The sequence below is a fragment of the Lepisosteus oculatus genome, chromosome 12 (genome assembly GCF_040954835.1).
Source record: "Lepisosteus oculatus isolate fLepOcu1 chromosome 12, fLepOcu1.hap2, whole genome shotgun sequence".
Lineage (NCBI taxonomy): Eukaryota > Metazoa > Chordata > Actinopteri > Semionotiformes > Lepisosteidae > Lepisosteus > Lepisosteus oculatus.
Genome location: NC_090707.1, coordinates 7,951,663 through 8,058,731, shown reverse-complemented (window position 1 = coordinate 8,058,731; position 107,069 = coordinate 7,951,663). Strand labels below are relative to the sequence as shown.

The 107,069-nt window shown below is 47.3% G+C and overlaps 1 protein-coding gene across 6 annotated transcripts; it reads left to right on the top strand.

Moving 5' to 3' along the window:
- The first annotated feature begins 10,071 nt into the window (after positions 1–10,071).
- Positions 10,072–105,876, top strand: myo1b (myosin IB). Of its 6 annotated transcripts, none has more exons than XM_069197218.1 (32): positions 10,072–10,395; positions 26,410–26,553; positions 33,211–33,326; positions 54,633–54,727; positions 60,272–60,376; positions 64,060–64,106; positions 66,202–66,265; positions 71,339–71,437; positions 71,852–71,955; positions 75,684–75,831; positions 78,294–78,412; positions 79,415–79,501; positions 80,010–80,075; positions 83,792–83,896; positions 85,682–85,744; positions 86,225–86,425; positions 87,568–87,794; positions 87,925–88,125; positions 89,672–89,765; positions 90,193–90,342; positions 91,659–91,727; positions 92,425–92,511; positions 93,027–93,113; positions 94,346–94,432; positions 96,047–96,133; positions 97,502–97,576; positions 97,949–98,083; positions 99,055–99,161; positions 99,457–99,589; positions 100,326–100,478; positions 101,429–101,556; positions 101,908–105,876. In XM_069197218.1, the coding sequence occupies exons 2-32, from the start codon at positions 26,419–26,421 to the stop codon at positions 102,035–102,037; spliced, it is 3,504 nt and encodes a 1,167-aa protein (XP_069053319.1). In that variant the 5' UTR covers positions 10,072–10,395; positions 26,410–26,418; the 3' UTR covers positions 102,038–105,876. The 6 variants fall into 6 exon arrangements, with proteins under 6 accessions (XP_069053319.1, XP_069053322.1, XP_069053321.1 ...); XM_069197219.1 differs by lacking the exon at positions 10,072–10,395 and adding an exon at positions 11,282–11,347; XM_069197221.1 differs by lacking the exon at positions 93,027–93,113 and having other exon boundaries at positions 10,073–10,395.
- Positions 105,877–107,069: the final 1,193 nt, after the last annotated feature.

Here is a 107,069-nt window from a genome sequence, read left to right as displayed (position 1 = left end):
GTTTTCTAAACCATAAGTGTGCATTTTAATATTTTAAGAAGGTTGTTCTTCTTCTTCTGTTGTTTTTTGTTTGGGTTTTTTGTAAATTCCTCTTGAAAAATATTTCGTATTATCTAAAAAACTTAGGAATCTAGTATACTGTCTCTTCTCCCAACTTTTATTTTCTAGGATAAAAGTATTACCCAAACTTATAATGATCAAATATATACAGTAAATATATGTGCGTCCGTCCCGTCTATTCATTCTCGCGGAACACAGGACAGCAGACTTTGTCTTTATAGGGCTCAATCGATAATTTGACCATTCGATTAATTGATTAAAAAAATGTTATTAGTGTTGTTACAATTTCATTGACTCACAAGCTAGGCGACACTAGACTTAGGCTGAGAACCACTTAACTTTTCTACACTTTGGTTTGATTTTTTAAGGATGAAGATGAAACATCAGGAGGGTTTTCTGGACGTTGTTAACCAATACGTCTCCCACAAAGACCGCTGCGTTGAACGTGCATTTAGGTTGTGATTATTTGGTTCTTATGGGATTCAGTAACTTTATTAAACATCGTAGTCATTAAATATCAGCCTTATTAAAATTACAGATCGCCCACAAGACTGTCATCGTCCATCTTCCGTTCGCTTTACCGCGTTTTTACATAAAAGTAAAAAACGGCACAAGCTACACATTGGTTTATTTTTAGCACCTCCAATAATAAGGCGCTGAGATTAAGACAGCACGGTTACGTAGCAGCAAAGTGCATCACATTACCTAGTGAAGCTAAACACGCATTTGAACTATTAACAAGGACCTCTTCACAAGGGACAGGACAGGACGATGAAAACTCCTGTTCAAGTAGACGACGTTAAATAATCAAATCAGTCTGACGCCTTCGCAAAAATTAAATGTGTCGTAACCGGTGAACAGCTCAACAACGATACTGAAAGCATCTGTTCGAAATACGTTTTTGCTGAGATGCGTAACGACGTCGTTTCCGAGATACAGCGCCTTGTTTTTTTGGGGTCACTCAGCCCCCCTACAAGGTCGTAGGGGAACCAAACCGGTCTCATTCGGGTTTTTTTTTTAAGATCACTTTATTGGCCATATACAATTTCTTGTATTAGGAATCTGTCTTTTCGCATACCCCAGTTTGCTCTCCATGAGACACACAGACAGGGAGAGAAGCTGGGGGTCAGAGCGCAGGGTCAGCCTTTTATACGGCGCCCCTGGAGCAGCTGGGGTTAAGGGCCTTGCTCAGGGGCCCAACGGAGTAGGATTCCTGCCGCGGGATTCGTGCCGGTTTGTGCGTAGGGAAACCGGATTGGTCTCATTCGTCAGTACTGCGTTTGTGCCGGTTTGTGTCGTTGAAAGTAGCGTTTGTGCTGCTTTCGTTTCCGAGATATAGCGCCTTGGTTTTTCGGGTAATCACGTGAATATCTACAAGGAAGTTTACAGGTACCAACAAACTCGGTACTTGAACTCCTGATTGTGTTGAAAACAATGGGAGCAATGTTTTCCGAGTCTGTCTGGTCAGGTGGAGTGGATGTTTCAATATATTTCAATTTCGCGCCTTCTTTTCCTGACTGTGACGCAAAAGCAAAAGTAAAAGCAGCAAAGTCACGACCACCAGATCTTTCAGTTGTGATCTTTTAATCAGTTGACCCCAGACTTTGCAGCCTTTACGCGAATAAACAGTCTAGGGAGGAGTTACTATGTTAGTTCATTGGGTTAGGTATTTTAACCATGTTCTCGAAAATGTTTTGCTTGTGTACTCCTATCATTGGTGAAGAGACACCAGTTTCCAAATTATCGCTGGTACAACACGAGAGCTCATATTCACATTTTTAGGTATTAGTTTCAAGATTGATATAATTTAACAATAAAAAACAATTTTAAAAGAACGAGCATAATAATATAATGATAATCGATTTTACATTTCTATTCATTTTTGAAGTACAAAGCAAAAGGTGTTTCCCCAGCCTTAAATATACGATTAAAATTGTTCAAATACCATGTATTCATTACAGAAAGCAGCGAATGCCGTTATATTGCAAATAAAAACTGTATTTATTTCGAAGAGGACGGGACACTGAATCAATAAAGACGTTAAAAAAATAAGCCGATGTAGTTATTTTGCAAATAAGTAAAGCATTGTAAAATCAGATTCTCATTGACAGTAAACAAGCCGATCCACCTGGCGCTGCTCGCTTGAACAGATCCCAGAGCCGTGATTGGCTAAACCCCCGAACAGCTCGGGCCGCGATTGGGTGAAGAGTGACAATCGACACTCTGATTGGGTACAGCGCCACAGCGGAAGTTCCGAGAACATGTAGATACACAGGTGATGATGTTCTTCTTGGTCCAAATACTGTAGCCCCGGTTAACCGTGTGTGATGTATGAGCACGCTGGATATACAATAACACATTCATTTTAAGAGACGTCGCACTAAGGTCAAAACTGCATAGCAGACAAGAAATGTCATGGCATCCACAGCGCGTTCACGACTCCGATAGCATGTCACGATAGGAGTGCGCGCATCACGATCACATCGCGATATCCATTGTGACTTGCACATCATGTCATGTGTCATGGCGCCATTGTTGCGACATTAAGTCCATATATTGCGATATGGCGTACCCCCGACATAACGCCCACCCCCATGTCGGGAGAGGAGTCCACATATCGCGATATTACATACCCCGACAAAACGGCCCCGCCCCATGTCGCGACATGAAGGTCCCTGTATCGCGATATGACATGCCCAGCCAAACCGCCCATCCCCCATGTCGCGACATAGAGACTACATATCACGATATGAGAAAAATTGCCACGCCCATGTCACGACATGAAGCCCGTATATCGTGATATGACATACCCCTACAAAATGCCCCGCCCCCATGTCGCAACATGGAGTCCATATGTTGCAATAGGACATACCCTGACAGGACATGCTGACACCATCTTGCGACACAAAGTCCATATATCGCGACACGTCCTATCAGGGTATATCATATGAGGCCTTTGTTGCGACAGCGGTGGCTTGGAAGCAAGGCGCCAGTCGTGACATACACTGCCGCGATGTACATGCGATATACATGGGGTTCCTACCATGACATGCTGCAGAGGTCTTTTCGCGATGGTATCCCACAGTTACGCATTTGGCAACAGCGCGTCACGATAGGGAAAGAAAAGGGAAACGTGCCTGGCTTAGACAATAAAAACCACAGATCTTACAATCACGGTGATTTTACATACATTACAACCACAGGTTTGTCATAGATGGTTAACTTGTTGGCATCCGTCATGTCTTAGTATTATTCACTTCTAAGGAGGCTCATATGTTTATCGATATTGATTGTCTTTAAAATGTTAAGGGTACGAGCTAAACTGTAACAAAGCGCTTGAACTCGGCAGAGGGGGTCACTGGAGGTCAAAGTCACCGTGCATGGTCACGTGATCACCGGAAACACAAGGCTCTGTATCTCGGGAATGAGACAAGCAGCACAAACACAGCACTAACGAATTAGGTGGGTTTAATCGTTTGTGCTCGGGCTGATCTTGGGCAAGAGGCAGTTCGAAATTTCTGAAGAATGGAAGTCTTAAAAAATACTACAGAGTTCCATCTGATGTATTGGAAGCCCTATCATATTAGTATCAAGTATTTTATACTACCCCCTTTGTACCTAGCGTGTGTCTGTTATGTAACGGTCAGTATTTTCCATATTGTAATGGACCATTCGACAGTTGTCCAGCCATTCTGAATGGGCTTCTCTCACCGTGAACTAATATGACTAAATATGCTTATTGTCATATGTTTGTTTCAATACTCATTTGTAGCGTTTTAGTGTTTTATAAGTCTCTGAGCCTTACAGGCTCCGTGGTATTGAGATTATGGTGACGAGTATTTGTCAAATTGCTCAAATAAATATATAGATCCTTTTTTGCGGGGGGCAAAGTGCAACTTGAGAAATAAGAGCTACTCACCTCTTGACGTAAATACTTAAATACTGTAACTAAGAAGGGACATTTATTTAAAGTAAAAAGTTTAGGTTTATTCCACGCTCAAAAGAGAAGAAAATAAATCATGTTTAATGGAGCCTTCTTCCGGAGTGATTTTTTTTTTAATGTAGTACGATTCTGTTGTAAGCAATACAAGTTGTGATCTGTGACGCACGTTTAAGTGAAACTCTTATTGTAGATCAATAAGGAGACGCCTGCTGAAGCTCCTTTTCCAGACGAGACGGGATCTGTGGTCTTCTTTTCCATTTGCTTTGAGAGGCTAGTCCTTTTCCCTGGAAGTGAGCCCCAGGACAAAACTATTATACTTCAGTTACACACACCTATACACATAAGGAAAAAGTGAAATGGTCTTGAGGCAGTGATTTAAATTGCTAGGGGCGAAGACCTCGGGATAGAGAATAGTAGAGGATACAGTAAATGAATGACAAGGAAAGGGGATTTTAAGTTGTGATTGTGTTGAAAAAACTATTATATTCCATTAAACTGCACCTGCACCATTCGGAAAAAAAGTGAATTATTTTGTGGCACTGATTTTAAATACTGGGGCAAAGCCCCTTGAACTTTCAAATCTATAGTGAACAATGTTTTGATTCTTTTGTATCATTCCTGTTTTTAGTAGACTAGTAGAGTCTACAACTAGTAGATTGTTGTCTGCGTTCTAGCGTTTCAGATGTTATCCAGTACTGTAATACTAACTACTGTTAGAATTTTAATATAAATAGTACCTTTCTGTCAATTTAATAAGAATAATGGGCTGTTAAAGTGCTTTTTGCCAATAATCCACGGAATGCAATAAAGAATACACTACTCATCTTTTACACACGATCCCCTACGTTTTTAGCAGTAGACAAAAAGGTCCCCCGGGGGGCGCCAGAGTACACTTTTCGCTGCACAAACACTATGCAGAAAACGAGAGTACAGTATGTATAATTTTGTAATAAGATTAAATAAAAGAGAGACTTTTTCAATAGCATCATCAACAAAAAAAAGACAAACAGCCAACTGTAGACCTTTCCCATTCATCACTTTAATAAAAGTATGTATGTTGTTGTTGTTGTTGTTGTTGTTGTTGTTGTTGTTGTTGTTGTGAGTGATACATAGAGGGTGTGTTCTGCAGGTAACATGGAGCACAACCTTTAAATACAATCACTCTCGATGTCCAGTTACTGTGCAGAGACAGACGTTCATGAACCAGAAATATAATTCTGGGAGTTACACATTCTTACCGTGATAACCTTTTTTCCCCAATGAATCTTGCTATGGTGTGATTAAACTAATAATTAAAAGTCAGTTTAGGTTGAAATGAAAAGGTGAACTCGTACTTTACTTCGTCCAGCTAAAGGGTCATTAGAATCAGGTCGTTAATTAGTCAAGTAACAGGTAAACATGTCTCTGCCGTTAGAAAAATACTGAACAAGAATGGTATTCAAGGGAGGCCAGTCAAGAAGAAACCTTTCCTCTCGAAAAAGAATGAGAATCTCAAGTTAGATGAAGAGCACCTGGACATCCCACAACACTGCTGTAAGAATGTTCCCTGGACAGATGTGTCCAATGTTGAACTTTCGGGTCAGAATGAGACACTTTTGGCTAAGATCAAATTCTGCCTTCCAACAAGAATCCATTCTGACCATCATGCATGGTGGTGGCAGTATCATGGTTAGGGGCTGGTTTGAAGCCTCGGGACTTGGATGTCTTGCCATCATTGAATGAACCATGAATTCGGTTTGGTGCTGTATCAGCAAATGCTGGAGAAGAATGTCAGGCCATCCACGCATCCGCTGTGATCCATTCACGAAGACAAGCCAATAGTGGGTCATGGAGTAAAACAATAATCCCAAACATATTGGATTGGCCGAGACAAAGTCCTGATCTTAACCCAATGAAATGTTATCGAAGGACCTGAAGTGAGCTGTCCATGCAAAGAAACCCTCAGATGTCACCAAATTGAAGTGGATGTGTAGTCAAGAAGGGGTGAGAATTCCTGAAACCTGATAGGAGAGAAGGATAAACTGTTACAAGATACGTCAGATCAAGGAGAAGCCTCCAGAGAGTGAATCTAAGAGCTCATATTTATGTATTAAAGGGAGGTTTAAATAAAATAATTATTGGAATATGTAATAATTATTTTATTTAGGCCAGAACCATCCTCAGATCTCAATCCTAGTGAACATGGAGGAATAAGATACTCAGTTCCACGTGCTCCAGTCCCTGCTGCAGCTCATCTGTTGGAGTGAACAACGGATTGGGGCTGCAATTCTATCACAGCCATGTATGACACGCAGGTACTGTTCATCCTCTTCATCGTTTTCAGGGCTTCCTACCCGTCTAGGCACGTGCTTATGCATGCCAATGGAAACAGAGCGATAAAAACACAAGTAAAAACTTGAAAAGACAGATAAAACCTGTGGGGTTTCGTGCTGTTTAATTGGTTGTCTGGCAGCTGCCCAAGGATGATGGGAATGTTCTTCATGTGTTCAATGCCAGATCCTTGACTACAAGCCTGGACAGGGATCAGGACACTTGATCAGGACGCATCAGGCCCTGGGCCCTACATGGAACTCAGCTGCAAAGTAATAAGGAAGTCAAAAGCACTTTACACTACATTTGTGTGTCAGAGGCATACAAATGACAACTGGCATATCCATGAGGAATTGGACCCATAGGTAACATAGATACTAATATGAAAGAGTCCGAGAGCAGAGCCCTGCAGGATGTTTTATGTGATCTACTTTGTTAAAGAACAATGACCAATTTGAACAAACTGTTTTATGTTAGTGAGAAATGTTTAAAAACTTAAATCTAATTGAAACCATCTTTCCTCTATTCAATATGTCAGTCTGATAGCTCTAATAGCTCTAAAAAGCAGCACTGAGGTCCAGCAGGACAAGAATAGATAGAAATCAAGAGCCAGCAGTCATCAGCAGATTATTACACACCAAACTATAGTAGTTCCTGTGTTGTGCATCGATCCAAACCCAGGCTGAAAAGGCTCATACAGCTTGTGTTCAGATAAGACAGCTTTTATCTAAACAGTAACAGCCTGTTCTAGACCTTCTGCCAAAAACTGTTAGATACCAGCCGATAATTACTGAGCAAACTGGAGTCTAAATTCTGCTGTTTTAACAGGGGGGTAATAACTGCAGGTTTAAGGGCAGAGGGAATGAGTCCAGACTTTAATGGTTCACTAATGATGAGAGTGACAATGGAAGTGCGAATTGCACAGTTTAACCCCAGCAGCGCAGTGGGAAAGGGGAAAGTTATGGAGAAGGGTTTCACTGTAGTGCTGATTTCAGAGAGCTGCTTAGAGACAGTGTGGAGCTGCAAGGAGAGTCCACTCATCTTGAGAGTAAGGAATTATTATCAGAATTAGAATCACAAGAATCAATCTGATGTGGTTAATTTTAGATTGAAATGATTCAGAAATCTGTTTGCTGTACTGTGGACTCTGTTAACTGGGTTTAGGAGATGATGACTTGTGCTCTAGAAAAAGGGTTCTAGAGTCACTGTTCCCTTCCTTAGATCTCTGACCTGGTGACTGTCCGTGCAGTACTACAGCACTGTTAGTGCTGCTTGAAGGCAAGTAAAAAAACAAACAGACTAGTATCCCTCCATCTCCATTTGATTAGATGCCCCTGAGAGTTCATGGAGCTAAGTTGGTTGTCGTACCAAGAGGAGTGACAGGAAATGGAGACTTGACATCTAAAACTCTCCCAATAGTGGAACTGTAAAGAGTAATGGAGTCCTCAAGTCTAGTTGGCTGAGGGCCACTGACCAGAGTACTTAAAATGGACGAGGAAAGCAAATCTGAATTCATAGCTGTCCTGACTCATATATCACCCTTGATGTCATTTTCTGAATTAAAAAAAAACAGCAAAAAATACTGTAAGTTCACATTCGTCTTTCGCATCCCTCCTCGGCCCCATCTCCACCTGTGCAGCTGCCCCTTGGTCACTCCTCACCCTGCATGGGGGTCCCAGCCTCCTCCCTCTGTGGCCCCCCTGACCTTGGCCCTCAGCCAAGAGGCTTAAACCAAATTCACTATGACTACACACTCAATGACCATATTTTGTTTCTGAAACACTTGATTCTTGAGTGTTGTGATTCCTCGAGAACTGGGCTTTGCAATTCAAACTACGGCTGGAGGCCCAGGTGTAGATCTGTGGGGCTGAGGTAGTATACCACACCTGTGAGTAACAGCGTTAAATTCAGAGGAAATAACGTTAGCTTTTCATTGAAAGCACTGCAGTTCAGACAGCGAGGAAGACAGAGACACTGCGAGGTCAGCAAGTCTGTGAAGCTCCGACGTTCCCTGGTAGCAGCCAAACACAGACAACAGCTCCACTCTGATGTCCAGACAGTACAGCCTGGCATGATCCCCAGCGATCCAGAAAACACCAACAGCTACAGAGGGCAGAGCAGGCCCAGCCTTTAACACTAGTTTAATCTGGTTTTGTTTGCTCCGGACGTATTAAGGCAGCGAGAGATGCTTTAACATACAGTATCTGATACAATAATTTTGTATTGCATTCAAGCAGCTATGTTTTACACATAGCCTTACAAAAAACAAACCAACAGTACAAATAAACATCACATGAAAAATAAATAGAATATTACATAGAAGACATCCACCCATACATAGTCATTACATGCCACTCCTACAGGAATCCACAGAGATTAACAGAACCTGTGAGTTTACTCCCCCACAGTCACCTTCAGCTCCTATAATTGCACAACACCCCTTCATTTGTGCACATAACCACTGACTGCACTTGCCCTTGCTCCTTCAATGCCAGCTCGTTTATAGAGTAGCATTACCGAACGTGGGATAAACCAATTCCTCCATGTTGTAATGTCTGCATCGAGGGACTCTAGAAACATCTATGTGAAGACATCAGTTGCTATTCTTCATGAAGAACATGTGAGGAATCAGAGGAGATACTAACAGCTCGTCTCAGCACGTCTCTGAGTGTAAGCAGTTTGTACTCCCAGCACTTGGAATATGTACAGAATTTAATGCATGGTTCCGATTTTCTGAGTGGGATGGTTCTAAAAGCTGAAATGCAAGAAACCACATGGTGATGCGTTGCTGCAGTAGATCAGTTTATTAAACCTGCTTCTTGTATGTTGTTGCCGGAAAAAGAAAAACAGAAAACGTTAGAAGCTTCAAGTAAAAGTTTGAGTTCTTCTGTTTTTCGGACATCAGTTGCTGTATTTTAGCCAGTGTGTGTGTGTGTGCCTTCCAGTTTTGTCTCAGCCTTGTCTGGTCTGATGCTGGTGATTCAGAGCCTGGGGCAGTAGGGGAGTTGCTCAGAGAAGTAGCCCATTGCTCTCAGGAGGAGAGACTTCTCCCTCTGCCCCCCACCCCAACAGTTCAATCCCACTGCCCTCTCCCCTCCCCCCAGACCTGTCTATCACCCGCCTATAGACACCGGAGATAAAAGGAAGGAATCTCCCAGATTTACATAATTATCAGCAATGCTCCATTAGCAGGCCTGCAATTGAAATGTGGCTGCGTTGGAGCCCAGTGTAACCTTTGCACAGTCTTCTACAGCATGATCAAGGTGAATATGATCCTGGAAACACAGTGTTCCCTGACACACTGCCTGCCAACAGGTCACTAAACCACAGTCTTGCAGCTTCCTTATTACTGTAGAAGAAAGGATTTTGTTGGATGCGTTTTAAGGCACGGGATTCAGTCTTGTATCTTTTACCAAAATACACTGCTGGCTCATCTCCCTGTTTTTTTTTTTACTTCCTTAGCAACAGCTATACAAAGGTATGCATCTCTTTAAATATATTAAGTAATCCTTATTTTCAAAGTTTTATGATTTGTTTTTTATGAACTACATAATAAGAAGAAGAACAATAAAACAAACAGATTAATCAGTTTTTTATTCCTTTAGATGTCCACATTTCATTAACAGGATATTCATCTAGAACATTTATGGACTAAATTTACGTGGTCCATCTGTAATTCTCCAAATGGACACTTGGCGGAGCTAGTCCTCCGCTCCGCTTCCTTGTCCATCTGCTCCTAGCCGGTTTCTGGAGAGTTGGGATTGAGCTGGAAAAGGGGAGCTGGGAACATGGGCGTGTTTTGTGCTGAAGGTGATTAACATTGAGGGACGGCTGGCAGTTTGGAACAGTGAGTTGGAGCCACTCCCTGCGACTGTGGACTCGCTCTGCCGGGTCATCTTTCCGAGCTCCGTGGAAACCTAGAGCGCACGGGACGGGAACCGGATTAGTGAGGCATCGAAACGCACCACCGGACCAGCGGGAGAGGGGACCAGACAGCTCTGAAACTTGCTCATCATTTCGGGAATTTAAAAAAAAATCAACACGTTTTCTGGGAAAGAGGAGTAAGAGAAGGCTATAAAGAGGCAAGATTAAACGTTATTTTGAAATCTTCGATGTTTAACAGAACTAAAAGCTTGCTGTAGCTTATACAATTGCAGTTTTTGTTTGTTTTTATACTTTTTTTTTCCTGTTCAGAAAAAAAAAACGTAGGTCTGTTCTTCCATTGATAGTTTCAGCGTGATTAACCTCGGTAGGGGCTCCTTCCAGTACAGGTCTTTTAGATTCGCTTGTTTCATTGTAATCACCCTGTGCAGACGAGCCGATGGGATTCAATTTGAGATGAAACCAATCGGTTGCGTCGTGGGTGCCGTTCACGGGACAGAATGACCCTGCTTGCGTCCCTGTTTCATGAAGTCGTTCACAGGGGACTGTGCGAGTACAATGACCCACTGCAATCACAGTGATTGTGTTGACTCGCAACAGAAGTCCCGAAGAAGTCGATTGTGCGTGCTTGCAGCGAGGGGTCGTGTTAGTTTTCTCAGGGCGATCAAGGCGCAAAGGCACAGGGCTGTGGGGTCGTTTTCGTGTTCCAGAGACCGGCATTTAAAATTCAATAATCGAAGTATGTATATATATTGACTTCTGTTGTTGAATTCTGGGGCTTTGGGTGTTAACAATGGGAAACCAGCTTCGATTGTTCTCTATTGGTTTCGCACGGCTTGATTTTGTCTTGCGCGTGTGTGTGTGAGGGAGGAGAGCTCGCGTGGTGTTGCGGTTCTCGATGAAACTTTTCTCTCCGGCATCCTCCCAGGTTCAAGGCGCGCATTGTTCACTATTCTCGCTGTGCACACCCGAGACCAATCAGTTCGTACCGCCTGGAAACGCAAACCAGTCACAGGGTTGCTGTAAATATTTTTTTTCCCCCTTGGCGTGTGTTTCCCAGATTATGTAGGATTATATACTAGGGGAGTGATCCGGTCTGCTCTTCCACTGAACTAGGGCGATCCTGGTCCAATTATCCATTTGAGGCTAGAGGTGAGTCGGGAAGAGAATTATTAGAGAGATCTGTGAGTTCCGAAGTGTCGTCGGTACCCGATTTGATTTGATTTCTCGCCGCCTCACATGAGTATCCTGAAACAGTATTGAAAGGTCGCGTGTGTTGCATGTTCATATGCAGAATTGGGGAGAGAGAGAGAGGAGTCGAGAGCGTTCAAGTAGCGTTCTCATATGGGGAGGTGGAAGGGACGGATTTCTCAACACTTAAATGAAATTTAAGTGAGACCCACGTCAGCAAGATGTATTGCTCTAATAAGAGGCAAGTGCGACGCCCCAGGTGTGTGTCATTTGCAGATAATAATAATTGCTTACACTTACAAAGCGCTTTACAGGTAATGGGGATCCCCTCCACCACCACCACTGGTAAAAGAAGTGGTGGAGGGCATGTCATTTCGGAAACAGTCCCTCAGAAAATGTGACGGGAGGGCGCGAGTCTTTTCACCCGCAGAGCCCCCCACTCGAGAAACGCACCTCCGTGGACGGATATTAGTCTCTTTCGTTTTCCGTCGTGTTCTGTGCGAAATGTCCCGCTGAAAACTATGGCTGCGGCTCGGCGAAAGACATGCGGCTTATTGTGTAGCTCAAGTTCACGGAGGGGGACGCTGGCAGCTTCAATCCTGTGCAAAAGGCAGCACAATAGTCGTCATTGTATCTGAACATTTAAATATTTAAGCATTTGATAAAACACTAAACTTCAACACCGTGCGTGGATTGCCACAACCAGTGGAAAATTGCTCAAGGCTATCTCTGTGCTCTGGTAGCTGAAGAAGAGAACGTTTTTAGTTTTTAGATTAACGAATGCGTTTTATTGCCTTCTTTGTGTGTCCTCCATCCCCTACTGCCCTGGGGGCTGTATGAAAGGAAACGGTTGTTTTTCTAACTCCTTGGTCATCTTTAAATAGCAGTGTTTCATTTGTTTGGAACATGAGAGCCCAGGAAAGCTGACGCACAACAGCAGACCGCTGGTCTGTCCACTGTTGACTTCTAATTGATCGCAGATCTTAAGTGCAAAATCCTATCGCCACAAGTCTCGTTCCGCGATGAAGAAATGAACCTCCTAAACGTCAGTCTTGACTTTGCTGAAGGGGACTTTGCTCGTACGTACAGTTAGGACATGGTGACAGATGAAAGGAGACTTAGAATGGTGTGTTTATTCAGGGGGGTTGTTTCTTATTACCGAGGACTTTTTGTTTTGGTTTCTCTCTCTTTTTTTTTTTCCCCAGTGCCAGCACCAAACGTTTTCGAAAGTTTAAAAACAAAAGATGCGTGTTAACATCTTGCGGTCGTTTTCAAGTTCTGACCACCGCTTCTGTCCTGTTGAAATGAAAACCTGTTGTTTCTGCTCCCTGCGCTCTGTAATCCGTGTCTCCTAATTAGATCCCGGCCTCTGTGTGCACTGAGGTAGCCGTGTGGGTTTGGAGAAGGAGGGCGAGCTGGTGGACATGGCTGCCCCTCTTGAGATACATCACAGATGAGACCATTTGCTCTCTACTTCCCTTGTGTTATTCTTGTTCTGTCTGCTCTCGCAGAAAAAGAAGGCGGATGGATGTTTTGGGTTTAAAAAAAAAACATTCGCATATCTCGCTGTGCATGTTTTAGGACCTGTTGCTTCCGCGTCGCCTGTATTGAGGTGTAGAGTTTAGATAAGACAATCCGCCACCTTTAGGTGTGTTTTTAAAAACGTTGTATGGGGGTTTGTAGTTTGGTATCGTCCCTGCGCCAGGCTTCTGGCTTTCTGAATTTCTCGTTTGGCTGGAATATGATGAAGGCTGAACAGGAGGAAAAAACAAATACCCACCGTGGGATAATCATAAACTGATCACCCTTTTCTAGCTTTATAGTCAGACATCTTAAGTTGTGAGAAATGATTTGCTTTAGCTTTTGAAATCAAAGACAGTGCAGAAAAAGAGTCTAAATAAGCAAGCAGATCAATGAACCCACCCGTGATTTAGGGCCCAGCTAGGAAGAACACCCAGCGGCAACAGTAGTTCCTGGTGACCAGGGACGAGAGCTACTGCTGGAGAGATACCATACTGGCCTCTTCATGGCATGCTCAGTCCAGCAGGTGTTATAGGTGTCAAGCCATTAAAGAACACTTGGGGAGATTTAATTGTGAACAGATCCATGTGACTTGTTAAATGAAGTAATTTATCGGTCACATGTAACAAAATTCTTCAGTTTTCAAGGGCAAGAGATCCTTTAATTGTGCAACTTGATTGATTGCAAGTATCTTCCAAGTGTTCCCTGTCCTATAGTCCTGTATCCTATAGTCCATATTCCTATAGAATTACCTATATAAAACTCTGAACAAGGGCTCTGTAGGACCAGGGTTAGAAACGTTTGATGTAAGTAATATTTCATGTGGATTTCCCAGATGAGTTGCAGGACTGGCTTATGAGCAAATAACTAATTATTACGTGATTAATTGCCCAAATGAGTACTCCTGGGGGGGCTGACTGTCGTAACCACACACAGGTTTGTGCGTAATGGGAGTTGTTCCCCTCTGCCTTGGGCTTGATGTGCACTTTAGCTGAACTCCTCAGGGAAAAGGAAGCTTTAGAAAGGACTGAGGTGAAAGCTTAGATGTTAATATTCCATTTCAGGCTCAGTACTGTGCGGATAAAAAAAATCATTTTCAAGCCAGTTTTCATTCCCCAAAGGCCGTGTGGTTTGGACAATGAACAGATTTGAGCTGCTGGGAACCCATTCATAGTTCAGAAAGTTTAGATAAAGTGCTTTTTTTCCCTTTGTGCACCTAAGATCCTGTATCGTAGGCATCATCACATTTTGCCTAAAATGCTGTGCTTCCCCTTAATCATTGCTTCACAAATGCCAAGCGATTAGCTGGGCTGTGTTGCTCAGCATCCAGCATATGTTCGAACATCATCCTTGGGGAGTAAATGTAAACTACTTTGGACGGCCTTGTCCACCTATCATGGTAAATCTGCGAATTGGCTCTTTCCACTATAGAGTCACAGGGGTCATATCGGAGTGTTCTCTGTCTGTGTCTGCACTGAAATCTATTCAAGGACAGAACCAAGGTTGCTAAAATGTGTGCTCATGATAAGGATTAATCTTAATTCGTAGGTGACCTTTGAATTGAAGCCCAAGGCAGGCCAAAACCCAATCCTGAAGATGTGTGTGTGCATGTGTGTGCGTGCGTGAGAAGTTACTGCTAAAACCTAGTGACGGGGAAGAAAGATTGGTGTACAGGACCCTAGTTATAATGTTGCAGTTTATTCATGGGCTTGTGGATCCACTAATCAGGCCTTCTGTGAGCTTTTGGTCAGCATTGGACTCTTGACGCATGGCTGATTTTGTCATTGTATGCATTATTCATGATTCTGGGAATGTCCTGGCACTTCCAGCAGTACTTCACTGTGGACTACTTCTATAATCCCAATCCCAGAAAGGAAACGTACACTTCCTGTCTGTAGAAACTTTATTGATATTACAGCACGGCACTGTAGTTCAGTGTAACGGATATTGGAGAGGCCAAGAGAACTGGGAAATAGTATTGCAATTGAGGTTAAAGTATGTAAAGGGTTTTTCAGGATTGCGGAAGGATCAGCAAACGATTTAGTAAACCGTCTCAAACATAACTGGAATCCTTTAGCTGATGAAATGGCTCATGTATTACATGAATGTTTTACCCAGATGTTCACAAAGAAAGAAACTGACAGCATTCCTCAGGCTGACCTGGAGATACCAAGGTGTATATTTGTGCAAGGAAGGCAGACCTGTTAGAGGTACAAGAAACAGTTAAGCATCAGGACCTGACAGTATTCAACAGGTTGCACGTATGGAAACAAAAGCATTTAACAAGAGTCTTTCAGCACTCACTAAGGATATGGGTGATATCCATTGACTGGAAAAGTCTTGTTCAGTGAACAAAGTCAACATGGGTTTATCACAAATAGGTCTTGCTTAACTAACTTAATAGAGCTCATTAAACAAGAAATAAACAGAGTATATGATGTGGTGAACTGATATTTTGTGAAAACTCCAAAATGATTAATTATTTCAAGGTAAGGTATCCAAGGTAGTGCACATACGTTGACTGGGTTCTTGCTAATGTAGAGAGGAAACGGTACAGAAAAGGGGCGAATGCACAGGTTGTAGGGTTTTGTATTGGTACCATGGCTCTTCATTGGTCCTTAATGAAGTGTGGGGCCAGCAGGGGGTGCTCACCCTGCGGTCCATGTGGGTCCTAATGCCCCAGTATAGTGACGGGGACACTATACTGTAAACAGGCGCCGTCCTTCGGATGAGACGTAAAACCGAGGTCCTAACTCTCTGTGGTCATTAAAAATCCCAGGGCGTTTCTCGAAAAGAGTAGGGGTGTAACCTCGGCGTCCTGGCCAAATTTCCCATTAGCCCTTTCCAATCATGGCCTCCAAATAATCCCCCTCTATGAACTGGCTTCATCACTCTGCTCTCCTCCCAACTGAGAGCTGGTGTGTGGGGAGTGTTCTGGCGCACACTGGCAGCTGTCGCATCATCCAGGTGGGGCTGCACATTGGTGGAGGTGGGGGGGAGTCCCCATTACCTGTAAAGCGCTTTGAGTGGAGTGTCCAGAAAAGCGCTATATAAGTGTAAGCAATTATTATAATTGTTGTTGTTGTTGTTGTTGTTGTTGTTATTATTATTAAGCGAATGTCCAAACTCTCACACATTAAGTAAACGAGTCGAGTGCGCAGATACCGCCAAAATAAGAGGGTTGGCAAACATTGTAGAAAATCAAAAAGGAAATTTTATTAGGCTTAATTTATGATTGCAAGAAAAAGCCTGGCAGGTGGTGTTCAATACAAAAAGTGCTTCGTCTATGAAGTGGGAAATGCCAAGCATGAGGAAGCAACTTTTTTCAAATACTTAAGTGTGCAAGTTAACACATTTGCTTCTAGACAATGTGAGGAAGCGACAAGGAAAGCAAACAAAGTCAGGATATATATTTAAAAGTGTCGATTTTAAATCGAGGGATGTTGTGTTAAAATACGCAGTGTAACCTTATTTTGTAACTTTAATTTTGTGATCCCCCCTCCCCCGGGGGAACTTGCAGAAAAGACGTTTCATTGCCAGCAATTACTGCTGCACGCTGTGTTGTTGTGCATTTGATCAATAAACTTTGGTAAATAGTAAGACCTGTCTATTTTATAGTGACAGTTTTGGTCACGAGGTCGGAAAGATTTTGCTGTTTTGGAAGAGCAACCAGATCGACTCAGGGCCTTCAAGCAATGTCCTGCACCAGTCTGAAGGTATGTGTGAAGTCACTTGGCACCCAGCGTCCTCCTGCTGTTGGAACAGGGCGCGTGCCAAGAGCTCTCCTCTCGCTGCCAGTCAGTCGGCGCGGTAAACCTGCTGGATGGCTCGAGATCAAGTGGCAGCTCCCGGGGCAGATTCTCATGTTTCTGTGTTTTGGTAACTTTCTCACAGACTTTCAATGGAGGTTGTAAGTGAGCTCTGCCGCACAGACAATGGCTTCTCTCTGCACACTGAGACAAAAACAGGGAGCTTTCTTCACATCAAGCATCGCGCTTTAAAAAAAAAAATGAGAACGTTTTCCGAAGCTTTTCGTGCTCCCCTTTTAAATTTATTGGCGATGAAAATGAAAGCAGTAAATCAAGTCAAATTCCATCTAATACGCATGATGAAGTGGGACCGATTTGGTTTTGTTCCTTCTTTTCTGCGATGTCATGTAAGAAGCGGATGCCTGCATGCTTTAATTCTTGCCAGGTTTGCGAATGCATTGTTTTATCAACTGTTTTTTTTTTGTGTGGATTCACACAAGGGACTACTGAATAAGCTATGGGCTTGATCTTTCTTCCAGTCATTCTTTCTGTAGGGGCCTCTGCAGACAGTAAATGACTGGGTCCGTACATCTTAGTGCTGCTGTTCACTCTCGCGTCGCAGACGTGAACTGAAATCGAAGCTTTTCAAAAAGCTAATAGCTCATGGATGTGGAGGTTTTGTCATAGTCACTCCTCCAGTTAACATATCTGACATGTAAGGGGAAGATGTGCCTCATGCTGTAATGTGGAAAGTATGGTGAGCGTGATGAGTTTGAAAGTGCCCATTAGCATTGTCAGAAGGCCACTGGCACAGTGGTTGGTAGCACCCTTAGGCCTGTGGTGGTTCCCATGGCAATTTTCCTGAGAACACAAACCACTGCCTGTGCCTTTCCAGTGTGCTTGTGCGTCACGGGGCAGGCAGGGGCTGGGGTGTAGGGGCGGCGGCCATAGCAGAACCTTGCATCTGGACCTAGCGACGGGCAGCCCGGGTCTGGGAGGACTCCCATGCATGAAGCAGGTATTTCCCAGCTCGCACTCCTGCAGTGTCGGTTGGAGGCTTTTAAGCTGAGGTGGTGAACCCGGCAGCATCGCTTGTACCCAAGGTCCTCACAGACTTGAACCCGCGGCGGGGTACAGGTGTGATCACCGTGGTAGGATAGCACAACCTGAAATCGGGCTGGCATGACCCATGACCTATCCCATGGCTTAGATCAATTAGTTTTGTGCTCATATGTTGTCACCTCATTGGCTCCTGGGATTCACGTGCGATTCCACTAGGTGCTTTTCCGCCATGTAATTAAGATGAGCTAATGACTCTGTGGTGTGTGTGTGTGACTGAATTCTCCCCCCCCAATCTAAGCACAGTCGGAGACTAATCCTTTTGATTCAGTCTCTGACTGCACTGCAAAATCACCACAGCTGTTCTATTCATGCCTTTGCTGAAATAATTGGCTGTAATTGGTGTAAACACAGCAATAGCATTGTTCCAGCGAGACTGTGCAAGACCCTCAAACATATTGCGAGGAGCCATGTGGCTAAGGGGGTTGCTCGCATCTGTTTATTGTATTAACGTTTATCTGATGCCTTTTGCAGGAATTTTTGTGTGTGGTGGATTACTTTTAAAAGATGAATCAGCCAGTGGAGGAGGGAGGGATTTTGCCACACAGTAGTTATTTTGCTGTCAAATCTCCATTCAGATGCTGTAACGCTGTGGAATTATGTTATTAAAGTAATATCGGTCTTGGTTCTGCCAGGTCACTCTGTGAGTCTCAGTGTGCTTCGCGCATGATGTAGCTGGACAGAAGCCGTATGGTGTCACTGACCGCAGACACTGGGCCTGAGGCAAGCTGACTCTCTCAGCTTTGCATTCGTGCAATCAGCAGGGCTTTTCAAGCCCAGCTGGCCACACGGTGCCTGGGGCGCTCAAGCCTGTCGGGGGGGTAGCATGCAGGGGGACGAGGTGTGTTTGTGGCATGTGCACGTGCAACACCAGACTCTTCAATTACGGGCTTCCTGCCAGGACATGGGATCAGAGAAACAATTTTCCACTCCAGCGCATCTTCCGTCTGCCTGTACCCCCCTGGGCCAGTGCCAGGTGATGTCGGGCTACGCAGGGCCTGGGAGGAGGGGAGCTCTGGGCTGGCTTGCAGACAGCACAGGACCTGAGCGAACCCACAGCTGCATCTTTGATGTCAGGAGCCTGATCTTTTCTGAGTGTGTATTATGCCGTGGACTGAAGATTTATCATTAGAGCTCTGTGTCCTTCAAATCTTCCTTCTTAGCTGTGCAGGGAATAGAGCTTTTTACCAAGTGAACCCACAGCCTAGTCAAGGGGAGCCAGAATGTTTCTGAATTTGTTTCTCAGCAGAGCCCGTAATTACCCAATTCAGCCCATTAATTGTTGAATTGAATCCTTACCTTGTTCTTGAGAATCACTGTATGGAGATCTAAAGAAACTATGAACCCTGGACATAAGCTCAGCTTGTACCGCTCTACAGTAGCTGGAGGAGTGTAGAAGGGTGGCGGGGGGGGGGTTCTGTCTCTGCTAAATCAGTCTCTGGGGGTCACAGATTGTTCTCCTGTAACTAGTTTGGTGCCTGAGAGTCCTCCTGAGAGCAGCGTGGTGTTGAGGAGGGAGGAGTTTCTGATAGACTTGTTTGGTTTTAACCCCCAGTTGTGATGGATTTCTTCATATCTCGTGGTGAAGCCATTGCCGTACCGCAGTACAGGCCAGAGACAGGCTACCTGTCGCGATTGTGCAATTGCTATGATGTCATGTTCTGTTACAGATGATCGGGCGCACATTCGTCCTAGAATAAAACCGGTTAGTCCTGGGGTAGAGGCAGGCCTGTGAACCCTCCACCCCCTAATCTCTCACTGTCGCCTCTGGAATGTGAGATCTGGAATGTGATGGGGGTGTGTGTGTGGGGGGGCTTTTTTGGATAAGTGAGGAGTTAAGAAGGAGCAACTGTGCCGGTGTCAGTCTGGGGCTTCCACAGCGACTGGGAATGCAAGCTGGTGCCAGCAGTCGTTTGCATATCAAACCTTCAGGTGTTTGTTTAACAAATTTAAGATCAAGCAGCTGCTCTTGTTATCGGCAGCACAGGCTCTTGACTGTTTGTGTGGGCCAGCGTAGCCACAGCAGACAGCAGGGGCTGTGCTCACAGGCTGCTTGCAGGGCCTGGGTGAACAGGGTGTGCTAAACCCCACATGAAGATAAGCTAAGATTACCCCAAGGCACTGCAAGATCAATAAGGGCAGTGGGTCTTCTATGACCTCCGATCTACAATGGGCCCGTTGTTGTGAAGTAGTATATCCCTGACGTGAGTGAGTGGCAATAATTTAAAATGCATCAATGAAAAACCTCCTATCTCTTTTCTACACTGTTTCACGGTGGCATGTGCCGTTTCCTTTTGCCTTGCGTGTCTCACCTCGTTCCTGTCACAAGCATGTAAATCCAACTTCATCTGCCTTGAAAACTATAAAGGGGTGTCCTGTGCAGTCCTGTTGTGTCTGTGGAGTATAAATATAGAGTGCCATTGTTCTCGGGGAACTGGTGGTTTGAGATCTGCATCGGTGAGACGCCGCGGCTAAGTTTGTACCGAAGTCGCCAGGATAATCGCAGAAACCAAATCCAGCTGCCATGTGGAACAGCAGTATACTTCTGCATATGGGCGTGCCTGCAGTATTTGTAACGGCTGACATACACCCAGTTACTATGATATAGCAGTTTTTTGAACAGTCAATTTAAGGTCCAGTCTGACTTTGCAGAAAATGGAATGCTTTGCTTGGCTAATGGGAAGGGCACTGAAAGGAAAGAGGTTTGCCGAAGTGCCAGCGCGCCTTGCTGCGAGATTGGTCTTCTAGCATTGCGGATGGGCAGAGGGCTGGAACGAGCCCGCTGGCGTGTGAGTACTGGGCGCGGTTCTGAAGGCGGGAGGGTTTTGGGTGCAGGTGTGTGGGGAACTGTCATGCCTTTAGCTGCAGGAGACTCTATAAAGCACTTCTTCCCTTCTGACCCGGTCGGACCAAGGGGTGGGGACTCAAGGCAGAGGGGGGTGAGGGAGGGGCGGTGGGGTTCAATACCAGGGTAACCAGATACACCAGATCGTTGGCTCCAGGGTTACAGCTTCCTCTGGCCAGCTCTCCAACCCGTACAGATCTCCGCCCGTGACACACACACACACACACACACACACACACACACAGGACGCGCGCTTTGTTATACAAATAGACTCGCTATTCGGATTTGAATAAAATAGCTGAGCCTAACCTCAGCTGTCCCTTTAGAGCAGAAGCATGAGAATTGTTTTTTTACCGTCATGCCTCTGAATTGTTAGCTGCTGAAGAGCTCCCAGACCTCGCTTTCATGTGTGTGCTCCGTGACAACAGCGAGGTAGAACTAGCCCACTCGCAGCCCACGCCTCTTACATATTTTAAAGAGATAATTCACGTTCAAAGAGCTCCACTGGCATGACCGATGAATTACAGTGCGGGCAAAGCAGAAACGATGAACACACCATTTCCAGTACAAACATTATCAGACACTTACACATACTGTATATCATTGTAATAAAGCACTGTTGAGCTCTAGAAAGCTGCTGCACAGAAATACAGCATCCATTGAATTCTGAGGTCACTTAGACGTCCCTCCCAGCAAAAGCCTGGTAATGGGATTATTTTTAGGAGAGGTCCGATTAGCAGTGGTCAGTTCAGGTTTTTAAAAGAAAAAGTGAAGGGTTGATATTCTGGTTACGGTAATGGAGATAGTGGAACCAGTGATAGCCGGTTTTATCCTTTCTGTTTTCTGACCTCACTGTGGTGATCAAGGGTCCAAGCCTCTTCTCGGATTTGTGATGGAGGAGGAAACTCTCAGCAGTGGGATAATTTCGCTTCAGTTTAAATCCAAAGTGCAGCTGGAAACGGAAATGAACATGTGGCCCTCATCCAAGAAAAGTGGGATTTATACCTTGTTTTTGCTCTAGTATGGAAATATAGGCTAAAGCTGCCTTCTGGAGCCTTTCCAGTTTCAGTTTCATTTGCTTGTTTGAGACCAGTTTTGGGTAATTTATGAATATTGGATTTTCGTTAACACAGAAAGCTCCTTTGTGTTTCAACGGACTTTCTAAAAATGTACCAGGATCAAATTTAGAACTTGTAATTTTTTTAATGATGTATTATACACAGAAAAGTGTTAATATCTTAAATGAAGGTAGCAATATATATTTAGTTATTAATGCATTCATCTATGTCAAAGAACGTATGGAGCAAGTTTTAGCATCTGGCATGGCTAAACTAGCATGATTCCCTTTTCCCGTGTGCGTGTGCTTTGTCTTGGCATGTCAGGGAAAGCACGAACACCTTGATTATTCTGTCTTTGTGTTCAGGGTTTCTGAACAGATTTACAGGGTTATTGTAACCCATGGTACATCATTTTATAGGGCACACTGATCTTGTTTTAGAAAACCACTGGTATTGGTTACAAGATCTTCTCAAATTCACATTCCCAGCATATGGGCAACAACATTTTTATAGCCTGACTCTTCACTTGATTCATCTGATAGTCATGATACCACAGATCTTTTACATCTCAGAACTCGGATCCCATTAAACAAGTTTTCCATCTCAAGGAATTGTGCTGTAATACTCTGCTTAAGATATTAGTTAACATGACCAGGCAATTTCCTCATATGCTACGTTTAAATAGCTCTAAGTACTTTCTGAATCTTTGTGGGAGGCTCCGTAGAAACACTTGGGAACAGAGTATAGACCGTCGTGAAACCCTGCTCGGTATAAGAAGACCCGCAGGTTCAGATTTAGTGTCTGTGCTTGGCTGAGAAGCCAATCCTGTGAAGCCACCATCTGTGGGATTATGCCTGAATGCCTGTAAAGGAGAACCCACTTTGTCAAGAATCAAAGTGACATTGAAGGGGGAGTCCTCCATTCCTGGGCTGTGATCATCAGGTGGGCTGGAAGCAGAATGTCCTTATTCTGGGCTTTGGTCTGGTGTCCTCAATAGGAGCTCCCAGGAGGCGCAGACAGTACAGGCGCCCGTCGATCTCTGTGGTCCCAGGTTCGAGTCCTGGGCATGTCGCATGATGATCGCCACGGAGCTGGGGTGGGATTAGTCGGACAGGGCCCTGTGGGCTGTCGGCACCTCCGGCAGCTTCCAGAGTGCCTGCAGTTGTGTGGTAGTGCAGGTGAGGGTTCCCCCAGCCGGTGTGCTTCCTGTGACGTGTCCGAAGAAAAGTGGCGCAGAGCTGGGAGTGGCGAAAGACCCTGCCCACACTTCCAGATCCTCACTTTCATGAGGGTAGGGGGGTTGTGAGCCTAGAAGTGAGCTTGCAGCGCAGAACTCGCCATGTCACCTGGCAGCCAGTTCAAATCCGGACTATGCCTCCAGCTTTTGTAGGTAAATGGCAGTTCACAGTGGGGTTTGCAGACAAGTGGAGGACTATAGAGTGCTGAGATCTAGGTGGGATGGGAAGTGATGGGGATTGTCTGGCTCACGGTCGGGAGGCGATTCTGAATGATGATAGTAAATCTGTATTTTCCGTTCTGAGAGTGCAAATCGACACAAACTTTTTGTGACTAATGCAGAATCCAACTGGGGGATCCTGAAAGAGAAAGCTAGGTGACCGTGTGGTGTTGATTAGCTTGAACCCACAAAGGGAAAGCAGGATGATGGCCCATTCTCATTTTTCAACAGATTAGCCAAACCTTTTTTAATCTAGGCAGCCCTGGGGTCATGACCTCTCCACCCCCAAGTGTTAATTAAACGCCTACCACACATTTTTGTTTTCTGCATTCAGTGCATTTGTTTTTGCAGCTTTAGTTGCATGGAACATTTATATTTTTAAGTGGTGCACATTTAAATTACATTTAAGATGAAAATTTATGTATAATGCTAAATGCCTGACATGGATAACTGCTGGCGTCTGCTCTGCAGCAATGGATGCAATTTCATAGCATGGCTTTTCTGTTTATAATATAATCCACAATATTTTTATCCCCAGATAATGATAAAGCACTCTTCTCTATTGGTTCTGATGTGGGACCGTTCTATGCACTTCTTTATGTGGTTATATCACATCCTAGAGAGTAACTACCTTATCTAGGGCACCAGTCTGCTAACCCTGTTGTACAGCAGATAATCACAGTACATTGGGAAGATTGAGCTGGCTTTGGGTTTGCCAGTAATGCCAGACTTGGATCTTTTAGGGGTGGATATATTTCTGAAATATCTCTGATAGAAACTAGACTACAGTTTGGTTTGAAGTAAATGAAATCGAACAGGTTTGTTTGCGCTGTGGTGGCAGTACATCCCGGTGATGAGTGATGAGTGAAACAGGAGCTGTATGGGTCTGTCTGTAACTCTTCCATCCCGCTGTTAAAGTGGAGGGCGTGAGATGTTTTCTACACCTGTGATTAGCGACACATTTCACACGAATGAGTTTCGAAATTGCTTGGCACAATTTCACGTGCGTCAGCAGGTCTTTTTTTTTTCCTCTTCTGCATAACCGTTTAACCTCTGCTCCGTACTTTCGCTCCAGTTTGCGTTTTCCTCTCAAAGGAACGATTTTGTCTGCCTTGAGTGGGAAATTGTGGCGGTTAAATATGGGCCAGGGTTTCTGGGGCCTCCCTCTGGCTGGTGTGTGTGTTCTCTGTGCTTCGGTACCTTCCTCTCCTCAACCCACCGGCGTTTATCTGGGAGCAACAGTTAAAACGGGGAAAAGGCAAGCAGGCCGATACCTCGCTCGACACACCTGGCCAGTCCAGTTTCCAGGGAGGGAGAAAGGAGCTGGGGCCGGTCCCACCTCGGGCCTGGAACCCGAAATCGCAGCTTCAGTGTGGGAGGCTTGTGTTGTGCAAGTCTTTCCTGGAGCTGCTGTGGAAGATTTCCTCTCGAAAGCGGGGCCCATGTTGCCAGCCGTGCAGGTAGCGGGGAGGGTTCGGAGCCGGGGGGGTTAAGCTCCTGACCTCCTACCCGTCTCCTGATTTAGCTGCCTTTCAGGTCAGGGCAGGATGGCAGGCGGCGTTGCTATGTGAAAGCATTCAGTTGCTATGCTGCCTCCACACCACGAGCCAACCGCTGCCGTGCAGGAGAGAAGCCTCCCCCCCCCAAAAGCTGGTAGGAGTTCTTGGTTATTGTTGCGACCTCAAGGTGCGGCGAAGGGCATCGCTGTCACTTATCCGTTCTCTTGCTGCTCTGGTGTGGGAGATGCCCCCCTGGGCGGGGGTGCGGGGTGTGGGGGTTTCGCCTCTCGGCCTCCACGACAAGGCAGGGGGCTGGCCAGCCCTGAGATTAACGGCGTCAAACCGCGGCGAACGCGAATGGGAGAGGGCGCCGCGCGTCTCTGTGATAAAGCCCCGCTCCAGCGCTGCCTGCTGCAGGTTAGCAGGGACAAAGCAAACACCGGTGTGCTTCCAGGAGCTGCAGGAGCTCTCGCAGTGCCAGCTGAGATCGCGCAAAGCCCCGCCCAAAGGAGAGAGAAAATAAATACTCGCCGCTTTTAATCCCGCACAAAGAAAAGCTTTTGTAAAACAGACATTACACCCCGTAGTCTAGCTATAAGGCAAGAATTTCTGTCAGAACTAGAATCTCTTTATCAGGTTTCCTAATTGCAGTAGCGTTTCTGCAGCTCTATAGGTGCTCGTTAACCAGATATGGGAGTTTTATGACGCCTAACTGGCTAATACTCTTGATGAGAAGTCCAGCCCTCCCTGAGTAGTAGTATGTTTTCCCATTAACAGAAGGACACCTGTTAGAGACACAAAAGCACTGTGATTTCTGTGGCTCAGTTACTCCCATTGGCACAGGTAATCTATCCCCCCCCAGGACCTTTCAATGCACAATACTGCTCTACTGGGTAATGATGGGCTCCTCCTTCCTGCATCCCTGTCTGTTATCTGTTACAGTGTCCACTTTTATAGGGGAGACTGAAGAGCGCTGATTCAGAAATCATCCGCAGTGTTCAGAACAGCGAGACGAGCACAGAGCACCGTGTGATGGAATGAAGGGGCTGCAGGGCTTGCTCAGTCCCAGATGCTAAACCAGGAGGGTTAGAATTCTGAGGTCATGTGGGGAAGGGGCTGCTGTTTCTGCCTGCTGCTCGGTCACCTGGGATGGAACAGGAGCTGTCCTGGTCTGCATCCTACATGGATTGCCCAGGGTGCACTCCCTCATCCTCTGATACAGGAGCGAAACGGCACTGGGCCTGCGCCGTAATTCTGTGGAGTGTGCAGCATGGTCATTGATGTTGGTCTCTTAAGTAGCTATAAACGGAGATGTTTAGAACATTTAGAAAAAAAACACCTCAATGATTTTGCTATATCTTGGAGAAATGGTGATGGAATTCTTCTCCATTGCTGGAGTCTCTCTGTCAGAGCTGGAGATCGGGATAAATAACTCCGTCACGGTGCCCACGGTTTCCAATTCTGAACAGCAGAGAGTCTCATCAGGCGCACACCAAGGGTTCTCAAACGTGCCTGACCCCTACTTGTGCAAACATCCCGCTGTTGACACTGTTTTCATCTGTGTTCAGAACTAAAACAGCCATTGCAGTCTCAGACAGTTACAAATCCGTTGCTGCTGTTGAATAGTAGTTTAGATAATTACAGGTGGTCTCTGTTGCGCCGCGATAAGCAGGTTAATGCCATAGTTGATGGTCTAAGGTCTAAAAAGGTAGCTGCAGGGTGTGAGTATTTCTTTTCTGCTTTATTTAGTTTTAATTGTGTGTTTGGTTCTTTCAGGGGACAAAGATGTCCAAGATGGAGGTGAAGACATCCCTTCTGGACAACATGATAGGAGTGGGGGATATGGTGCTGCTGGAACCACTGACCGAAGAATCCTTCATCGAGAACCTGAAGAAGCGTTTTGACCACAATGAAATTTATGTGAGTTTTTTCCTCCTTATTTATTGATCTGCCAGTGTGGAACATCAGACGTTCAGATCTCCAAAGAGATGATGCTTTGTACAAAGCAGTGCTTCTTCTGCCTGAAAAATTCTTTGCTGTGTAAATAATGCCGCCCAAAAGCGTCACCTCCTTGTCATGCATTTGTACCATGTGGTCTCATTTAATTTGGGAGTCAATTAGTTGCTATTTGGTAAATCCATGTCTTTTCAGTACAGCTAATACATGACATCAGGAGATCAGGCTGAATTGGTGATGATCAGTTGCTCTGTGTGCCACTTGCATCTTTCTTATTCTTGCTGACTGACCCCATTTGGGTATGAATATCCAGCTTCCTTGCTTATTTTCCCAATGCTGGCATTTTGTTTTACCTAAGTTACATTTTGTTTTCTGTAAGTAAACCCTTTTTATTTATTTTATTTCTGAGTAATATGGAACATTTGTCTAGGATACCTACCACAGTGCATTCCCAGCCATGGCGGTCTTATACTCAATGTAAAGGTTAAAGGTTAATAAATCGGTATTTTTCTGCACACTGAGCAATTTACTTGTGAACATCTCTATATGCAGATGCCGGCTAAACAAAAGTCCGTTCGTTGTGATGTCATCCTGGCTTCTCCTTAGGGATCTCCGTGTTAGTGGTTGAACACCTGGCGGTCATGTTCCCATGACTCACCTCTGCTGTGTTCACACCTGCAGTGGGCTACTGTGTCATCCCTGGCAGAGGATGCCAGTTCTGGGCGGGTCCATGTGTCCTTGGAAGGGGTGTCAAGGAAAATGAGGAGCCAGGCCCCCGAGCTGTGAGGGACTGGCCTGGCAGTGCAGTCCAGGATGGTGATGGCCTCTTTGCATAGCGCAAACATAGTGCTAGCCAAAACACTGGTATTGTCATTGGCTTGTAATTCTGCATTCTGGGCTGATCAGCTACATGATTCACAATGATATGGCTGGCAGATTAGTGATATGCTGACTGAGCTGAGTTAGGCGTAGCTGACAACATAGGGGGAGACGCACTGACTGATGTAATGAGCAGCAGAAAGGCCCAAGGCCGCCAGTTAGAGCAGTTCTGCCAGACCCTTACTTTCAGGTGTCCGTAATGGTCATGCCTGCTGTACAGCAGGGCACAGAGGTGGAGAGGTGGCGCATTGCTGGCTGACCAAACCCCGTGCCAATGGACACTGACCACTTCAATGTATTCATTCTTCGCATAGTGTAGTTTCTCCCTCCATCAGCCGTCAGACGGATGGATCCTTCTGTTAAAGCTATCCTACAAGCACAGGGTGCATTGTGGGACTACAACCTAGGATGGTCAGTGCACACAGACAGTTTAGAGACACCAGTGCACCTGGTCTTTGGAAGGTGGGAAGAAACCAGAGCACCCAGTGAACAGCCAAGTGAACATGTGGAGTGCGCTCAAGCTCCACACAGAAGATTCCCCAGGCCGGACTCGAACGCTGGTCCCAAGAGCTCATCGGAAGCTGCACCAGCCACAGTGCCGCTGTACATCAGCCCAAACCAGCTGATGAAAGGAAACTTTCACATTGCTACATCCTCTTCACAGATAGCTGCCATTAGTATAATTTACATGAAAGCAATTTGAACCGGTCTGTTCTCACATCTAAGCTTTCAGGCAGGTATGAGGCCCCAGGCAGAGAGGAAGCCACAAAGGGAGATAATCTCATGGGGATCTCGCCCTTAACACGCAGCCACGAATCTTATCCCCGTGGGGAATGTTATCACACCAGGTCATCAAGGACTGTTTACATTGTATACCACACCAAGCTGTAGTGTCTCTCTGTTCAACCACAGTGTACCTTGGGGTCCCTTCAGTAAGTAAGTGCTACCACTGAACTGCACATAGTGAGCATAAAACATCATTTATAACTGCCACAAATTTAGTTATAATCAAAATGTTCATTTTTTTATCAGATGTACCGATATTTTATTAAACACAGATGTTGTAGGTCAATTCACTAAGCTTATTAACAGCTGTTATCATTAGTGAACAGTTACAGGATGTGACTCATGCTGTACACCAGGTTTCGGGGGTGTCTTGTGGGATCGTCTCGCCCCGTTCTCCTCCTGGAGCCTGTTCACTGGCCTATGAGCCCTTGATGTCCTTGATGTATCATCCCAGCTCATCCCCCCAGATTGTTCAGTGGGGCTCAAATCTTGAGTGCAAGGATCCACAGCATAACTTTCACATTCTCATCTGGCAAGAAAGCCATTGTTGGAACCAGCAGGGGAACTTGCACTGTCCTGCAGGAATGCTGTCATGTCAGGTCCTCACCAAGGCCTGATCAGTCCAGATTGTCCAGTCTGCTATCCATCAGTCCCCACAGCTGCTGTTCAGCAGCGACAGTAGAGATTCTCCCAGAGTGCGACATGCTCTTGTGCTCCTTGTGGTGTCAGCAGGGTGGAGGGGAAGTTGGCTCTGTCCACTGAGGAAAGGGAGCGACAGGGAATAAAGCCATGAGAAGCAGCTCTGTCTTTCGCCCTCACTCTGGTGTCCTGTTGACACTCTTCCCGCACTCTGGAAGCCCTGGAACATGCAGCCCGACTTATAAGAGAGGTTATACAAGACGTGTTGCATTGCACTGATTGAAGTGGTAGATAATCTAGCATGCTCATGCGAGACCGAGCCGTTTCTCTGTCTTTGGTAAAGTAGCCTTCATTCCTGCATTATTCTTCAATAGGAGGCCTCATACCCTCAAGCACACTGTACCCCAGGTAGCTATTATACCTCTGGCTCCAATTAGAAGTGGCTTTAGGCTGCAGCGATTTAGAGAACGGCAGTCATTTGGTGTGAAGCAGGATTTTTCTTGTTTTGGGTTCTGTTGTTGAAGATATTATCATATCAGTTGATAAGCGTGGCCCGTATTCTATGATGGACTCGTTCTGGTGTGTAAGTGAGGTCAGTGTTGTAAGGCAAATTCAGCCATCCTCGTTGCCAGATGTTGTGTAGACAAAGGCACGACATTAAAGTTCAGGAACTGGGTTGGTTTATTATTCTACACACAGAAATCTTCGCGGGCCAGCACCTAAGATCCGGTCTTCTTTTGCGTGCCCTACACCAGAACACTGCGCAGTAACTGTGGCAAATGCAACATTCACACGTACCAGTCAGGACAGCTGGTACAGAGCTGCTGTGCTCCATCTCTAGGGCTCCTCTTCGCACCGGTAGAGGTGCGGAGGCTCTGTGGCTGGAAGGTTGCTGGTTCGTATCCCACGGCCGGCAGAGGAATCCTACTCCGTTGGGCCCCTGAGCAAGGCCCTTCACCCCGATTGCTCCAGGGGCGCCGTATAAAAGGCTGACCCTGCGCTCTGATCCCAAAGCTTCTCTCCCTGTCTGTGTGTCTCATGGAGAGCAAGCTGGGGTTTGCGAAAAGACAAATTCCTAATACAAGAAACTGTATATGGCCAATAAAGGGATCTTATAATCAACTTGACAGTGGGAGCCTTTCGATTTCCCCTTGTCTTTTTTTCAGGAATTTTCAGGTGCTTTTCTTTTGTCATTTGGGGCCATTAAAACCCATATGACCCAGGTCTAAAGGCTCTGTGTTTGTGTAGGTCTGCTGGGATAATGCCACTCATCCATCTTCGCTTCAGACCCTAAAGGGAGATTTGGTGCTGGAATTGTTACAATGGGGGTCGACAGAAAGTGTTTCAAAAACTGTAAGCAACCATTGGATGAAAAAAATTACTTGCATGGCAATTTAATCAGTGTTAAATGAATACTGTGAGTAACCCTGAGAACAGCCAGCCATGCAAGTTACCTAAAGGAAGTTTAAAGGAATATTTGAGTAACATAAAATACTTTTATCCATGCCATAAAAGTTTTCTGTTCAATGTAGAAGCTTCTTTTTGCAAGACCAGACATTGCACCCAGTGTTCCGAGGACTTTGCTTGATTAAATACAATAAAGCAGACTTTGGACTGTTTTGTAATTCTGATCGGCACCTTTCAAAATGGCCTTGGGGAAAAAATACAGCTCACCACTGTGTAGCCACTCGCGTGGTTTACTGCCAGCACTGCCTTTTCCTTTTCTGGCTCTGCTGCTCATTTGGAAGTGCTGTTAATGTATTGGTCTCTGTAGACCACGACTGCATGCCCAGTAGCACCGATATGAGATGGAAGTGCTGGGTTTCATCGCTGCTGTGGCATTTTTTTCCTCGTTTGTCTCAAATCTGAAAGGCTTGCATTGCCCATGAAAAACACTGAGCCCCCGTGCAGGGCCATGTGTCTCCATTCTGTGGACAGGGAGCAGCGTCTTGCACACATAGATGTGTCTCCATTCTGTGGACAGGGAGCAGTGTCTTGCACACATAGATGGTGCGTGCAAACGCTTCCCTGTCTGCCTTTTCGTTTCTGTATAAGTTCAGCCCTGTCAGCCCGGCTGTGTCCGTATAGAGTTTGTACATCTGAAAAGACTGGCACCACTTGAGTACTTGCAGCACCGTCATTGCCTGCTCACTGTAGAGTCGGGCTGGGCCAACCACTGAGCCTTTGCAGAGCTGGTGTTTCAAGCAGTCTGTCGCCTGTTGAGAGCAGCACACTTAGGCTGAGACAAATGCTGAGGAGCTTGGAGGATTATTGATAAACCTTGTTCTTGTCCCGAAGGCTTGATGTCCAGTGCCTTAAGGAGTCTTGTAGATTTGTGGAGTGTGGATTATGAAATGTTCTGTGATAGAAAAATGCTGTACCCAGAATTTATTGAACTATGGCTTTAGGGACTGTAGTTCCTCTTTAAAAAGAGCACAGCAGGCACTTCTTTACCAAAAGGGTTAGGGGAATGTGGAAGAAGCTTCCCAGCCATGTTGTTGAAACGGATACCCGGTCTTCTTTCGAGAAACAGCTGGATGAGATCCTTGGATCAATTAACGGCTAACTATCAAATGGACTCTCGACTGTAACCTTTAAGTTCTTCTGCCTGCTCTTTGTAATTGCTGATTTTATGTGAGCATATGGCAACACTTACACAGAGACAAGGCAAAAAAGTGAAGTGCGTAATGTTCCTCAGCCTTAGAAAGCACTTTGGTCTTCACCACATTTGGTCTTTTGGTCAATGTGGAATAGGGCCCCTTCCTGATCATTGTATACGAAGTACCTTTTTATTGTTTATCTCAAGCTTCAAGGCCATCCGTGATTAAGCAGCAGAGACGGAGTTTCTCTGGGGGGGGGCTCGGCTGGATTCAGCTCATATTTCTGTCGCGGTTTTTACCTCCATTCTCACGTGGTGACCCCTCGGCTCAGGAGCCGGTGTGGACTGGCTTACCGGCGCTCTGGCAAGTCCCATGGAGCGGCTGGAGTTCATCTTCTTCCGGCACGTCGCACGGAGCCGCTGTGAGCCCTGAGGGGGACGGAGCTTGGCTCCCGGAGTCGGCCGATCGTGGTGCATTTCTCGCAGGAGGGCTTTGGAATTCCCGGCATTTTTCTTTTTCTTTCCGTTTGAAATCTCAGAATGCTTTCTGACTCGCATGCCCGGACAGTGCCCAGGAATTTCCCCACGTGGTGCCGGGCGATCCCTGCTTCGTTCAGATCGGGTTCCGGCAGGGCTGAGGCAGCAAGCCGCCCCTCCCCTCTCGGCAGGGGATCAGTCGGTGAAGGTTGCTACCGAGCGTCTTGCACTCGAGAGCTTCGCCGCGTGGCAGCGCGGTGTAATTGTGCTCTGTGTGGCATTGTTTCCCTCTGTGCAAGGCAGAAATAGGGTTAGCAGAACAATTCAAGTTTTGGAGCCGTTCGTGCTGGGAGCAGGCAGCTCCCGTGCTCGTAGAGGGTACTGAGGACTCGTTCTTGCAACCACTTGACTCGTGTCCCAGTGCAAACAGCTGGATAACATGCCCTGCAACTGCCTTCCGCAGTGTTCTCCTGATGCAGTTTCCACATATACTGTCATCTCAACCCAGCTCTGCCCTGCAGTGCTCTTACCATGATTTTGCTTTGCTTTAGCATACTATGGCTAGTGCAACAATAATGGGTCTCGTGACTAACAGGTTGGGGGTTCAGCCCTCTCCTCTTGAGTGAGGTACTTTACCAAGCTGCTCCCAGTTTTATAAGTGAGGACTAGCATTGGGGGGGGGGGGGGTGATTTCTGTGATGGGCTGGTGTGCTGTCCAGATGGGGGGTGGGGGGAGTCACATGTTCTGTAGTGCAGTTCACACCACAGAAACCAGGAGGAGCTCTGGTCTGATGAAGCAGTATATGGAAGCTACCTTGCCTCAGCTTGCAATACTCTGCTTTTACCAAGGCTTTATCTCTGTGGAGATAAGAATAGAGAATAGAGATAGCTCACCAGCGATAAGAATGTTATACATACCAGTTCATCAGATTTCGGTGTTTTACAGGCTGGTGGGAAGACATTTATGGTTTACCTCTTCACAGGGAAATATCTTGCTACTGTTTTGAAGGTCATTGCTAGGAAATCTCTGCAGAGTCTCACACCTGTTGAGAACCCCCCCCAAAAAAAACTTAAGTATTTTGTGTAAAACCCTCGATTTAAACCACGTCAAAATGCTACATGCCAGCATTTCCATCTTAAGCTTTAGGTTCAGGCGGGTACCCATCCTATGTTAGGCCGTGTGCTGAGCCTCTTGAATGTCCTTTGTCTGACCGTGTCCTCTGTGTCTGTCTCCTGTCCAGACCTACATCGGCAGCGTGGTGATCTCCCTCAACCCTTACCGGTCTCTGCCCATCTACACAGCGGACAAGGTGGAGGAGTATCGCAACAGAAACTTCTACGAGCTCAGTCCACACATGTGAGTGAGGAGCGCACTCTTTCTTATTAGAACAGTCATCTTTAATATTATTTGGAGGGTTGTTTTTGATCATAGAGGTGGCTTGGCTTTAAGAACAAAAGAGAATGGGGGGGATATTCTCCAGTCACAGCTGTTTTATCATTTTTCAGGACAGCGTGCTACACGTTAGATCAGTTTCACCCTTGAGGTACTGGCAGAGTGCTGTAGTTATCGGTGTTTCATCACCCCTTCACATACAGTAGCTGGTGGTCTGCAGTCAGGAGGGTTAGTCTGACTCAGGGCAGAAACACAGGAAGGCTTTCACATGAGGAGCTGGCGTGTCCTAATGAACTATGCCGTTGCTCTCCTGACAGAACATACTGATCTCCGAGGCGAACTTGTTAACATCCCGCAGGACTGAACTGCATTCATGTATTGGCTGCCTTTAAAAACAAAAATTATCCATGCCTTCTTGATTAGCTCTTGCCAGTAGCTGACCAGTTGAAATTGTAAAGGACTTCAGGATATTTCAAAAACAAACCCGTGAAACACAGCCCTGTGTGTTCTAAACCACTGCTTCTCAAATTCTTATATATTTCGGTCTCTCCCAGCAGCCTATGTCCGGGGGCTAATTTATCTTCCACCTTTCCCTTTGTCTGCTAGTTTAATGGTTGTACACTTAAATCGCACAAAGCTTTTACTTTGATTTTATTTACTTTTGTTACTTTTCAACTTATCATGCAACACCCTTTTCAGCAAGCGCGCATTTCGATTAGGCGATAGAGTCCAACCTTTATTCTGGAAGAGGTGCCTCTGTCCGAGACGAAGCTCTGCTGGATCGGTCCCCGTTTAAAGGCGCGTGTAACAGCGAGTTCTGCAGTCGTGACGCCTGGAGGCCCGGGAGGACAGATGTGTCCAGCTGTTTGCTTTGGCTGGCTGCGAGGAAGAGGATGTTAGTGTTTTGCCTCTATTATGTTTTTATTGGTGAGTCCGTGTGTTAGTAGGGATGTCGTGCCTAGGAGGGGAATGCCTGTCGCCTGTTCCAGGGGATGCAATTCTCATCTCAAATGCTGCCATCAGTCTGAAAGAAAGCTGCAGGATTTCTTTCCTCTGTGCTTCCTATTGAATTTCTGCAGCAGCTGCTTCTGTAATCAGCCGCAGGAACGGGGGACGCACTGAGACAAGGCTTTGAAAGGCCAGTTCTCCAAGGCCCAGCTCACCCGTTATTGTCATTAGCACGTCATTTGTTCGGTAAACATGCAGGCAGGTCAGCAGCGAGGAGGCTGAAGGAATCCACCGGCAGTGTGTTCACACTGAAGTTACATCATTTAAAAAAAAAAACTAGGGGTGTGTCTGTTTTCATGGGAGTTAGAGAAAGGCATGCTCATTTTTTGTCAGGGCAACATTTTTGTAGCTCATTTGAACCCAGTTTTGTGTAGCCTCTGCTGATGCATGTTTATATGTTCTATAGTTTTTTTTCTTCTGTAAATGGCCCAATGTCAGCCAGCTTGCAGCTTGCTGGCTCGTGGCTGGCACAGACGTTTGCTGTGAGGGGCATCACAGGGTGGTTTCATCTTCCAGTGAATGTGTTAGTCAGTGAAAGCAAATGAAATGTTTAACATAGGCTAGGAGAGCAGAGTGATTAAACATGTTTAATTAGGGCCTTCAATTACACTGGGGTGACAGTAAACATCAGTTCCGACTGGTATTTGTTAAACGGCCTATAAATTGATTTCATCTGCGTCTCGTGTCATCTGGGAGGAGGATGTGTCCTGAGTAAGACTGTTTGTACTGAAGTGGCGAGTCTCTGAAAGGCTGTGACTCCCCTGCTGACTAGGCCCTGTATTAGCCTTTACAGCGTGGATGATGGCTCTCTTGATGTGCCCAAGAGTTTTCATAGTAATCAGGATTACATTATCTGTTGTATGATCTATCTACATAAGTTAATTTAAAAAAACATGTGCTAAAAAGTCTAAAAAGAAACCTATCCCTTACACTTTCAGCAAATTCCCATAGCGATCAGGAAAATGACTGACTTCTTTCTGGCAGGTGAACTGATGTTTTATTGAACACACGTGATGTTAGTATAATATTTATAAAATTCTGTTGATTGGCATGTGTCACCAGTGGGGGGGGTCTACTCTGAAAGAGTGTGACGTTGTACAGTTCTTCGACTGTGGCTCTCGTTCGCACCAGGTAGCAGATGCCTATACGTCACCTCGATCCTTATGTCACTCATCTCTGAGCCCTAGATGCCACATGTCATCCCACAAATGTTCGATGGGCCTCAAGGCTGGCTAAGCAGAACATCCACAGTATACCTGCGCCATTCATCTTGCTAGAAAGCTACAGTCAGAACGAGGACATGTGCTGTCCTGATAGCATGTTGTCTCATCAGGAGGGACAGCAAGTGAGGTCTGAGGACTCGATCAGGGTAACCATGCATTCAAGTTGCCTTGAGTCGGAGGTTCACCATGTGGCTTCACATTAGGATGGACCGTTTTCATATTTAGAGTTTGATCTCGAGGGATGGAATCATAGTAAAACAATATTGTATAGATAAAAGTTCACTAAGATTACTAAGGATGCGGAAATTCAAGGTTAACATGGCATGGTGCATCGCAACCAATGGTCAGCCCTGCTTGCAAACATTAAATCATTGTTGGAGTTTTTGATGCAAAGTTAAAGCTAGACTTCATTAACTGAAGAAGCTCCATATTTGAACTCATTAAACCAGTCAAACAGAACCTACTGTCCCTCTGTGATTTTCAGTGGGATTTCAGTGCTGTGAGCTCTGTTCATTTCAGTCTCTGCAGGTGGGATTTTTAATCTGCATGTGGTCTGTGGTTGTGCTGCATGTTTTCCATTGGTAATTCTTTCAACATCTACAGTGCCTTGCGAAAGTATTCGGCCCCCTTGAACTTTTCAACCTTTTGCCACATTTCAGGCTTCAAACATAAAGATATAAATTTTTTATTTTATGTGAAGAATCACCAACAAGTGGGACACAATTGTGAAGTGGAACGAAATCTATTGGATTTTTGAAACTTTTTTAACTAATAAAAAAATGAAAAGTTGGGCGTGCAAAATTATTCGGCCCCCTTGCGTTAATACTTTGTAGAGCCACCTTTTGCTGCGATTACAGCTGCAAGTCGCTTGGGGTATGTCTCTATCAGTTTTGCACATCGAGAGACTGATATTCTTGCCCATTCTTCCTTGCAAAACAGCTCGAGCTCAGTGAGGTTGGATGGAGAGCGTTTGTGAACAGCAGTTTTCAGCTCTTTCCACAGATTCTCGATTGGATTCAGGTCTGGACTTTGACTTGGCCATTCAAACACCTGGATACGTTTATTTGTGAACCATTGCTTTGTAGATTTTGCTGTATGTTTGGGATCATTGTCTTGTTGGAAGATAAATCTCCGTCCCAGTTTCAGGTCTTTTGCAGACTCCAACAGGTTTTCATCCAGAATGGTCCTGTATTTGGCTGCATCCATCTTCCCCTCAATTTTAACCATCTTCCCTGTCCCTGCTGAAGAAAAGCAGGCCCAAACCATGATGCTGCCACCACCATGTTTGACAGTGGGGATGGTGTGTTGAGGGTGATGAGCTGTGTTGCTTTTACGCCAAACATATCGTTTTGCATTGTGGCCAAAAAGTTCGATTTTGGTTTCATCTGACCAGAGCACCTTCTTCCACATGTTTGGGGTGTCTCCCAGGTGGCTTGTGGCAAACTTTAGACGAGACTTTTTATGGATATCTTTGAGAAATGGCTTTCTTCTTGCCACTCTTCCATAAAGGCCAGATTTGTGCAGTGTAAGACTGATTGTTGTCCTATGGACAGACTCTCCCACCTCAGCTGTAGTTCTCTGCAGTTCATCCAGAGTGATCATGGGCCTCTTGGCTGCATCTCTGATCAGTCTTCTCCTTGTCTGAGCTGAAAGTTTAGAGGGACGGCCAGGTCTTGGTAGATTTGCAGTGGTCTGATACTCCTTCCATTTCAAGATGATCGCTTGCACAGTGCTCCTTGGGATGTTTGAAGCTTGGGAAATCTTTTTGTATCCAAATCCGGCTTTAAACTTCTCCACAACAGTATTACGGACCTGCCTGGTGTGTTCCTTGGTCTTCATGATGCTCTCTGCGCTTTCAACAGAACCTTGAGACTATCACAGAGCAGGTGCATTTATACAGAGACTTGATTACACACAGGTGGATTCTATTTATCACCATCAGTCATTTAGGACAACATTGGATCATTCAGAGATCCTCGCTGAACTTCTGGAGTGAGTTTGCTGCACTGAAAGTAAAGGGGCCGAATAATTTTGCACGCCCCACTTTTCATTTTTTTATTAGTTAAAAAAGTTTCAAAAATCCAATAGATTTCGTTCCACTTCACAATTGTGTCCCACTTGTTGGTGATTCTTCACATAAAATAAAAAATTTATATCTTTATGTTTGAAGCCTGAAATGTGGCAAAAGGTTGAAAAGTTCAAGGGGGCCGAATACTTTCGCAAGGCACTGTACCGTGTGCCCATTGGTATGAATGGAATGCATTGATCAGTGTTTGGTAAAAAAATGTATAGATAATCCAAGGTGTACTCCGGGTAGATTTTTCTCTTAAAACCTGATCCTTCATCAGCTTTGATGGAATTCATGCAATGCATAAGCACGGAAAAGAACCTTATCAGTGCTTTACCATTAGGTGAATCAATTTCATTTGACAATTACAAAGTGTTTTTTGTCCACACAAGCTTTCTTATTCTTTTTTAAAAAAATTAAAAATGGGACACCAGCAAAGGCAGCAGTCTGGTGGTGCCAGGGGACAAAAATGTTAATTTAAGTGGAATACCTATATAGGACTGCAAAGAAGATGTGGTTCTTTGCTCTTAAAGTATATTTGGAATGTATTGCTACGTCTCCTAATCTCTTCTCAGAGACGATGCAGGGCGATCTTTCAAAAAGATCTAGGAAATTACCAGACTGACGTATCCCACTATATATTAGTATATTTTGCATTTGTAAACCATTTGCAGTGCTGTCATGTCACAGTTTGGATTTTTATGATAGTACGAATTTCCAGAATTTCCTTCAAGGAAGCAGTTCTGTGTTCAAAGATTAACTTGGGATGCAAAGGTAGCTGTAAATGTTCCATAGAGCAGTTGAAGATAAGGGCAATAAATAACATTGAAACAGTGGTTTTGTAACAGGATTGTACAAGTTTGCTTCACTGACTCACTTGCTTAACATTGTAGTGTCATTTCAAAAGCACTTAAAACCTACATCAGCCCTAAGACCTAAGCTTGAATTCTCCAAAGACCTGATATACGTTCAGGCTCACTGGTGTCTCTGTTGTGGCTTAGCCAAGTTTATTTTGAAGCATGAAACACTCGCAAAAGGTGATGACATTATATTTTACAAAACCATGCCATTTCTTTAGTGCACAGTGTCTATCATTAATGCATAAATCAGAGTGCGCTGAATTGTGTTAGCAGAGATAGTGGCAGCAACAGCTTGAATCTTTTCTTTTCTGAACGTGCCGGTTTCAAAGATGCTGAATGTTGGAGGATTTCCATTATAAAAGAAACAGGAATTATGCCACCCATTGTCTCTCACACATCTTTACAGCACTGAAGAGCAGTGGTCTCTGGGCTATTGACCCCCCAGTGTGTGGGCAGATGTACATATTTTTCTGATTTGTATTCGTGTTCAGTGCCCTGTTTTATGGTGTAATATTGAACCTTGCTAATTTGTCTTCTGATCAGAGAGCTCAGCAGAAGGATGGCTGTCTTTACAGGAGAAGAGAGGCGCCACCACATACTTCTGATTAAAAAGCAGTTAGAGCTCTGCATCTCCACTGGATCTCTGAGCACATCCATTGCCCTCCGAGTACGAGATGTTTTTGTCATTACTGACCCAGAAGAATTTAAAAGATCACAGTTGTGACTATTGTAAACCACACACATCACTGTTCTGTTGAAAAGAATACTGTCGAATTTCTTGTGCGTCAGCTGACAAAAATAGCAGTTAGGCCTTTCATTGTGAAGTGAAAAGCAGCCAAGGCCTTGTTTCGCAGTGAAGAGTTTTTTTTTTTGTTCGTATCCGGGGCGGAAGCGATCGGCCCAAGGCAGGCTGGAGGGGGTGACCCATGACGCGACGGGACCACCAGGCCGGGAGAGGGCTGGTGGCCTGGGCGCTGGACAGTGGCACGGCCACAGCCGCAGTGTCAGACGTAGCGCCCCTCTGAAGATCTCAGCCCTCTGCTCCCCAAGAGGTGGCTGTCACCTGTGGCACAGTGGGACTTCAGGGCTAAGGGCCAGATTGCTTTTTTTTCTGTAAATCTAAATTTCAACCTGAACATGGAAGTTCACACGCACTTGAATTGTCTTCAGTTTTACTGTATGTCCAGGAGTGGTGTCTTGGATACACAGGACTCAAAAGTCAGGCGAGACCTGTATTCTATACTGTCAGGTAGCCTAGAATTTCTGCTGGGTTTGCCGTTGTACACAGGCAATTTTCAACCTCTTCGTATTATATCTGAAGTGTTTGTTTTCCTGTTCTTCCGTGGATCTGTGCAGAAACTTGTGTACCATTAATAATGTCAAAATGCATAAATATTATCGCGGAAAGCTTTTGAGCCTTGCCTGCAAGCTTTTCTGTTGTGCATGCTGGTGATGTTGTGTGCTTTCTCTCCCCTTTGCAAAGACAGCTCACTGCAGGCTTTCTAGGCTCATGTATCTGAGGGAGGTTCGCAGCTGTAGGCTGTTCAGTCTTGACGCAGCACTGCTGAGTTACACTGCTAAACAGCCTATGCAACAAAACAGTCGATAGCTTTGCCCCAGTTGTTTATTAGGATATACACAGGTTATGCAGTTGTTAGCTAGGTGATCATTGTTTTTGATGATGGGGGACAACGCCACTTTTACGCAATAAACCCAAACATCATCAGCCACAGCTGTGCAGCGTGTTAGATTTACGAGTGTGACGTAACAGCATCGCAAGTCTCTCAGTTCTCAGTGCCTGAAGAAACCACAACAAGACAGAGCCCCAATGAATTATACTGGGGTGCCAGTCCTCCAGGGGCTCAAGAACACAAGAAAGGTTCCAAAGGAGGTGGCTGTTTGGCCCATCGGCACCGTTTGTTTTTTACAGGCTACCTGTTGTGAGGGCCTCATCCGAGCAATTTGTCACTTTGGCTCCTGCTCAGTTTTAAACACACTTCCCCGTGGTTTCCACTTTTCTGCTCTGCTTCACGTTTCTTGCCGTTAGGTTGGCTTTGTCTGTGGGAGATTGTGAAGTCTTGAATTGGGGTCTTCTGCTAGTCTTCCCTTGTCCCTGTAGGACTGATTCCAGAGCTGCGCTAACTTTTCTTGTATCGTGGGTGACCAAAATTGAAGATGCCATTCTAAATGAGGTTTTACAAGTACATTAATAATTTTAACACCACTTGGCTTATGTTCTACACCTTTAACTTTACTGTACATGCTAACATTGGTTGCCTTTGATATGCAGGGGCTGAGCTAAGGTATCAGCCTGATAAATCGGCCATGGGGAACAACCTTCACCTCATGTAAGATTTTCTTTTCACAGAATCTCCTTACTCTATGATTTTCCATGCCTTCATTTTGCCCACTTTCTGGTTGTTTCAAGGGATGTTTTTTAGATACATTTATTTATTTTGTCGTACGTCCCCTGTAATTATATCAATTGCTTCCACTGTGGAAAAAAATCTTTTGTTTTAGGGCAACCTACATGTGCTTTTGTCTGTTCATTGGCTCAACCTTCAGCATGTGGGCGTGGTTGTAATTACTGGCTTCATTCCTCAGTCAAGGCCAAAATCTTGTGAAAATTTGTAACTGAATTGAAAATTGTTTTCCTTAAAACACCAGTTGCTGCGACTGAGTTTAGATTAAAACTAAAATTCCAACGAAAGTATGAAAACGAGGTCCTAATTGTGTGCTTAACACAAAGCTCTTTATTTTGACTTCTAAGTAAAAGGGCCATTAGCGACACCAGTTCCTTGAATTAACGTCTTTTTCAGTACCATGCTGTTTCCATCATGTTGACTGGTAGGAATAAATTTAGAGCAAAAACTGGCACCGGTTCAATTCCAAAAAGGCATAAAGATATTTCGGATAGCAAAGAAACCGCTGGTGCCATGGAGAAAAAAATAGTTAAATTGCTTTTTAAACATTCCTTTCTAATCACCTTAAACCGTGAGGCCCTAAGCCAGGATTGACTTCAGTGGCGTTGATCTGAACGGCGATGTCATTTCATGTGAACGTTTCAGGACCTCTGTCACTTTCAGATGACTCTGCAGCAGCAGTTGTTCGTGCTCAATTCACCCCCTTTTTACTCTTTCTTAATCGTGTCTGGGAGAAGTAAAATAAACACTGATATTAGAGCAAATCCCCAAACCTTGTTTGCATTGCAGCAGTAAATCAGTCTTGACAACAGTTTTAAAAGTGCGGAATGGTTTAGAATTGTTCCCCATCTTTTCTGTTTATACTGCTTTCTGTGGAATGAATACCTGTGGCTCAAGGGTTTGAGATTACAAAGTATGAGCTCAGTGCAGTTGGCGGTTTTAGGCATCCATTGTGGAGATGTCATCACCAGTGCAGTCTGGGACTGAGCACCTAGTGTCCTAGTGAAATACCTACAAAACAAAACCCCACTTCTGGACACAGGGCTGAGATGACCAGGTGTCCTGTCTGCTGTTCAGTGTGTTGCCAATGTGGAGGTAGTGCCCACTGCCAGCTTTGTTGGGTATGATTCCTCTCTGGCCTCTCGGGTGCCCCCGCTCTCAGTGCTGAAAGCAACTGACTCACGGAGCTATTGTGTGAAACTCTGAGCACTCTGCAGCTGGTCTGCTCCTAATGAGCCGTAATTGACCAGAATTACGGTAAAGAATAATAAGCAGCCATTATTGGAAAGCATTTCTTTTCTTCAGACCGTGCAGCAAGACCGCAGTGAAGTTGGGGCAGGGGAATGGAGGGGAGGGGGCATGAGAGACCAGACTTCCCCTCCGCTCGGGCCGAGAGAGGCGTTTGCTTCGAGTTTTACAGAGCTTTTCGGCTCTTCGGCTCAGTCATGCTCCTTCGTCTTCTCCAGCGAGCAACCAAGGTGTGGGAAAAGACGTCACTCCGGCATGATTTTTAAAAATGAATGAATGAATTTGGAAGGAAAAGAGAAGGATGCATGTTTGTGAAAAGGGAAAGGGCTCTTTGTCTCCTGCCACCTCGGTGCGATTAGTGGGGGTGATGGAACAATTAAGTCACCAACATCCTGTGCTTGGATGCCAATCTCATCTCATTTAGGTGATGCAATGCGTTGTCTAGATCTTCAGAAAAGTTCCAGTCCTACTGTTGGTGTCACCTGTATAACAGAGGGACAGAGTGACTATAGGCCTATATCTGCAGGATCAGGCGCTGATAAGCACCTCTGTATCCCCCTCGTATTTCAAAGAGTTCTGATTCAGGATTTTATTTGGAAAGAAAGGCAAAACAAGGTATCTAGGTTTTAGCCTGCTACAGAAATATCAGTTGTGCTTGGGATGTCCTTATGCTTTTATGAAGTATTTCTGATTTGTAGAATCTGTTCAATTGAATACTGCGTCTGTTTCTGGGAGACTTGCCGAAGCGCAGAGTGGTGCTTCAGCTTCAGAAGAGGCAGGCAGCTGGATCTTTGCTGAGATTGGGTTTCACAGTGCAATCAGAGGTAATTTGACCCCCAGTGCTGTCTGTTCTCCCCACATGGCAGGGTCAGGCCCTTTGTACCTCCTGGGACTGCCCTTCCTAATGTTTACTCGAGCAGAACCCCAGCATTTGGGAAGTATAATGTTAGGGGTACGTAGGGAAAGCTCTGAGAAGAATGCTAAAAATTATAATTAAAGTACAGGAAAAAAGAGCACCCTGCAAGCTTATTGTGTGGGTTTCCCTTGGCATTGCCCTTCTTGATCTTGCAAGAGCAAAAGCGTTAGGACGTGACTCACTGGGAGCCCGGAAGAAACAGGAGCATGAAATCTGTCCTTCTCTCCTAGTATGGATGAGGGTTGCAGCCTTGAAGAGCATCTGATTGAGAGGAGGCCGTGCAACCTTCTAGATTTCTTTTTTTTTAAAAAAACAACAACAGCAGGTTTTGCCAAGTATTTAGTCTGTAAAGCGATGATCTCAATTCTATGCAGGCGTCTTATCCAGTTTCGCTTTGCGGGTTATCAGGTGTTTGTTCCAAGTCAACAAGCTATTGTTGTGGTTTTGACTGCACAAATGTGCCAGACACAGGATTACATGCAAATATCCTTGTGAAGATCAAAGTGATGTGGAGGTCAGCTTGCAGGTAATTGCCGTCTTGCTGTAGTTTAGGCTTGTGCTAGGGGATGAGTGCGTACATGACGTTCTGCTAGCAGAAAACAGCACTGCAATCTTGGCTGCCTCGAGGCTTCACAAGGAGATCTGCTCGTTCCCCTGTGATTTGAGTTACCTGTGAAACAGCTTGCCAGATCCCATTCCTATGGGTTTCGTGCTGTTTTTTTGTCTTCCTGGAAGCTGGACATCTGGCTGGAGTTGAAAGCACCTCCTGGGATTTAGTGCAGATTAGTTCCAGGCTTGGGAATCTGCCGGTTTCATTGCGATGGTAGGTGTGAAGGGACTGAGGTCACAGCAGAGTTAGGTAACCAAGTCTAAATGCCTGCAGCAGCTTGCGGCTTGTAACGATGAGTAATGAATCCAGAATTGCAGTGATCCATGGTTGCAACTGTGGCCTTGAGGAATGCGTCTCCGACATGGACCCCACCAGGGAGACCAAATGTGGACCTTCTGCAGATGTTGTCCAGTTTTACCCAAATAATGCATGAGGAAAAGACATTCAATGTCTCTAACCTAAGATCAAGATGTGAGCTCTTGTCTTGTCTCACAAAATCTCACCTTTGTAATTTCGTAACTGGTGACCTGCCTCACGAGGCGACAGAAGATATTGTTGGATGGTGTCTGGGAATAATAGGACCGTCCTTTGCACCAGTTGGTACAGCACCTCAGTTGGTTCTCGGTGAAAGCAGTGTTTTGCCCCTGGTGTTGTTTTAATCTTTGAGTTGGAGCTCTGTGTCTGAAATGCAGCTGGTGTGTAAGTGCTGTGGCCAGGCTGAGGCTGAGGGTCGTTCTGATCCTTCAGTAGAACTGCAGTCCCTCCCTGTAACAGAGATGATGATGATGATGATGATGATGATAAGCATTTGTTAATTCCCTGCAGCTGCCAGCAAGGGTGCATGAGGAGAAAAATGCATGAGAACTAGCCTGATGTTTTCACAAGCCGTGTCAGCGAGTGGAACGATTACCTTTACAGAATCTAAAAATGCTGGCGCGTTCCAAAGCCACCTCAGGGCCTTTCGCTCCTGTAAGCTGCTTGTTCACAGCTGGGGTCCAGGGGCTGGAGTCAGGATAAGCGCCACCGTGACCAGGCTGCTTTCAAATTTGTGTCTGTCCTGGAGAGTGTCCGCGGCGCATGAAGCCTCAGTCCTGGCAGACAGATGGTGCCCGTAGGATGCCCAATCCCCATAATAGTGCGCATTGACTCTACTGCCATTAGCAGGAACAGTCCACCTAACTGGCCGACATCATCTGAACATTAATTCTGCGTGGAGGGTCAGAGCGCTTTGAAGCTGGTTGGCTGAACAAAATTGAAGCTATCCCATCACATCCCTCTTCCGCACAAAATATACTCCTGCCCACTGGAAATCGAAGAACCAGGTAGAGGGGATAGCGGAGTTCTACTTTATTGATATCAGTAAAAAAAATAAAACGCCCCATTTCAAAGCAGGAAGCTCACGCTTGTAACACGTTTGTTTTATAAGGTTTACACTCGGGAGAGGGAGAACGGTAGGCTGTTGCTTTTCATGGAGAAATGTAATGAAATGTCTTGGTGTTGCCTTTCGTGAAGTTGGCGTTCCAGTGTGCCCGTGGGAGGGTCTGTCTGTCTGAGCAGTGCACTCTGATTGATCGATGGAAGTCGGACTTAGTTTTAACAGGCAGCGCTGCTGCATTGTGCTTTAGGTGTATACAGTGGTTGTGGTGCCATCTGGCTTTATTCCCCTCCATGATATCTCGCAGATAAGGGTGGGCACAGGTGTCATCTGGCCCAGATAGAGTGGCACACACCAGTACACCTGGATGCCCAAGCAAGGGTAACTCGCCTCCTGTCCCTGTCCACCCTGCACTCATCTTTCCCTCCTCGATCAGTCCGTTCATTCGGTCGAGATGAGATTGTAGCTGGTGTGGGGCAGAAAGACATTGCACAGGTTAGATTTTTTTTCTCAACTTAAAAACCAACTTTTTTTTTCCCGGAGCGCCACTGAAGGTTTCACATTCTGTTAAAGACCGAAGGTTTCCTCCTTCTGTCTTCACTTTTGCATGCCAGGTGCACTGTCGGTGCCATAATTGAAGTGTTAAGTATAATTGATTTTATAGAGACTATCTGCAGTTCTAAAACTGCTAGAGATTTGAGACTATTTATTAGCTAACTTGACGTGAATGGCTTCAGGTAATTTCTGTCTTTTTAGTGTTGAAAATAAAACTCCTAGTGGTGCAAAATATTTATTCAATTAAGTGTTTGAGAGCTCAGCTAGGGATTAAAACCACGAGATGGAGGAAGCACAGAGAACTAGGAGCGCAAAACCCTTACCAAGGGCTGTAGACCCAGCCACTAATGTGTAGTTTCAGCTTTGCAGTGGCCTGTTGCTAGGTTTTCCAGTAGCGCTGGGCTACAATGTGGTTAGTTGGGGGGGTGAGGGATGAGTTGTTCTCTCACATGCGTGTCCATTACATACATTAACCTGTAGCTACTGTAATTAGTGTGAAAATATGATTATCACCTGCCAACCTGCTATTTACTGCATAACAGGCCTATGAATGTGTCGATAGTGGTTTTGTTACACGTTTGTGCTTCCTAACTGTACTTATTCATCTCATTCTTTTCTTGGAGTAGTGGTTTGGCAGGTTTCTCGGGGGAATCGAAGCATTGTTTGTACACCGATGTTTGTCTACGGGTCTGTTCAGCTGGTGTTGTGGGTGGGGATGGGGGGATTTCCTGCTGTTTTTAAGCTCCGACGATCTGAATGGACACAGATGCTGTGGGGAGGAGAGAGGAGGGGGGTCGTGGTGCCCTTCTGTCTTTTGAATGGCAACTTGAAATCGGTGCATGCTGTTAAGTGGCTGATTAGATATCGGTCGTTGAGACCTGTCCATCTGGCGCACGCTTATGGAAATTAGTCGTAATCACGGGCCAGTGTGTGTGTGTGTGTGTGTGTCAGTTCCAGCAGCATCACAGTCGCCCACCTCCGTGTAGGTGGAATGAGATGCAAATCTAGATATGCCTCCGGTAACCGACGATAATGAGCAGCTGCGCTCGTTAGGAGCGGAGTGGAGGTGGCAGTTTGAAGAGACGGACGCAGAGCTCAGCCCGTCTCTGCGGTTTTTGCTCTCGGCTGTAGAGGCTCTGTTCCTGCTTTTGCCCGGTCTGCACTCGGCAGACTAGGTCCCTGCTGATCGCCTCTCTGTGGCTAACCTTCCAAAAATATACCTCACACCTGAAGAAGGCTCCACGGCCGAAACGTTGCGTTTTCTTTCTTTTTTTCAGCATGGAAAAAACCTATTACTTGTCCCCTAACAAAAATATATTGGTATGTCTTCTGTTTCACTTGAGCAGCGTACTGTGAGGCACCATGCTTTGCCAAAAGCTTTTTGGGAATAAAAATGCTGTATAAGTGATTTTGATGGTGCATGAAGAAAAATTGTTTTCCCCCACAGTTAACATCAGAAAATAGTGGGTATTCATCAGTACAGTTTTGTAGGACATTAGGAAACAGTTGTCCACATGCCAACCCCTCTGGTGCTGGTGATCCTTGGGTCTCTTCTCTCCACGGTGTGCAACATCAGTTGGGCTCGTGCCAAGCCTTGGTTGTCGACCATGATTCTTCTTAATCATGACTTCCAGGCCTTGACAGCCGCTGTTAAGCATTCTCTGTACAGCCCGATGAAAATCTTGCTGACAACAGAGGTGGTAATGTGGCTGGACTCTTGCTTTCCAAAGCCTTACCCCGAAACCTTGCGACCTTCTCATATAAAAGGGCACCACAGTCCAGTACGCCCTGTACACCAGTACACCCTGTTCATAACTTTACAGGCCAGTGGTGGTTTTCAAGAGCACTTCCACTTTTATGCTCAGTCTTTTCCTTTGGCATCCTTGGGGCATCATCACTGGCCCTAACGCACTGTGAATAAGACCTACAAAAGAGTGCTGTGCCTGCTAAACATCATTACAGTAGCTACTGTTTGGCTTTTCATGTGCCAGCTTAGTGATGTGGATTTCTTTCACCTGTTATTAATACAGTTGAATGGGGGCAGAGTGCAGGACCAGCAGCCTGTCGGATAGGGGTGGGGGAGTCCAGACCTGTTCTGCCTTCGACCTGTGTCTCGTGTACTGTAAGTTATTTTTAGCAGTGCCTCCCCCGCTCAGGCCCGCCCAAGGTCCCCTGTATTTCCTGTGATTTGCAGAGCTGCTGTCTGTGCGACTCGGAGTCTGACTGAGTCAACAGTCGGACTCCTGTGCTGCAGCCCTGTCTGCGCTGTGCCGGCAGAGCTCGGCTCACAATGGCTGTGTGTGTCTGCTGTCGGCAAACGCAATTGCACGGTCCCGTCTGATCAGAGGTTACACATCCCAGTGCAGGCCTGGGTTATTCTGGGGTCAGAGGTGCTGCCTTTGTCCGTCTGTATTTTCCTCCTTAAATGCAGCCTTTTTATGCCCTCGCTCGCTGTCCGTCTGGTTTTTAGATGTTTTCTTGTGGCTTTCCTGTTTTTGTGTTTTGCGGTGGGCGCTTGCGTTCAGTGCACGGTTCACGCTCACTTGACTGGCCAGTCCTTAAACCTGGCAAAGCCAGAAGAAAAAGGAATGTTTTTTTTTGTAAAAATAGGACTTGAGAATATTAAAACTAAGAAACACACTGGGAGAAAGCTGCAGGGAGCCTGCAGTTTCGGACACAAGAAAGTGTTTATTTCCATCTGTATGTCGCTCGTGACACCTTCTGCCAAGACGCATAATGTCATCCGTTGCATCTTTCTTATTTTGGCTCATCACTGGCAAATCTGAGCTTCTTCGTGGGAAAAAAAGTCCAGAGGAGGCTCAGAGCCAGGGCAGTGAGTGGGCATGGGTAGGTGTCATGGGCCAGAATTTTTTAAAACGGCTTGTGCTAGTTTAGAACACCTCAGGGCACAATGTAAAAGAAGGTATTGATCGATTTAATCCATTGATTGAACTATAGTTTCAACAGGCCAGACAGATCTTGGACAAATGGTCTTATTTTCATGTTGAGCTTAGAGACCAGGTGCACAACCAGACTAGACAGAACAGAGGGCGGCACACCTAGGGCTTCACAGCTGTCACTGGAGTGTACCGTGACAATATCAGGACAGCCAGGTGCAGCTGCCCTTGCCAGTCTTCAGCAGCCATGCAGTGTCATAGAAGTTTGGGTGCTGTATTCAGCTACTCGAAATGTGCTTGAAGTGGGCATTGGGAGTAAAAAATCGGTGAAATACACCTTTTAATTTTGGTACCCCTGTACCTCTTTTTAAGGTACTAACGAACTTAATTCATTCCCAGAAACCCTTTCGTATAGCAAAAATCTGTCAAAAGAAAACCCTCCATTATTTCAAGGTGGGGGGGATTGCAATCCGTTCTGGATCCCTGCTTTAACTTTTGTCTCCAAAATGACAGTGACATATAATAATAACTAGCATTCATACTGCGGCTTGTGTTAGTAATAAACACTGCTTATCTAGTTAGATATCATTAATCATACCAAAGTACAGTAACCACTTTCATTTGCTTTTTGCATAATTACACGCGCGCACACAATTTTCATTTTCTCAACATGTTTAGGGTCCATGATAAAGGCTAAACCACAAACTTCCTTACACAAAAAGTGCACAATAGCAAACAGTGCACAAGGCAAGGCGTGGTGAACTGTATCACGCACATCTCTCCTTCCACTCCATGGGCTCTGTGCTACCTACCACCCATACCAGTCAGTGGAAGGTGCTGCTTAACTCGACATGAAACGGGTCGCATGCCGCCTTCCACTTCACTCTGTACATTTGGCAGACGTTTCCTCCGTGTTGCTTCTTTGTAGTTTGAAGTTGGCTTTCGTGAAAATTGGGTATAAATTCACATGCTTTGTCTGATCGAATTTTCATAAAAAAGAACATTTGTGTAAAGAGTTAGGGGTGTATTTTTTGGCTCTCCTTTTTTTCTTCTTTTCTGTCGAGCCCTGTTGTCCTTCCTTTACTCAAGTCAGCTCCTGAGCACATCCTGCCGATCTTATTATACACTCTGAAGGGAAGGTAGGATGGGCAAAAATAGAACTGAGAAAAGGCCGCCTGTCTTTGATAAGAAGCCTAAGGGTGGTGGAAGCCAGGAAGAGCAGGGACTATGACTTCCCTTCCAGCTGACAGGAGGGAGGGATCGGGTCTGGAGACGTGCCCAAAGAGCAGGAAGCGCACGGTGGCTTCACACCGTGCAAAGTGCGCAGGGTGGCACTTTGCACGAGGTGCACGTCTGCTGCACCTCCCCCCGGCCGTGCAGGACAGTCTTTCTAGCACAGGTTTGATCTCAAGAGAAAACATCGCAGGGCTCGGATGGGGACAGTGTCGGAAGATCCCATTTCCTTCTAGAGATTGTGCCTTTGGATGTCAGTAGAAAAGTGAATAACTGCAGCCGGTCGTGTCCTTTGCTATAAGCGTGCTAACCCCATTCCTCGTTCAGCATATATGGTGCATGGTGGGGGTTTTTTCCCTCTGTGATTGTGTACTTGTGGGAAGTCATAGAAATGATGCAGCACTTGTCCGATTGCCAAGATCTGCGGAATAAAGAGTCTCTGTGTGGCAGGTCCGGTTGAGACGTTGTGCCCTGCCAAAGCCCACACCATCCACGGCCATCTGGCCCTCTCCTGCCCCATGGGCTCAGGAAGACCGAGTTCCCCTACGGGGACTGGCTAGCCCATGTGAGGAAGTGACACTGAAAGACCTACATCCTGGAGCTCCCCGGCCGACAGAGAGCTTCAGACCGGCCACGCGCTCACTGTTCGGCGGCATGGCGGGGAAGCAGAGCTCTCTGTGCGCTTGAAATAGAAATAACCAACGTGGAAAAAAAGATGAATTAAAAATGAGACTGACAAGGCTGTGTTCAAGTTGGGTACAGACTGCAGAAATTAGGTTCCGATTTAAAGGCTGCAATTGTTTCACACCTGTAATCTGCAAATCCAGCATATTAGGCACCTGGGTTTGTGTATTCCTCCTATTATTCTTCTAGTGATCTTCTCCTTTTTTATAATAACCAGATCGATTCTGAACTTTACCCCACCCAAAACGTTTGATTGAAGTTTTTGGTCTGAATCTTAGCTCTTCGCCGAAGCACATCTTTTTCCAGTTGTGGTCACTGGCATTAGTCTAGCCCCGAGGGCTGTCAGAATGTCCTCAGAATGTGAAATTCCTTCTCTGCACAGCAACTTGCAGGAGCATAAAAAGGCCGAAAATGAAATCCTCACATCCTGCTGTCAGCTGAGATTGCAGACGTCAGCGAGACCTGCCTCGGTCTTTGTGCGCATCAGCCTGATGCTTACAAACAACCCTTTTCCCCGTCTCGGAGCTCTTCAAGGGAGGTGGTGGCTATTTTCTGCAGCTTGCTTCATGCTGCTGTGGTTTTGGGATACTGCTCTGAAGAAACAGAAATTACAGTGCTGAATCTGCTTAATTTCAGAAGGAGAGTGCCGACGGTAGCGCTCCTATATTTAGCCCCACTGTGCAAATGAAGGAGAAGGCTAAAGCGTGATCCAGTTTAGATGTGGAAGGCAAAAGCTATTCCCACACCCCCCCTTTGATGTTCCAGTCTGTCCTGTGTGCTGGTTTAACTGTGCTGGTAATGACAGAATGCACGCAGATATAAATAGTGGAGATGTTTGTTACTGAAATCACACACCCTGACGGCTTTTGTAATCCAGCTGTTTTTGGAAACTTTTTTATGTCTGAAATGAGCTGAACTGTTTTTTTTTTCCTCTTTGCAAGGCTTGAGAAATGACCGAAGTGAGCTAATTTGAGGTGATCTGGCCGCTTGGACCAGCTAAGGGGTTTGAGGGATTGTCATTTTCCTCTTTTGAATTTGGCATCAGCTTGCCTCGACAAAATGATCTTGCGACGGCACACCTGTCTTGAAAAACCCTTGTGAAGCAGCTACTGTGTTTCCTGTGAGAACTCAACAGTAAACTAAAATGGTCGTCTGAGATGCAGCCACCTCCCTCCTTCATCCCCTTTAAGAAGGCAGCCGCCAAGTCCAGATGTAAATACTGCTTCTATTAAAATTATTGGCATGCAATATGACCTCCCTTTTCGGAGATCACTGAGAGTGAATATCATTTGGGTACAACGCCTGAGAATTGGCAACTCACCACTAACTTACATCTCACGGCCGGGACGCCCCTCCTCTGCTCTCTCCCCTTTCCCAGACTAGTTTAATTGTGTGATCTTAGTCTTTTGTCTCCCTCATGGCTGATGGTGAGATTGTTCAAACAACACCCCGCCATCTGTTCTCCTGCTGTGCTCTTTCCACACATTTCTGCAGCGATGTAATGTCCTGCTCCGCCTGCTCTGATCGGCTGCTGCTGCTTCCCTGGTCCACACGGATCCCAGCTCCCTTCGAAGCTACGGAGTGACTCTGGGTCCGCTCTTATTCTGTGAGGTCCCACTGGTCTTCACAGTGAAATCTTTCTTTCGTTGAGGATCATGTCAGATAATGCAGGACGAGTCCAGGTCAGCATGCTTGAAGCACATTTCAAGTACAGGATCCTCAAAAACATCTCTCAATCCGTACTAAGAGGTATGGATTCCACACATCCACGACTCCTGCTTGGCACCAGTTTGCACATGCTGCCCTGTCATATTTAGTCCCTTGCTTCTCGCCAACATGTGCCTGCCTGTTCTCTGATCTGCGAGCCCTAGATTTTCAATAGGGTTCAATGGGGACAAGTTGGCGTCCATAGCATTACTGTCACATGCATGGTTGTCATGTCAGGGTGAGCCTGCAAGAAGGTCATAGAGTCAGCTCTTCAGGGATGCGCAGTTTGGTTGCATCCATCACTTACCAGTGGAGCTCAGTAGTAATTAACACGTCTGCCCAGGCCATCACACATGGGGATCCTCATGGATTGTTCTGCATACGTGCAGCTCAGTTAGGGTTGCTCCGCTGCTGGGTGAGTCCGCCTCAGGTGTTTGTCACCCCATCTCATTCTGGTGTCTCCGTGAACAGGGCTGAACACTGCACCCCTGGGGGGCTGTCTGACCTGCAGAAAGCTGACTTTTTAGTTGGCTCCTTGCGATGGAGAGGCTGAACGCTTGAGGCTGTCGCAGCCTGGTGTTTCTGATGCTGCACCAGGTTGTGAAAATGGTCACGAAGACGGCGCACGATTTGCCAGTCTTGTCAAGGGGTCATGGCTTATGCTCACTGACATCATGCCATGTCATTCATGCATTGTTTGGCTATAATCTTACCAGGATAGAAATTCTTGGCTTTGAGCAACCCAGATGGTGAATACCAGGGCTGACTTAGTCCAGCCTCAAACATACTGATGTCACAAAGATGTTGTTCTCCTGGGAGGTGGGGCATATTTCTTCCTCCGTATTTGTCTTTCTTGATTTCTTTGGCATTCAACAAGTTAAAATTGCCTGTGTCCAGCTAGTCCTCTTACAAAGTAGGCTTTTAGTGCTTATGCAACAACATTACTCAACTCGTATCACAGTCAGCAATCAATGAATAAAAATAGGTTCCTTCATATCCAAAATCCATGTGTTTTTTTTCCTAGTAACATACCTGCACAGTGATAATTTTCTTCTGATGCTGATCATATAATCCAACATAAGTGATATGAACCTAGTGTAATTTATGGTTTACAAAAACATTGAATGGTTTACGCGTTAGTTATAGAGAAAAATATTCATTAATTTATTGCTTGCCAGAAAATAAGATTTTCCTTAAGGGATAGATGCATGGAACCAGACTTCAAATATGAACAGGACCCTGAACCGTTTTGACGCTGAGAACTGAAATTAAACGACCGCCGATTTCACAGCTCAAATGCCTTGTCCTGAAAAAAAAAATCCACTTCAGTTGATGAAGCTAGGAAAGTCGTTAGGAGTTACATAAACCTGCTGTTCATTCTCGTTTCTCCGCCGTTGGGAGCAGGGCATTAACATTATTTCTTGTGGAGAAGAAAAATGCCTGCTGCACACTCCTATCTATTATTAGTTGTGGCGCTGGAAAATTCCTAAGTAAATGCATGAAGAAGTACTGCAGCTCTGCCCAGAGCTCTCACTAATTTGGTGCTCGTGGGCTGGAAAAGTGCAGAGCTGAGCTGAATGGCCGTGGTGTGATTTCCGAGCTGTAACAAGAGCAGGGATGGCAGTGCACACAGGGCTGTTTTTAGGAAGGGCGTATCCCAGTGAGGTGCTGAGCCTTGCCCGAAGTGGGTGCCCAGTTCACACCCTACCCTGCTCAGCCCAGCGGAGGCTGTGGCCTGGTACGTCCTGCCCCCGTCAGGGAAGACTCGGTAGCACGAGCCATGTGACAGAGGCGCAGCGACACTTGTCAAAGGCTTTAATAAACCAAGACTATTGGCTTCCCAGCCCTTCCAGGCTGTGAGGATGTCATGTGTTGTCGGGGCTGATGTGTGCAGCTGTTTTCTGCAGCCTCGAACTCGCACAAAATGTCCCGATTCATTAAAAAAAGTGCTTGGCGCTGCAGGGCTCTCTCGTGCACAGGGGGTGATTAGAGATGTAATAATAGAAATCATGTCCTCGCATGAACTGAGCTTTGACTTCATTGGCTTTTCTGTTTTTGCACGTACCATGTACTGACCTTTTTTAAATAAGATTTTTCTGAAAATTTTAGGATCCTTTTTATCCCTTGTAGGAGGATTATGGAGCACGTCACGTCGCACATAATCTTCTCACCGACATCTCATAATTCGTTTGCTTATTTGTCATTTACGGATATGTTTTACACAGGCCATGCATGGGAGGCACGTCTATTGTGAGGGGAGCCTTGCAGGTTCAACTCCCGCTGCTTATTTTGAAAAGAAGAAAGTATCGAATGGGTTTTTCCCTATCTGATAGCGACAGTCCTGGGGTTTGTAGCAGGGTTGTCTGTGGCCCGGGTTCAGCTGGAATCCTCTGGGCTCCGGCCTGCCGGAGGGAGTGTAGCTCGAGTGGGTGAGGTTTAACAGATTCCTGCTGTGTGTTTCAGCTACGCCCTGGCGGACGAGGCCTACCGGTCCCTGCGAGATCAAGACAAGGACCAGTGCATCCTGATCACTGGAGAGAGCGGAGCAGGGAAGACAGGTACCGAAACGCCCGGCCACTCTCGCCTCTTCCTCTTCTGTCGGGGCTGAGCTCAAATCCCGTCTTTCTGTCCCAGTTCACTTCTGCGATTAAATGGATTTAGCAACATAAGAACAATTACTAAAAGACCACGCCATTGGGTCCATCCGGCTTATTTGATTTTTTTTATATAGCTAATTAATCTGAGGATCTCATCCATCTTGTTGCAGACTCCCACAACCCTTTGTGTAAAGAAGTTGTCCCGCTGTATTAAATGCCCTTCATGCTTCCAGTCCAGCTTTCTGGTTTGTGTTTCACTGTTGTTTCATAGGAAGGGAAATAGATTTGGAATTGGGCTGGAAATCGATTTTTAAGATTGATTTAATTTGTTTATGTTAATCAACCAAACTGAGGCATGAGAACAGGAATTGACCCTTTTTCCTGCTGTTTTTTTTGGTTTTTCATTTGTTTTTTGTCTTCAGCCAGGCTTGTAGGGGAAGTAAGACATCAAAAATGATGTGCTTTTATGATACAGATAAGAAATCGTTGCTGTATGTCCTGACACCAGTGTGCTGCAGTGCTCTACCCTGATTTTCCCCATCCCTTCTAGAGTTTCAACAACCCATTAACATTTCTGTTAAGTTACTTTTTTTAAAGTGTGTTGAAATAATTCCATTGTGTTTTATTACCTCCTGTCCTGCTGTTTCTAAGAATACAGCCACCTCCGCACATGTGCATGAAGAGAGAACTGGTATTTACGTACCGCCAGCTTCCCGTTTTTAGAACTTGGCCGGTGATGTTAACTGCAGGTGAGGGCCACATGTCTGGGCCTGAGTGAGATGCACTGACTGCTGGGAGCCATCCTGGTTTAAAGAGCTGTCCGCCTTCTTCCTCGGTACGGAGGCCTCATATCTGTGTCTCTGCTGGACGGCTCCGCCTGCCGGTCCTCTCTGAATCGCAGCTCCCTGCAGAGCGCTGGCCCTGCTGCCCTCGGAGCCCTGCTGCGGGTCCTCTTCCTCAACCCCATAAAGAAATGAGAAACAGCCCTGCTGTAGCAGCATTGCAGTCAACTCCAACTTTCACTTATACATGGTGTAGAAGCCCTTTTAGAATGATTTTTCCCCATATACCCTCACAAAACTGCCTGAAGAGTTCTATATACAATGGCTATTAAAAAAACAAGTTAAGAGTAAAAGCTAAGCCCTTTGTCAGACACTTAAGAGCTGCGCTGTGCAGTCTGCTTGTGTCGTATGGAGTAAATACCCTGACGCACTTTTTGTATGATCTCACTGTTTAACTTCACTCCATCCGCGCTGACAGTGGCTTTTATGGCAGGTCTGGGCAGAGACTTTGGCCCCGTGCTCTCAGCCACACCGCCTGTACCTAAATCTAAAGTTCCAGGGCGGCCCTGTCTAGCACAGAGAGCCTAGAAGGCAAAGACTGATTCGCTGAAGCCCCAGTCTTCCAGCAGGCGTCTTAATATCTGAACTATGTGATTTACAAGTGGAGCTGCCATATGAGCTCATTAAATGTGCCTCAGGCTTTCTAAGCAGCTGTAATACATGTAGATACCTGCAGCTTTAAACAAGTGCAAGACGTCAGCAGAACAAACTCTGCCGATTTTGTTATGCAGGTATGGGCCTCCAGATCCTCCTACCAGCCACCGTCTTGACCTTCAGCAAGGCTGGAGCCTTCTAAACTTATGTTCTTCTAAATAATCAAACATGATTTGGTTTGGCAAGGACGATGTCAAATAAGTCGAGGTTTTGCTGCACCGTAGTTACACTGATGTCACACCCGTGAGCACATGGCTCTTCACTCCTGCTGTGCAGACTGCCAGTCCGCTCCAGTGAGAAGTTTCTGTGCTCGGTGATCCAGGCCGCGACTGTTTAATTTGAGCCTCAACTGATGCATGCTGGGAGCCACCCGAAATCTGTTCCTCACCGTAGGATCACAACTGTCAGCGTAGCATGGTGTTTGTATTGAAAGGTTTAGTTGACAGGTTATTACTGAGCACAGTAGGGGATTGATCCCAAGATGGTTTTGTAGTAAACTGACTGGTCCAGATTATGCAATCTCCTTTAGTAGTAACGAAGGCCCTGCAGGGAAAGGTGCCGGGAAAGAGAGGTCAGTTGGCCACACTGCAGTGACGAGCTGATACAAAGTCATCCGGTGCGGATCGGTGAGTTAGCGTGCGGCTCGGCCTGCCTGTCAGATCGGGATGTGCACTCCTGCCCCCAGACTGCCAGGAGGCCTGTGTGGGAAGATGGAGGTGGATGGCTGTAGAGACAGTTTTGCCTCAGTAGTTATTTTTTTCTGCTGGAATGCGGCTTTCCCTGGAGGCTCAGCTGTGCCCCTATCTGGGTCTGTCTCACTGGCGCTCAGCTCCTCTGTCTTACCGCTTAAGTTCTCCTCCGGCTGTCTCGTCCTTGTCGGTCTCTTCGATGTTCACGGAATGAGCACGAGGAGCAAAGACATTAACGGAGATTCGAAAGCCATGTCGGTCACTGATAAGTGCAAACGATTACAGTTATTTTTACAGTTAGTCTCCAGCGCAGGAGGAAATCGTGTAGAACTGGGTGAATTAGAACTGTATGAGTCCCCTGTTGTGATCCCATGCCCTTGTTTTACTGAGCAAGAACATTCCCCTGTGCAGTGGGCTTTGTTGTTTTTTTTTAAATAAGCTTTAATTAAGTGCAAGATCTCAACAATATGTCTCATGGTTGGTTATATTGTGCAGTACAGTATATTAATAACCACAGGTATAAAGGCTTGATACAGCACCTGCATATAATCAACGCTGCTTTCCATCAACGATTAATATGTTCCAGACGTACCTGTGGATAGTGGGGGTCCTTGAGGCAGAAACGTCCGAGCTCGGACACAATGGGGATCGCCTGCCCCAAGCTCGTAGGGGGCAGTGGTCAACATTAACAGCCTTGAAATAAAAGAGCTCTTTGCAGAATTCGCATTTTTAATGATTTCCATGGAAGTAGTGCCTTATTTCATTTATACTGAGTTCTTAGCCTTTTAGTTTTTTCATTGCTTAAGCTCATCCGTGTCTGTGCGGATTGGTCACCTGTAAAGATGTCCTGAACGAGCCCTTCCTGTCACCTTTCTCCTCCAGCGTGTTCGTCCTTTCAGGTTTGACCTAAGCTGCCCTGTCCTTGCGCAGACCGCAGCGACACCGAGCGCAGGGGGAGTTTTTAAGGTCTCCTTTTCTCCCCTGGGAGGGCTAGAGAGTTGCTGCGAGGTGTTAATTACAGAACGGGGCAACAGATCTGCCGGACTCGCTCTCAGGAGAGCCCGGTTTTCCACAGCTCGTCGGCTCAGGGCCGCGGGGACAAATCTCCAGTGCCTCTTTACCACGAGAACCTTAACAAAAGTCTCTCTCGACTGAAAGACGTGTGGGTTGAAAGCTGTACTTTCCTCTTCTGGCACAGCGGCATCAGAATTGAAAAGCACACCACATTTAAGTGTCTCGGCTGTATTCTAGCTTGTCTCTTCCATATAAGAGGGCTATGTAAATGATGCCTACTGTACATGCCAGGTCTTAGCTATTGTTTCTTGGCCTTTTATCATACTCATTTAGCTGTTTTAACTGCTCTTTGAACATTGTCTGGATTTGACAGCTAAATTGACATCTGGTGCCTGCAGCCTTAAAAGCAAAGCATGGCTTTATTGTTCAGGAGGTGCTATTGTAGACATTTTCTCTCTTTCACCTTTACTGTTCCACGCAAGCTGGAAACGCCTGACGGGTACACTGCACTGCCAGCGGCCACTGCGTGCAGTAGGTGTTAAAATACCTTTTGTCCTGAGAAAGAAGTTTTGAAGGGCAATGAAGCTAAGCACTGGTTAAGTTTGAAGATGGGCAGATTGTACGCAGGCTCCTGGACAGCAGGACGCCAGAAGGAGGTTCAGAAAAGTGAAGGTGTGGGCATATCACATGGGGCAATTGGCATTTTAAATAAACACTATAACAAAGCCGTGGCTCAGCTTTCTAAATCACATTGCAGATCTATTCACAGTGTGTATTAGATTAAGTTGGTATGAAACTTTTTTTTTTCAAGCCTCATTGGAGATCTGAATCTGATTAAGCGCCCACACAGTGCTGCCACCCAACCCCCTTCTCCCGGCAGGATGTCGAGACTTCAGATTGCCTCTCATCACAAGACTGTGCTCTGCTCCTTCCCCTCTCCAGCGGCGCATCGCTGTTAACCCTTCCTCGCTATTCAACTGGCTCTTTGCCTTTACATTTGGTTTTCTGGATTAGTCTTAAGACGAGAATGAAACCACGTGTGTGTGTGTCTACATCACTTCCCCCACCAACACTCCTCCTTCCCTCTTTCTCTCTTCTTTCAACCCCTCCCCATCTCTCCTTGTCATTAGAAGATCAAACGGTTAGAAATGAGGCCATTCAGCTCCTCTAGCCTGTTTGTTAGTAGTTAGGTGGTCTGGGGATCCCCTTCAGCTGTGTGTGGACTAAGACATTAGGATGTCACCGTCGCCCACATGGCTAGGTACCTTGTTCCATTCTCCCACAACTCTTTGTGTAAAGAGTTCTGAGCCTTAAAAGCACTTCCACTTTGTTTCCGCTTTTGTCCACTAGCTGGTGTTTTACTGTTCATTTTAAAGATGTCCACTGGTATTCTCTCTCTTCCTGTTCTTGTATTCTTGCCCTTTTCTCCTCAATGACATGGGAAGTATCACTGGTCACAATGTGCTGCTTTTCTGTGTCAAGTATGTGGGTCTGTGTTGCTCCGGCCCTGCTGCCCTCTCTGAAGGTCACGGTCATGTTGCTCTACAGACTGAAGGAGCGCTCACTTCCCAGCAGCCTTCACAGCTGTCTCTCTGCTCATTTTCATTCTGTCTCAGCTTATCGTTTTCCCACTGTTACCTAGTGCAAACTAATTTCTTCACCCAGGACGGCTGGAAACCTGTCCAGCCCTGAAATGACGTGAGAGCTACTTTGTGGAGCGGCAGCGATTATACTGTCTGCACATCCACAGCCGATTCACTTACCAGACATTCCCAACAAGCTGCCACATTCCATCTTCTACAAGCTTATTTGATCCTTTTTTTATTCTTCTTTTAAAGTTTTACAAATTCCCCTGCTCAATTTTACCTTTCGGAATTCTGGTTTTAACTTCTGCATCTAAAGAAGGTTTGACTTCTAAAGGCTACAGTATAAAGGTAACTTAAAACACCCCATGGATAAGCACCTGTAACCTGGAGTTTAAGCCAGTTAAGTAAATAGATTATTCAGTTAAGTCGTTAAGAGCTTAGGTGGCGTGAAAACCAGACGGGGAATGGTTTCGTTACCGGAGCAGGCGTGGCTGTCTTTGGCTGAATCAGGGCTGCTCTGCCCGCATCCGCTCCAGTCTGCTCCAGTCCACGGTTTTGGTACAGCCAGTCCCTTCATTACTGAATGGATCGTCATCAGGAATCGGTTTAACAATGAAGGTGCTGGTTGTGCCCAAGGGCCGTGCAGGAGCCGCCAGGAAGGGCTGCGGGGAGCGAGGGGGAGCTGTGCCCTGAGCCCGGCCTGTCCTGTGTGTGTTGCAGAGGCCAGCAAGCTGGTGATGTCCTATGTAGCGGCTGTGTGTGGGAAAGGCCAGGAGGTGAACAAGGTGAAGGAGCAGCTGCTGCAGTCGAACCCGGTGCTGGAGGGTGAGTACAGGACAGCTCCGGTCCAGCAGGGGCCAGCAGGGCGCTCCCAAGCACTGTGCTGCATGAGTTCTCTGCCTCCTCTGGAGGATCGGAGAGAGTTTTTCTGCTCCTGATTTTCCAGTTTCGCCACTACCTTTCTTACCTTTGCCTTTATTTTTTCAAAGTTATTTATTCCACCTTCGCAAGCTTTTAACCTTTATCCCTGTTCGCTAGTCTACACATTTAAGCAATAACACACAGAAACCTGTATAAAGGTTGTTCCCAGTCCTTTTGGTTGGTAGATGTTTTACCTGATGATTTCTGAATGCTCTCCTATTGCAGACCTTTCCATTGCACCTTACTTAGTCCTGTTTCATTACTATTAAATAGTACACGGGTTCCCAGTTCTAGTCTCCAGGATCCTCATACCCACTGGATCCCATTCCAGCCCACCCCAGCTCATTACTGACCTAAATCTCTGCATCATCTGATGCCACATGGCCACTCCAATCATAAGGGATCCCTTATGTAAGTGTTTATCGGTTCAAAAGCTAAACACGCCTTTAGTTACTTATAAAGCTCAATACATGTTACAAGACAACCTCTAGCATGTTTAGAAACTAGAAACGGAGTTCAGATCAATCCAGTTCTTAGTTTCGGTAAAAGTTGAATTGCATAACTGAGAGCTCAGCTGAAACAAAAAACCTGCGGTTTTGGGTGACCCCAGAACCAATGCCGGGAAGCCCTGTTCTGTACCATATTCAGTGTTGAGCTGTGTTACTCTTTCGTACTGCAAGATCTCTGGCAAATGAAACTGTTTAATTCCTTTCACCCCCTCTGCTGCATCTGGACATCTGGATTACACGTCTGTGTTGAAAGAACATGACCATCTGTGGTCTTGTAAAACCTTTTCACACTGAGCAAACACCTGGAGCCCCGTGCCACTTACAAACAGCCACTGCCTTCGCTTCTAGCGATTCAGTTCCTAGCTTCTGAACGAGCTGCTCGAGTGTGATGCCGTGAGGGGCACCTGTAGAAAGCATCTTAGTTCATGTCCCCTTTTTGCTTTACCTTTTCCCAAGGAAGTGAGTGCGATCAACATGCACGCGTTTACATGTGCGGAGGTGGTCCGAATGCATCAGTGGCCTGCAGGGTTTAATTGTACTTCCATGCTGCAAAGGTTGAGTGAAAGAGCGAAACAATGTGCTTTTCCCACATTGCCTGGAATAAAAGTTGCCATGTGAAGTTGAGGTTCCTCTCACCCACAATAAACGGACTCCACCAGAAAGCTGGCAGTGTCATCCTAGAGCACATCTCCAAGATTTGGAGGAACCACTCTGATACAGTGACAACAACGGCTGCTAACACAATTGCGCATCGTAGAAGACCCATAAACCAAGTCGTAGTCATCAGGAAACTGCTGGTGTCCAACATGGGATCCCTTATGATTGGAGTGGCCATGTGGCATCAGCGTCATCTCCAGACATGAGGCGTCCTGCGGATCTGTCATCTTGGAACTGGAATCAGTCATTTTCTGGCTCGCCGTATCACCAGCTTTTAACACAGCTGAGCACCAGTGGAAGTAGATTGAAGTAGATACAGTACATCAGAGTGGACCACAGCCTAGGGTATAAATTGTTGGTAAATGATACAACGACGTCGCAGCCCAACCTTGAGGCGCAAACCCTCCGTCAGTGTTTATCCTGAGTCGTGAGCAGGCGTGCCATGAGTGTTTTCCTGCAGCATCACGCTGTAACACTGCGGCAGCATGTAACATGAGACACCCCCAATTCCCGCTCCGTCACATCTGTAACAGTTTAGCTTCTGTGAGTAATGACCCATGAGGTAGAGACACTCCGCGAAGGCCTGCAGACTTCCTGCAGTGAGCTGGGAACATTGCAGCGCTATCCCCAGAGCTCTCGTTAACTGCGTGCTTGGGCTTTCATCGCGAGTTCTCATCTACCCATGACGGGCTGAAGCACACGTTGAACGTTGCTGCTGAGGAGCTTCTCCACGCCCCCCAAACTGCCCAGGGTAGCCCTCCACGAGTGAGCCACTCCAGAGAGCGGGGCAGTGCCCAGGGTGTTCACACACTCACTCCAGAGAGAGAGAGGGGCAGTGCCCAGGGCGTTCACACACTCACTCCAGAGAGAGAGAGGGGCAGTGCCCAGGGCGTTCACACACTCACTCCAGAGAGAGAGAGAGGGGCAGTGCCCAGGGCATTCACACACTCACTCCAGAGAGAGAGAGAGGGGCAGTGCCCAGGGCATTCACACACTCACTCCAGAGAGAGAGGGGCAGTGCCCAGGGCATTCACACACTCACTCCAGAGAGAGAGAGAGGGGCAGTGCCCAGGGCATTCACACACTCACTCCAGAGAGCGGGGCAGTGCCCAGGGCATTCACACACTCACTCCAGAGAGAGAGGGGCAGTGCCCAGGGCATTCACACACTCACTCCAGAGAGCGGGGCAGTGCCCAGGGCATTCACACACTCACTCCAGAGAGAGAGAGGGGGGCAGTGCCCAGGGCATTCGCACACTCACTCCAGAGAGAGAGAGAGGGGCAGTGCCCAGGGCATTCGCACACTCACTCCAGAGAGAGAGAGAGCGGGGCAGTGCCCAGGGCATTCACACACTCACTCCAGAGAGAGAGGGGGCAGTGCCCAGGGCATTCGCACACTCACTCCAGAGAGAGAGAGGGGCAGTGCCCAGGGCATTCGCACACTCACTCCAGAGAGAGAGAGGGGCAGTGCCCAGGGCATTCACACACTCACTCCAGAGAGAGAGAGGGGCAGTGCCCAGGGCATTCACACACTCACTCCAGAGAGAGAGAGGGGCAGTGCCCAGGGCATTCACACACTCACTCCAGAGAGAGAGAGGGGCAGTGCCCAGGGCATTCGCACACTCACTCCAGAGAGAGAGAGAGGGGCAGTGCCCAGGGTGTTCACACACTCACTCCAGAGAGAGAGAGAGGGGCAGTGCCCAGGGCATTCACACACTCACTCCAGAGAGAGAGAGGGGCAGTGCCCGGGGTGTTCACACACTCACTGCAGAGAGAGAGAGAGCGGGGCAGTGCCCAGGGTGTTCACACACTCACTCCAGAGAGAGAGAGAGAGGATACACAGACAATACACACTAGCTGAATATTTGACCAAAATAAAAAATAACAAACAGAAACAGACCCTGACGAAGTACAGGCTCAGTGACCACAACCTGGCCATAGAAACTGGGCGACACAGGCAAACCTGGCTGCCCAGAGAGGACAGGCTGTGCTCCCACTGCCAGCAGGGAGAAATAGAGACAGAGGTGCACTTCCTACTGCACTGTGACAGATACTCTGGGATTAGAGAAACACTCTTCCCGAAATTCAGAAATCTAATCCCAGAGTTCCCACTCCTGCCAAAACCACAACAGGTCCCAATCCTACTGGGTAGATCTGTAGATTTTATTTGACTTCTATTTTTTGTTTTGTTCTATGTTAATTTTATTATTTTTATTTGCTTTGGCAACACTGATTGTACCCATCGGTCATGCTAATAAAGCACCTTGAACTGATCCCTAGTTAATACTCCAAATGATATTTAAATTGTGAGACTCTCCAATCACTTATGTTTTCTGGGGTGTTTCTTCTCAGAGCTCAGTTGAATGACATGTTATTCTGTTTCTTATTGTTGTTGTCGCTGTCTTTCCCCCACTCCCTCTAGCTTTCGGAAACGCCAAGACCGTGAGGAATGACAACTCATCTCGCTTCGTAAGTATCTCCTGGCTGTGTTTGTTTTCCAGCCCTTTCGAACAGGCCGCTGTTTGCTGAAGATAACTCAGTGCAGAGACCTTTGGCCTGCGTGGTGTGTCGACTGCAGTGTCCCGCAGTTGGTGAGAAGGGAATGAAAACGACTGGTAGTAAAATACTGCGCGCGTTGCCCCGAGAAACAAGTATGAATCTGTGAGGCCTGTGTTTGCCTGGGGTAGGCGTGTCCCAGAGCATTGTCCTGCACTGAAGGACTGCAGAACAGGGCGCTACGAGCAGCTGTAGTTCACGTTCAATACTTTATTGCCGTAACAACTACTTACGTAGAATTTGTGTTTGGGGACCTCATACAATTGAAGACGGGCAATAAAAATGTACAACGTAAAGCCGATAATAAACAGCATCCGCCCAGCATGTTAACACACACAGTAATAAAATAAATAGCAGTGTGGCGGTGAGGCCTGAGGGAATCGCACTGAGCCATGCAAGAAGATCCTGCCCTGTACTGGGAAAGGGGGAGGGAGGCACTTGTCCAGGTTCTGCAATCCAGCGTCGTGGGTTCGAGCCCGGGTCAGGTCACCTGCGGTCTCGACACAGCGAGTGGAGGGGTGAGGTGGGATCTGCCGACTCTGGGCCAGCGCAGCGCCCCCTCTGCGGGCTCCCTGGCTCATGCAGGGGTGAGGAGCTGGAGGTCCAGGGTGGGCAGGTCCTGGGGTCCCCTGCGGCCGCAGAAGTGAGAAACACCGTTTGAGACTCGGGCGAGGGGAATAAAAAAGGAACTGGCGGTTTCTAACAAAAAATAGACTTCAAAAACTGTTTGCCAGGCCATGCCCTCTTGTCCACCCTGTCTTTCTTCGCCAGCTCACCTTTCCCCTTCTTGAGAGTCTTACCGAACGGGGTCTGGCTTTATGCCCTAATTCACACCCTGAGCTGGGGGCCAGTAACAGAATGAAAAGGGTGACGATGATAGGCGACATGGCGTTCATGAGCGAGTGAGGCTCAGGGTTAAACTTACACCTGGTGGAGCAGGCCAGGCACGAGCACAGTGCTGGGGACACACGGCCCTGCGTTGCCCTCTCCGGGCTCTGTTTGCCTCTGCTTCACCTGCTCTTTAATAAGCAGCTCTGGCTGGCTGCCTGCCTTGCTCCTGCCCCGAGAGGAAACTAATGCACACCAGACAGCGCGCTCAGTGGGAGTGCCTTTCCGAAAGCACTCTGCCTGAACTGTTTGGAGAGTACCTGTCAGCTTCGTATTGACTTTTCTCTGCAGCAGGGGCCATGCTTGAAGTGATCTTTGCCTGCTAATGGGTGCGGGATTAGCAGCAGAATTATAGGCTAGTGTTTCGGAAAACTGCATGGTCAGACACTTCAGTGCAGCCTGTAAGATTCCCCCCACCCCACCCACCCCCAGGAGACAGCACCATGAAGCACTTTTTTGTTCATTTTCCTTTTGCAGTTTTTTTTCTTGATGCAGAAGCACAGTTCTACGGCAATATTCTAATTGTTTTTCCCAATCCTGGTAAATTTGGCATTTTTTCTAAGATAAAAAATAGCTTTCTAGCTGCTTAAAGGAGAAGATTTTGCCAATGAACACCTGACAGTGTCAATTAAATGTGATTAGTAAATGTGACGATCAGACAACACTTCGCATAGTTTACTTGGAGTAGTTGAGGGTTTGATGTAGACGACCTGATCATTGTGAGTTAAAGATTTTTATTTAATCTAAGTTTCTGCTCATTCACACATAGCTGTTTTAATAAGAGTCAAGTTTGTTATAATAGAAAGCGCTAGAGGAGGCTTGGTCAATTGGTCATGTGTTACACATTGCACATCAGGGTGCATACGTGGAGAATATATTGATTACGAACCAGGCCAGCCATTCAGACTGTATGTGTGTATGTCCTCTGTATGTTGGCATTGTCTGTGTTTAATACATGGAGAACAGGAAGAAACGTTAATGAATTTTCTCTGTTGTTCTGTCCGGATCAAAAGCTGGGTTTGTTAAACAAGTTAATTCAGGGCATTGCAGTCCTGGAGTTTGAGATTCTGACAAATGCATTGCTGAAACTGCCTGAGAACCTGTGTTTGTGCTTCTGCAGGGGAAGTACATGGACATAGAGTTTGACTTCAAAGGCGACCCCCTGGGCGGAGTGATCAGCAACTGTGAGTACCAGCTCTGCATGCCAGCTCATGCCCACCTGGCAATCCTGCACAGCAGCCCCAGTCTTCACCCCAGCGGGGCATCGTACAGTCTGCAGCTGTTTGTCATCGCCACGGCGTAGCTTTAATTAAATTTTTTTGCTTTAATTATCTTTAGCAGTAACATAACAGGATAACTCATGATCGTATCGATAAATGGCACCGTCTGCTGCGACAGTAGATTCTTCATAGGCTGGGCGGAACATCGCTGTAGGAAATTGTGAAGTTCCGCTTTTTTTTTGGTCTCCATTATGGTTCGCAGGTCGCGTAGCTTGTCTTGAAAAGGTTGTTAGAGCGCAGGAAGGGTTTCAAACGGGAGGCCCATCCAGTTCTTTTGGTTACTAGTTGCTAAGCGATCCTAGGATCTCTTGGGAACAAACTGTGCTGCTGTTTCTTGAAACACGGTATATTTCTTTACTGCCTTCTTGAAAGAAGCAAATTTATCGGCTCCAGCACCTTGCCCGCTCGTGCTTCTTCCATACTCCCACAACCCTTTGTTTAAAGAAGAAAGTGCCTCCTTTTGTTGGATGTTGTTTGGAAACAGTTTCCCCTTGTGCCCACTTGCTGTTGTTGAAGTCCAGCAGGTGTATAACCATGTATTCCCAGTATAACCATGGACCTTGTGTGGCCTCAGTTAAAGAGGGGCTGCAGACAGCCATTTCAATGGCCGGTGTGTTTTTAGAAGTTGAATGCCTGTTATCTGTATGTGGCTGTGTGATGAGCTGGCGTCCTGGGGGAGGGTCTCACCCTGTGAGGGTTAAACTACCACTCTGCACTGCTCTCTGACTCGGGATTACCCTGACGCCTCGCACCAACGAGTCTGTCACTTTTCCGAAGACCAGTTTCATTCCTAATGCTGCTGTAGTGGAAGGATGTTCCAGCAAGGAATTTCTGAGACTTGTATTGGATTAGCCAGTAAGGCAGCATCCCCATCTTAGCTGGTTTTACAGATACGGGAAGCTGAATAGGCCTGTGTTCCGAGCAGTTCAATACAGGTCGTGGGTGTTTTGAACTGGGCCAGCGATGCAGAGTCCAAGCCCACAGCGCGCTTCAGCCCTCTGAGAGCAGGAGAGAGCACCGGATGTAGCTCGTGATCTGTGGCACAGACTTGGAACCTGCTTGCTGGGGCGTATGCATGAATCCAGCTCTCTCGTCGTATCGTGCTAAACTCTCGTGCATCAAGTAGAAGAGTTTACTCATCTCCTCATTTCACACGTACACTGTATTAGTTTTATCACAGTGTTCATTTCATGCAGAATTCTTCCAGTTCACTGACTGGAAGGTACTGGCCGCCCACTCTGCTCTCGAGCTGGCTGAGCAGTGTGTGGACTGTGGACAGCATGCTGGGTTGCTGCACTGGTGTAGATGGTCTCCACTCTGCTCTGAGCTGCAGGGTGGACAAACGTTGCCGAGCCTGTCAGTGTGCACATGGGTTACACTACCAGCCAGTGAAATGGACCCCCCCCCACATTAATTGGCAAATGCAGTTAGCGGGACGTCCTGTAGAAACTGTGGTTGCGGATCCCACAGCAATGTGGCATCGGCCCAGCAGCGGATTTCGAACGAAATAATCTTTTTTCTTTGCTTAATTGCATATTAATGAGTTATACGCATTTATCTTTGATTCTCTACACACCCCGCCCACCTCTTACAGATCATAATTAGCTTAGAAGCAAACCTGACAGTGTGGGTTTAGAATTGTTCTTCCTTTCAAGTCTGTGCCTATGAATTATTAAATATTGTGAGACTCCTGTGGTTGCTCTGCCCTGCTGATAGGAAACTTCTCCTGAATGCCTGATTTATGCAAACAGACTGCCGCTGAACTTTTGTTTTTGTAGATAAAATAGGACGAGCAGTTTATTTTTTTTGAGGATATTTCTTCAAAGGCTACCAGCCAAACCTTGGCTCTCTCACACACGGGAGCATCTTTTTTCCAGCGTTGCCCGAATTTTGCTCAACATTCTCATGGGTGACGTGCAAACATTGCAAAAGACCATATCGGTACCAAGGCGAAGAGAGTTTGGTATTTAAAAACGTGGAGTTCTTTTTGCACTGGGGCAAAATCTTTAGGAAGTTGTCTTGTTTGTGACTGACTGGGCTGTTTGCTGATCCGACATTCTTGTGGACAGAAAAAAAGGTTGTGTGCATAAAAGGTCGCATTTGTTTCTCAGAGGGAAAATAATGCTTGCTGTGGGTGAACACCGTTTTTTTATACTGTGAAACTGGAAACTGTATGAAAAACATGTCTGAGACGCTGTGCTCTATACTGCATTCAATGTGTGGGTGGAACTATGAGGCAGCGTGCCAAGTTTCCCTGGGGAAGTTTCTCCAAGAACACCTTCAGCTGCCTTACCCTTTAGAGTGGAGGCTGTTTGTAGAACCTGCAGCAACATCTGATGTTCTATTATAATAAAAAATAATGTAGCCTCCACAGCAATTGTACGAAAAACAAAAAATGAAATTTGATTGTTACCGAGTTGTAGGGCACAGAAAGTAAGCACAATCTTCAAGTTGCTAAGGGCTGATTAATAGTACCCCCATTTTCTGAAGTGGAGGTCACGAGGCGTGGTTTAAAATGTAACTTCTAAGCTCCTGCAGAGTTCCAGACGAGAGTGGGCAGACTTCCACGTTTCATTCATTTAACGGATAATTTGGGGGACAGAAGGGAAGGGAAAATATCCGTTATTTGTTGAAGTTGGAAATGCTAAGGATGCTGGGATTTGTGGTACTGGGGACCCCACCAGGGTGTGGAAAGTGGAGTCAGTGCCAGAGGACTGATGCACATCAACCCACAGTTCCCTATTGCAGCATAAAGAGAGAGGGTTAACCACACACGCACAGTCCTGCTGTTCCGGGGAAGCAGCCTGTCTCCCTCTCTGTGTCCTTCCCAGCTTTTCTTTTGTATTGTCTATATACAGACCCCAGGGAAGTCATGATGTGGGGAACATCACTGGAAATTAGTTTTTAATTTTCAGTGAACAATTTCAACTAGACTGAGCCAAGTATTAATAGCTGCCTAGAGGGGAAGCTTCATGTATCCCTGGTGCCTCAGCAGTTATTTGTGCGTGTTTTGGGTGGCGGTCTTCTTCTACAGCAAGGATGTTCATTTGTAGCTCTTGACCCTGCTGGGATGTGTCCATATGGGTGATCTCCCTCTCTCTCCTCCTCTCCGTTTCCTCACTCGGTTCAGCTCATTGCTCTGCAGCCCGGCCTTAAGGACTGTTCGGACTGTTGTTGTGGAGCTGGGCTTGTAGGTGGGGCGAGCTGTCCCGGAGCTGGTTTCTCCTGTGTCCCTGCCATCTCGAGCAGGGAGTTGTGTATCCGCTGGAGCAATCCAGTCTCTGCTCTGAGGAATGGTGCTCGATTTGTGCTCAGTATTCTTTCTGGCTGCCTGCGTGCTGTGGGATTGCATGCACGCGTGGGTAGGCCGGCCTAGGTGTGCCATAAAACACCGCCCTGGGTCCGGCTAGTGTTGCCACCAGGTACCGACGAGACACGGGTCCTCTCGGTCATCGCGGAGGAGAGCGCGGAGCTGCGCAGACAGCTGAGTCAAGGGCCCAGCAGCCAGGAAATGCCTCACATTCTTCCTGCAGTGGGAAACAAGCGTTGCTGTTTGTTGCAGACAGGATGGCTGAGATGAATACGGGGGTCCGAGGCATGGCTGCTGACGTTACAGTTCACGGAGCAGGTCTCGCCTCTGCTGTCGTTTGAAGGGAGACGGAGCAGATTTGTATGCAAACGCGAGACTATTTCCGTGCGACGTGTCGTTTTTCAGTTTGGCCTGAGAAGCTGATGTCCGAAGTGTCAGATGAGGCAGAGCAACAAAGCTGTGGTACAGTTCATACAGAGGGCTATTCCTGGATGAACCTTACCTTCACTAATGAATTGACACAGCACATTTCAGCCCAGAGGACCACACAGTGCTTGACATGTTGGAGGGGATCTCCACCCTGTCCTCTGCCCGCAGCCCCCCAGCACAGCAGATCAGGGTTTATTTTCCCCAGATGTGGAAAAGCGATGAAAAGGCGCGATGCACAGATATAGAAGCTGGGCTGGTGTTTTTGGCTGTTTGAGGAGGCCGGGCTGTTCTCGCTTTCTTGTTGTGATTACAGCTCAGTTACAGCACGCAACACGACCCAGAACAAAGAGCAGAGCTGTTCTCCTCCTGTGAGGAGCTGCAATATTGATGAGGCTCCAGCGAGCAGAGCAATGTTCCAGCGCCAAGCTCCTCAGAGAACAATGGCAGGAGGCAATGAGTCCTGATCGCCTATTTGCTTCTAGCTGACCGCTGGCTTTCAACAAGTGGAGATCTCTAAGAGATCACTTTATTGGCCATATACAATTTCTTGCATTAGGAATTTGTCTTTTTGCATTCCCCAGCTTGCTCTCCATGAGACACATAGGCACACAGGCGGGGAGAGAGAAGCTCGGGGTCAGAGCGCAGTGTCAGCCATTCATATGGGCCTTATTCAGTGGCCCAACGGAGTAGGATTCCCCTGCTGGCCACGGGATTTGAACCAGCAACCCTCCATTAGGTGCAGATCCTTAGCCACAGAGCCACCGCTCCGAGATCAGTTAGATTTGTAGTACATCATCGATTTTCACTGGAATTAGTCCTGCTGTGCGCTGTAGTACTGGTCTCTGTTCTTCGTGTCTTACTGGCTTGGACCCGAGTTGAGCTGCACTATGAAGGGAAGTCCAGCTCCCTCTGGACCCGCCTGATTCCCCTTCTCTAGCTGAAACAAGACGACACCCTGACTCTGTGGGACTCACTAACCGCTGTAACTCGCTCACAGAGCTCAGAGCAGATTTAACTGGAGCTTGCCTTCCGGCACATATCTGCATCAGGATAGTGTCAGAAAAACACTGTGTCGCGAAATTCCTTTGAAGTTGCAGGATACTCGAGTGCTCGAGAAGTGCTCTTCTCTCATCAGATGACTTTCTCTGATACTGTCAGTCAGTACCTCTGCTGTCAGCTCAGGCTGATCTGCTTTGGGGAGTTTTAGTTCAGTTTATTTTATCCCACCCCACCCCCAGATCTCCTGGAGAAGTCCCGTGTGGTCAAACAGCCGAGAGGAGAGAGGAACTTCCACATATTCTACCAGCTTCTATCAGGGGCGTCAGAAGACACGCTGAGTGAGTGAACATCTTGTTTTCATTCTTATTTCTGGTAACCATGTGAGCGCACAGAGGGTCACAAAGTGGCCCAGTGTCTTTAATTGGAAAGATTAATTAAGGACCTGCGATTGAACGGTTGCAAAGACTTTTACGCACCTTTGTGTATGGTGTGTAAACCGTAAGAGAGCTACAGTAGTGCAACACTCTAAAATCCGTCTCGTTTATACCTTTTGATCTCCGTCTCTCAGACGTCTATGCTGTGTTAACAGAAATGGACTATTGATTCCGTGAGGGTGAACACTATTACTGCAATCTAAGTACTTACCCCCATGCACCCCTATGACGTGAAATATTTTGCCAAAGCAGGCCGGATGGGGGTTTCCATGCAGGTCTGGCACTGAGCTGCTGTTTGTGCTTCCGTGTCTCCCACAGAGCGGCTGAAGCTGGAGAGAGACTTCAGCAAGTACAACTACCTGAGCCTGGACTCCTCTGCTGTCAACGGGCTGGACGACGCTGCTAACTTCAGGACTGTGCGAGTGAGTTAGCTGCTCGCAGGGAATGACTCCGGGCCCAAGGGCACAGCACTGTGGATAAGGACGGTTTCAGACAAAAGAGGAGGTCCCTCGGCAGACCGAGCCCATCCGCTAGCTGTGTGCTAACTGATTTGAGGGTCTCCCACAGTCCAAAACGATGCTGGGGTGTGAATTGGCTTCTGGGAAAATTGGCCCTGGTGTGAGTGTGTGCGCATTTGTGTCCCGTCTGTCCTGCGATGGACTGGTGTCCCATCCAAGGTATATCCTGCCTTGTGCCCGTTGCTTGCAGGGATAGGCAAGAAGCGGTTAAAAAATGGATGGATGGACAGTCGTTTTTTGGAATTTGTCAGGATTTTGGCTAGCTGGCTTGTTCCACGTTGCCACACGCTAAAGGTTTTAATGAACAAGTGTCACGTATTAGGTCCTGGGTTAGAATCCAGGTCCTGTGCTGTGTCCAGTGTGGGTTCACACAACCCCCGAGACCCCTTTAGTAAATTGCGTTGGGACATGTCCCGTATGGCCGTAGGACACTTTGTGGACTGTGCAGGTTGTGATTTGTTTGAAGGTTTACTCTAGGTGTTTGAATCGCCTCAACTTTCTGATTCAGCTTTAGAACAACCAGCTCTTGAACTAACTGATTGTCGCCCGAGTTGCTTTATTAAGATGCTGGTTTTCGCCAGGACCTACACAGGAAAGGACAGAATCCATGAGAAGTGGAAGCCCTATAAATGTCCTTTCGCAGACAGCCGGCTGCAGCCTGCCTCTGTAACCAGAGCTGAGCTGCTAACACGGTCAGGTCCAGAAGCAGTCTGCTCTGGACAGTAGCTGAATACTCACTTGTTGATTGGCGGAGGCATTCAAATATTTGGGGAAAATACAGAGCTGCCCGTCTCCTCACCTTCTCCACCCCCCACCCCCCCACTGTTTCTAATCTTCAGAACTGTTTCCAGTCTGGATGTCGTGTGATACAGTAGCTCTGGAGTTCCCTGACTCTTCCGGCCTGACTGAGCGGAGCACAGCTGCTCACGCAGACAAATAAACACAGCTCTCAGGACAGTGCAGGAGGGACAATAGAGCACATTATAGTAAAACAATGAAAGGCACACCAGGCGAGATCCTGCCTGACAGGCTGTGCCAGAGACAGACACACACACACAGCTGCCTTTAGAGGACCTCCCACTGACTCCGTTTTTATTTACTGTCCTACACGCCACTGATTCACAACAAAAAGAGTCAGCCCAGAGCAGGAAGTGGTTTTAGATTTAAGAAAAGATGCCAGGTGATTTCTAAAAAGACAGTTACTGTGTCAGGACGCCCCCCGCAAAGCTTATGTTTTACTGTCATTGTGTCATTGTGAGACTTTCTGGGATGTAGCTCCTTGCACATTTAGTTAATTGGATCTCTTCCACTGTACAGTACCATGAAACACAAACCAGAGGACATAGCTGGAAGTGAGTGTAAAATCGCGACACGGCCTTTACTCAAAGGGTTGTGGGAGTGTGGAACAGACTACCCAGATGTTCAGTTGAAGCCGATACCCTGGTTTCCTTCAAGAAACAGCTAGATGAGATTCTTGGATCAATTGTTTACTAATTATGCAACAGGCTGGATGGCCTGAGTGGCCTCCTCTTGTTTCTAACCTTTCTTCTGTTCCTGCGTATTATGTTCCTGCATATAGACCTATAATTCAATTCCGAGCATATGGCAGAGAGGCATCAGTGTCACCAGGGAGACCATGCAAACTCCACACAGACATGTGCCTTTGGCTGGGATTGAGCCACCCTGTTAGCTCTCATAAAATCAGTTAATGATTATGATGTATACATGTGTGGCTTAGATAGATAGATACTTTATTGATCCCGTGAGGGAAATTGCACTACAATAGCAGCTTGGCAACGTCAACACAGCACAGTGTAACGAAGTGATACAATAACACAACAATACAATACAATCAGTACAGTCAGTGAGAAGTGCACTAAGAAGAGTTGATCACAGTCCAGAATATACAAAGAACAAACCAGAACAGTACACAAAAGTTTTTTGTGCACATTATAAATATAAATATATTGCACAAAAAACAGTTTTAGACGGGAAAAGCCACACGTAAACAGAGAGTTTACTGTTTAGTCCAAAAACAGGTCAATGTCAGTGTTGCCCCTGCCCAGACACACAGTGGATGCGTTGTACAGTCTTATGGCAGAAGGCAGGAATGACCTCCTGTAGCGCTCCCTGTCGCCCCGTGGTTGGATCAGCCTATTGCTGAACGTGCTCTTCATTCTCACAAACGTGTCATGGAGGGGCTGGGAGACGTTGTCCATGATGGCCTCTAGTTTGGACACCATTCTCCTCCAGGAGGTCCAAGTCAGACCCAATGACTGAGCTTGCTCTTCTGATCAAGCTTCTTTGAATGGTCGTCCTTATGTGCTGTGTTTTCCCCCTGTTATATAACGAGGAGTGCGAGTAGAACCGAGCTCCAGATCTGTTGTGTAAGTCCTCGTCGGCGCAAATTAACAATGTTCTCTAACTAGGACACGGCACTTCAAAGCCAGATAACTTCTCTGTGAAACAAACAAAACGGTGCACTGAAGTGTCAGGCGGGGATGAATTATGCAAGTGGACTCGGGAAGAGAAAAAAAAATATCACATATTCCGGATGATCACGTCTGTTTTAGCTGTAGCTTCCTAATGTAAGGTGACAGTGTTCTGGTGCAGAAAGCCACTTCAGGCTGGGGAACCGGCTCGTTTGGGAGCTCAAGCAGTGGCGAGGTCGCGTTAATCAGTGCGAGCGAGGCAGCAGCTCGGCCCTGTGAGCCCACACACCTGTGTTCTGCACAGGCAGCCTTTCTCCGAAGCCAGCGCACATGGAAAGGTTAAGCTACTGCGCGATAGTGCAGCTCCTGTGAGAGGCTGCAACACAGGATTGCCGCTCGTTAAGTGGCAGAGTGATTATCCTAATTGGCGCATCCGGCTCGCTCAAGCCCTCTCATGCTGGCAGTGATGAAGACTGGTGAGGGAGCACATCAAGTCCCAGACCGCTCTCTGCTCTTTCGGTGCTGATAGCTGTTTGTTTTTTTTTATTCTGTAGCTCTGGAGATGGACGCATGTTACATTGTGCTCTGAAGGTGGTGTTCTTTTTTCTCCCCAATTTGGTTTTTAAATGAAAGGCCTGGAGCTCTTAGATTAATGCAAAAAGCAATTCTTGAGCACAACGCAGAACCTTCTGGCTCGTCTTCCTCGTGATCTGGTTGGGTTCATTATTCTCACAACTGGATTAACCTGACACTCTCGTCTAGCAGTGAAGCCTCCTGGGCTGACACCCCTGAAGCACAGAGTCAGAGGCCCTTGGGCTAGAAACTCAGTGCAGGCAGACAGACGCACATTGTCCTGCCCTGCTGATGGGGAATTATTGCCCTTCTGTAATCAGCACTTCCACCTTTGTCCAGGAACCGAGAAATGCACAAAGGAAACAGAAAATGCACAAAGATAATTTGGAATTTATCCAGACAAAAAAAAAAGCTTTTTTTTCCCCCCCAGAGTCCTTCATCCCTTGCACTTTGAAAGGCCTCAAACTGTGTCCCTTGAAATCACTTTGATATCAAATATAATCCAATGGAATAATTACATAAGATGGTGCATGAGTGAACTGCCCTTTGAGCAATACTTGTCGTTCATGTCCGGTCGCTGGGCATGTCTGTTCATGCCTTATCCCCTCTTTCTCTCTCTCCCTGCAGAATGCCATGCAGATTGTAGGCTTCATGGAAGATGAGGTGCAGTCGGTGCTGGAACTGGTGGCTGCAGTGCTCAAGCTGGGCAACATCGAGTTCAAACCCGAGTCCCGGGTCAACGGGCTGGACGAGAGCCGGGTCAAGGACAAGAACGGTGAGAGCCTCCAGGGGGCGGTAGAGAGCTCAGACGCCTGGGGCCGGATACTCATAACTAAAACAATTTCCACCCGGCGTCCATATCCCTCCCTCCCTTTTTTTATTAAATACGAAAAACTCTTTTAAGTTGCAAAACCAACAAAATGAGTAAGTTCCCTGTGTGGACTCCTGAGTTAGTGTTGCATATGGTGTGGCACAAGGTCAAAAATGTGTATTTTCTAATGGATCAAAAATACCATTGGGAAGTTACCATAGAGGGAAAGTATTTTTTAGAAAATGTGGTTTCACATGTCCGTTATTCAGTAATTTGAAACTGAGAAGCCCGACAAAGGAGGTTTTAAAAGGTCTTTAAGATCAGGTATGAACTGACAACTTGGTGATCTGTCTAGAAAATGAATAATAATAATAATAATTCCTTACACTTATACGGTGCTTTTCTGGACACTCCACTCAAAGCCCTTTACAGGTAATGGGGACTCCCCTCCACCACCACCAATACATCTCTGCTGCCCTTCGGTATTCTAATGCAAGAGCTAAAAGCGGATTCAGCATTTTAAAGTACTCTCTTGGAATACAACTGTGGGTTGTAGTTTTTTACTCTTGCAATCCTACAGTGTCACGCCTACTATCTAAAGGCACATATCAGTAAGGTACAGAAATGGCAGTTTAATTATAGATGTTCAACCGAGAATTCTCAGCTCACCTGGCTGATCACTGCTGCCACCTACTGGGTATTTAAATATCTAATTGATTGGGGCTTGTAGTAAACCAGATGAAAGATACTGTCAACTAATATTGGTCATCTTCACTCTCTAATTTCTGTATTCCCTTTCAATCCTTCCCTCCCTGGGAGGCTGGATCTATGCTGTGACTGTGTATTTTAAAAGGCATAAAAGTCCTCTTGAATCACTTGCTCTGTCTCCTGATATGTGCTGTGTAGACTTTTTCATGGAGAACATTGGTAATACCACTTGCCATACAGAATACACAGCTCTCATTTTTCCACTGAATCCAGACTCATATCTTGCGTATATCGTACATGAACAGCCAGGAGCATCTCCAGCTAACATTACAAATCCTACAAATCATTACAGATCCCCTCTGAGAATCTCATAAATGGCTTAGACTATGTGCTGGGCTCTGTCTGGCTAAACTGCGAAAACAATTTGTTTTTGCTTACGTAAGGCATTAGTCTCAAGAGCACATTCCACTGTGCTGTGGTTTGCTCTTGCCTGATGTTTCCTGTTCTCCCCCGATTTGAATCTGTTTTCAGATCACAGCAGCACAGGTCTCAGCAGCAGCACAGAGCTGTCCTGTGTAAATCAGTGTGTGTGTGTGTGAAGCCGGGGCGCAGAGACGTCTGTCTTTCACTAGCAATTTTGTGTTTGTGCCCCACCTGTTCAGCTTGTTGTGCTGTTGCATCGTGAATTGAGCCATCGTCATCAGATCTTGGCTGGCGTTGCTCCTAGCCAGTAAATGGGTGAATAAAGTAATAAAGAGTCTGAGCTGGGATGGATACCAAAAGATGCTCCAGTGGTAGAACACCTGTTGCTGCCCATGTGTCCACTCACTGGCCGCTGCCCTGACCCCAGGTGTGTATGAGCTGGTCAGTAGGAATGGGCCCAGTCTGTGTCCTCAGGATGCTAATTTCGAAAAAGACACGGCGTAGCGCGCAGCTTTAATTGGGATATGTGGGATCCAATCCAGCGCACGTGTTGTGTTTGTGAAGAGGTGTGGAGGAATTCTTTGGCGTTTGTTGTTTTCAGGAGCTGGTGGCGGCCCTGGCTGTCTGAACATTGCTGGAATTCCTGCGCTGTTTGTGCGCCAGGGTATCGGTGGCGGGGGTGCCAGGCACCCTGGCTCGCTCACACGCCACTCCGCTATCTGGCCATCTCTCCCTCTCCTTCTGAAAGAAAACAGCTTCAGGTTCCGCAGAGGCTTGGCTTGTGGCTGAGGTAGTTTCGGGCAGTCGAGTGTGCTGAGCCCGCCCAGATCTGTGTGGAATCCAGCCAAGACTTCGGCTTGCCTTGCTGCTCTGCTGTAGTGATCTGTGGACGTGCTTGGTTGTGATGCCCAGCAAGCAGGTGGCAGTAACAGAGGGGAGATCTGCATCCCCACTGAGTGAGAACTGGAGTTGGGTGGCCCCAGTCCAGTACAGTCTTCTGGGGTAGGACACTGCTTGGGGAGCCAGACAGATCCCTTAGTATGGGTCACTAAATTAGCTGAGCAAATGGAGGGAAGTCCACAGTTGATCTAGCCAGAGACAGTCCAGTTCTATATGAATGTCTCCCCTGCTCAAGGGTGGAATGCTGGATGCAGGGCAGAAGCTCAGAGCTTTTTCCTTTGCTCACTAAACTGTTTGCATGTTCGTTTTATTCCTGACCCTGAAGCTTCAGATGCCTTGGGCTTTTCCTAAAATTGCCTCATGTTCTGATTCCAAAGTGCTTGCTTGCGTTGCAGAGCTGAAGGAGATGTGCGAGCTGCTGGGGATTGAGCAGGGGGTCCTGGAGAGAGCTTTCAGCTTCCGCACCGTGGAGGCCAAGCAGGAGAAGGTGTCCACCACACTCAACGTGGCACAGGTGGGGTCAGCTGAGGGTCAGAGGTCACACACTCTTCGGGATGGCCGATCTAAAGCCATCATATCCCCTTTACAGGAAAGCGAACGAGAGAGGGAGTCTTCTTCTGCATCTTATTGCTCTGACACGTTTAGAAAATGTGCTTCTCCATTGATTGCATTTTCCCTTCATTCCCTGTTTGTTCACAATTGAAAAGGGCTAAGCTGTTGTACAGTGCCTCTTAAACTGTGACTTAATGTGATTTTTGTTTGTTGCAGGTTATTGTATTTCTTACCTCATGCTGTCCTTATCCATTTGTAATGTGAACACTACAGTCTCCTGTAGGCGTCTTGCATGCTTCTAGACACACCACACACAGATAAACAGCCTTTCTGCTTCACTTGGCTCTTCTTAAGAGTCTATAATCTTTATTCGTCTTTTTTCCTTCTCAATATTATAATGACGGTTTTTAAGGTTTCCTTTGAGACGAAGTCCTACAAAAGATGGAACATTAAGGATTATATGTCTCCCTCCAGTATAAAGTTGTCTGTGTACTTCTAAGACTGTCTCTAGAGGAAACATGCCACACTCACAAATTAACAAAGCTGTTACACAATCCAGAAACTCCTTCTGTAAACATCCGGCCACTTAAACATAAAAATGGGGGGAGCGCACTGAATGAAATATAATTCCAGCGTTTTAGAAGATCTATACCGTTGGCAAACGGCCAAAGTGCTTTAAGATGGTTCAAGATCAGCAAACGAGGATTTTTCTTGAAGCACGTTCAGATATGTCTTTGCTTGTAGTTAAATATTTAAACAGAATTAGTGGCAGAGGCAGACACGCCATCATAAGTGCAATTAGGACAGTCGTGTGGAATAGGCTTCTGAACAGGAAAGAGCCATCTTCACGTTATTTTTTTCTGCAGATTTGCATCATCCAGAGTGAGGAAGTGTGTGTCTGTTGTCTGAGGCTGGGGAAGGTGTGCTTCCTCGTTACTGAGACTGCATTGCTTGTGTTTTCCAGGCCTACTACGCCAGAGACGCCCTGGCTAAAAACCTGTACAGCCGTCTCTTCACCTGGCTGGTGAACCGAATCAACGAAAGCATTAAGGTACTTTCTTTAACCACTGTCTGGTACCGGCCTTTTCCTGGGTCCCTGGAGAGCTCCTTTTCCAAACGGGAATGTGGTGGTTGATCACTCCTTAGGAACTAAAACAAAAGGCAGAAGGTTGGGTGGCATGGTATGCCAGTGAGCGTCTGTGCCTCACGGTTTTTAGGTACTGGGTTCGACTCGGGACCGGGGATCCTTCTGTGGGGAGTCTGCATGCTCGTGTAGGTTTTCGCCGGGCCCTCAAGTTTCTTCCCACCTCCCACAGACGGTTGTTGTGTGTTGTCCATTTCTGACTTGGGACATGGGGGTCTACCTGTCAGATTTGGTGGGGGGGTTCAGGTTTCCTAGTTTGGGAATGAGCGTGAGGGGTGCTTCCAGTAAGCCCAGTACTGGTTATGTGACTGAATCAGAACACAATGAACATGATGGGTCAAGCGGCCTCCTCTCATCGGCACCCACTATAATTCTGGTTCTGGCTGCACTGACGCCCGTTTCCCTCTTGTTTCAGGCCCAAACCAAAACACGGAAGAAGGTCATGGGTGTCCTGGACATTTATGGGTTTGAAATCTTCGAGGTGAGTGCCACCCCATTCACGTTTCACATACAGGGTCCGTGCTCTCCAGCTGGGAGTTCGCTTCGGCCACACCTGTGGGTTAGAGAAGTGCCTCCTGTTCTCAGGAGGCTGTTAGGCCGGTCTGGCCTGTTTGGTTGTTAGTAGTTAATTGATCCAAAGTTCTCATCTAGCAGTTTCTTACAAGAGGCTCCTTCAACAACATAGCTGAATAGCTTGTTCCCGACATCACTTGAAGTCAAGGCCCAGTAAACATGTCAGAAGAGGGACATTCTTTGAGGTTCTTATAATTCATTATTTTTCTTTTGCTTTGTCTTTTTCTTTCTTAGCAAAGCAGGTCATTATTATTGTATTTATTTTGACTGGATATTTTATGTCCTTTTATGTTTTATGTGCACCCATATTGGGTACACGTGGGGCACTCTGAGTGATGTACAGCAACAGGGCCGCGTCTGGGATTTGAACCCACAGCCTTCCGGGTACAAGCCACGATTCTTAACCACTGCTCCTACATTTGTACAGACGCCTCTTTGTGGGTTTCCCTGTTTTGTAGCTATCTTTGTCTAGATCAGTTTGTTTAGTCTCTGTGTGTTTCTACTTCGTATTCGGCCTTAGCCGTGCCTGTTGTTTTTCTTGTGTGTATGTGAATCTGTGTGTGTGTCGGCATGTGACTGGGTGATAGGTGCTGGGGCTGTGTGTGTGCTGGATGAGGGTTGTTTCTCTTTGTCCCTTTTTCCATGAGGATTAGAAACGCTGTGTCAATGAATTGATGAAAACAAATAAAGAAAGTAAAGGGTAGGACATGTCATGTGCTGTTTCCAGCTCGGAAGTGTAAGTTGACACAGCAGGAGCCATAACAACGATAACACTCTGTACCACTGAGGCAGAAACCAAAACAGAGTGCCTTTGCTTGTCCTTCATTCCTGAATATTTTGCCCCTTGGGTCCGGCAGTTCAGACCTGCCTGTTACTGGGTGCTAGTTTTTTTCTATTTAGAATGCAGGTATCGTCTTCAAAGTGTAGGTATTTTTTTTGAGGCAGTTGTGCAGTGGCTACAGTGTCTCCAGACTGTGCTTTTTTTCCTTAAACAGAGCTGACTGGGAAGGAATGCGTTTTCCTGGTTGCTAGGGTGAAATGGCAGGTCGTGAGGGAGGGCAGGCTCTGGGTGTTAAGTTTCTGAGATGTGCGTAAGAAACGGCTCTCGTCCTGCTCGCCCAGGAGCCTTACTGAGCCTTACTGTGAGGGCTGATGGCCAGAGGCACACCACACTCCTGTTCTCAGCTTTCGGAAGGGCGCGGCAGCAGGAGCTGTTCTCCTTGCCCAAAGCTGGTTTCATGGAGTAGGCCAGCCCGTTCTGGGACCGGTGTTCATCTCTATATCTCAGATATCGGACATTGGCAGATGTGTGTTGGACCTGGTCAGACGTTTCTGTTGTAGTTCTGGAGGTTAAGACCCAGACCTAAACTCCAGCTGTCTTCAACGCCAAATTGGGCTCTTTTTTCTCACCTTTTTTTAGCCAGGGTTGTCTGGGTTCAAACCCGGGCCCGTAGAGCAAAGAAGGTTGAGTTCTGCAGGGAAGGCAGGAGCCCTTGAAGAAATGGGGTACCTGTGTAAACCCTAGAAACTTTGCTTTCGGATTTTCAGCATGGATATTATTTCATTGGACCTGAGCTGTAGGAAAGCTAATTAAGTTCACTAACTCCTACTACTGGTAACTACCCAAGTGCTGCTAATTCACAGCCCTTGAGGGCACTTTCCAGTGTTTTGTTTCTGGTATCGTTTTCATTTCTGCCATTTTTTCATTTTTTAAATGTTCCACGGGAGGATCTTCTTCTGTCCTTGAGGGTAGAATCTTGAAACTTGAAGGGTTTTCATCAAGTTTTAAAAAATGTTCCACCTGAGGGTCTGGTTGGGAATGTTTTATTTGGTACTGGTGTGTCGTCTTTGCAGGGGGACAGGAGATGGTAAGTGACCCGTTCAGTAACTGCAAGGTTTTCGATGTGAATTTATTTTAGTTTAGGTTTAATGTGTTCATCTGTTACTGCATCTGTGTCTGACGAATCTCTCTTTCTCCTTAATGTTTTTTTGGGGCAACAGAATGGCGTAAGTATGAAGGGTTTTGCAGTGGCAAAGTGTGGCTGCATGCTGCAATTGTAGTCCTTAATTCTAATCCTAATCTAACCGCCTACATGCAACCAGGTTAGCCAAAGCAGCAGTGTTTCCGACTGCCAGCTGAAAGCCCAGTCCAGTCTTGCTAACTCCTGCACTGCCGTCAGGCCAGGACGTTTATTATTTCAGCCCAATTCCTGATCCCAATGCGTCCGTCCACACTCCGCAGGGCAGCTGGGACTCGTATTCCAGTTCCATCCCACCCCTCGGGCTGGCCATTGGCAGCAGCAGCCCAAGCTGTTAGCGCTGGTCCGGGCGGTGCATCAGGAGGCTGGACAGGCCTGGGTTTCGGCTCTTCTAGAGACAGCTTTGAGCTTCCCTCGTGCCTGGCCGCCCGGGAGACCTGGCTTTGTGCAGGGGCTTCTGTGTGCGAATGGAGGTGCAGTGTCCTTTCCTGTGTGGGCGACGGAGGGGGGTCGCAGCTCAGTCTAGGGGCGCGGACCCGGAGGGAAGGGCCCGCGGCGCCGGTCGCAGCAGGACTGCGTCGGGGCTCGGGGTCTCCTCTCTTCCGGCCTAGAGCTGCCCACGGCTCCTCTCCTCCCTGCCTCAAACAGGGTACCTTCATCTTCATCCGCTGTGCCCCCAGTAGAGATGCAATCCTAACACTCCCACCATAAGCTGATGAGTTTTCAGTGATCCAAGGGGGAAAGTAATTGATCGGGGTGAAAAACTTCCACTCAACTGGGTTTCAACATGGCAATCCTGGGAACTGTTTAATTGTAATCCTGGATTTAACACTTAACGCGTGATTTAATTGCAAAATCAATGACGCCTCGATTCAGGAGGAACTGCGAGAGGCGGAGGGATTAGCCCAACTGCTCGATGGGACACAGTTGTGCTGGTAGACCAGGAGACCGGTGACCAGGTGAAAGTCCTGCGTCCATTTGTCATCATGCACACCAGCCTGATGTGGGACTCCTCTAGGGATTGTCAGCAGCGTGAGACTAACCTTCCAGAAATCAATCACACGTGGGCTCAACAGCACATTCTTCTCCTCAGCTCGGTGTGACCAGAAAGCCTCTGGGAACCCGAGGGGGCAGACACACAGTGCAGGAAGCAGGACTGTATAGGATGTGTGTTTTGTCTCTCCGAAGCCTGGGCTGATTTAGTGTAGCATTGTCTTAGAGCACTGCAAACTGTTAAAACTAGCAGTAGTTATTAGGCTTTCAGTAGTTATTAACAAATGACAGATCCTTTCAGATGGTTTAGCCTGTAACTCTTATACAGGTTAGGAGAGAACTACAATGAGCACCATTTCTGGAGTGAAGTATGTACACTAGAGGCAGGCAGCTTATTTCTAATTTTTTGTTGTAGGTTCTGTGTTCCAACATGTTATTAATTCATATCTCGCAGCTAGATCCATTGAGTAATTAAGGGTCCAATAGGTAGATAAAGCACGGGTTGGATCAGTGTCCTGCGGTGTTATGGACTACAGGAGGATTGGTGGCTTGCCTGTAGCCTATAGCCCCTGGCAGTGAATGCAGGGAAAACAGGGTTGAGAAGTCTTAGGGCCCTCTGGAGGCTGATGCCGAGTGTTGGCTCTCCCTGCAGGACAACAGCTTCGAGCAGTTCATCATCAACTACTGCAACGAGAAGCTGCAGCAGATCTTCATCGAGCTGACCCTGCGAGAGGAGCAGGAGGAGTACATCAGAGAGGTGGGAAAATGACGCTCCGAGGTCGCCGCGTCCTTCTGCTGCGTTTGCCGGAGAAGCATGTCTAAGGACGAGCATGTTCCCAGCGTTTTCTAATTTAAGATTTCGGAGATGTCCACAAAAATGCAGTAATTGGAGTGTCGTTATTTAAATAGGCCGTATGGCATTGTTGTCGGGTAATGATACGTTGGGGGCCATTCGAGAAATAAAACAGCCGTGCCGAAGCGGAGTGTCATTCGTGAGAGCTGCGCAGGTTACACGGGCAGCTGAAATGGGGCCAGGAGTAAGAGTGACCTCTGACCCTGCTCCAGTACGCTGCTCTCCCCGCCCTCGGCCATCCTCAATCTGCTCTGCTGCTGTGCCTTCTCTCCCTGCTCCGGGCCGCCAGGGGTAAACCTGTGGCTCTCCCAGCCCGTGGCGCTGTGGCGGGGTCACGCTGTGTTTGGTTTTCTCTATTAAATCTCCCAAGTATGTGCAGAGCGCTCCGACCTTTTTCCCCCGCTGTCGTTACATTCCTGGCCCGTTTCCAGCGGAGTGCATGGGAAATTGACTTGGGTTGGGGTGGGTGGGAGGTTGAGGGGAGAAGAATGGAAAAGGAAAACCAATCCGGTCTCCAGATCGCCGGTGTTGTCCGGGCCTCTGGAGTCCAGCGCTGCCTGGTGTTCACACGACTGCAGCAGCCTGAATCGCCGTTCAGTGACTCGCAGAGCTGTTCTGCAGGCCTGTATGCAGGCAAGCCTCTCTGAAGTTCAGTTTATTTGTCATATGCACAATGAAATGCTTATTTGTGTGTGTGTGCTCCAATGCAAAAACACTAAAGGAATCGCCAGAAACAAACACAGAACAGTAGCAGCGGCAAGTTGGATAACGTACAACTTTACAAAAAAAAAAATCAGACAAGCAGTGTGAATTAAAAATATCGGTGTGAGCCAGTTACAGGGGTAGGGTTCAGTAATCTGACAGCTTGTGGAAAGAAACTGGAAATCAAGTGTGTCAGTGGTCAGGTTTTTCCAGTTAAGCTGCAGTAGAAATTAATATTTTAATTGAAAATCATGTTAAATTTGGGCTAAGACGAACAACAATGAATGTGTGTTCCAAAGTTCTCTCCTGCCGAGTAAAGGTTTCTTTCCTTCCTCCACAGTGCTGATTCAGTGATGCACATTCTTACAGTTGTTCCTACAGTAAATGTGATGTTTCAGTAACCCCAGTCACTGTCTTTCTCACGCCCTCCCAGAAAATGCACTCTGACTAACTGTTTCATGCACTGCGCAATAGCAATATTCTGCCTGCTCATGTATTAGCAATTTTACGTCTGCACGAGATGTAGCACAGGCCTGGGGCTAAGGCTTGAGTGTAGGAAATTGATTCGGAAACTGCGGAATGCGTCTTCGTCAAAGAAAGTCAGACAGTGTACGAGTGTGACTGATCTTTCCTTCGGGGCTTGAACATTCTGGATCTCGGCGAGCATGGGTGCAGTTGCCAACTTTAGTATCGGCCATCGTGGTACAGTGCCCATGACTGTGTATGCACCTGGAATGTCAAGGAATAAAACCATAAAAAAATCCCATTGTGGGAAAAATCCTTAGTGTGGCAAAGACCGCTTCTGTAATTGAGTAAACATGGAGTTTCTGCGTTACCTCTTAAACCAGTCGCAAATACACCCTGGTATGTTTGGTGGGGTGGGATTCATTTTTGGTGGCTGCTTCTTGATTAAAGGATTGAATTCGAAACTCGCTACTTCGGTCGGATCGATCGCCTTCTGTTCTTAAGTCCCTGTTTCTGTTGCAGGGGATCGAATGGACTCACATCGAATACTTCAACAACGCCATCATCTGTGACCTGATAGAGAATGTAAGTGTGGCTCTTCGGGCACTTTCCCTCTTGAGCAGTAACCCTCTCCACATGTGCAGGTTCTCAGTGATTCACTGTACACAAAGACTCGTGAGACCAGTTTAGACTAAGTTTCTCGTTTTTTGTGTAGCACATTCCAGTAGAGTAGTTGCTTTATTACAGGCAGGCGCTTTAACCATACTAATACATTTCTTACACTTTGGGGAATCCCACTGCCACCACCAATGTGCAGCCAGAGTGCACCAGTACTCTCCCTACACACCAGCTCTCAGTTGGGAGAACAGAGCGATGAAGCCAGTTCAGAGATGGGGATTATTAGGAGGTCATGACTGGCAAAGGCTGGGGGAGGAGGTGGGGGGTTTGGCCAGGACACCGGGAGTAACACCCCCTACTCTCTTAATTATCGTCTCATCAGACAAGTGTGACACCTTCCTGTCTCTCCTCTCCCATCTCTCCCTCCCCGTCTGGCGGTCTCGGCAGAACACGAACGGGATCCTGGCGATGCTGGACGAGGAGTGTCTGCGCCCCGGCACGGTGACGGACGACACCTTCCTGGACAAGCTGAACACGGTGTGCGCCGAGCACCAGCACTTCGAGAGCCGCCTGAGCAAGAGCTCCAAGTTCCTGAACGACCACACCCTGCCGCACAGCTGCTTCCGCATCCAGCACTACGCCGGCAAGGTACTGCCCCTGACCCTGCACGACCACCCCAGCTCCGTAACCACAACATACTGCATATCTGCGGAGCCGTCGAACGAGCAGACCCTGCCGACAGTGAGCATGAACTGCAAACACTGACGGATTCACACGTAACGTACCCCTGCTGGCCCTGCTCAGGGAGGAAGCTCTCCCGGTTGGGGTAGCGGGTACGAAAATTCACCCACTTCCCCCCAGGTTACTTGGGGGTTCGGCTCCTCACGCGCAAATCGGAGGCGACCCTTTCTGAGCCGTTGTGGGGACACAGGCGGAGAACGATGATATGGCAGCGATCCGCCTACACCTGCCCTGGCAGGGTCTGTGAGTGATGGCAGGAGAGCAGAATCACAGGCTTTTACTGCTCTTTAACAGAGCAGGAGAGCGAATGGTGCAGCAGCGCACAGTGTGTGAGCTGGAGAGAGAAAGGAACCTTCCCCTGTTTATATAGCGGGAGAGAAACGAAATAATGGAAAGAAGTCTTAAAACCCTCTAACTCAAATAATTAACGTAATAATAATGTAACGTAAACTCTGCTCACCTCAAAACATTTCACTAAGCCTCCCACACGTTTTTAAGTAAAGTCGAATTTGCGCAAACAACCGTCTCTCCAGACAAGAGCGGTGATCTCTTCCAGAGCCTCACCTGGCAGCCTTCATCCCTCATTTTAGCAAAGCTGATTTTCTCTTTTTTGATTCCTCACAAATTAAGACCACTAAGAGTGGCTTAGAGCTCTCTTTTCTGCTCCCAGCTTCATTCCTCATTCTGAACGGGAAGAACCCATTTTTCCCCAGAGGTGTTGCTGGGGAATGGCTGGGAGAGAGAATGCTCCCCAGGTTGCCAGCACTTGTAATCCTTTGAGAAGATTGTTAATTTTAATAAATCGGGATAAAAATTAATTGAATGGATTTATATATAAAGGTAGCTTAATAGAGAGACAGGCGACTAGATACCAGCAGCATTTTAGCTTCTTTAATGGGAGGGGCTACCTTTTACAAGGCCCGCCCCTACATAGAACAAGCCAATCAAGTGGAGGAAGCACTGTACCGATGTCATGTCAGCTTGCCGAGCCCAGAGCAGGTGATTCGTTTGACCCAGCGGCTGCCTGTTTGCTTCTCTGCGGCCGGCAGGTGCTGTACCACGTGGAGGGCTTCGTGGACAAGAACAACGACCTGCTGTACCGCGACCTGTCCCAGGCCATGTGGAAGGCCAACCACAGCCTCATCAAGACCCTCTTCCCCGACGGCAACCCGGCCAAGATCAACCTGAAGAGGCCGCCCACCGCGGGCTTCCAGTTCCGAGCCTCGGTGGGCACGTTGATGAAGAACCTGCAGAGCAAGAATCCCAACTATATCAGGTGGGCCAGCAGCCGCCCCGGTGCGAGCCCCCCCTCCTGCTGAACGCGCCTGGGCTTCGGCAGAAATAATACAGCGAGGGAGCAAACCAGCGGAGGGGGTTTGACACAGCTTCCCTCTTGTGCGCGGCAGGTGCATCAAGCCCAATGACAAGAAGGCGGCCCACATCTTCACGGAGTCGCTGGTGTGCCACCAGGTGCGCTACCTGGGCCTCATGGAGAACGTGCGCGTGCGGCGGGCGGGCTACGCCTTCCGCCAGGCGTACGAGCCCTGCCTGGAGCGCTACAAGATGCTCTGCAAGCAGACCTGGCCGCACTGGAGAGGCCCAGCCAGGTGAGGGTGCACTCCCAGAGTTCACTGGGCCCGTATGTCTCCTTAGCACAGCACTATTGTAATTGTGTCGCATTAGATACCCTCTCGGCTTCTTGTCTTTTCTGAAACTGCGTCGCCGTGCTTATGCGAGAAAAATCATTTTGTTGCATTCCTCATCTCTGCTGGATCTGCACATTCAGTGGTTTTTTACATGGACTTTCTGGAATCCTGGCACTAAATACTGTTCCGAAACGGCAAAGCCCTTTAAAAATAAAAGTAGCGTTCTCCCCCTCCTGAACGCGCGTCTTTCCAGGGACGTGTCAGACCAGAGTGGGAAAGAGTCTGAACGCTCGCTGCACTCTTTAAGATCCCGTCTCGGGGCATCACGGCTACATGCGAAGTGATCTTGTTTTACTTCAGCTGGAGCTTTTTGCTGGCTCTGGCCTGAATTGCTCCGCAGGCAGTGGCTTGTCTTATCAGGCAGGGAGAACAGTGTGTAGACTGAATCATGTCAACAAGCCTGCCGGTGTCTGGCCTCGGATGGCAATCTGCTCTTCTGGTAGTTAGCATTCATTTACTTAGCCTTCCTTACCTTAGGGTCTATTAAAAATGGAACTGAGGTGACAACTGTGTACTTCCACTGAGTTGCTAAAATATAAAATGTGGCTCAGCGAAGACGTGCTACACAAGCAAGATGCAATACGATGTATAGGAATACAAACAGTGTGGATAGCAAGCAGCAATGGAGTATGTCTACAGTGAAGAGGAGCAATACGCAAGTCACAGTGTCATGGAGACACTGAAGGATGTAACCGAGAGCCGGGAGACCACAGGTGCTGTAGAAACGGGGGAGTCTCCGAGTCGAGGCCTGAGGGCAGTTTGGGGGGCAAGGGCGGGGCAGGAACGGGCTCTGGCACGGGGAGAATGGAGACGGGGAAGAGGAAGAGGAGGATTGGGCTCAGTGGGATGGGGAGAAAGCAGAGAAAAGCCCAGCAACTGGCGCTGGGCAGGGGCAGAGGGTCAGGACAACGGGGGGGGGTGATGGGATATTCCCACTTGGCAATACCTCCTTGCTCGTGCTGTACTCGTTTACTTCGGTACTGTAACCGAGAAACTCTTAACTCCTCATGAAGATGAGCTGCTGCTTCTGCGCTAACTCAGGGTGTGGAATTAAAACCCTGATCTCGCCATAAAGTGTCACAGCAGGATTCTCATGGACCATCGAAAAAAAGATTTATATCTGCTGAAGGACCATCCTGGCTTAGCGTCTGAGAATCTCCAAGTCTGTATACCAGCCTCTGGTTCAGCTGGCAGAAGGTTCATAGATAGTGAGAGAGAGGCAGGTAGGGAGAGACTGAGGTGCCTGGAATTTTATATTCAGACTGACTGGCTTTAGTTCTGTGCTGCCTTCTGAGTGTGGTGTCTGTGCTCATTTGGTTTTCCTCCCTCTCTCTGCATCTTTGGCTTCTGTCTCCGTGCTCTCCCAGTCCAGCGTGACTGCAGCCGTGGGTGGGAGGTCAGGGGTGTGGAGTGGGAGTGTGTGACTGTGGGGGTGTCTTTGCTGCAGGGAAGGAGTGGAGGTGCTGCTGAAAGACCTGGAGGTCCCCAAGGAAGAGTTCTCCTATGGCCGCTCCAAGATCTTCATCAGGAACCCCAGAACGGTAGGGAGACGCTCAAGGCCTTCGCTCCTCTGCTCTGCAGCACCTCTGGCGTTAAAAGCCCCCACGCATGGCCTTTGACAAAAAAAAAACATTTTCTTCAAACCTTATTTCTGTGAATTAGAGCTAGCAGAAAAGAAAACCTGCCTCACTCTCCAGAATCATTTTGGCTGGTCTTTTGGGTTGCGTCTTTGCAGAAAATGTAACGACACCAGGGGTTACAATCTAAAATTTGTTCGTAAAAACCTTTTTCTGTAAAGGGAAGTGGAGCTGGTTTAAATGGAAAAAAAGAAAGGAAATTTGAATTAGAATGAGGATTTTTTTTCTTCAAAATTGGGAAATGAAACTGGGACTCCCCTGGGCAGGGCCGGTGGGTACAAGGCCGCCCCCTGGTGGCGAGTGTCTGCTCTGACATGCCTTGATCCCGCAGCTCTTCGCCCTGGAGGACGAGCGGAAGCGGCGCCTGGAGGACCTGGCCACGCTCATCCAGAAGATCTACCGCGGCTGGAAGTGCCGCACCTCCTTCCTGCTGATGAAGAGGAGCCAGGTGACGGTGGCTGCCTGGTATCGCCGGTATGCGGTGAGTTTGGCCCCGCTGTGCCCCTCTGACGCGCTCGGCCGTGACGTACCGCCGGTGTGCGGGGAGTTCGGGCCCCGCCGTGCCCCTCTGACGCGCTCGGCCGTGACGTACCGCCGGTGTGCGGGGAGTTCGGGCCCCTCGTGCCCCTCCAACGCGCTCGGCCGTGACGTACCGCCGGTGTGCGGGGAGTTCGGGCCCCTCGTGCCCCTCTGACGCTCTCGGTCGTGACGTACCGCCGGTGTGCCCCTCTGACGCGCTCGGCCGTGACGTACCGCCGGTGTGCGGGGAGTTCGGGCCCCGCCGTGCCCCTCTGACGCGCTCGGCCGTGACGTACCGCCGGTGTGCGGGGAGTTCGGGCCCCTCGTGCCCCTCCAACGCGCTCGGCCGTGACGTACCGCCGGTGTGCGGGGAGTTCGGGCCCCTCGTGCCCCTCTGACGCTCTCGGTCGTGACGTACCGCCGGTGTGCCCCTCTGACGCGCTCGGCCGTGACGTACCGCCGGTGTGCGGGGAGTTTGGCCCCGCCGTGCCCCTCTGACGCGCTCGGCCGTGACGTACCGCCGGTGTGCGTGGAGTTCGGGCCCCTCGTGCCCCTCTGACGCTCTTGGCCGTGACGTACCGCCGGTGTGCCCCTCTGACGCTCTCGGCCGTGACGTACCGCCGGTGTGCCCCTCTGACGCGCTCGGCCGTGACGTACCGCCGGTGTGCGGGGAGTTCGGGCCCCTCGTGCCCCTCTGACGCGCTCGGCCGTGACGTACCGCCGGTGTGCCCCTCTGACGCGCTCGGCCGTGACGTACCGCCGGTGTGCCCCTCTGACGAGCTCGGCCGTGACGTACCGCCGGTGTGCGGGGAGTTCGGGCCCCTCGTGCCCCTCTGACGCGCTCGGCCGTGACGTACCGCCGGTGTGCCCCTCTGACGCGCTCGGCCGTGACGTACCGCCGGTGTGCGGTGAGTTCGGGCCCAACTGTGCCCCTCTGACGCGCTCAGCCGTGACGTACCGCCGGTGTGCGGGGAGTTCGGGCCCCTCGTGCCCCTCTGACGCGCTCGGCCGTGACGTACCGCCGGTGTGCGGGGAGTTCGGGCCCCTCGTGCCCCTCTGACGCGCTCGGCCGTGACGTACCGCCGGTGTGCGGGGAGTTCGGGCCCCTCGTGCCCCTCTGACGCGCTCGGCCGTGACGTACCGCCGGTGTGCCCCTCTGACGCGCTCGGCCGTGACGTACCGCCGGTGTGCGGGGAGTTCGGCCCCCTCGTGTGTTATTGCTGCCCAGTTGTTATTTGTGTGGCTTTTGCTGATTCACAATTCGCTTTTATTTCACAGCAACAAAAGAAGTACCAGCAGATAAAGAGGTCCACCATTGTGATGCAGTCCTTCATCAGAGGGTGGAAGGTACGTGGCTCTTCTTCTCCCACTCACCTCCATCTGACTCACAGCGACCCCTGCTGGGCAACAGCATTAACAGCACACATAGTATAATGTTACTTCAATCTCACAAGTGGGGAAGATTTTTGGTAGATTGTTTTACATTCCCTTAGTATTTGTTCTCATTGTTGTTTTATTAAACACTTTAGAGCATGGATGTTCATTCCTGACCTTGGATGAGGGTTTTTATTCCAACTATGCTCTTTAATGAGACAATTTAACCAATTACGGTCTTGATCAGGCCAATTGAGCAGTTTCTCCTAGCTTTTCAGGTGGTTTGAAGAGACTTAGAAAACCTGAAGATACACAAGACCAAGACTGGACTGCTCTGAGAGGTTTACAGTAAAGTAAAATAAATCGAAATGCAGCTGAATACATCTCCAGAAAACGACTGACATTTTGATTTTTTTTTTTGTGAAGAGCCTTTAAGCGCATCCGGTTTCGACATGTTTTTTTCACTGAAACCTGCTAGAACGTTCTGGAAATTGTTCAGAACCGCCTTCGCTCATCCTGCAGAGTCTGTCTTCTCTAGCCAGGGGGCAAACCGAATGATTCTGGGATTCAGAGACGGAAAATGACGGGGAGGGGGAGGTTTCTAGTTTAAGCCGCATCGTTTCCTCCCAGTTGGCGCCTCAGTGTCCTTTCTTGTCCTTCTCTCCTCCAGTCTCGTAAGATCCTGCGAGAGCTGAAGTACCAGAAGAGGTGCCAGGAGGCCGTCACCACCATCGCGGCCTACTGGCACGGGACTCAGGTAAAAGCGCGCCTGCGTCTGTCTGCTCCATTTTGTGCTTAGCGTTTTGCCACAGTCTTATTTCCCTCCGTCAAGCGTGGAGCTGAAAAAACGGGCCCAGAGGCTGTTTCAGCTCATCAGTGGAAGGATACGTAGCAGGGCACCCTAACCCTTAAATGTGATAAGTCTCGGCAAAAGGAGCTTCGCTTAATGGAGAGCTGGGATGGGGGTGAAGGATGAATCAGTTTCTCTGTCATTGCACTGCCACGGGCCTAAAATAGAAGAAAAACTCCCTAGGAGGAAGGTGTTCCCAAGAACCCTACAGTGAAGTGAGGGGTTAGCTGTAGAATGCAACCTAGAGTGTTTAAAAAAAAAAGAAATCGGGGAAGTGCTGTTTTTGCGTTGGGATAAACCTGCCTTTTCTCCATCCTTCTGCCTGTCTCTGCGGCTGTGGGCTGCCTGTTCTCACTGCTTCTCTCCCTGTCTCCTCCTCCTCTCACTTTAACCCCGCCCCACCGCCGTGACCCCGCCCCCAGGCCCGGCAGGAGCTGCGGCGCCTGAAGGAGGAAGTGCGGAGTAAGCACGCGGTCTCTGTCATTTGGGCTTCCTGGCAGGGGATGAAGGTATTGAGGGACCTGCCATTCAGCATTTACCATCCTCCAAATTCCCTACTGACCATCAGTTACCCCCCCCGCCAATCACCCAGCGATTCGCTTTCCCATCCATAAACTCTGCCCCCTGGCCACACCTCTCCTCCCTGTCGTCACGGTGACATCCTCTAACATTACCCATTACCCAGAATGCTTGTTCACTGCGCATCTCTTGCTTTTCCAGTTGTCCTGCGGGGAAATTCATTGCAAACTGGGGGAAAAAAAGGCTCCACTAACCATTTCAATAATCCAACTAACCTTTAACTCTTTTCCATAGACTAATTATGTTGATACAGTTCATAAAATGTTTGTTTTTTTTGTTGAATACATTTTTTCCTCACACATTTACCAGTGTAGAATGTGTTATGTTGGGTTTGTGTTTTCTTTTTCCAGGAACAATATTTTTGTGGCCCCAAATTTTCCACATGGTTTTTAAAAACTGAATGCAGTCTTTCATCGGCCTTTTTCTGCAGTTCAAACTGACAAGACTACAAACTAATTTCTGAGTGCACGTTGTATCTCGACACAAGCATTGCCTCCACAGGGAAAAACCTAGAAGTCCTGATTACTTAGCAGTTGAGTCCACGTCGGCTCTCACAGGCTACTGTATTAATCATGCTGAAGAAGAATAAAAGAAACCGCTCCAGCAAAATCTGAAATGGATCAGACTGCTGTACGCTGGGATTTTTAGTGTGATACATTTGTACAAATAAGACCTTGATCCCGGTGTCAAGGACAACACTGCTCCAGTCAGGGGTCATGGCTTTATTCTGCTCCTTTGTCAGCAGCAGATTGCCATCTGTAAGTGGCGTAGCACTCTGTGTTGGTTCACATGGTCACCATACTGCGAGTACCTCCAGTGATCTTTCTGAGGATCCGCAGTGTGACCACTGTAGTTCCCAATACTCTTTTGAAGTTTTTGCAGTGTTAGATTCAGAATTGTACCTGTGCTGGCTATAAGTGTGCTCCTCAGCACTAAACAGCTGCTGTAACGCAGCAGTGAGATCCAGTCAAGGGACTGTGTCCAGAATACGCCTGTTGGATTACATCATGTAAGGAGTATTGCTCCACTTTAAGCTTGCTTCAGCAGCTCTGTGAACTGGCTGATGACTTGAGTGAGCCTGCTGTGTTTCTACCTCTCTCCTTGTCTCCTCCCCCTCTTCCTCTGGCCCCTCCCCCTGGCTGTGCCGTGACCCCGCCCCCAGGCCCGGCGGGAGCTGAGGCGCCTGAAGGAGGAAGCGCGGAGTAAGCACGCGGTCTCTGTCATTTGGGCTTCCTGGCAGGGGACGAAGGTACAGAGGGGCCTGCTCGCCCTCACTCCCCTCATCTTCCCACCAACTCCCCTCATTCCCCATTCCCCTCAGAGCTGGTAGCTCCACTAGTCTCCCCGCATGGTGCTGGACCCCAGCTGGTAACCGGTAGCTGGCTCAGAGGTTTTCCCTTGAAGCCTTCTCTGTCCGGCTCTTGAGTCCCAGAGTGTATTTTTGGGAAGGTTTTCAAAGATATTTCTTCCGTTGCTTCATTTTGTTTTCAAGCACCACTCGGGATTTTGTCAAAAAAGACGTTCCTTGTCTTTTCAATGCACAGTATCCTGCTGCATTTCCATATTCCTGCTGCTAGTCTTCTACATGTAGGATTCTGGGCAAATGAGGAGGGAGATTTGCCTCCTGTTTGATTCTGTCCCACGTGAGGTGTCCTGCAGGGCTCACTCGGATGCCTGCGCTAAAAGACTGACCTGTTTGCTCTAGACAGGGGATGATAGTTTAAACCGTCACCCAATCCTCTTAATTCTGCCGCGGTTGGATTACGGAGCACCCAGACGGGTTCAGCTCAGCTGAGGGTCTCATTCCTCTATGCTGAGCTGGGCTCCAGAGCGCCTCCCTGTGGACGCCGGGCGGAGATGCGCGAATGGTGCATCTCGCAGTGTTTTTAAGTGCCGCCCTGCAGCACAGGCCCGACCCTGGGCATCTCAGACCTGGCTCCGGCACGGGTGACCGCCCCCCTTCTGGCTCCACTTCCCCTATCTCGCTCTTTCTCTGCAGATTTCCTGTTCTTTCCAGATATAAACACATCTTAATATAAATAAACCCTGGCTCCTCGTTTGCATGCTTCCTCTTTTTATTGCTCTCTCATCCTCATCCTGTTCTTTTCTCATTGCCTAACCACCGCACTAAGAGCAAATACGTGGGTGCCTTTTAGTGGAGAATTATCATGCAGTTGAACAGCTTTTTTATTTAGAATAGGTAATGCACCCACCCCTTTGAAAATAGGAGGTTTGAATGCTTAGGTCTTATTTATTTGAAAGTTCAAGGGTTCTGTCTGATGATGTCCACTTATTTATCAATGGAGAGTCCTTTCCTTTCCAAGAGAAGACTCAAAGGCCCACGACCTCTGTATAAATGTATGGCTCTGGAGTTGTTGTTCTGCTTAATATAAAGAGCTCTGTCTTAAACAGAGGGACTGGCCTGATCGTCGGACCAGTCTGCCTGTCCTCACAAGTGCTGTATGTGGAAGGGCTTGCCCGTGAGACTCTGTACAGCCTCCCGACGCTGTCCTGTTTCCATTCTTCAGACGACCAGTGTTTCTCGCTCCCAGGATGCCATCAGTGTGGAGATTGTTGGTGGGGTTACTGGGGCGCCTGCTGCCTCTCCATTCCACAGGGCTTCAATGCAGTGTGGGAAGTTCCATAGGAAAATATCTGAAAAGGCTGTCTTGTGTCTCGCAGAATGTGAGGTTATATTTGGCTCCTTGAGCCGTCTCAGTATGCCAAGCGTGGCTCTGCCCACATTGCTGAATGCCCTGTGCTGTAATGGACCCAATTCAGATGGAGAGTGGAGCAGCTTCATTTCTGCCCTCTCCCCTGTGTTTCAATCCCTCTCTTCCTTGGTTCTTTGCCACCTCTCCAGGCACGCAGAGAGCTGAGGCGCCTGAAGGAGGAGGCCAGGCGCAAACACGCTGTTGCGGTCATTTGGGCTTACTGGTTGGGACTCAAGGTACCTTCTGTCCCCCTGCCTGGGCCGGCGGGGGGTGGACAGGCAGGCAGCAGCTGTTCCCGAGCGAACCCTCCCCTTCATGGGCTCCGAGGGGATCGGCCCACCCCTGCCTCCAGAGTTTACAACTGCAACACTTCAGCAGCTTAATTTGTGAAGCAAAACATGAACTAAGCCAAAGGCATCCATCGAACCTGCCCAGATGGAGGGGCGCAGTGCACACCGAGCTGCCCACAGTCCCCCAGTGATGCACGTTTGGCGTCTTTGCTGTCACATTGAATATGCTCATGCTGTGTAAAGCTGAATTAAATCTGCTCGGATAATCCGGTGCTTCAGATAATCTGGCCCGGGATAATTGAGTGGCAGCTGCTTTTAGAAAACCTACACTGTAGTTCTCTCGCTGCTGGTTGCTCCCCCAGAGAAACTCTGATTTTTGATACCGGCTGAGTGCCTGCCTGTCTGTCTGTCGATCTGTCTGGTACACCTGCTGTATCTCAGACCAAGCGCACAACTGCACCCTGTCCTCACGGTGTCCTACTAACACGGAGAAGTCCTTACTCAGCCGTGCAGGAGACACAGTCACCGTCCCTGCCTGCTCGTCGGGGCTTGCTGTGTGTCATTGCGTCCTAGTGGGTGGGTTTCCAACAACTCATCACATCATGTTGCATTTTCCTCTTTTTCTTTTTATAGCAGAGGTAAATCTATCCATGTCCGAATACTTTGCTGGAAGAGCCCTTGGGTACTTTATGGTAGAATCATCCATTTCAGATAATTTCCTTTTCTCATACAGCAACGCACATCTCGGGACATTTGAGGGAAGTAACAGATTATACAGGGACTCCTGGGACAACCTGAGCTAACAATTTTTAAAGCTATTCTTTTCGTTCCAGAACCTGGTTTATAGAGCAGATCTAAGCCCATGCTATATGAAATTCTGTCAATTGGCTACGTGGTATAAATACTTTGATATTATTTTTAGAACGGGGATCCCAGCGCTGACCCATGATGCACTCCTTTTTACAGTGTCGTGTGTGTGGGGAATGGCAGGATCATCGGTGTTTAACTAGGGACTTTTTTACATAATCCCACAGAAAGTACCTAAGAGCTGTTCTTAAATGCTTCTTAAATGTAGTAATTGTTTTCGTTGTTGCAGAAGATAACATTTTTTATTGTGTGACTAACCCTGTCTGGTGCTTTAACATCTGTCAAGACCTCCATCCTGTGCCACAGTCCACGTTGTCCTGCACATGTCTTGTCATCGTCGCCATCATCATCATCATCATCATTTCCATCTCTGTGGGGATCATGCTCTTTCACAGGCGAGAGCCCTGTCTTTTGTCATTGCCTCATTTCCTCCTCTTTTGTGTGCAGGTTCGTCGGGAATACAGGAAGTTCTTCCGGGCAAATGCTGGCAAAAAGATCTATGAGTTCACTATCCAGAGAATTGTGAGTGATGACTCTTTTTTTCTCCTTCGCCGGAGCCTTCTTAGGACAATGGTGGGAATGTGTAATAATACATGAAGTAAAATTGTGCTCCTGCCTGCCCTTTAATTAGGTTCTGTTTTTCCTTTGTCACAGTCGAGAATCAGTCCCTAACATTCTTAGAGCAGAGAGCAAACTGCAAATTTGAAAAGAAAAAGGTTGAGCTGGAAACAGTCATCTAGGCTGGTATGAATTTCTGAGAGAGAGCATTCCACATGTTAGGAGCTCAGCAGCTGAATCCTCCAGAGAGCCACAGTGGTTAAGATGGGCTCTTGCAAATGTTAGCAGACTGGCTATGGTTTCTCATGGTGTTACTGGGTTGGGTCCTTATTTTAGATGCAGAAGTACTTCCTGGAGCTGAAGAACAAGATGCCCTCGATGTCGCCGATTGACAAGAGCTGGCCAGCCAGGCCCTACATCTTTCTGGAGGGGACCCACAAGGAGCTGAGGAGGATCTTCCACCTCTGGAGAGTGAGCACACTCCAGATGCAGACCCTGAGCACACCTGCGCACGCACTACACTGTAAAAAAGGCGCCATCCTTTGGATGAGACATAAAACTGAGGTCCTACCTCTCTGTGGTCATTAAAAATCCCAGGGCATTATCCCTGGTGTCCTGGCCAAATTTCCCCCTTGGCCTTTACCATGGCCTCATGTCAGGGCCATAGGAGTCATGGCCTCCTAATAATCCCCATCTCTGATCTGGCTTCATCACTCTGTTCTCCTCCCCACTGGGAGCTGATGTGTGGGGAGAGTACTGGTGCACTCTGGCTACAGTCACATGATTTAGGTGGGGCTGCACACTGGTGTTGGTGGAGGGGAATCCCCATTACCTGTAAAGCACTTTGAATGGAGTGCTTTAAACCGAGCACTGAGCAGAATGCTCATTCCGTAAGGAAGAAGGGATAGTGTGTGCAAGAGCTGTGGAGTGGAGCCAGAACCTTAGTCATCTATATTTGTAAAGCTTTCGATACTGTTGATTGTGTCTGTTTTTAACAGATCATTATGTGAAAAGCTTAGTCTTTCCCCCTAACCAAACAGCTTGTCTCTGTAAATACTGTGTGCTTACATCATCTTAAAGTTTAGAAAAGGGACTTCACAAGGGTTCTGAGATAGTGTCTAGTTTGAATTCTGGATTTCCCCTCTGAAATAGTCACCCTGAATGCCTTGTTTGTTACTGTCCGTACTGTATGTAGTTGTCTTAAATCGCAATTGTTTGTTGTGTGATTGTTTTATGGAAGTATATTGTTGAATAAGCAGTGTAAAACATGTAAATAGACCACCCTGTTTAACAATTAATCTCTGGGGGTATTTTCTACTTTTAATAAATTTCTGGTCATCTTTTTTTATGGGATTAGATTATGAAATGCAGCCCCGATCATTCTTTTCAAGACAGAATTCAAGATTTTAATTTCTTTGTGCGTCATTATTCATTATTTTCAGTGCAAGAAATACAAAAGCCAGTTTACGGAGCAAAAGAAAGTGATCTATGAGGAGAAACTGGAGGCCAGTGAGCTTTTTAAGGACAAGAAGGCACTGTACCTCAGCAGGTAAGGAGCACAGCAGACCACCTCATCTCAAATGTCACAACTGGTAATGTACAGTAATGCAGGTAATGTGTCAAAGATGTGTTGATATGTCATACGTATGTAGTATAGGGCAGTGATTAGTGTAGACAACGCAGTGTAAGTCATTACTTGGATTATGAAGTCAGCCGAGGCCTCCTCTCTGTTTAAACATGCTGGAGAGTGATTTCCTTTAAGCACGACTCTGCGCTCTGAACCTAAGCGCGACTGATGCACTGTTGTCCCCTGGCCTGACCTGGAGTGTTTGTGTCTCTGGCAGCGTCAGCCAGCCGTTCAAAGGCGACTATCTGGAAATCAGCAAGAATCCCAAATACCAGAAACTCAGCAGCGCGGTGGAGGAGAAGATCATCCTGGCGGACACCGTTAACAAAGTCAACCGGGCCAATGGCAAGGCAAGGGATGGCCCGTATCCTCTCGTGCGCTGGGCCTGCACGTCCAGCTTTGTGGAAGAAGGGTTCACGCCGTACTCCTGCGAGCCTGGCTTTGGCAGATCGGGGGTGGTCCTGCGTTAGTTGTACTGCAGCAGCTCAGTGGTGTCTGGTTCTGTGGAAATGAGGAGGAAATATTGTGAGGAGGGTGGTGGTGGAAGGAGGAGTCTAGGAGCATGGGGCATAGTCCCATTCATATTTAGAGCACAGGAAAACACTTGTATGCAGATGCACAGCAGTCCCGCTGATGTAATAAGTCCTGAACAGTTGCTGATAGAGAAGCGATCTCTGATACTCTCTTATTGTAAGAAGTGCCTGAGATACTTGGATCAATTAGATATTAGCTACCAAACAGGCTAGGAGGGCCTAATGGCATCCTCTCATTTGTAACCTTTTTCATGCTCTTATCAATGCAATGCTGAATTCAAGAGCGTCTCCAATCAATTGGCTGTTACGAAATGGGCTAGGTGGGTTGCATGTATGTGCTCTGTGCTTCCCCAAGCCTTGCATGTCTGTACATTTGCCCCTCTTTATTATACAGACCCAAGCGCTAATCAAATGGACATTGCAGATACAGAGATGACAGATCTGTGGTAACATTCCTCCCATCCAGGACCTGGACATTGCTGTGTTGTGAGAATAGTCAGATATTCGCTGTGTTTAGGGACTGCTCCATGTAATGTGTCACTGCTGTCCCCAGGGGGCACCTCGGATCTTCCTCCTGACCAAGAGCAACTTCATCCTGGCGGATCCGAAGTCGGGTCAGATCAAGTCCAGTGTCCCCCTAGAAGACATCACCAGTGTGTCCGTCAGCACGCAGAGCGACGGCTTCTTTGCACTCCGCCTCAAGGAGGTAAGAGCTTCGCGCCCAAGCCCACAAGTCCAGGGAGAACAGGTCTACATGTGCTGGGGGTGGAAGGTGGTCTTGTCACCTCCAATCAAAAGCGTAGTCAAAACACGTCAGAATTCTGAGTGCAAAAGAACCAGCTGCACTCAATGTGTATTTTGATCTGTCTTGCCTTCTGCAGTACACAGTTCATTTTGCTGTAACAATCCAGAAAGCTGGACAAATTTTAGACAGCTGATCAAGATTACTGTATGATTGTGCACGTGTGTGCATGCAGTACACTTCAAGTGCACACAACTAAATGCACACAAAGCTATCTTGTCATACCGAGGATGTAGATTGTGTAAGGTGAAGGGAATCTGGCAATGCAGAGACCTGCTCTGTCTCGGGATGTCTGTTGTAAGTAAGTCAAGCAAAACAAAGGCAGACATTCTGCGAAAAGACAGATTCCTTGATTGCCAGGTTTACCTTTATCTACCTGGAACACTTCATGCATACTGTACATCTACTGATCCTCTCCTTAGTCAGTAGTTGCACTGACTATTGCTGTTGGCCAGGAATCGAAGTCATCAGATGGAACCCGGCCTCCATCAGGCGTTTTGACTCTTATCCATAATGCCCTTTTGCTCGAGGTCAGCAGTGATAGCTCCTGTCCTCCTGGCCTCCAGTTTGACTCCTCTCTAATGTTCCAGAGCCAGAATGAGGCTCACTCTCCCCGCTGCCTCTCCCAAACTTCGACCTGCTGTCTTTTTGTCCCTCCCCGTCAGCCCAACAGCTGTCAGCTCTCTCCACACCGATTGTGCAGGGAATCCTGTGATTCCAGCCTGAAACATGCTTGCCAGTGTCACCTATCTAGGATGCAATTGAAAATGGAATCCCCCCAGCGAATTCCCAGATGTTCCTGCTGAAGGACGCCCACTTCACCCGGAAACATCACGTTCCCCGTCTCTCTGCAGGGCTCTGCCGCGGCTCTGAAGGGGGACTTCCTGCTGAGCAGCGAGCGCCTGATCGAGATCGTCACCAAGCTGCACCGCAGCGGGGCGGGCGGGGACAGGCCCCAGATCGGCGTCGACATCGTGGATGAGTACGCCCAGTTCCTCCTCCTCGCCGATCTGCAATTTCTCTTTATTACCGATGTGTGCTAGGCATGCATTCATTGTTCAGTTTTTATAATCCCTGAATAATTAATTAATAATAATATCATCATCATCATCAAGCACATGAGGTCCCATAGCGCTGTTAGGAAGTTGTGTTCATTTTTATTGAGGATAAAAGTCATATGCAAATGCAATTGACAAATTGTAATTATCCTACCATATTTGGAATGCTTTCATTCTCTCTGCCAGCGAAATGTCCTGCCTCTCTTTGCTGCCTTGTGTTTTGGGGTGCTGGGGTTCCTCACCCTCGCGCTGCCGTCTGCTCGCTCCCCCTGCAGGTTCCTCGTGCAGTTCAAGCAAGACAAGGTGTGCGTGAAGTTCATCCCGGGCGGGCCCAAGAACGGAAACAGCGCCACCTGCCGGCGGAAGAACAACCGCCTGCTGGAGGTGGCGGTGCCCTCGCCGTAGAGGGGGGGGGCGGCCGGCGCTTCTCTGGGACTGCTCGTGGTTACTGTGCAATTCTCCGTTTTCCTCTTCTTTTTAAAATCCTTTTATCTCCATGTGCGCTGCCACACGATGAAGAAGATACCAATCCACTGCTTGGCGACAAGACAAGAATGCTGTTCAGGTGCATATATATATATAGAGAGAGAGAATCAAGAGAAAGAAAAAAGGTCTTCAGCAGGAACAGATGACTGTGGTTAGTGGCGAGTGTGATTTTTCTAATGATGATAATGATCCATTAGCTCCCGGTCCTGCTGAAGCTGCTTTTCCTGCCCTTAACCATTCAGCACATCCAGAAACACTCTCTCATGCTGCACGTGGAGGATTCAGAGACCTGCTCTGGAGGATGAGCCTGCAGGTGGTTTAAGTTAGCCTCCTGGTTAAGAATTGCCAGACTGGACTGTCAGGGGCCATTAGAGGAAACTGAAAGGAATTGTCAGACTGCCTGGAATTCAGCTCACAGGTTACGAATTCAAAACGCGCACCTGTTCCTCATCTTTGTGTGTAAAGGAACCTGGATCATGCTCTTTCTCGGCTTTGTGTTTAGTTGTGCCCATGTGGGGTATATTGCATGCACATGCGTGCACGGTTGTACAGCATTTGTGATCTGTTGTGTAAATTTGTCCCGCTTTCTGGATTGTTACAGCAAAGTGTACTGTATATTGCAGAAGGCAGTACAGATCTAACTACACATGAGCGCAGTTGGTTCCTTTGTATTCAGAATTCTGGCGCGTTGTGTGTAACACTGACAGTAGGAGCTGTTTATAAACCTAAACCCTGTTTAAGCGGATAATTATCTGCTAGCACTATAAACATGCCATTAGAAGGTTTTCAGCTTCTCATATTTTTCTTATATTTTGCTGTAATCCTTAAATATTTTGAACGTTGCTTTCTTAACCCTTTTTGCAAAGCTGTACCAATCAGAATTCACTATAAAAATGGTGTCCGGAAACCGGTTCTGAGGAATCCCGATACAAGAGAAAGGGCTTTGAATGAGAACCTTAGAGGCGTTAATAAAATCCTTGTTGTAGCTCTTTAACTTTGTTTTTTTGCCATTTTACTGTTGTGGTAAGATTTGTTGAGTTCAGAGAGGGTTAACACAGCCTCAAGATTGCCTGTTCCCTGCATGTCTGCATGACTTCTACTTAGTGGGCGTCTTTCTCAGGACTTCTGCTTAACCGTTGTAACTTTGTGTAAAAGAAATAGGACACAGTCCTGGGCTGAGATGTGAATTTTACCCGTGAGGGTCAGTAGAAGATCACACTTCGAAAGCCAGCGGGTTCAGAATACAATCTATCGCAGCAGGACACTCGCCTACTCGTTCTCCAGTGTAAACTGCTCAATGTGTTGTGATCTGCAGAATTCCGGGTTTTGGTATTAATGACCGGATATGAAACAGTGGTTTATTTTTAGCTGAGTTGCAAATCTTAATATTTTAATGCTTTGTCCTGGACCAGATCCATGTTTCTATGGCTGCCCATCCACTGTACCCAAGAGAGCAGGGTTACTGCCGATGAACCAACTCAAAGACGCTGTTCTAGATCGTTTTTTTTTGTTGCCGATTTTAACTTAAAATGTAATGCACAGTTACCTTATGTATACCAGTGTAAGTAATCAAAGGTGCATTTTATACTGAAGAATATTTAAAATGCAGTCTTTTCATGGTCATTTTCTGGTAATAATTTTTCTCAAACTTTTCTGACAGTTTCTTGCAAAGATTCTCAGATTTTTATTCCTTCCTTACTCATGCAGGTGTGCCTACTTGACATGTTGACTTTCATTCTTAACAGTCCCAGTGAGGGGGAATGTTTCTACTGGTAGATGAATGGGAAAAGAAAGGCTGTGCTGAACCTTAATCTTTTGCTTCAGGACTTCGTGGTTTGAAATTCCAGTGCGGTATGCTATCATTGCCCTGTCTTGTCTCTTATTTAAAAAAAAACAACAACAAATGTTGTACGCATTCTTGTTTTGTGCCTAATGTAACCTGTACTGCAAAACAGATAAAGTGATTCAGTAGAATTCAGTGTAACAAATCTACAATTAATCTTTTTATAAATTAAAATAACAAAAACCCAGCTAGTTTGAGAGGTTTATTTTAACCACAGTTGCGGACTTACAGCTAGATTTGGGACCCTTGGTTATAAATGAACTGTGATCTAGTACAGAGAGTACATTTCCTTGACTTCCCTTTTAGGCATTCATCGGTACTTGGAGACTTTTGCCCAGTAGATATGAACTTTACAAAACACTGAAGAGACCCCCTGTGCTGAAGAGCCTAATGGGCTATTTCAGTGTTCTGGTACTTCAGCTGTGAGACTTCACTGTCCTGGCACCAAATTCAGCTGTGATCAAGACTTAAATGCACATTCCTGCGGCCTAGTTCTAAAATCTGTTGGTTTTTTTTTTGGGGGGTTGGGGGGGTTGTCTGTAAGATCTGCAGCTGCCCAGATGTTTTCCATCACATCTGGAGAGCTGTCCGGGGTTAAATTCCGTGGCTGTGTGGGGCTCCTGGCTGGCCGTCCCAGGAGACGGGACCCCCTGACAGATTGTACACTGCAGTTAAAAATAACGCGCAATTACTCCACAGGCTGCCTGGAGTTCCCACCGTCCTGCAGGCTGGGAAAGGAAAGAGAGGGTGAACCTCCAGCAGACCCCAGGCGCTCAGCCTTTGCTGTGGTAGTCTCCGCTGGGACTGCATGCTGATCGCTGCTTCGCTGCACTCCCCTGATTGAGGTTCTGCTGTAGAGATCACTGAAGGCCTGAACTAAGTTGCAAGGGCTCATGGAATTGTCCTTGTAATTTTAATCTAAAGCATGTGACACATAGCACTACACAATTCAGGTCCCTGGGTGCAGCCTATCTATGGAGGGGAGGGGGGAGTTCTTATTTGATTCTCAGCCCTATAGCTCAGAGAAGCATAGCAGGGCTCAATTTAGTTAAGAGTTGGGAGAAGCAGGCAAGCTTTTGAATAAATAAGTGTGTGAATGACAAATTGTAATGACTTGGTAAATGCCTCACTAAGACTGACTTGTAAACAAGTGATGTGGTCCTTGTTGCGAAAAGAATGAAACTTGTATGTCGAGAGTCTTTCTTGAGACGATTCACTGTTCGTCTTTGTGGACGTGAGCTGCCTGCTCTCGTTCGTTTGCAGACACAGAAACTTACTGAAGTGTTTACCTTGAGTTTCTGCCTCTCCAACCACAGTCCACCTTCAGTGCCCCATGAAGTGCCAGCTGTATCAGAAAAGCCTCTTGCTCCTAGGGTACACGTCAGCATGAAGCATGAAGCACATGGCCCAGGAAGCACTTTGGAGTGAGTTTGCTTCTGCTCCATTTTGTGCCAGATGCACATTAGATCAACATCCAGGTTTCTCATTAAAGCACAGCCCTGCCTGTCAGAGAGTCTGGGCAGTGCAGGTGAGTGAAGGGCCATACCGTGCTATGGACAGCAGGATGTCCAGCTCAAGAGGGGGGTGCGGTATCGGTACACAGCTGTTCACAGCACCTGGGAGTTGCAGCCCCTCTGCTCCGCTGATGGACAGCAGGGAACCATTCACCACCCTTCCCCCTACACACTGGCCCCATTGCAGTGGCCCTGGAGTGCCTGCTGGTGAGTGAAGACAACGAGGCTGCCTTCTGTCAACTTCGTCTCCCTGCGATCCTGTGTGGCGAGGAACCCCTCCAGACACCTTCAGGATGCTCCAGATTGTATTTTATAAATTCCTTTTCCAGCACTGTGGTGATCGACTGGAAGTGTTTAAAATGAATTTAAAAGAGGAAAAAAAATAAAGAATTATTTTGCAATTCTTATTCTGTCCAGTTATTTTCTAAATGGCTCAGTTTAGGATCATATGGGAGCCGGAGCCCATCCCAGCGAACAACGGGCACAAGGCTAGGTACACCCTAGACAGGGCGCCAGTCCGGCGCAGGGCACACACACACAAACATGTTCACACGCACACCAGTGCTAGTTTTCCCATACAGCAATTTACCCCCAACTGTATCTTTGGACTGATGCTTGTTCCAGGTATTCAAATCTCCACTGTCCATAGTTCACCCAATTTTGCACCTGAAGAGAAACACTTGAGGGCCATTTGGCGTCATAGCGCTGCCAGAACTTTTAACGTTTCTATCTGTTCAAGGTAAGGGATAATTGGGCCCACATACTGGTGTTTTCTGCACATTGTATTAGTTAAGCTCCTTTAAATAATATCCCAAAGGGAGAGAGAGCTTCCCCGGTGTTGGTAAATTACCGAACATTAACCTGAACAAAATACTGAACATCCCTGGGCTCCATAAGTTATAAAAGGATGCCTGTCTGCAAGTGTGCTCTGAAACTTTTTTTATACATAGTTCAATCGTTTTAAGTGACTTGGGGGAGGAGGACAAGTTCTAAACGACATTCCCAGTCGCATTTCTCCATTCGCAGCACAATCTAAACTCGTTTCCTTTGAAAACGTGTCACGTCTGCAGCTCCTTTTGCTGCTGAAGGTTATATGCGCGCACACAGTAGCAGAAGGCCAGAAATGCAGAATGATGGCTGATCAGCAGTTTCCTATGTGCATGTTAAATACCTGTCCAGTGTTTATTTTGTAAATAAATTATATTTTTCATGGTGGTTTCCCGGACAGATTGTACGACAGATCTTATTCCGTGACGCACGTTGAAAAATGTTTGAGGGGGGTTGGTGTGACGTATTCAAATATACATAAAAAGACTCTTTTGGCTCGTCTTAAAAATTCATTTCGTGGACTGTGAGCGTGGGTGTTAAACTCCTTTCTCGCAAAGTATTACGGTAAGGTAAACCAAAATATTAACCCTGGCTTCACTTTTCACACGCTAATCTCCCTCCTTGTAATTACTTCTGGAGCCTCCCGGCTGCAAAACCATTCTCTCAGCTGTTGCTCAGGAAAGTTTCTCAACAGGAGTCAAGATATTAATGAAAGGTTGACCCTTGTGATACTTCGTAAGCTGGCTTCGAAACGCCCTGTTGTAAC

Coding starts and splice junctions, on each gene's coding strand:
- myo1b (XM_069197218.1), top strand. CDS start 26,419: ATGTCCAAGATGGAGGTGAAGACATCCCTTCTGGACAACATGATAGGA. Junction 33,327..54,632: donor TACGAGCTCAGTCCACACAT/GTGAGTGAGGAG, acceptor TGTGTGTTTCAG/CTACGCCCTGGCGGACGAGG. Junction 64,107..66,201: donor ATGACAACTCATCTCGCTTC/GTAAGTATCTCC, acceptor GTGCTTCTGCAG/GGGAAGTACATGGACATAGA.